The sequence below is a fragment of the Dermochelys coriacea genome, chromosome 3, assembly GCF_009764565.3.
Source record: "Dermochelys coriacea isolate rDerCor1 chromosome 3, rDerCor1.pri.v4, whole genome shotgun sequence".
Lineage (NCBI taxonomy): Eukaryota > Metazoa > Chordata > Testudines > Dermochelyidae > Dermochelys > Dermochelys coriacea.
In genome coordinates this window covers 117,551,475-117,695,653 of record NC_050070.1, presented here as the reverse complement: position 1 = coordinate 117,695,653, position 144,179 = coordinate 117,551,475, and the positions used below count along the sequence as shown (strand labels likewise).

Genomic DNA, 144,179 nt, shown 5'->3' with positions numbered 1-144,179 from the left:
TAAAATTAATCACTAAATCATGCCAAAGGCCTAAGCCAGAACTAATTACAAAAATTATTTACGGAGAACCCAACACCTAAACTGAAAAGGAGTACTTGTGGCATCTTAGAGACTAACAAATTTATTAGAGCATAAGCTTTCGTGAGCTACAGCTCACTTCATCGGATGCATGAAGTGAGCTGTAGCTCACGAAAGCTTATGCTCTAATAAATTTGTTAGTCTCTAAGGTGCCACAAGTACTCCTTTTCTTTTTGCGAATACAGACTAACACGGCTGCTACTCTAACACCTAAACTGTTAACCTAGTAGCCCTTCCCCACCAACACTGAACCTGAAAGGCCTTTTTTGTGTCCCAAGCTTATGCCATCACATACAGTGCTTTCTACTGTGAGTAGCTTCATTGACTTCAGTGGGATCACCATCAAGTCCTACTGTATATTTGGAGGATGATTGTGATAAATGGCAAAGCCCTAAATCACTAGTTCCAAGCTAATGAGGTGCTGGATTGTTTGGTCTAATCGTTTTAAGTAGCACTGAAAAGTGACGTTTCTCAGAGGGTTGACTTTGTGCTCCTCAGATTTAATGGACTAAATTAATCCCATCAATTTTTTCCATGTGTTTATTGTTTTATCAATGAAATGTGATTTTTCTTGAGTAGCCCATAGAGCCAGCCCTTGAACGATGCTAAAAGCTACAGGGAAGTTCCTTCTAGCTCAAGCAGTGTTATTGTTGATATTACTGGTTATGAGCCAATAGTGTGCTTGCCATTGCATAATATACAGGGAAAGATATGGTCACCCTGCCTCATTCTAGTGGGAGACTACAAACCAATAGAAACCATACAGCCAAATTTACTAAAGCAGCGTAAGTGCTTTGCACTCACAGTGAAATCCTGGCCCCAGTGCAGTCAGTGGCAAAACTTCCATTGACCTCAATGGAGGTCAGAATTTCCCCTTTCAGCTCCAACTTCTTTTTCTTCTGCATTTCTGTCCAAATATAGCAGTTCTTCCTGCAAACCCAACAACAAAACATGTAAGTAAAAAATGGTGCCAACTTATTACTGTATTCATTTGCTTATGTCAGATTCTCTATCCTAACCCTTCATCTATGTGAAGTGATATTGATTTTGTGGATAGCTCAGATCAAAAATAAATTGCTACAAAACTTCCCAACCATACTTTTACTCTCTTCCTCAAATTTCTCCAAGATTCTCTATAACCATTTATTGTTTTTATCTGAGCTATCCACAAACCCAATATCTCTCTTGATTGAGATTATTAAGTGGGGGATGAGGCTCCTTGCATCCTATCCTATGCATGTGTAGCAGCCAGCCCCAGCCTGGCCTGTTACTCACATGTGTAGCCCATAGAGCTAGCTTAAATTAGTTTATGTAGCAGCAACACTAGAAACTTAGAGGCCTACATCCTGTAAGATATTTAGCTTAAGGAGCTGGCATAAGGCTGTGAGGCCTATGAGCCTTAGAATAAGTGAGTTACCCAACAGTGACTCCGAGTTATTGGGGAACTGGGAATATTATGTTTAGGATTGTGATGGGGCTTCTCCCCTGCACTGGCTTTGAGAGGGTTAAAACGATCCTAGGGAGGCTGAGCGGCAGGCAGCCAAAGGAGGGGCTGCAAGTGAAACAGCCAATTAGGGCAGTGGCTGCAGACAATTAGGGCGGTGGCTAAATCAGCCAATCAGAGCCCCACCGGCCCATATAAAAAGAAGCTGCAGAAATAGAACGAGGAAGTCTGCTGTAGGGAGAAGACTGGTTTCCTAGAGGGCTCCTGGCAGGCTGCCAGGATTTGCAGGTTCAAGGGCCTGGGAAGAGGGCAAAGGAGCTGGAGCCAGAGGCAAGAGTAGAAGGAACTGAGGCTGCGGGGAAGTGACCCAGGGAATAGAGACAAGTCAGCTGGAACAAAGAGGCAGCAGGGAGCAATTTGCAGGGTCCCTGGACCAGGACTTGGAATAGCGGGGGGGTCTGGACCCACCCCACTAGCCACTGAAGGAGCAGCCTGGCTGTGGACTGCCAAGCCACTGTGAGGAAGTAGCTGGACTCTTAATGGAGGAGTCCCCCGGAAGGGAGGAAAAATGGATGGTGACATAGCTGGAGGACTGTGCCACGAAGCAGATGCTGAGACAAAGGAGCTGTAATGGGTCTGCAGGCAGAGGCAAGGAGGGGAGAGCCACCACTACCTGAGGGCGCACCTGTTGGGACTGAGCTAATTCCCGAAACGCCCAGCAGGAGGCGCCAGTGTGGTGAATGACCCCGCGATGAGGATTTTTTTATTAAATTATATCAGGTAACTGCAGGAATATGAACCAATGCCAGCTTTTCAATAATTTAGGATAGGAACATCCACAGATGCCTTGGCACAAACTTGCCTTGGCAATGAATTGAAGTATATGATAATGAGTTTAGATCATTACTATACTAATCTATAGAATAAGAACACTCCAACATTATTAGGGTGAGGCAGTCAGTTCTGGACAAAGGAGGGCAGATGTTTATATGAATATTCCTGGCAGTCGCAAGTCCTATAATAGGCCAAGATCTCATATCAGCCTTGAGATCTTTGTTAGGATGTAGATATTCAGGCCTGTCTGTAAAGGCCTATACTCTAAGAATTTAGGTGTACTCTTATCACTTGGCTAGTTATAGAGGTATAAAAGAAAGAAAGAGACTCAAAATCACTGTCTGCCGGTGTAAGAACCTTCTCTTACTGTGACAGTCTGAGGCCCTGTTCTTAGGCTAAGGCCTTTGGCTAAGCAACAGAGGCAGCCATAAGCTGGGAAGCAAACGGTCACATCCTCACATTCCAAACTAGTCACATTGAAATAAGGTGCTATTGGGCTGTCAGGAATACAATCCTGTCCTGATAGTGCCCGTTGCCTCCAGAAAAAGGGAAGTGCCTAGAAAAAGTAAAAGGAAACTTAGTTTGATAGCATCCTGTCTGGCAAGAACTCACTTATCAATAGCTGGGATGTGAAATCCTCACTTCTGTATTGTTTTGCCATTATAGTTCCCACTTTGCTATTGTTTGTCTGAATAATCTTTGTCTAGTTCTGTTTCTGTCTGCTGTATAATTAATTTTGCTGGGTGTAAACTAATTAAGGTGGTGGGATATAATTGATTACATAATCATGTTACAATATGTTAGGATTGGTTAGTTAAATTTTAGGAAAATAATTGGTTAAGTTATAGCTAAGCAGAACTCAAGTTTTACTATATAGTCTGCAATCAATCAGGAAGTGGGTGGGTGTGTGGGTGGGGGAAATTGAAATCATGTTTTGCTAAAGGGGGAAATGGGAACAGGGAATGGTGGTGGGGAAATTGGAATCATGTTTGGCTAAGGGCAGGAATGGGAACAGGGACACGGGTGTAAGGCTCTGTGGTGTCAAAGCTGGGAAGCGGGGACACTAAGGAAGGAAACTGGAATCATGCTTGCTGGAAGTTCACCCCAATAAACATTGAATTGTTTGCACCTTTGGACTTCAGGTATTGTTGCTCTCTGTTCATGCGAGAAGGACCAGGGAAGTAAGTGGGTGAAGGAATAAGCCCCCTAACAATCTTGACCATCAGACTCGCTTGGCATGCTGCAGGCAGGGTAGGACCCTTGCGGAACACCGCCAGTCTCTCACCAGTAGGTCTCCATGAGAAGGCTGTGAGTGTGTGTGAGGGGTGGTGCTGCCCAGTAGCTATATCTTCATCTGGAATCGAACATTTGTGGTTTTACTAATTATGCCAATAAAAATATTTAAAGCTTTGTTTTGGCCTGTCATCGTCTCTTTGCACGCTGGGGCTCCCCAACCAGATATTGAACTTGATTCTGTTGTGCCTGATTCTGAGACTAGAACCTTTTAAAACCCTCACATTTTAATCAGTCATAGGTTAAACTGATTTTGAGAATTTTCAATTAATCACGACTCAGCGATATCAGGCAACACACGTGCCTTCTTTTTCTTCTAAGCTAATTAGTCTCTGCTTGCTTTCTACAGTTCTGAGGAACTCTCTACAGCCTTGTGCATTTATTTATTTAATCAAGTCAATTTGGCATCATCCCAGTAGCAACTGCTGAGCCTCTGGGTACTACTATGATTTTGTGAATAGCAAAACTACTTTTAGTACCTGATTTTCCATTGCCCTGCACCTTGTGTAGTCATTTAGGCTTACCTTGCTCTGATGTAAAATAGGTACAAATGCTACCATTGTGACTCAGTAACACTTTACACTCACCTGACGCTCATTTTGTGCTAATATAAATGACTACACATAGTTCAGGGCAATGCAGAATTGGGATCTTTGTATCAAATGTCCTATTAGCCTTCCTTGTGACTCATAGTTTCTGGTGCTGGTTTCCGATTAAGAATGCCTCCAGCCTGCTGTGCCTCAAGTTGTATATGTGTACCAGTAGGGAGACCAATCTCATCGACACTGCACTGGAAACTGTGGTGTATTGAAAACTGTGTTAGAATTCCAAGTTATCAACTTAAGTATGTAAAGATGTTTCCTGGTCCTGCATCTGAAGAAGTGTGGTTTGGTTTTGTTTTTTACCTGCGAAAGCTTATGATCAAATAAATCTGTTAGTCTTTAAGGTGCTACCGGACTCCTCGTTGTTTCTGTGGATACAGACTAACACAGCTACCCCTCTGATACTCTTCCTGGTCCTGCTTGCAAGTTAGCGGGCTCTATTGGGAAGTGTGAAATCCAGTCCTTGAGCAGTCAGTCTGAAGAGAGTCAGGTAAAGTAAGGTGGGCTGAGTTGTGCCTTTCTGTTTTAAGGAGCAGTCTGCTTTGTCTTTCTCTGTTTTGTGATTCTAAATTCTAAGAAATAAAGCAGTGTTACTTTGCAACCTTCTAGCAAAAGTGTTAGATAAAAACAAACGTCTCTGTGCATATGCTAGGAGAGAAATTTTGCTTTGCTAGGGAAATTAGTATCTTGAGGCCAGAATCAAATCTGTCATACCATTGAAAATCTAGAGTGACTCCACTGAATCAATGGGGTTATTCTGGATTTACATGAAAGTAAGTGAGATCAGAATCTGTCTCTTAACCAGAGCAAGTTTTTTATCCTCTTTGTCTCTCTTGTTTTTAGTAGATTTTTTTTTTCTTTTTAAAGCTTTTTTTACTGAATGCAATGCAAGGCTTAGCTCTTCTGCTCCATTTTATACTTTAATCAACATCTTTTCCATGCTCCAGGCCATTGTTCTGATTTTCATGGCAACAACACTTTTTCCTTCCAACTGGGGTTGCCAACCACCCATCTGTTCAGTCAAATAAACACTAGGTGAAGGAACAGCATGTGTTACTGGACTTTCCTCATCAACCATTATGGAAAAACTGTCCTCATATACACAGAAATACAATTGAAGATGTACTCGCAGATCTAAATGAGAATTAAAAATATGATGTCCTATATCATTATCTTAAATCATAGTTTCTCTCTCGCTCACAGTAGCATTGTGTCACAGAATATGCCTTCCTAAAAGAACTTCAGTAACTAGTCCCTTTTATATTGATGAGTGAACAACTGCAGTGTTTTAGTGCCTTCTTGTGTTGGTGCCTGGAAGTGCAGATAATACACTAAAGATGTATCGTTCACTCTGTTCCATACATAATAAACAAAATATTCCTGCAGTTCTTCGCTCTTGTTGTTTTGAAAATAATTTCAGATGTGAATCTGAAATTGCACACACAATAAAAAAGGAAGAATTGCTTTTGCAGTACCAGAAAAGCAGCTGAACTTAATCAGTGGGCTCTTAAATGTCTGTAGTTTTGAGTAATTCTTACCTTATTTAAGAACCTCCATGGTTGGGGGGAGGCCAAGACTGGGTTGGGTTCTAGTGTGGGATGCATACTGATCACCCTCTCTAGCCCCACAGAGAATCTCCCAGACAAAATGATGCATTCTGGAGCTGGTTGACCTGGCCTTGTGTATATCTGCCAGAATTTTTATGTGTCCCTGCTGAGCTGCCAGATATGGAGGTAGGTTCTGGCAACCTATTTCATTGAAGGGGAGGGCAGGGATATGCAAATTGTCATCCCCATCCTCCCTCCCGCCCCCCAACAAACACATACCCAAAAGAATGTTACAGGTTTTACTGCAGGAGGAGGTGATCCAGGTGTGGGCAGGAAATATCATGAGAATCTATCTGGAAAAGAAATCTATGCAGTATTAGTTGTGGGAAGGAGAGAAATTCTCTGAAATCCAAACATTTGGAAGGGAGCTATTTGAAAAGGACTAGCAAGAGTTAAAGTAAGGGGGAACAGGGTTCTCAATCCTCTGCTAAAAGCAGAAGGAAGCTCCCTCATCTCTCCCTGGCATACTGATCAGTACTTTGCCCCAGCTCCCCCTCTTCCTGGAGTGGAGCCATGACAACTCCCTGTCCTATTCTAATTATTCTAACCATGAATACTAATGGTGAAAAAGGACCAAAAGGGGATTTTGTTATAATATACAGCATTTTATCAACAAAGAAGAAGGTCCCTACCCCAATATGCTTACAATCTAATTCAGACACATCATCATTTTAACACATGACAGCAGGGATGTTAAGGAGAGTTTAAACCAGGGGAAAGGAGTGTCTAACTCTCAGGAATTTATCACAAGTCTCTCCGTGTTTTTCTTAAAGCTCCAGCTTCTAGGGGCAGGTGACAAGGTAAGAATCTCAGCTGTCATTTTGGGGTGAGGGGGGTGGAAGTAAGTTTCCAGCCCTCTTGGTTGCAGAGAGAAGCTTGAAAATATGACTCAGCTGCACCCAACAAGCTCAGAAACCAAAAAGTGCATAAAAAGATCCCCACATTTATTTACTTTTTAATCTCATGATTTGTGAACACTTGGGGTTGGCAAGGCTGACATTAAAACTGCTATTAATGGAGGATCATTTAAAGTTACAGGATTGCAAGTTTATTTATTTTTCTCTTTTCTGTTGTAGGTTTATCTATTTTCTGTGTTTTCTTAAAATATGTTCCGGGAAGACTAGATAGCGCTGGTGCTGAGCTTATGGAACACTAATGGGATATGATCTTAAAATGTAAAAATATAATGGGATGAAATTATATAAGAGAAAACTTAGGTTGGATATCTGGAAACATTTATGAACAGTACAGTCTATTGAGCTATCAAACAGAGTCACAAGGGAAGTCTTGGTCATCCCATTACATGAGTCATTTAGAGTGTGATTGTACTCTGAAAAGTGAGTCTCTATAAGTGGCATGATAAGGCTCTATGTTTATGTGGCAATTATTTCCTTATTGAATGGTCTAAGATTATAAGTAAAAAGTTGTTTCTAACTGCCAGTCCTGAAAACGAAAAGCGGAGATTCTTTTTATTATTCACATTGTGATAATGGTTCCCTAGTCCAAATTATACTCCCAGTGACACCCATTCCCTCCATTGTGCCTTCAATGGGTTTGCACAGGTGTAACTGGTTGGAGCTTAATAAATAATTGTGTTGATTCACAAGACTAAATGGACTCTGCATTTCAATCTTCTGAAAGTTTGGCTCTGCAGGACTGAAAGGAGTAAAGGGCAGTCAACATGTATTTTGTCACTAATGTTAGCAGAGATGATTGATTACACAGGAAGCAGATCTGTTGGGTCAGACTGTGCCATTTTTTTGCAGTCATATTAACATTACTTTGAATGAAATGTTCTAGAATATATAGTGGAAACAAACCTCTAACGGCAAGAAGATAGAAAAGATGACCTAACAGGTAGTTCTGTTTCTAATTTCTGTTACCATATGAATATCTAAATCAGTTCAGTGTGTATTTTCTATGGTGTTGCTGAAGAAACTATTTCTAAAGACAGCTGATATTTTATTAAGGGTGTCACCTATCAACAGTCTTCCATTGAGCCTCCAGCAAAGTAATCAATCCAGCTCTGCTGTGCAAAAAAACTAATCTCAGAGGGTCAGTATCTGAAATAAAAATATCATTACTGTAAGAATGCCTTTGTCAAAAATCATAAATACGCTTCAGCCTGGAACTGACTTTCTGCAGATCAGAAAATCAGTTGGCTTTAATTTGGACCAAGGTTCTTTTTCTTTTTCAGTAGCTATGATCAGATGAGAAATCCTTTCTTTTAATATAGTACATCAGCCTGTCTCAACAAGTACAGACTTATTGGTGGCACACTGCATAACAATAAATAGCAAGAGCCTGATAACAATTTCTATATTATTGATCCATGTAATATCTCACCTAGATTGCTGATTTGTGCCAGGAAGAAACTTGACAAATGGGGTGAAATCCTGGCCCCATTGAAGTGAATGGGAGGTTTGTCATTGACTTCACTGGTGAAGAGAGAGATCGGAGGTGAAATAACTTTTCCCCTCAGTGTTTTCAAACTGGGTAAGCCGCCAGCAATTTAATAGCAGCCAGAGAAATTAAACCTTTATGGTTTCAGATATAATCTCTGAACAAAAACATAGCTTAATTCAAAAGAGAAATAAACTCTGTCAGGCAGCCAGTTGTTCAGGACTCTCTCTTTGTTGCACTCCCTGAAAGGGTAGTGGAGCAGCTGCCTGCTCTTTATGCTACCCAGGTTTCCTTGAGGCAATACCTGCCTCAGGCACAATGCTTCCCAGAATGCCCAGAGAAGCCATGCTCCTCCTCATCACCCTGCAGCTTTACAAAGAGAATCTCAAATAAGGCTTCAGCTCTTCTCAACTCCATTGTGTAAAAAGACCTTTCAGAGAGCCTCTTCCTGCAGGAATGGGAGAGGGATACTGCTCCTTAGAAATATGAGACAAGATGGGGGAGGTAATGTCTTTTATTGGACCAACTCCTCTTGGTGAGAGAGACAAGTGTAAGTGTGTAACATTCAGCACCTCTCTCCAGAGAGGTGAAGTATGGCACCTTCCCATACATTACATAGAGCAGTAAAGGTTTGATTGGCTGCAGGCCCACTGTGGGCTCAAATTCTTCAACAAGATTTGTGCTCATCTCCTTGTGGCGGCCCAGTGATATGTTTTAGTGGAAAGGTGCTGAACTATTTGACTACAATACATTTGAGCTGGGAGGTGTAATTCCCAGTTCACATAGATGTACCTCAGCTTGTGCTAGTGCTTAAAAATAGCAGTGTGGCCACGGTAGCATGAGTGGCAGCTTGAGCTAGCCACCCAAGTATATACCCAGCCGGCCCCTTGCATGCACACTTGGGCAGCTAGCACAAACTTCCACTCGTGCTACCAACATGGCTATTTTAAGTATGCTAACTCAAACAGCACTAGTGTAGGTACCCACTTAGAATCATAGAATCATAGAATCATAGAATATCAGGGTTGGAAGGGACCCCAGAAGGTCATCTAGTCCAAACCCCCTGCTCAAAGCAAGACCAAGTCCCAGTTAAATCATCCTAGCCAGGGCTTTGTCAAGCCTGACCTTAAAAACCTCTAAGGAAGGAGATTCTACCACCTCCCTAGGTAACGCATTCCAGTGTTTCACCACCCTCTTAGTGAAAAAGTTTTTCCTAATATCCAATCTAAACCTCCCCCATTGCAACTTGAGACCATTACTCCTCGTTCTGTCATCTGCTACCATTGAGAACAGTCTAGAGCCATCCTCTTTGAAACCCCCTTTCAGGTAGTTGAAAGCAGCTATCAAATCCCCCCTCATTCTTCTCTTCTGCAGACTAAACAATCCCAGCTCCCTCAGCCTCTCCTCATAAGTCATGTGCTCTAGACCCCTAATCATTTTTGTTGCCCTTCGCTGTACTCTTTCCAATTTATCCACATCCTTCTTGTAGTGTGGGGCCCAAAACTGGACACAGTACTCCAGATGAGGCCTCACCAGTGTCGAATAGAGGGGAACGATCACGTCCCTCGATCTGCTCGCTATGCCCCTACTTATACATCCCAAAATGCCATTGGCCTTCTTGGCAACAAGGGCACACTGCTGACTCATATCCAGCTTCTCGTCCACTGTCACCCCTAGGTCCTTTTCCGCAGAACTGCTGCCGAGCCATTCGGTCCCTAGTCTGTAGCGGTGCATTGGATTCTTCCATCCTAAGTGCAGGACCCTGCACTTATCCTTATTGAACCTCATTAGATTTCTTTTGGCCCAATCTTCCAATTTGTCTAGGTCCTTCTGTATCCTATCCCTCCCCTCCAGCGTATCTACCACTCCTCCCAGTTTAGTATCATCCGCAAATTTGCTGAGAGTGCAATCCACACCATCCTCCAGATCATTTATGAAGATATTGAACAAAACGTGCCCCAGGACCGACCCCTGGGGCACTCCACTTGACACCGGCTGCCAACTAGACATGGAGCCATTGATCACTACCCGTTGAGCCCGACAATCTAGCCAGCTTTCTACCCACCTTATAGTGCATTCATCCAGCCCATACTTCCTTAACTTGCTGACAAGAATGCTGTGGGAGACCGTGTCAAAAGCTTTGCTAAAGTCAAGAAACAATACATCCACTGCTTTCCCTTCATCCACAGAACCAGTAATCTCATCATAAAAGGCGATTAGATTAGTCAGGCATGACCTTCCCTTGGTGAATCCATGCTGACTGTTCCTGATCACTTTCCTCTCCTCTAAGTGCTTCAGGATTGATTCTTTGAGGACCTGCTCCATGATTTTTCCAGGGACTGAGGTGAGGCTGACCGGCCTGTAGTTCCCAGGATCCTCCTTCTTCCCTTTTTTAAAGATGGGCACTACATTAGCCTTTTTCCAGTCATCCGGGACTTCCCCCGTTCGCCACGAGTTTTCAAAGATAATGGCCAAGGGCTCTGCAATCACAGCCGCCAATTCCCTCAGCACTCTCGGATGCAATTCGTCCGGCCCCATGGACTTGTGCATGTCCAGCTTTTCTAAATAGTCCCTAACCACCTCTATCTCTACAGAGGGCTGGCCATCTCTTCCCCATTTTGTGATGCCCAGCACAGCAGTCTGGGAGCTGACCTTGTTAGTGAAAACAGAGGCAAAAAAAGCATTGAGTACATTAGCTTTTTCCACATCCTCTGTCACTAGCTTGCCTCCCTCATTCAGTAAGGGGCCCACACTTTCCTTGGCTTTCTTCTTGTTGCCAACATACCTGAAGAAACCCTTCTTGTTACTCTTGACATCTCTTGCTAGCTGCAGCTCCAGGTGCGATTTGGCCCTCCTGATATCTTTCCTACATGCCCGAGCAATATTTTTATACTCTTCCCTGGTCATATGTCCAACCTTCCACTTCTTGTAAGCTTCTTTTTTATGTTTAAGATCCGCTAGGATTTCACCATTAAGCCAAGCTGGTCGCCTGCCATATTTACTATTCTTTCGACTCATCGGGATGGTTTGTCCCTGTAACCTCAACAGGGATTCCTTGAAATACAGCCAGCTCTCCTGGACTCCCTTCCCTTTCATGTTAGTCCCCCAGGGGATCCTGGCCATCTGTTCCCTGAGGGAGTCAAAGTCTGCTTTCCTGAAGTCCAGGGTCCGTATCCTGCTGCTTACCTTTCTTCCCTGCGTCAGGATCCTGAACTCAACCAACTCATGGTCACTGCCTCCCAGATTCCCATCCACTTTTGCTTCCCCCACTAATTCTACCCGGTTTGTGAGCAGCAGGTCAAGAAAAGCGCTCCCCCTAGTTGGCTCCCCTAGCACTTGCACCAGGAAATTGTCCCCTACACTTTCCAAAAAACTTCCTGGATTGTCTATGCACCGCTGTATTGCTCTCCCAGCAGATATCAGGAAAATTAAAGTCACCCATGAGAATCAGGGCATGCGATCTAGTAGCTTCCGTGAGTTGCCGGAAGAAAGCCTCATCCACCTCATCCCCCTGGTCCGGTGGTCTATAGCAGACTCCCACCATGACATCACTCTTGTTGCACACACTTCTAAACTTAATCCAGAGACACTCAGGTTTTTCCACAGTTTCGTACCGGAGCTCTGAGCAGTCATACTGCTCCCTTACATACAGTGCTACTCCCCCACCTTTTCTGCCCTGCCTGTCCTTCCTGAACAGTTTATAACCATCCATGACTGTACTCCAGTCATGTGAGTTATCCCACCAAGTCTCTGTTATTCCAATCACGTCATAATTCCTTGACATCACCAGGACCTCCAGTTCTCCCTGCTTGTTTCCAAGGCTTTGTGCATTTGTATATAAGCACTTGAGATAACCTGTTGATCGCCCCTCATTCCCAGTATGAGGCAGGAGCCCTCCCCTCACAGACATTCCTGCCTGTGCTTCCTCCCGGTATCCCGCTTTCCCACTTACCTCAGGGCTTTGGTCTCCTTCCCCCGGTGAACCTAGTTTAAAGCCCTCCTCACTAGGTTAGCCAGCCTGCTGGCAAAGATGTTCTTCCCTCTCTTCGTAAGATGGAGCCCGTCTCTGCCCAGCACTCCTCCTTCATGGAACACCATCCCATGGTCAAAGAATCCAAAGCCTTCTCTCCGACACCACCTGCGTAGCCATTCGTTGACCTCCACGATTCGACGGTCCCTACCCAGGCCTTTTCCTTCCACGGGGAGGATGGACGAGAACACCACTTGCGCCTCCAACTCCTTTATCCTTCTTCCCAGAGCCACGCAGTCCGCAGTGATCCGCTCAAGGTCATTCTTGGCAGTATCATTGGTGCCCACGTGGAGAAGCAGGAAGGGGTAGCGATCCGAGGGCTTAATGAGTCTCGGCAGTCTCTCCGTCACATCACGAATCTTAGCCCCTGGCAAGCAGCAGACTTCTCGGTTTTCCCGGTCAGGGCGGCAGATAGATGACTCAGTCCCCCGGAGGAGAGAGTCCCCGACCACCACCACCCGCCTTCTCCTCTTGGGAGTGGTGGTCGTGGAACCCCCAACCTCAGGACATCGCATCTCATGCCTCCCAACCAGCGGAGTCTCCTTCTGCTTTCTCCCCCCAGACATATCATCTGGTCCACTCTCCGCAATGGTACCTGTGGAGAGAACATGAAAGCGGTTAGTTACCTGTGTCTGTGTTACTGGAACCCGGACATTCCGCTTACCTCTTCTGGAGGTCACATGTTGCCAAGCTTCTTCACTGGCCTCTTATGCCATCTTGGAAGCATTGGCCCAGCTCAAATGTAGATACAGTGTAACAAGCCCCTTCCTTTGGATGAGGTATTAAAATGAGTTCCTTTTAGCCTCTTTCTTGGGCCCAATCCTTTCTTGGATATGAGATGGTGTTTTCCTCTGGCTGGTAGAGTTTAAAAAGAGGAGGGAGAAAAACTCTTTCAAATTTCTTCTATCAGTAAACCTGTTTTGAATTGTGTGGGCTATTGTTGATCTCTTAAAGGCTGCTGGGTTGTCTTATATAATCCTTGCGCTGTCAAAGCCTAGAATAATTCTTTATTTTGTAGAGCACTTTGAAGTTTGTTAAATATGAAAATGATATAAAAAGCAAATTCACTTTCCAATATACAGAAGTATAATTTTTTTCTTCCTAGTGTCCCAAATTCTTTCAGATCTGTTTTTTGCAAAAATGTTTGGTGAGAAATGAGAAACTTAAAGGTAAAGAATTAGACCTTTCACTGTGTCCCTGATAGCAATATTGGCCAGAGGATATGCCTCATATAACTACTTGAAATTACATAATATTTAGAAGCTTAGTAATCTCTTAGTCCTCAAACACCGAAGGCTGAGACCCAGTAAAATGTTACAGTAATCTGAGGAGACAAGAAATTGTACATGTCAGACCTTTGTTGTAATGTGAGTCTATTCAGATATAATAAAATAGAGTAACTAGGAATAGAAAAAAATATTTGACAGTAAATTCTATTTCATTGTAAGCTGCACCGAATGTCTTTTTTTGCTAATAGAGTGTTCACAATGATAGCACTTGCATACAAATGCAGCTGCAAAGAGGGGGAGAATTGGGGATGGGAGAGAGAGACAGAGAGAGTGAAAGGTGGTAGAACACAAGGGAAGGAAGGATAGGAAGGGAGAGAGAAGGAGGGTCTAGCAGGGTGACTGGATTCTTATGTAGATACACTATGTTATGAGGTGTTTGAACCCCGTAGAGGGATGCCAAATGGGCCTGCTAACCCACTGTGGCAGGTTCCACATATTCATCCACCAGTGAAGAGAAAGTAGAATCATATAATATCAGGGTTGGAAGAGACCTCAGGAGATCAGTTAGTCCAACCCCCTGCACAAAGCAGGAACAACACCAGCTAAATCATCCCAGCCAGGGCTTTGTCAAGCCGGGCTTTAAAAACGTCTAAGGATGGAGATTCCACTACCTCCCTAGATAACCCATTCCAGTGCTTCACCACCCTCCTAGTAAAATAATGTTTCCTAATATCCAATCTAGACCTCCCACACTGCAACTTGAGACCATTGCTCCTTGTTCTCTCATATTCCACCACTGAGAACAGCTGAGCTCCATCCTCTTTGGAACCCCCCTTCAGGTAGTTGAAGGCTGCTATCAAATCCCCCCTCACTCTTCTCTTCTGCAGACTAAATAACCCCGGTTCCCCCAGCCTCTCCTTGTAAGTCATGTGCCCCAGTCCTCTAATCATTTTCATTGCCCTCCGCAGAAGAGGGAGGAGAAAACGAAAGTATTTTTTTTAAATTATGAAAACATCTCTAAGTTTAACATTGTAAAGGACTGGGGCATAGGGTAGTCTGGCCTAGCAATCACATGTCTGCCCACCAGGGACAGTAGCTATCCAGAAGGAGTTGGAGGAATTGCAAGAGCCAGGTCCCGTAAGCAAGAGCTAGAGTCAGGCTGGGGTTGGAAATGGGAGATCAGAGATATTACAAGTCTTGAATCAGGAGGCAGAAATCGGGGTCAGAGTCAGGCTGGAGTCAGAGATCAGGAGATCAAACAAAGTCTGGCATTGCAGCAGACCAAAGTCTGTGTGGTTACCCAGACAACTTCCTGGGGCAACCCCTGAGATTAAATAGGATGCTGGCCAATGAGAGAGGGCTGCAGGGTACCATCACTCTGGGTTTCCTGTGCTACCTATTCTCCACAGTGCTCCCTGGCTGTACCTCTGCATGGCCTCCCAGTGGCACTGTGGGAACATCATCTGTCCCAGGCTCTGCAGACCCTTTGGTCTAGTCCCTGGATTCTTACATCTATTATAACAAATAGCTTAGTTTTTAAAGTGGGATCAGGCGTTCATGAATAAGAATAGCCTTTATAGTTTGGCCTTGTGAAAATAGCATGACAAAGGTTATTTTTATCTATCTTCACGCTTCAGGATATAAGATAATCATTAACTGGGTTCTGGAAGAAGTTTTCCTCCATTATATAGTGTTACACAATTAGATCCAGTATGGCTGCGTTACACGTTCCTGTGAAGCATCCAGTACTGGCCACCATTGGGAGACGAAACTGAACAAGAGGGGTCTTTTTCTTAGATGCTTTTGGGGGGGGGTCTGTGTATTCAGGGCTTGATCCTGAACTGTCCTGCACCCTCTGGACCAACACAGGAAAGCACTTACAGCCAGCTTTTCTTTTTACTTTTTATTTATTAACAGAGTCATTCTTTTATAACAGAAGTCTTATCAAAGTTGTTTTACAACTGGAATAGAGCCAATCTTAGTATCTACACAATTACAAATTGACCTCTGGAAGTCCCTGCCACTGTATTGATGAGACCTGCTACCAGTCAATTTCTTCAGCTTTGTAGTATTGTTCACATATTGTGGTTGCCTTTTTACTCTGTCTTCCTCTTTGGTCTTGTCAATTGGTAGCATTGGTTTAAAGTCTTTCACTATCTCTGTTTAGGTCCAAACTTCTGTTTTCCTTACCTTGCGATGCACAACCTATTTATTTGTTGTCCTAGCAAATGCTACACACTATTAATTTTTTTCCTTTTTTCCTCTTATCTTCCTTATTTTAATATCTTATTTTTTATTTTTATTTTGACTAGTGTTGAAGAGGTTTCTAAATTGTCCTGGAAATTCTGCATCTTATAAAAGCCGTGAAGAACTGATCTCTCATCTCCTAGTCACTGTTAGAATGACCATTGCATGATGATAGGAGAGGAGTGATTCCCTTAAAATAATTGATTGGTATCAAAAAGTATAGGAAATTCTAATACAACAAAAAATAACTCATCCAGTCAGAGTTCTACAGATTAGAATGAAAAAAAACCAACTACTTAGAAATTTGGTAGAACTTTTTGAAGTTTGCTGGAAGAGGGTAATCTCCCACCACTGATAATTTTAGGGCTAGATTTTCAAAGATATTTAAGTGCCTAAAAATGGAGGTAGATGTCTAGTGGGATTTTCTAGAAAGAGGAATATGGATGATGTGCATAATTCCTCAGTCACCATATGGAAAATTTATATTTCCCTCAGAAATCTGCTCAATTATTTGTAATTTAGTTAATGTGCGAATATTGGGATCATATGATTATTTACATTACAGTAGTGCAATGGGGTCCCAGCTGAGATTAGGACCCATTATACGAGGACCCATTGTTTAAGAAACAGTCCTCACTGTGATGATGCACACCATATGATTTTATGAAAATATGCTAATGAGTGTGAATATAATGTAACTGGAATATGCTTTATTCAAAAGGTCTCTATAAGCTTTGTAATGATATTTTACAAATCTACTGAGTGTGCTCATCCTATTTGTATAAATGTATCACTCTTTTATCTGAAACTAGAAATATGAAATATAACTCTGAGATCCTATTGTAATTATGCAAAGTGAGGCCATTAATGGTAGTTTAGAATCTTGATGGCTCCCATCAACTAGGACAATTAGTTCTAAATGTCTCTGTTTATTTGCAAGCCTTCCTGTGAGTCAGGCCAGGAAGAATGAAGGCTTGGGGTGTCTCAGGACATGTGACCATGTCACTTGGTACTGGGATCCATCTTAAACCTGGTGCTTTTTCATTTAGAAGGAGCGGTGGGGACCCAGAGAGACAAAAGATTCCCACCTTGTGCCAAAGCTGTATAAGGGGGTGGAACAGAACGAAGGAGGTTCCAGTCATGAGAAATCCCCTAGTTACCACCTGAGCTGGAACTAACAAGGACTGTACCAGGGGAAAAGATTGGGCCCAGACTAGGAAGGAATCCAGTCTGTGAAATAAGCTTATTGGAACATCTCTGAGGGTGAGATTTCATCTGTAATCCGTTTCTTAATGTATTAGGCTTAGACTTGTGTGGTTTTTGCTTTCTTTTGCTTGGTAACTTACTTTGTTCTCTCTGTTATTACTTGGAACCACTTAAATCCTACTTTTTATACTTAATAAAATCACTTCTGCTTATTAATTGACCCAGAGTAAGTAAGTAATACTTGGGGGGAGCAAACAACTGTGCATCTCTCTCTCTCTCAGTTTTATAGATGGTGGACAATTTATGAGTTTACCCTGTATAAGCTTTATACAGAGTAAAACAGATTTATTTGCGGTTTGGATACCATTGGGAGCTGGGTGTCTGGCTGCTAGAGACAGGAGCACTTCTTAAGCTGTTTTCAGTTAAGTCTGCAAATTTGGGGCGTGTGGTTCAGACCCTGGGTCTGTGTTGGAGCATATTGGCATGTCTGGCTTGACAAGACAGGGTTCTGGAGGCTCAAACTGGCAGAGAAAACAGGCTCAGAGGTAGTCTCAGCACATTAGGTGACAGTCCCAAGGGGGTCTCTGTGATCGAACCCAACACACTCACCCCAGAGAGTTTAGAATCAAAATAGACAAGGCAGACAAAGGGTGAGGTGGGAAACAGAGAGGTGCTCAAGATTATCTGGCAGCAGAGTCAGGAATAGCACCCAGGTCTTCTGAGGCACGGTACAATTCTTTATGCACTAGGCCAGGGGTCTCAAACATGCAGGCTGCGGGCCTCATGCGGCCCACAGAGTTATTTCCTGCAGCCCGCCATAGGCACCGACTCCACCGGCAGCCAAGCTTCAAACATTACTAGGGTGGTTATATTTTATTAAAATCCCTCTTCATATTACAGTTTAAAAAAAGTTAATACATTGACTTTTAATAGCATACTATATTACTTTTCATTTTTTACTATACTTTTGTATCATATGAAAAGGTTTCAGTGAGGAGGCCCTTGAGCTAATGTACTAGTCCCCATGTGACACTCATGGTGATTTGAGTTTGAGATCCCTACACTAGGCCATGCCATCTCTAAGGCATAGTTGGTTGTTATTTCTGTTACTTAATGCTATTCTGTTTGTTTTTAATGTTGTTGAATACTGTTTCTTTAAGAAATTAGAAATATAAAAACAGGAAGAAATATTTTACTCCTGGGGGAATTCTGCACCTCGGCACATGTGCATAATTCATGTCCCCCACAGGTTATTTTTTCTCCACGTAATATAGATTCTGCTGGAGAGGCACTGTAGTTATAGCTTTCACCCAGCAGGGGCTGCTGTGGCACCAGAAGAGAGGGCAGCCAGTCAGAGAGGCTGCCACAATGGGGCCAGGTGAGGAGGCACTGGACAGACAGAGAGAGGGGCATAAGGGGCTTGGGGGGGGGGGGCACAGACTATGGTTCAGAAGATCTAGTAGGGGGACAGATTTGGAGTGGGCTCAGGAGCTAGTGTGGTGATAGCATTGAGCAAGGGACTGAATGGGAGGTGGGCTTCAGGGCTATGTGGGGACTGGGGATAAGGAGGTACAGGTACACACTGGGATGAGAGTAGGCGGTGCAGGGACACGGGGATTAGGGGGTGCAGAGACATATGGGGACGGGGCAGATGTGCCTGACTGAGAGAGGCTAGGGATTAGCCAAGGTCTGCTCAACTTCCTAACAATCCCTTCCTCCCACCCCCCAAAAACCAGTTCCGTACTTCTCCCTCCCACACCCAGTAATCCTCTAGGCTTATTCACAATCTCCTTCGGTCTCCCTCAACTCCTCTGTTAGCCCTGACTCCCCCAATCATTTGCACTGCTTCTGAGGGGTTCAGGGGAAATGATTCTGTATTGTAGTTTAAATGAATTATTCCAATGCTGTAATCTAGCCTTTCAAGCAAAAAATTTCTTTATAAAATATCCTAAAATATCACACACAACTTTACCTAACATCATATGTGTTTTAATTTTGCCCTTCACTTTACAAAAGGATTAAACAGAATAGGACCTGAACAGAGCCTGACTAACAATTTTGAGTGAATTCCTGGCTCCATTAAAGACAATGGCAAAACTCCCATTGTGTTCCATGGGGCCAGGATTTCATCACTTATTGTATTTATTGCATCAAAATGCATCATCTGGAAGATTAGAGGAAAAACAATATGTACAACGCTGGAGTTTAGTGTGTTTTGGAGGAAGGGGTGGAATAAGTGGAGGAAGGAATTTCACTATGGATGTTTAATTTTGAAAGAAACTAAAAAACTGATATATCTACAATGACTGTGGGTTGAGTTTACTTCCAGAAATATTGCAATCAATGAACTAGTTGAATTTTCATTTATCCCACGTTATGCAACAGTAATTAAAAGGTACAGTTGGAAGGTGGAAGTCAAAAAAAATCTACTTAGAAAACTGAATCCCAGATTAAAAAATAAAATCTTAAAACTCCACTTTGGTCCCTGGTTATTACTTCTACATGATATAGAACTAATTACAGCTATAAAGTACCCTTGACCCTGATTGTCTGCACTGCTTCCAGCACAGAGAAAAGAAAGTTATTGAAATTATAGACCTTAGCTGAAGTTACATTATTCAAAAGATGTAATATAGCTTTATATCATCAGTTAACACTGTTTTATTTTGGACTGTACTTTAATTGGGTTACCCTGCTGGAGGTAAAGAGTGAGCGTTTTTAATATATTTTCACCATACCATCATGAGCTCTATGTACAAAATGTTATACTTCAGATCTGTTTCCCATTTTCTCATCTTAGAAGCTCATTTATAACATATACTCTATATTGACTAAACCTGTGTCTATGAGATGGAGTGCTAGCAGTTTAGCTCAAGTGAATACAGTTTACTTGGGCACATCTCACCAGTTATCTGACTCTGTAGGTACTTAAAATTATGCATCATCCCTGCAAATCCAGTGATTAAAGGTCAGATTTTGAAATAGCAAAGCTTGTGTGCTATGCTCTGAACCTTTAGTTTGAAACCATCTGCTACAGCCAGATCTTCAAAGGTCAAGACTTTGAGAAAAGTACAGAGTATAGTGACAGGTTTCAGAGTAGCAGCCGTGTTAGTCTGTATCCGCAAAAAGAAAAGGAGGACTTGTGGCACCTTAGAGACTAACAAATTTATTTGAGCATAAGCTTTCGTGAGCTACAGCTCACTTCAAGTTTATGCTCAAATAAATTTGTTAGTCTCTAAGGTGCCACAAGTCCTTTTTAAGAGTATAGTGAGTTTTTCAGGTAATATTGTTCCAAGTTATTATTGAGTAATGAAAAACAAAGGGATAGCTTGTCAGTGCTGCTATCTCCCTATCAATGTGTAAGCTGGGCATTCAATAAATTGGGTACTTTGAGAAGCTGTGCCTCCATTTCTCTCTAATCCAATGTGCTTGAATGGTGCCGGAGTACTAATGTGCCATTTCAATTGACACTGAATTCCAAGGATAAAGTTAGCATTAAGGAGACCAAATTAAGAAGTCCAATTTTTCATAACACTGATGCTTTGGGAGCACATACAATTCTTCAGAGGAAGTTAGCTATTTTCCCTTTTCCATACAAAATGGGTTGCATTTTTGCAAATGAAAAAAATATATATAAAATGAATAGGCCACACATACAATATGGGAGGTAGAAATATCTAAGTAACAGAGCTGGTCAGAAAATTTCTAAAATTAAAAAACAAAACTGGGTGAAAATTTACAATTCACTTCTCCCCTATTTTTGACAAGCCTTGCTGGGGAGTGGAGCCATTTTAACTGTTTGTCCTTCCTACCTAATTATGTATGTCTCACATGGCTTGGGTGAAACTTCAGGTTTTTTACATTTTAACAAAGTCAAGGGTGTGGTTTTGATCAAGATATTTCAAATCATCCACAGCATGCTTTGACAAGAGTCTGTGCTTTGTTGCTATGTAGCCAGTGCAATGGAGATAATTAAGGCCTAGGACTTTGACAAATGTATTTAGAAAGTTTCTATATGGATTTCTATCCTTCTATGAAGGACAACAAAACCAGGTGGGCCTAATACGATCTGAATAAATCCTAAAATGGTATCTGCATACACTGAGATGAGACCCCTACAATATAATTGCATTAGTTTCTTTTTGCAAAAATTGTAACTATGAGTCAGACCGTGACAAGAAAAATATGGGTGCATAAATCCCTTGCAGCCAGTGAGCTGGGAAGGGGTTAATGCATGCACAGAAAGAGGCATGCAACCAACTGGGTTTAATTTGAATTCCTCTGTAAAGAGACCTGGCTTTCAGAGCTCTCTGGAAAGGATTTAGGTCCAGATTTTTAAAAATATTTAAAGGTGCTACTTTGCTCAGTATTGTGAGGCCTAAGAGAAAGTCAGTGGGACTTAGGCTCCTAAGTATCCAAGTCGCTTTTGAAAATGCAATTTAGCCAAATCATATTGGTCCATATTTCTGAAGAGATGTAGGTGCCTAAAGATGCAGAATGGAAATTAGGCACCTAGGCACTTTTGAAAATCTCACTATCTACATCTTTACGCACCTAAATACTTTAAAAATCTGGGCCTTAAGACTCTTAAGATGAAGGTTCTTGCTAGTGTTTGCATCAGGATCAGCAGGTGCTTAGCATGAATAGACTAAGTTACAGCTCGTTTGTTTGGACGGAGTGTTTTATCCCTTTTTCTTTCTTTGTATTGGGCCATTGTAGTGAGGTTGAGTGGATTCTCTGAACTGGAGAGCGAGGGACCACTACACTCTCCCTCGGGGCGAAACCGAATCCAACCCATTCCTGGCACAAGAAGTCCCAGGATGGGACAGAAAGTATAAAAGGAGAGGCCTGGAGCTCAGTTGGTAGTGGACTGCCACAGAGAGCAGACGTCTCTTCCAGGGAGCCAAGATCACCTTACCTGATCACTCTTGTTACAGTGTGTATGGTAACACCCATTGTTTCATGTTCTCTGTGTATATAAATCTCCCCACTGTATTTTTCACTGAATGCATCCGATGAAGTGAGCTGTAGCTCATGAAAGCTTATGCTCAAATAAATTTGTTAGTCTCTAAGGTGCCACAAGTACTCTTTTCTTTTTGAAGATCTCTACAGGATCCTGGACTAGCCCCTGAGTGGAGCTGTGCCCTGCAGTCAGAGGACAGACTAGTAGCCCAAGGAGCTGCCATGACCACCATCAGACGAATGGCCCAAGGAGCTGTGGGGACTGCCAGCAGCCAAGTACCCTGAGGAGACGGAGGACCTTTGAACTATGGAGCCCTACACCCAGACTGTGGTAGGAAGTAGCCCCGGGGAACCAGGCTTTAGTTTGGTTTTGGAGCCAGAGACTGAGACCGCATGTTTTGAGTGGATCCCTGCTGACCCATTATTAGGGCCCTGGGCTGGCACCTGCTGGAGTAGGGTGGGCCCCCCGACCCCTGCTGTCAACCCCCCCATAGACGGTTTATTGCTGTCTGCCTCAGATAGGTGGCTGCTGCCTAAAGACTGTGTGTGGTTCTGCCCCCCCGGAGAGGGCCAGAGTTTCCTCTATAGACTGTTACTTGCTGTCTGCCTGTAGTGAAGTGAAGTTGTCTCCCTCCCCACCTTAAAGCAAGAGACCATTACAGGTGTAAAAATCCCCAATGGAGTTTTGCTCATCTGTACAAAAGAGGGACAATGCACCACTTGCAAACAGTAAGGAGAGAGGATAAAGATTCCACTTTGAGCTCCAAGTAGAGTATCATTCTTAAATGTGCATGTTAATTATGTAGATATAAGTGAGCACTCCTTATGATTTCCTCTCTTCAGTAGAAAGGATCCATGCAGGATCGGTTACCTATAAGTGCTGATGTAGGAGCTATGTAAGTGGCTTGTATTTATTGGATGAAGCTTTTTTTACAGGCAATTCTGCTCCTTTCTTCTGAAAGGTACTTTGCTTGGCTAAGAAAAAGGCTTCCTAGCATCTAAGGGTCACAAAATCAGGCCCAATTAGAGAACATTAACCAATCTCCATGCGTTATCAGTACTAGAGCGACCCAATATTAAGTTAGTTCCATTTAATGAGTTTCTGTATAACATTTTTAATTCTGTGGCTAAATGGTTTTCTCACCTCTTCAGAGCATTCAAAGCATTAAGCAATCTAATCAATAAGCTTAATTAGTGCAGTCCATTGGTGGCCTAGACTTCCTCAGGCAGGAGGTGATGTGAGCATGATCTATGGTTTCTTCAGTTTTCCTGGTTCTGCTGAATATTTTTGTAATATAAAGATTCTTACTTGCCAGTAATCTTATAAAAGTGATCACAGAGCACATCAGATTCTGTGGTTTCCTATTTACCCAGAAATATGTTAGCTCCTTCAGTGTTGTATGTTGTAATTTCAGCTTTCAATATTTTGGATGCAGCTAGTGCCAAATTGGAACATCAGCTAAGATTATCATCAATTTCTGGTATTTGTGTATGCTATTCAGCTTCAGATAAGTGTAAGAACTCCAATCAGATATGAATTCATGTCCTAGTTTTTATTTTAATTTGAATCATATCCTAGTTATAATTTCCAAGTAACGTCTTGCATTCCATACTTTTGTAGTTATCACTCAGGAAGTTTCTCCGATATTATTGCTGATCATAGCTAAATGTCTACAGTCAAGGAAGTGTATGTTCATTCATAGGAATTTCAGAGGTATTAATTTCACTTCTTGTAAGAATAATTTCATGAAGCCACTTCTATTTTTACTGGTTTCCTAGTAAGACCGTTCCATTTCTACAGTTCTCTTTTTTTTAATCTGACTTTTTTTTTTAATTTTTCCATCAGGAGGCAAAAGAGAAGTTTTATTCTTAATAATAATTTTAGTGACATCCCTCAGTAGGCCCACCTCTGTTGCAGGAGTATCATTTTGAGGACAGTACTTGTCTATCAAGTGAGATGCATGTGCTAACTCCTGAGCATCCTGCAGTCAGTCTGTTGGCAAAGCAACTGTTGAAACATGATTCACATGGGAAAAAATTACTGACTGAGTCACATGCCTGGTAAAGACCCCTCTGCTGGCTTGACATTCACCAGACTTGAGTATGAGGCTCACTTCACTAGGTCTTGTGTGCTTTAAGCCTCCTTTAAGTCTGAACAGAGTCCAGCACTGCCATGACTGGGGTCTCGAAGCACTCTCTGAGGGAAGATCTTCGGTTTAGCACCCCCTTCTAAGACCTGGGACGCAACAGTCTAACTGCCTAGACCCTGGGACTAATGCTAACCCCTCAGACCCTCCTGTAGTTTAAGTACACCCCATCCCTCACCCAGAACTCCAGCCAATTTGGTGCTCTGTGTTTACAGTTCACTTCTTCAGGGTCACATGATAATGAAGCAAACAGACAAACTTTGCACAGGATTCTAAACATAATTTCTATTTACTTAGCATGACAAATAGACAGATCTAGACAAAATAATAAATACAGTCATATGTATTCTCTCTGGTTTGGTTTCCACTCTCAAGAGTTCTTTGGGCATAGGCCAGAGTTGTCTAGGGAGTCCAGAATCCTTCCTCTTCTCCCTGCCACATGGCTTCTCATCCAGACCATGGAATCTCTTGTCTCTTCTCCCTCTCTAAGTGGCTGCTGAGAGAGCCTTTCTTTTACAGCCTCCAGCCCATGGATCAGAGTCATCATGTGATAAAAGTCCCTCACTGGGTGATCCATTGCTTAATTACCTCTTTCCCCAGAATTTGAACTCAGAAAACTAGTGTGCCCTGAGCAGCAGCTATTTCTTTGTCCAAGGTGCTCCATATAAATGGGCAATCATTTAGGTTAATAACTTTCCGTTGTCAGCCCTATGTCACTACCCTCTTTGAATTTCAGTCCAACATGAAGATAAAAATACAAGAGAAGGAAAACAAGCTGCGTGTTCAAAATCCAGTTTGCAGCTCGACAAAGGCGCAAACAGACAGTTCACAATCTCACACAGAATTCCTAAATTGTACATAGACAAATACCTCAATCTGTCACATTAATCTAACAGAGTCATGGTCTGAAATTGTGATAATATCTTTTTCTCAGTCAGCACCAAGATTTTGCAGCATATCTAACCCAAAATAGAATGGTGTCTCTTTGGAAAAAATACTGTTCCACAGCATGAATGATGGACCTAAATAACCACAGGTTGTTCGTCATTTATAAACTTGTGCAGTACCTAGAATGCAATTTGTGAGGCCTAGCACTTGAACAGCACTTCACAGTCAAAGCAGTATAATGCTTACGAATGCTCGTCTACCCTGTGTATTTGCCACTAAAAGGGAAACATAGATTTTAACAAATATGTCTGTCCCTGCTCCAGAGGTACAGGTTCAGTCAGTGGGACCAGCCCTACCTGCAACACCAGAAGGGACCACTGAGATCATCTAGCCTGACCTCCTTTATAATACAGACCACAGAACTTCCACCAAATAATTCCTAGATTCTATCTTTTAATAAAACATCCAACCTTGATTTTAAAAATTCAGTGATGGAGAATCCACCATGACCCTTGGTAAATTGTTCCAGTGGTTACTTATTTTCACCATTAAAAAGTATCCCTTATTTCCAGTCTGAATTTGTCTAGCTTCAACGTCCAGCCCTTGGATGATGTTATACCTGTCTCTGCTAGACGGAAGAGTCCATTATTAAATAATATGGGTTCTCCATGTAGGTACTTAATCAAGTCATCGCTTAATCTTCTCTTTGTTAAAATAAACAGATTGAGCTCCATAAGTCTGTCACTGTAAGGCATGTTTTCTAATCCTTTAGTCTCTGAACCCTTTCCAATTTATCAACATCCTTCTTTAATTGTGAGCACCAGAACTGGATACAGTATTCCAACAGTGGTCGCACCAGGACCAAATATAGAGGTAAAATAATCTCTCTATTTGTACTCTAGATTCCCCTGTTTATACGTTCAAGGATAGCATTATCCCTTCTGGCCACATTGTCACACTGAAAGCTCATGTTCAGTTGATTATCCACTACAACCCCTAAATCTTTTTCAGACTCACTGTTTCCTAGGGTAGAGTCTCCCATTGTATAAGTATGACCTACATTATTTATTCCTAGGTGGATACATTTACATTTAGCCGTACTAAAATGCATATTTTTGCTTGCACACAGGTTACCAAGCAATCCACATCACTCTGAATCTGTGACCTGTCCTCTTAATTATTTACCAGTCCCCAATTTTAGTCTAACTTTAGTTGCTTCTGTTTAACATCCTCCAGAGACACTAGTAGAATGGAAAGATTATCTTCACCATATGATGAGATTGTATCATCTATTTTCCCACCAAACATTATAAATATTATTGAGAGTCAGTGGGCTAAATTCTGCACTAATTTAAACCCCATCTAACCCCATTAGCCATTCATATGAGACTAATGTAAACTGCTGAGCTTCTAGAAGGCATCTATTGAATGCCCCATTTAGCATAATTGATGTAAACAGCACTGATAAACCATCCATTTGGTTGATAGTCACCATTACTCTGTAGTAATACAAACCAACTGAGTAATTAAGCCTAAAGTTTTAAAGTTATTGAGGAGTTGCTACACCCAACATTCAAATGCCTTAGTGACTTGGAAGTCTAAGTCCCATTTTTAGAAGTGATGTAAGCACTTAGGGACAGATTTTAGAGATATTTAGGTGCCTAAAGAAACAGATAGGCATGTAGTAGGATTTTCAAAAGTACTGGGCATCTAATTTCCATTGATTTCATTAGAACCTGAGATTCTATTCTGCTGCAATTTATACTCCTGTGAGATTGTGCAAACTGTAAATCAATACAGAATTTGATTGTGATTTCATCTATCATTACAGTTAGATTGATGTTTCTTCTGTTGGACAACACCTCTTCTTTCCAGTCTGCTAGGAAAATGGTGACGTTCCCTGATCCATTTCTTCTTTATCTTCTCATGTGCACTTGCAATTAAGTAAATCTCATGTTGGATGGTTAATTTTACCCACTATATTTGTACAAAAGTGATTATGCAAGTTCTTTTGGCCTGGAAACTAATTATTTTGGGTAATCTCATAGAAGCCCTTGTAACAGGGTGTGCTGAGTCAGGAGCTAATTCAGCACACTGTCACTCTATGGCCCACTAGTATATATTTATTGGGACCTAACTGGAAAACAGATCGCTCATCAGCTGTAGCTCTACTCAGTTAAAGCTAATTGAAGTGGAAGCAACTCCAGTAGGTGAGATTATATAAATTGTCAGGAGGGAAGTGCTCAGGGGAAGGAAACCTGGAGTAGGCAGCACTATGCCACAAATATTATACCCTTCCCCAGAAGCAAGTGGGGAAGCTGGCTATGGACTGTAAATACGTGTAAATGACACTTCAGGCTGTGGCCTGCTGGAATACAATAAAACATGGTGGTGAAGGAGACCAGGAGTGATTGTGGTCTGTGGTTAATACCCAAAAGGACTCTGAGGGGATCACTCTGTGACACCCCTACTGAGACTGATTTAAATTGGAATTTAATGAGAGATTTGCCCAGGCATGGAATTCAAGATTGGGTTATATAGCATTAATAATTACTATTTTAGATCTGATCAAGATACACACAATATGTTGCTGCAAGTATTTGTTGCACTTAGAAGAGGATAAATGTTTTATCTACCCACCATCCCACTGTAATATCTATCAAAACCATCTCAAGGAACTGTGTTCCCAAAGCACAAAATCATGTGAAAGTACACTAACATCCTATGAGCAAGATTTAATTAATCCCCAAAGTATAAAACACCCAAATAAAGGACAATTATTTCTTTCATAGTTAACAGGGGAAAATGTCTAATCTTGCCGTATTAGCTCTGCTGCCATTCCTGCCCATTCATGCAAAGAGTGATCTATGATGGTATATAATGGAAAAAGAAAAAAACACAACTTACTAATAATTCTGAACAAGAAGATTAATAAAATGGAATCCAATTTTAGATAATAAAATGCAGAATTTTGGTGGATTTTATCTAAATCAGAATTTGCAACCTAATAAACATATATAAAAGAACTCATCTCAAAAAATATATACTGGTTTAACAACCATGTAAAAGAAGCAGTGAGAGATAAAAAGGCATCTTTTAAAAGTGGAAGTCAAATCCTAGTAAGGTAAATAGAAAGGAGCATAAGCACTGCCAAATTAAGTGTAAAAATGTAATAAGAAAAGCCAAAAAGGAGTTTGAAGAACAGATACCTTTTGAGTTTTTGGCTAATAACAAAATGTTTTTTAAGTACATCAGAAGCAGGAAGCCTGCTAAACAACCAGTGTGGCCCCTGGACAATAGAGATACAAACGGAGCACTTAAGACGATAAAGTCATCGCAGAGAAACTAAATGAATTGTTTGCTTCAGTCTTCACGGATGAGGATGTTAGGGAGATTCCCAAACCTGAGGCATCTTTTGTAGGTGACAAATCTGAGGAATTGTCACAGATTGAAGTGTCACTAGAGGAGGTTTTGGAATTAATTGATAAACTCCACAGTAACAAGTCACCGGGACCAGATGGCATTCACCCAAGAGTTCTGAAAGAACTCAAATGTAAAATTGGGGAACTATTAACTATGGTTTGTAACCTGTCCTTTAAATCAGCGTCTGTACCCAATGACTGGAAAATAGCTAATGTAACACTAATATTTAAAATGGGCTCTAGAGGTGATCCTGGCAATTACAGACCAGTAAGTCTAACATCAGTACTGGGCAAATTAGTTGAAACAATAGTAAAGAATAAAATTGTCAGACACATAGAAGAACATAAATTGTTGGGTAAAAGTCAACATGGTTTCTGTAAAGGGAAATCCTGTCTTATTAATCTATTAGAGTTCTTTGAAGGGGTCAACAAATATGTGGACAAGGGGGATCCAGTGGACATAGTATACTTAGATTTCCAGAAAGCCTTTGACAAAGTCCCTCACCAAAGGCTCTTACGTAAATTAAGTTGTCATGGGATAAGCGGGAAGATCCTTTCATGAGAACTGAGACAGGGAACAAAGCGTAGGAATAAATGGTACATTTTCAGAATGGAGAAAGGTAACTAGTGGTGTTCCCCAAGGGTCAGTCTTAGGACCAATCCTGTTCAATTTATTCATAAATGATCTGGAGAAAGGAGTAAACAGTGAGGTGGCAAAGTTTGCAGACAATACTAAACTGCTCAAGATAGTTAAGACCAAAGCAGACTGTGAAGAACTTCAAAATGATCTCACCGAACTAAGTGATTGAGCAACAAAGTGGCAAATGAAATTTAATGTAGATAAATGTAAAGTAATGCACATTAGAAAAAATAACCCCAACTATACATACAATATGATGGGGGCTAATTTAGCTACAACTAATCAGGAAAAGGATCTTGGCGTCATCATGGATAGTTCTCTAAAGACGTCCACGCAGTGTGCAGCGGGACTCAAAAAAGCAAATGGGATGTTAGGAATCATTAAAAAGGGGATAGAGAATAAGACGGAGAATATCTTATTGCCCTTATATAAATGCATGGTACACCCACATCTTGAATACTGCGTACAGATTTGGTCTCCTCATCTCAAAAAAAGATATACTGGCATCAGAAAAGGCAACTAAAATGATTAGCAAAAAGAAAAGGAGTACTTGTGGCACCTTAGAGACTAACAAATTTATTTGAGCATAAGCTTTCATGAGCTACAGCTCACTTCATCGGATTCATTCATGCATGCTGTAGCTCATGAAAGCTTATGCTCAAATAAATTTGTTAGTCTCTCAGGTGCCACAAGTACTCCTTTTCTTTCTGCGAATACAGACTAACACGGCTGCTACTCTGAAACCTAAAATGATTAGGGGTTTGGAATGGGTCCCATATGAGGAGAGATTAAAGAGGCTAGGACTTTTCATCTTGGAAAAGAGGAGACTAAGGGGAGATATGATAGAGGTATATAAAATCATGAATGGCGTGGAGAAAATGAATAAGGAAAAGTTATTTACTTGTTCCCGTAATATAAGAACTAGGGACCACCAAATGAAATTAATGGGCAGCAGGTTTAAAACAAATAAAAGGAAGTTCTTCACACAGTGCACAGTCAACCTGTGGAACTCCTTGCCTGAGGAGGTTGTGAAGGCTAGGACTATAACAGGGTTTAAAAGAGAACTGGATAAATTCATGGAGGTTAAGTCCATTAATGGCTATTAGCCTGGATGGGTAAGAAATGGTGTCCCTAGCCTCTATTTGTCAGAGGGTGGAGATGGATGGCAGGAGAGAGATCACTTGATCATTGCCTGTTAGGTTCACTCCCTCTGGGGCACCTGGCATTGGCCACTGACAGGATACTGGGCTGGATGGACCTTTGGTCTGACCCAATATGGCCATTCTTATGTTCTAATTTGAGTCTGTGTCCCCTTTCCTTGAGGAGTTCCAAGTCAATAGAATTGATTGAGACAAGTCTTTTTTTTAAATGAGCTCTAGTTCACAAACTACTGTTTAAAGAAAATAGTTGCTTGCCTAAGAGAATAAAAGTGAGTTTGTTCAGAATCCTTACCATAGTCCAGAGGTTCCCAAACTTTTCTTATCATGTACCCCCTTCCAGCTCTACCAGGTGCTTGCATACCCCATTCCAGATCTGTGAGCTGCCCATGTACCCCTACCCTTATCGTCACTGATATGATATATGTTGTTCTTAACACTACCTGTCTTTAACCATCTGTCTGTATTTCACTGTTGCATACAGATATAGTTATAGTGCAACCTAGAAAAAAACCCCTAAGTTCTGAACTCAATTTGCCTGGAAAGTTGCTGGACAACTGAGCCCATGCTATACAGTGATTAGAGGTGAGGGCTCTGTACATCAGCGTCTCTAGTATCTGTGTTTTTCATTCATACATCTTGAAGTAAATTAACTACCATATTTTATATAACAAATTCCCACAGAGTTTTAAAGCTTTGTCTGAGTAGCCTATTATGAAAATGCAATAAATAAAATAATAAATAAAATCCACAATTTCAGCTGTATACACCCCAATGGTATGTGTACCACGGTTTGGGAATCCCTGCCATAGTCTATTGTATACCTTGCTTTTTAGTATATGTGAGTAGGAGCTCTAATGCTAACCAGCAGTTCTTTGCACTCTCTCACTCTCTCTCTCTCTCTCTCACTCACATATATGCAGATATCAGAGATAGGGGTGCTGGAACAATTTGTATAGTGGAGGTACTGAGAGCCATTGAACCAAACTGTAAACCCTTTAAATGATGGAAACCACTTCACCACTCTAACCCTAAGGGCACCAGCACCCCTAGTTCCAGCACCTCTGTTGAGATCCATGTTGAGTTTTGTAACCAGAGGATGGCCTCTGTATTACCCAAGGGAGGGTAGGCATTGTAGATCACTCTCCATATATTGGGTTGGGCACTCTTCTACCACATGAGTTATTGTCTGAGATGCTGCCCCATAATCACGTCATGGAGAGGAAAACAGGCCAAGCCAGTACATGGTTGTGGCAACTCTGGTCGAGCCAGGGAGTTGCCCCTGAGCCTGGTCCAGGATCTATGATCAAGTGGACAAGGAAGAAGTGCAGCAATGCAGCCCTGAATTTACTTAGTGTGTTAGATTCTCTTTCCCACAAATGCTTCAACACTTGTAAAGACATAATTTTCAGCTCTCTGGCATCACTAATTATCCATGCCTGGTAAATGGCCATTGTGCTCTTGTCCCAGAGTGTGTGAGCTGCTGTAGAAAAGTGGTTGCAAGAGATCAGCCATAGTGTCAAATCCAGAACCACAGAAGCGGGATTGTGCGCTGAAAACCAGTTAGATGAAAATCTACTGAGTGTCCTGTTTCTAATGGCTCCCCCATATCAGTGACTTACATTTTCTGACTGTGATTCTGATTTTTTAATCCTCTTTAAATTTTTCATCATAAATTCAGCAGCAAAGAGATTTTTTTCTAAGAATAACAGGGTGGTTTTTTTACATACGTATTAGATATTTATTCAGTAGCAGCATCTTGCTAATCTTTTTGGCAAATCGAAGCGAAGCACAGATTTCTTTGAAGCTTGTAAACTTTAAATTCCAGTGTTCTAGTTCAAGCCAACCCAACTTGAGAAAATTGATTCTCTGGTATGATACTGTAATACATTTGCACACTTATCTGTAAGAAACCAACATTCACAGTTTTAAGTGGAATCCTATCTCCTGATTGATAAAAATATTATGCAATGCTCCCATTTCTTAGATCCAGAAATATAGAAAATTCAGCAATCATTTCCTGTTTAGGAGCTGACAGTCATAGAATCATGGAATATCAGGGTTGGAAGGGACCTTAGGATGTCATTTAGTCCAATCCCCTGCTCAAAGCATGACCAATCCCCAACTAAATTATCCCAGCCAGGGCTTTGTCAAGCCTGACCTTAAAAATCTCTAAGGAAGGAGATTCCACCTCCTCCCTAGGTAACCCATTCCAGTGCTTCACCACCCTCCTAGTGAAATTTTTTTTCCTAATATCCAACCTAAACCTCCCCCTAAACTTGAAACCATTACTCCTCATTCTGTCATCTTGTACCACTGACAACAGTCTAGATCCATCCTCTTTGGAACCCTCTTTCAGGTAGTTGAAAGCAGCTATCAAATCCCCCCTCATTCTTCTCTTCTGCAGACTAAACAATCCCAGGTCCTTCAGCCTCTCCTCATAAGTCATGTGCTCCAGCCCCCTAATCATTTTTGTTGCCCTCCACTGGACTCTTTCCAATTTTTCCACTTCTTCTTGTAGTGTGGGGCCCAAAACTGGACACAGTACTCCAGATGAGGCCTCACCAATGCTGAATAGAGGGGAAGGATCACGTCCCACGATCTGCTGACAATGCTCCTACTTATACAGCCCAAAATGCCGTTAGCCTTCTTGGCAACAAGGGCACACTGTTGACTCATATCCAGCTTCTTGTCCACTATAACCCCTACATCCTTTTCTGCAGAACTGCTGCCTAGCCATTTGGTCCGTAGTCTGTAGCGGTACATGGGATTCTTCAGTCCTCAGTGCAGGACTCTGCACTTGTCCTTGTTGAACCTCATCAGATTTCTTTTGGCCCAATCCTCTAATTTGTCTAGGTCCTTTTGTATCCTATCCCTACCTTCCAGCGTATCTACCACACCTCCCAGTTTAGTTTCATCTGCAAACTTGCTGAGGGTGCAGTTCACGCCATCTTCCAGATCATTAATGAAGATATTGAACATAACCAGCCCCAGGACTGACCCTTGGGGCACTCCACTTAATACCGGCTGCCAACTAGACATAGAGCCATTGATCGCTACCCGTTGAGCCCGATGATCTAGCCAGCTTTCTATCCACCTTATAGTCCATTCATCCAGCCCATACTACTTTAACTCGCTGGCAAGAATACTGTGGGAGACCATATCAAAAGCTTTGCTAAAGTCCAGGAATAACACGTCCACTGCTTTCCCCTCATCCACAGAGCCAGTTATCTTGTCACAGAAGGCAATTAGGTTAGTCAGGCATAACTTGCCCTTGGTGAATCCATGCTGACGGTTCCTGATCACTTTCCTCTCCCCTAAGTGCTTCAGAATTGATTCCTTGAGGATCTGCTCCATGATTTTTCCAGGGACAGAGGTGAGGCTGACTGGCCTGTAGTTCCCCGGATCCTCCTCCTTCCCTTTTTTAAAAGATGGGCATTACATTAGCCTTTTTCCAGTCATCTGGGACCTCCCCCAATCGCCATGAGTTTTCAAAGGTAATGGCCAATTGCTCTGCAATCACATCAGCCAACTCCTTTAGCACACTTGGATGCAGTGCATCTGGCCCCAGGGACTTGTGCTCGTCCAGCTTTTCTAAATAGTCCCGAACCACTTCTTTCTCCACAGAGGGCTGGTCACCTCCTCCCCATACTGTGCTGCCCAGTACAGTTGTCTGGGAGCTGACATTAGCTTTTTCCACATCCTCTGTCACTAAATTGGCTCCCTTATTCAGTAAGGGGCTCACACTTTCCTTGACCACCTTCTTGTTGCTAACATGTCTGAAGAAACCCTTCTTGTTACTTTTAACATCCCTTGCTAGCTGCAACTCCAAGTCCTTCAGTGTTTATGGAGAGAACAGTCAGCCCTGGTTCCAAAAAGGGTTCAGCTATGGAAAACTAGCAGAGAACATCCCTGTAGCCAGGGGGCTCTGGCTTCCACAAGTCAAGCACTTACGACGTGCTGCGGAGTAGCCTTGGGCTGTATGGCATTGCCTTAATTGACTATGCACTGGAGTTGGCCAGTCTAGAGATGCAATGATCAAGTTGTGCTACATTACTGGCCCCAACACCTGTGACTGTGGCAGAGAGCCTCAAAATATGAAGCACCTTCTGCAATGCCAGCTACTTCAGTGAAAATACTCTTCCAGTGATCTGGCATAATACAATGATCGGGCAATGGCATGTGGACAGTGTCATATGCTGTCTGGAGTGTCTCACAACTGTGAGTGCCTACATCACACAGACTGTCAGAAAACAGGGCAGACACTCCACGCTGTTGGTGTGTTCTATAAATTAGATTTCTCCAAGACAGTGACAAACATGAACTCCTGGATCACTATAACAGTCTTACCATAGAGTCACAGACAGTCTCCTTAGACTCTTCAGTCTCTCCTGCCACCCAGACAAACTGGATTTTATGATAAAAGGTCACTTAAACCAAAAATCACCCACATCAGGCTGCTCCCAGTCCCAAGAGACCAGTCACTTACCAAAATCAATTGGTACTCCAGATCTTATACCAAAGAAAGACAATGCTGGTAGCCAATTCTATAGTAAATTAACTAAAGGTTTATTAGCTAAGAAAAGGAAGTGAGAGTTATTGAGAGGTTAAAGCAGGTAAAATATATTAACAGATAAATCACAGCTTGTAATTCCAAACAGTGGCAGTGATGTAATAAACTGCCAGTTTCCCAAAAACCTTTTCAGAGTACTCAGATTGTCTCTGGGGATCTCCAGTTTGCATCTGATACGCTTCCCTGTAAGAGTCCAAACAATCCAGAGATGAAGGATCTTTCCTTGAATCTGTATGTATAACTTCTTCTGATATAAAGCATGCTCACAGTATATCTATCCACGTGGGCTTTTTTTTTTTATGACAGTGAGTAAGGAATGCATTTTGAATCTTTGACCTCTGATCATCACACGCAATGGCCACTTGCTTTGAAATTAGCTCTTTTCTGTTGAAGTCCTTCATCAGCATTCCACAAGGCTTCTTTGGTCTGTTATTTAGGTACGGGGTATAAACAATGTAAATGTTTGCTGCTGCATTAGACCATGATATAGACAAATGAAAATTAAGGCAAGGTTAAAAAAACGTGCCGAGTTAGTTTTATGAAGTCTACCACAAGATGCCACTCTTCTATCTTAACAATCACATTTGATCTAAACCTAATAGACAAAGTGAAATTGTCCTGAATACACTCTGGCATGACCTGGTCTGCCAGCATCACACACAGTTGTGCCGGGAAGCAGTATGAGAACATGACAAGACTACTTAAGAAAGTATAGCTAAATAATCTCGTGAGCCTCATCTCTGCAAAACAAAACATTGAAGACCAAGCCATGAAGATCTAACTTAGTCTTAACTTTGCAGCTTGACCCTATCCATCTCTATCTAATAGAGCTGTAAAAAATAAAAACAAAAAAATATCTGGAGAAACAGTAGATATAGCATGGCCCTTGCCTCTGAGTGGCACTTGTTCTTTATGTTGTCAGTGATACGTTATAGATTCAGCATTAATGGAAGTCTTTAGCAGGGAAAAAGAGAAGAGGATGAGTAGCAAACTGGTCTTTGACAGCAAAAAATGAGGCATAATATTTTAACTTTGTCAGCTAATTGATATTTATTGTGGTATGGACACACACTACAAGATTTAAAAGTCTTGAGTTGACACTTTGGGTTGAACTCCCAAGAGTCTGCAGAAATACTAAGTGGGAGATTGGCGAGTGATATCCACTTTTAAAGAGCATAAATTTCACTAATTATCAAATCTTATGGGTTTATGTTTAGACATTTTGTCATGCCACTCGAAGGCTGGCATTTTGGTCTTCCTTCACCAAGTAATTAAAGTGCTTTTGTAAAGCCAATCTATTAATATGCAAAAAGAAAAGGAGTACTTGTGGCACCTTAAAAAGAAAAGGAGTACTTGTGGCATCTTAGAGACTAACAAATTTATTTGAGCATAAGCTTGGTAACTGTTCAGACCCCAGGCAAAATAAGGAAATAATTACTCAGATGTAACCTTTCATATAGCTCCTTCCCTTCCATCTATAGATTTGCTACACTTGAATAACCTGACAACTATTCTGTCCTTGACTCTATCATCTTCCCTATAGGTTTTCAGAATCAGACTGTGAATGTAGATTCTCTGGTTTCAATGAAGTGATTTGGGAATCTACCTCATGACTCATAAATAGAGCATGCCAGAGGCTGACCATTCCATTTCCCAAAGACTTTTGAGGTTCCTAAATTTGTTTTTGTTCTACATCAGCACATAACCCCAAACTCTTTGAAAGCTTTTGTGAGATGGAATTTTAACAACATGTCCATTTTCAAAGTGAAAAGGTCAGGTTTGGATTCAGGTCTCTACCTCTCTGAAATTGATCAGAGTCTATGCTGGATCTCAGAAACATTTCCATCAAAATTGATACATCTCCATAACATATTTTGGTTTTGATGAAGCAGCATTTTCCAACACAAACAAGTCGCATCAAAAATGTTCAACTTTATTAATGGATTAGTTAATGTCTGTACCGTGCTTTAAAGAAGTAAAACTCTATGTGGCATTATTATAGGTAATTATTAGAGACAAGTAAACTTTTTTTAATGTTGAAACTGGAAAGCAACTTTTTAAAATAAGATTTTATTAGGTATGTAATACTAAATTAATGCTTCAAACACCATACTAAATATATACCCAAGAAAAACTCTCTCTCAAAATTTCACACACTCTCATAACTACATATCCCTCAGGCTGGACCAAAGGACCTGTTCTGATGGTGTATTCATGAAGGACAAACACTTCTTATGCTGTCTATACAGTTTCTCCTAACCAGAATAACATTGGTCCTTTTGATTAAAGGTTGGTGTCTATCATTTGTTATTTAAATTTTTAGTCAGGGGACCAGGCTCGACCTCCAACTGCTATTAGAAGAACTGGTATCTGCTACAACCAGGTCAGCATTTTTTCATCTCTTAATGGTCAGGAGATTATGCCCATTTCTTTTGGATGTGTCCCTTGCAACCATTATCCTTTGTGACCTCCAAATCAGGCTTTTCTAAATCACCCTACATGGGGCTACACCTTAAATTAATCTGAGAATTGAAGCTGTTGCAGAATTTAGCTTCCCACTTAAGCAGTGTGCCATTTTGTGAGCCCATTAAATCAGTGCTCTACGATCTGCACTTGCTGCCTGTTGGTTTCTGGGCAAATTTTTAAGATTTTTTTTTTCACTAGTAAAGCCTAAGATCTACCACTCTAAGAGAGTGCCCCTCTTTCGTAAGATGCAGCCACAGTAATGGTCAGTGGAAGCACCTGAGCTACCGTTCCACTGGGAAAAAAAGGAAGGGGCTACTGGCAGGGCATTTTCTGGGCTGGTCTCTACTACGGGAAGATGGATGTATCAATTATGCAGGTCTAGTGAAGACCCACTAAATCAATGGCAGAGTGCTCTCCGGTCAACCCTGGTACTCCAGCTCTCCAAGAAGAATAAGGGAAGTTGACTGTAGAGGGTCTCCTGTTGACTCAGTGCAGTGAATTGTTGAATTTATTATGTCTTAACTGTACTTTTAAGAGTTTGTCATGGATGGCTAGATCCTGAGATGGACATGCTTTTATGTCACTAGTACAAACCTCAGATAAGTAAATAAATAAATACATTGTATAGCTAGATTTCATTTAGCAGGTTTTATATATTTGGGTGGTTATATATATCATCTCAAAGACCAAACCAAAACATCTGGAGCCAAATCCAGAAATATTACTCAGTGTTTTTGTTCAGTCAGCTTTTTAATTTAGTCAGGAAAACTTCTATTGACTTCAGTAGGAGTTTGCATGAATAAAGCTGAATGAACATTGAATAAAACCTGAATAAAGACCTTAGGACTTGACCTTAGCAGCAGCAGCGATGGTGGCGGCATGGGCTGGCCATGCTGAGTACAAACCTGTCTGAACCCCCTGAGTACATACTTGGCACGTCTAGCCTGTGCTGTCACTGCCACTATCCGTGCTACCTCAGATACACTATTGTTTTTAACACGCTAGCTTAGATGAGAGCTAGCACGAGTATATCTGTGCAGGCTGGGAATCACACTGCTACCTCGTAGCATAGATGTAGTTTGAGTTTTGGTGTTTTTAGAATGTGAAAATATTATATAAATTAAAGTCTTAACAGTTGTAAAAATTACAGTCAGGCCTGGATAATCTAGGTTTTTCCATGTGTCTAAGCATCCAAAAGAGACTTAGATGGTAACCAATCCTACAGCATTTGTATATATTTGAAAATAATTTGATAAGTTGGTACTTTTCAATTTGAATGCAAGACATTTGCAAATTGATTGAGATTGATTATTTCTGATGCATACAGTCTCTACAGAGTTGCAACAAATGAAAAGAAAACCTCAGATATGAAACCACACAAGATTTTACTTGCTTTTATAGAAATTATTTTTACAATTTATGCTTGTCAAATCACATTTCTGAAATTATATGTAACCATCAAGTTAGTATAATCTATATTTTCCTTGCCTGGCCTGAATGTTATCTGTGTGTCATGTTATCTGCACAATATTTTCTGTTGTATTATCACAGTTGTAACAATAAAATGATTCTTTTATCCATGCTATTTTTAACAACTGTGAAAGATTGTGTGATCACCCTTTGTTTTTCATTGGTCAGAGATTCATAATGTAAGTAATTGGATTTTTAATTGGTTCCTTTGACTTTCTATTTTTGGAGTTCCTTGCAAATAACCGGTAGCTATACTGACATTGTGATGGAATCCAATTGTAATTAACATTAAAATTTCTGGCCCCATGCTCTGGAACTATGGTTCATGTCCTGGCATTTATGGTGACCCTTGGAAATAATGTGATAAAGCAGTCAGGAGTGTTCAGCCAATTAGACTGCATGGATGACTGAACATTCCATGCCATCTAATTTTAGATAGCGGGTGCCTCATGCTGTGGAATGTTGTCTCTCCAATGTCTCCTAGAAGACCCTTGCTCCACTAGATTTTGGGACCAAGGCAGAAAATTGCAATACAAATATACTGAAATGAAAGTGTGTTCACCAGTTAGAGAAAAAGGATGTTATAGATGAAGAAGCATAAGTATATAGTTTGTTCCAGTAGTGCAGTTTCCTCTATTCTGATTGTGGGTGTCTGATTTGCATAATTCTGACAACTCTTATAGTATATGTGCACTGTGATTAGCTGACCAATCAGAGCATAAAGGTTTACCCAATCACTCTATGGTTATTTCTCAGTTATTGCACTGGGGACATTCACATCTGTGCAGAGGGACCAGCACAAAGTTAATTCACCATTTACCTTGTCTAGCTTGAGCTTTAGAGCTGGTCAAAATTTTCTGAATTTCAAGTTTTTGAAAATTGTACTTTTTATGGGAAAAATTTTTCAGCAAAAATTTTTGCAGAAATTCTGAGGAGCTATAAACCTAGTTGGAAATCGTGGATGATTGGAAAAAAAAGTCAACATTTTTCCAAAGTTCAAGAAACAGTGAAAATGTTTGACAAAAATCAGTGAAATTTGTTTACTGATTTTTCCACCCAGCTCTACTATTTTGAGGACTTAAACAGGATATAACATAGTCCTTGTGCTGGGCCTCTGTTCAGCGTTGAATTTCACCCACTGTAAATATGTAAGTATCACTATTGGATTCTATATTAATTAAGTACTGACCCTGTATTAGTATAGGATACAGATATTAAGGCACTTCACTTCACCGAAGAGCTTTAAAATCTAGAAGTCTCATGCAAAAGGCAAGACTCACTGGGAGATCCAGGAGAAGATACTTTAGATAATCTTTTTTTAATTAATAAAAAACCACATCCTGGGCTTCATCAGAGTTACACCAGGGATGAATTTGGACCAATAGTACACATTACAGCTGGTTGAAATGCTGTGATCTAAATGATGAAAAAAGTTTTTTGTTTTTTTTTTATGAAAAATATTTTAGTTGGTCTAAGTTTTCAGCAACTGAAATATTTCTTAATTTTTTTTAGCATAAAAAAACCTGTAAAACATTTTTTTTGGGGGGGGAGTTTATTTTGAGTATTTTAAAGAAAATACCATTTGCTGACCAGCTGTAATAACTTACTGATCTTGCAGAAGTTTTCTGAACTTAATTCATTAATGTTTTTAAATGGTGTTGAGATCCTGGGATAGAAAGTGCTAGATAGAAAGCAAAATACTATTATGCTTACATATGCATACTATGTCACCCTGTTTGTATTTTAGGTGACCAAATTGCTCAACTCTGCTTTCTATAATGGACATATGCATTGGTCCTGCTCTGCTCAGGTATATCCCAGCTACAAAGTGATTGATTGGAGTCACTGAATTTCTAGATCTCTGTTTTTTCCGTGCATGGAGAGGACAGGTATCATTTTCATGTGCTAAGAAGAAAAATAACACTGGAAAAGAGGAATGAAATGAATTGTCTCAGCACATGCTGAGTGGAAGGAACTTTTCATTAGCTCCATAATAATAGTGTGGTTGGAAAGCCCCAGTATGCTCAATTTCCAATCATATAACTTTCTTACTTTCCAGTTACAACATATATATATTAACTTTTCTGAACCAGCTGAACTCTTTAGCCTCTCTATTTCTTATAGTGTCTGAAATACAGACACGCTCTGTAGGTTGCACGAAGCAATGTCTATTAGTGTCTGATTGCTCACATCTGAAGGGAATAAGACACAAGATCGGGCATGATTCCTTGAAGTGTCAAGATTAAAGTTAATAAGTCATAAAGTAGGAGATGCAACCAGAATTTTCATGTTAAAGAGATATAAATGTTAAAATTGTAGAGTGCATTTAAAAAAGGCTGACAAACTTTTGTTTTGTTCCCCCAAGAGAATAAATTGTGGGTACAAATCTGAGTACTGGTGCCTCTTATTAACTCACTTGCACCCACAATTAAATTGAAGGTGTAAACTGAAGAGAGACATTTTTCAGGGGTAAATGGTGCTTGTCAGAAAAAAAGAAGAGGCTACTCTTTTGAAAGCCAGACCCACAGTGTTCATTGTTTAATGTGCCTTTAACTTAAGCATGCATTCACATTCTCCTTTAAAAAGAAAGCCAAGGAAAAAGGTCAACTCATAAGAAATAATTGTGTGGGCCTGTGATGTGATTTACCAACATGTTCCACAGCACAATGGATTTTTTTAATAGTTCTTTGTTGCTTAGTTTGGGTAACAGTATACATAGCAGGGGGCAAATTCAGTGATCATCTTCTTCTTCTTCTACAGTTAGCTGAACGCCCGGCCATAGTTATCTTTCACCATTTGATCCATTCCTGTGTGGCCACAAGGGCTTGACAGGCCGAAAAAGCAACATCAGAACAGACTTGATGCACACAGATAATAGGGGGTGTGCCTTTGGACTGCCTCCACCCCTCGGTTAGTGGAATTTTATCCCAGATGTTACAAGCCATCTGGAGAACTTGCGGCATTCTGGCAACATGTCCAACAAGCATAAGACGCCAGCTGCAGATAATGGCCCCTGTAGTCTGTAGATCGGAGCAACCGTAAATGTCTACATTACAAATGAAGTCATTCCACTTTATGCCCAATATACGATGTTGGCATTTTGTGTGGAAAGCTCCAGCTTTGCCCAGTCCGAGCAACATAGTGTCTGTTTCGCAACTATACAGCAGTATGGAGAAGATTGAGCTCAAATAGATCCTGAACTTGGTTACTATGCCAAGATGATATTGATTCCATATTTTTGGCTAATGACCCACGGCAGATGCCAATCCAGTGAAGAGCCTCCATATGAGAGTTGGAGGAACTGGTGAGTATTGAGCCCAAATACCAAAAGCTGGAGACTGCTTCAACTGTTTCATTATTCAAAGAGACTAGAGTCATGAGTAGACTTTATCCTAGGTTTTCCAACTTTGTCTTTGACCACAAGCTCCTCCTCCATTTGCTGAAGTATCTCGCAAAACCTGTCAGGGCTTTGTACTAGAAGAACAACAACATCCGCATAGTCATGGTCTGATGGAATACTACATTATGAAATCCATTGCTTGACAAAAGAGTGCAAGGGCCAAGACACAGCCCTGCTTGACACCACATACTGATTTAAAAGGTGCCGACATCCTATTCCTGAGACCCACACTGGCAGTTGTTCCATTATACAACTTGCTAATCAAGTCCGGCAGAGTGGTTGGGACACCTACATACTTTAAGGCTTTCCACAGTGCTACTCTGTCAACTGAATCAAACACAGCCTTAAGATTGACATATGCTATGTACAGAGGCTTCTTGAACTCACTGTGTATCTCGGACAACAAACGGGGCCAAAATGGTATCTGATGTGGACCTGATCCTCATAGAGCCTGACTGTTGGGGGCAATGCTGCTGATGTAGCATGGGCTCCAAATGCACCAGCAGAACATATGAAAACACCTTCCCTGACACGGACAACAAGGTGATAGACCTGTAGCTCTTACATTTGCTGTGCGGTCCCTTGCCCTTATAAAGTGACATCACAATACTGTCCTTCCAACTCTCCACACCAGGCAAAAGATGACCAAAAGTGATTCTGCTCCAGGATGAAAAGCACACATTAGCAGTTCTAGGGGGATTGCATCAGCATCAGCTGCATGTCCGTTTTCCAGTTTGCAAATGGCGCGTTTCGCTTCATCCAACATTGGTGCATCAATACAAGTGTCTGGGTCCGAAACCACCATGGCTGCCAAATCTTCAAGCTCAGAGCAAAGTGGTTCAATGATGGGGAAAGTCATTTCCAATTCTTATTTTGCTTTCTATAGTCTCCCCTCACTGCTGCAATTTTCAGATGGGCATAAACTACGAAGGAAGCTGGGGTGAGGCAATGCAGAGGGCCAAGGCAATTGTGCAGGATCTTTCTTCTTCCATGTAATCACCCCTCTGCAAAAGATATTGTATGGGAAAAGGGGGTCTGGCCATGGGAAGAGACAGACTTAAAAGTATTTTCTCCTGCACAATAAGAGGGACATAATGCTAATGTTGCTTCAAACAATGTTACCTGCCTTGTGCACTCTGTCATCCCCATTAGTGGAGTCTTAGATTGCCATCAAGGGTCAACAGCCAATGGCAGAATGGCTACTGGCCCAGTTTTGTTGACACAGCTGGGGGACAGGTGGCAAGGAGAATGCAGTCGTAGATTCAGTGTAAATGGCTAATTAGAGATCCACAGCGTTGCGGCTACTGATATCCAGAGAATTCCAGCCTTTGGTTCCTTTGCTGATCCTGACACAACTCATTCCACACTCCCTGCCAGCCTTGCAGACCAAACTCAATAAATGTGCAGAATGTTTGTATTAATATGTATTTGTGCAAAGGAGGAGCATGGGGTGTGTAATGCTGCTTTAATCCTCCTTATCAATTCTGGGAAGGTCTCCTCTTTGATCAACACTGAAGTTGTCTATTGCATATGCTACACTGAATAAGTGCGGAATATGCCACTGATACATACCCACATTGCAAAGAAAAGATCTGGAGCACAGATCAAAACGGAGAATTTTGCTTTTGGCTGATCAATGGTTATGTTCTATTTGTTCTATTTCTTTCAAAAAAGTCTTTGGCTAACTAGACCCGTAGAAACAGTTTGGCATAGTGAGCTCCCTCTGGAAAGTTCACTTTTTTCCACTCATGCAGCTTTAGTTTCACAATACTAGACATTCATAAACTCATCTTACAGCCTTTTTAACTTTCTACCTTTCCTAATCCAGTCGCAATGCAATACTAAAAGAGCAGCATATAAAACCTTACCCACACAGGGAACATCTCATAGTATTATGTTCAACTTGCTTTGAGCCATGGGATTCTCATTCCTAAGTACCTACCTTAGGTACTTACATGGCCCCCATAAACTTATTGTCAGATCACCTCATAGTCTTTACTGTATTTATCCTCACAGTACCCCTATAAGGGAGGGGAAGTACAATTATGGGGAATCAAGTAAAGTAAAGTAAAGAAATTTCATATGCCCCCTTATTGCCCTGCATGGCTGCACCACAGTGATCATGGCTGAGTCCTTTCTTATTTTATATTGTGCACAATGTAGGTATCTAAGCCCTTGACCCTGCAAATGGTTATGCACATGCTTAATGTTACATGCATGTTGTTTCACATGCATAACTTTAAGCAGATGGGTGGTCCCACTGAAGTCAAGCATGTGTGTAAAGTTAAGCACAGGCAGAACTGCAGGACCATGGGCTAAAATGGTGCATGAATTTTATGATAAAAGAGACCCAGGAACCTGGGGAAGAAAAGCAAAGGAGCACCAAAAATCCACTGGAAAAATCCATGTAAAAGGAGGTCAAAACATCAGGAAAGAATTGAGCTGAGTAGAAGGGTCTTGCACTGAATTTTCAAAGTAGCGATGGAAGGACTGACTGACACAGTTGGGGACAGAGTACCAGAAATGAGGCCCCTGAAATGCAAGAAAGGATTGGCCAGTGGTTAGGGTGCTAACCTAGCACTCCAGAGACATGAGCTTCCCACATCTGGGGAGAAAGGAACCAGCAGGCTGCTACTTTCCGACAGGGGTGTTGGAGGGGAGTAGGTCCAGAGGAGGAAGTAATCTACACCTGAAAAATAGCTGGTATAGATTGCTTTCCCCTTACTTCAGGGTTAAAGTATAAATTAAACTCTGACTCAGAATTATGCACTGCCCCATACTTGGTATGACTTGTAGGGTTAGCTCATCCCACAATAAATAGCCCCATAGGAAACATAACTTTTTTGATGTTTGTGAGGTCAGAAATGACTATTCTTAGATACGTTTTTCTGGAATTAAGGGGAATTAAACTGAGACAAATGGGCATAGAACAAAATACATATCTTTTCAATTCTATTATGCAATTCTGAAATAGGATCTTATACCATGCCTATCACCAAGTCTGAACACCTTTGGCTGTTTAAAATTATTTTAATATTTCTGCAAAGCACCCTGTTGAAATAGCTTCTTGCTTAGATCACCAGTGGCAAGAGGCTAACTGGATTCCAGTGGTTTTTTACTTCTATTGGGAATAACTGGTCAGCATTTGTAAGGAGGGGCTCTATGCATAATCACCAACTTTGGCTAAAAGAAAAGGAGTACCCGTGGCACCTTAGAGACTAACAAATTTATTAGAGCATAAGCTTTCGTGAGCTACAGCTCACTTCATCGGATGCATTTGGTGGAAAAAGCAGAGGAGAGATTTATATACACACTACCTACATGCCTCTAGCTTTCATCCAGATCATACCACTCGATCCATTGTCTACAGCCAAGCGCTACGATATAACCGCATTTGCTCCAACCCCTCAGACAGAGACAAACACCTACAAGATCTCTATCATGCATTCCTACAACTACAATACCCACCTGCTGAAGTGAAGAAACAGATTGACAGAGCCAGAAGAGTACCCAGAAGTCACCTACTACAGGACAGGCCCAACAAAGAAAACAACAGAACGCCACTAGCCATCACCTTCAGCCCCCAACTAAAACCTCTCCAACGCATCATCAAGGATCTACAACCTATCCTGAAGGACGACCCATCACTCTCACAGATCTTGGGAGACAGACCAGTCCTTGCTTACAGACAGCCCCCCAATCTGAAGCAAATACTCACCAGCAACCACACACCACACAACAGAACCACTAACCCAGGAACCTATCCTTGCAACAAAGCCCGTTGCCAACTCTGTCCACATATCTATTCAGGGGATACCATCATAGGGCCTAATCACATCAGCCACACTATCAGAGGCTCGTTCACCTGCGCATCTACCAATGTGATATATGCCATCATGTGCCAGCAATGCCCCTCTGCCATGTACATTGGCCAAACTGGACAGTCTCTATGTAAAAGAATGAATGGACACAAATCAGACGTCAAGAATTATAACATTCAAAAACCAGTTGGAGAACGCTTCAATCTCTCTGGTCACTCGATCACAGACCTAAGAGTGGCTATACTTACAAACAACAAACTAACAAAAAAGCTTCAAAAACAGACTCCAAGGAGAGACTGCTGAATTGGAATTAATTTGCAAACTGGATACAATTAACTTAGGCTTGAATAGAGACTGGGAATGGATGAGTCATTACACAAAGTAAAACTATTTCCCCATGGTATTTCTCCCTCCCACCTCCCCCCCCCACTGTTCCTCTGATATTCTTGTTAACTGCTGGAATTAGCCTACCTTGCTTGTCACCATGAAAGGTTTTCCTCCTTTCCCCCCCCCCTGCTGCTGGTGATGGCTTATCTTAAGTGATCACTCTCCTTACAGTGTGTATGATAAACCCATTGTTTCATGTTCTCTATGTGTGTGTGTATATAAATCTCTCCTCTGCTTTTTCCACCAAATGCATCCGATGAAGTGAGCTGTAGCTCACGAAAGCTTATGCTCTAATAAATTTCTTAGTCTCTAAGGTGCCACGGGTACTCCTTTTCTTTTTGCGAATACAGACTAACACGGCTGCTACTCTGCAACTTTGGCTAAGCATATTTCATTTTTCTCCAAGCACTTTGTAACTGTTTGATACAGAAACAATTCAGTATATTGGAGGTACTGCTTCCCCAAGCTTCTGGGTCTTTGCCCAGTTGCAAACTCAGCAATGTTATTGCAGTTCCTTCCTGTCCCTTTGATGTAGCATTTGCTTTTTAAATTCCTTTTGGTTTCACTCATTTTTCTCACTCTGGTTTTTGGCTTGATTTCTGAAGGTAGTGGGGCTCTTTCAGGGAGCAGGCTTTATCAGAGAGGGTATGCCTCTCCCCTCTGTTTCACGAACTCATAGTGTTAGAGTCTGATAGATTTATTAAGCATTAACTGTCCCCAGGAATACTGGGAAGGACTACATCAAACAGACCATAAGTTGCATTGTGCTTGGAAAAATCAGCTGCAATAACAACTGAGAAAGTGAACACCGTTTATTTCCAAATTAATCTCCTTTCTGCTCACAGGACCCCAAACTTCCCTGTGAGTAGGAGTCCAGCACCTCCAAGGATGTATTCAGTGCCTTGCTGGATAAGTCTTCTAAGTGCCTACCTCCCAGCAGCACTGAAAGTCTGGAAATGTAAGACTATATAAACTAAACTAAGATTTTATTTCTTCTTTCTCATGGTGGCAGCAGAAAGAGACGCAAAAAGCAAACAGAAAATAAATACTGGAACGTAAATTGGATATTTAAAATTCTTTCAGTTTTAATCACCCAAGGTGCTATTAGTTACATAAGTAAGAACATTTGTTTCTTACAATATTTGTTTTTAAGTTCACAGTGTGCTTTCAACTCAGCACAGTTACTAAGGACATTAATATATCGGGGGGAATAGACATTTTGTGCTCTGTACAGGTGGGGAAAAGCGGTAAAAATCTTGTCATTTCCAAAAAGAACATGCCAACTATACTATTTTCCCCCTAAAATTAAGTGTCTAAAATATAGTTAATTATACCTCTGGGTAAACTAAGAGGTGCCCCTAGTCTATACTCTGCATTTTTAATGCCTACAGACTTTACCATACTTGTGGTTCATTTAAAAAAGATGGACCTACTATTTTGTCATATATAAAATGCAGGTTTGAGTCGCTCAGGATTTTATCATCAGTTAGAAATCCAATTGATAATGGGTTCCAGGGAAATATTTCTCACTCAAATAGGCATTGTGGTTTAATGGACTGAGCAATGAACGCCAGTGAGGAACTCCTGAGTTCTATTACCTGTCTAGCTTTGGGCAAGTCACTTAACATGTCTCAGAATCTATCTGCAAAATGGGGATGATAAATATTTGCTTTCCTGCTTCACATTCTTCTTCACATTAAGGGCTTGATCCAGCTCCACTGAAGTCAATGGGAGTTTCACCATTTCCCTTCAGTGGGAGCAGGAATAGTCCTTAATTATACACTACTTTTGAAGTGTTGAGCCAAATTATTCCCTCAGTTACAGCTTATTGACTTTAGTGGGATTGTTCGGGTGCCACTGCAGGCAGAATTATTCTATCACCATAGCATCTCAGTGCCTACCAGGATTAAGAATAAACAAGATTAGTGTCTGTCGTGAAGTTTTTTCTCCATTCCTCCTCGAGAGGGAAAAGTTATGTGGATGTAGTATGGGAGGGATGTTGTTTTTAAAAATGTTATATGTGTGTATTGTGAGAGAGAGAGATTCAAATACGCTATGTGCTGCTTATTGGGAAAGTAAGTTGAAGGTGATAACTTCGCATTTGGACTGGAAAGTAATGGGGGTTGTTACCATTCTAGGATCCTGTTCTATGAGCTAGATTTTCAAACACCAGTCTGTTTTTGCTCACATAATCTTGCAAGAACAAAAATTGAGGTCTGGTTAAGGCAGGACTAAAATGAGGCCTCTAAATTGTATACATTTAGAAAGGAGAAAAGGAGAAGAAATGAACACTCAGAGCCTTGAAATATGAAAACATTTTAAGTATCCACATTTTTTCTGAAGGGTTACAGCCAACCTTTTTTTTTTTTTTTTTTTTTTTTTTTTTTGGTAAAAGGAAAAATGATAATCTTGAAGACATTTTCATGTTCTCCAGCACAGACCATCATCTCATTCTTTGCACCCACAGTTGAACTGCAGGTACAAATCTAAGTATGAGAATTTCTAACCATACATCTACGTAGGTAGAATTGCAAGTACTCAGGGCAAATCCTTAACTGGTATAAGTTCATTGAAGTCGACAGCAGTTCACACCAGCTGAGGGCTCTGCCCTTCAGATTTTTGTATGCGGTTAATTCTGCAGGCCAGGGAAGATTCTGTGAGTAAGCAAAAGCAGCCTAATGTCACAGAAGGAGAAGGAGATCTTCGCACTGAGATAGTCCTGGTGGGACACTGTGAACATTCCCACCCCTGGGCACACCAGCACAGACAATGTCGTATCTCGGAGTTATGCTCTCCAAACAGATCTTCTTGTGAAAGAGAAATGCAGTAATTTTTGAACAGGGCACATGACATCACCTACTTATGTTGAGATGTCATTTTCTCTGTCAGTCAGAGGGCAGGGATACTGAAGCAAAATCATACAATTTTATTGCAAGTTATGCAACCTGAACTAGGGTTGGTTGGAATTTCAATAACCATACCAAATGCCAAACTTTTGAGTGTGTTGATGCCCACTTTTAGTCAGTCATAGGAAGAGATTGGCACAGTTATTGCTCAATAACCATCCTGTAAATATGCAGAGCTGTCTATTTGGATGGCCTCTTTTAACCACTCTGCTTTGGCTGGTTCCTGCACTCGGACTTTTCAAGCTTCCTGCCAGCAATGATGATGACACCTCTGCTTCACAATCCCTTGGGCTAGAGAACAAAACCCTCCAAAATGAACTAGAACAAGAGTTTAAAACAAAAACATGGATTGTGGAACTGCTGCAATGGGAATAGTTTTAGACAGGGTTACAAACTTTTTTTACTCATTTGCCTCCCTTCCCTCCTCACATGGCAGCCAGGCTGTCATTCCCACAAGCACTGCTAGATAATTGTGGTGTTGTCATTGCCTGTGAATACTAGATGATCCCCAGTCCTTCCCTCCTAATTTTGACACAAAATTCTGCTGCCAGTTAGAGCCGTGTAAATCCAGAGCAATCCTATTGAAGTCAGGGGCAGTTTTGCTCGAGTAAGGAACGCCAGGGGTGCTGGAACAATTTTTCTAGTGGGGATGCTGAAAGGCATTAAACAAAATGGTAAGCCCTGTTTCTGATGGAGGCCATGCATTCAGTTATTATTGCTGTTGCACCCCACAGTACACCTAGTGCCAGTGGCCCTAAGGAATGCTGAATAAGACCTGGAGTGAAATCTTTGGATCCATCTGAAGTCAATGGCAAAATTTCCATTGAGTTCACTGGAGGCAGGATTTTATCCTTTGTGTTTTATACTAGAAAAATGGATCCACCATCACTTTATGCTTTTTTCACTATTATTTTCCACCTTGCCCCCATTAGAGAAATTTGTCCTGCATTTGGCCCTCAACATATTGAAAGGTCTGGCCATGGCTAAGGGGCTGTGGTAGGTAAAACTTTCCTGTCAGCTCCTGTACACACATGCAGAGTATCCAGTGCTTCACAAACTCTTACAAACAACATTCTAACAGCCTGTGTCACCAGAAAACTCAGACATATTACCCCATATTGCGTTCCACAATAGCACACAATCTAACAAACAACCTCTAAAAGATTCCATCTCAGATGCCTGTTGATGACAAGTTTCAGAGTAGCAGCCGTGTTAGTCTATATTGACAAGGTCAAGCTTGGTTATAAGGAAGCTGAGGATACTGAGCCTGTCCATATATGAAAAAGGTTTGAAATGCAGGATGATTTCTATATGACTAGATCTCATTGTAATTACTTTCAGGTGTAAAAAGTCATTGATAAAGGAGCTAGTCCACCCTTAAGGGACCAAATCCTATTCTCAGTTGCCCTTGTTTAAATCTGAAATGTCTCCACTGAAGTCAACAAGGTTAGTTTAAAATGACACTGGTGAAATTGAAAGTTCAGTTGGTTCAATACATAGCAATCCATTAAAGCAATGGCTTGGCCACTTGCTTTAGTTATTTTATGAGCATATTTTCCCCTGAAGCTTGCAGCAGTGAAGGTACTGCTGCATATGTATCTGGATCAGTGTGTGCATGCACAATATGATTTGTTTTATTTTTTCCTGTAGCCAGTGACTACATATACCTTTTAGATGCTGTTTCTTTCTGTAGCACTGTATGACAGTGTGGCAAACAGAGCAGAAGTTATTTTAAAAATGCAGGTGATGCTTATGTTTGCCTTTTCTTCCTATCAGCGATGTTACCAAGCTGGTGCCAAGGGAGAAAGGACTTTATTGTTTTGTTTTAAAAACATGTTGTGCTCCTGAGCACCCCTCCTTTGGCCATATCCCTTCATGCTGGGGCTTTGTGAGAAAATTAACTGGTTGTACACTTCTGCCCACAGAACTGGTTCTGTGAACCATGTCCGGAACTGAGTTACCGTGGTGTAATCCTGTGATAATTCTGTGAAACTCAAGGGAGTTTCTTTAGATTTACACCAGAAATCAAACTGGGGCCAAGATTTTCTAAGGTGACAAGTGATTTTGGGTGCCTCCGCTTCAGGGCAATCAACTTGAGATGCCTTAAAGGAACTCGATTGTCAGAAAGTACAAAGCAGACCCCCTCTCTAAAAATCAGGCCCTTTATAGTGTCTCAGGCTGGGCAGCCAGAAACCTAAGGCACTCTAAATCACTGGTCACTTTGGAAAATTTTAGCTTATATCTCAGCACGTCGGCTTTGCCTTCCTCTGACAACACATGAGTCATGAGTAACTGCCTAGACCTTTAAATAACAGTTGGTCAATGGAAGAGACGCATTGCAATCTAAAAGAAAAGGAGTACTTGTGGCACCTTAGAGACTAACATTTATTATTAGAAACTTATGCTTATTAGAGCATAAGCTTTCGTGAGCTACAGCTCACCTCATCGGATGCATTTGGTGGGGAAAAAAAACTTTTTTTTTTGTTTTTGTTTTTGTTTTCCACCAAATGCATCCGATGAAGTGAGCTGTAGCTCACGAAAGCTTATGCTCAAATAAATTTGTTAGTCTCTAAGGTGCCACAAGTACTCCTTTTCTTTTTGCAAATACAGACTAACATGGCTGCTACTCTGAAACATTGCAATCTAAGATGCTCTGTTATTATTTTATCATGTGCACTTCGATTTAATTCATAAAATAGTACATACAAATTCCTTGTAGTGCTCTTTAGCAGCTATGAGGCTTTTTTGGCTAGAGGGTGCCATTTTAAAATAGTCACTTTTCAGAGTAAATGTGCTCTTTAAGTTCTGGTCTATTGTCTTCTGGATTGTGGCAGGCACTGAAATGCTCCTAACAGATAAACAACAATAATAATTCTTTTCTAAAGGAACATCCAGTTATTTCTTTATTTTCTCTGCAGTCTTTTTCAGGACAACTTTGGCTACATCTCATTTACTGAAACATTAATCTTCAGACAGGGATGGCAAACAAGCCATTGATCTGAAGAGCCAGGATATTATGCTATGCAAAAACTGGATTCACTACCTCCCCCTATATAAGGTTATATTGCTATCTTCATTTGCTTCTAGACTAATTAGAGTTGTTAACCTGTTGTGTTTCATTGATGAAAAAAAACTTTAGACCAGATTTTGCTCTCATATAGTCATGAAACTTCCTCTGAAGTTAGTAGTTGTGTATTAATATCTAAAACACAGTTTGGCCTTTGTGTTGTATGTCATTCTGTGTAATATTATTGTTACCACTTCTGCAAATTATAGATAAGTTCATCAGATGGCATAATGTTAAATAACTGAGCTCACTGTGAACTTTTATAGCTATAATTTACATAGTGCAGTAGATGAGCATGGTCCTTTACAAAACAAAAAAGGAGTCTCTGCCCCAAGGAGCTGACAATTTTTAAAAAATGCCAGAAGGAGAGAACAAATACAGGGAAAGTTTGTGAGAAGAGGAGGAAGGTGAAAACAGTAAGTGTATATGGCTGCTTAGATGAGTGTGGCATGCATCATTGGGGTTCTTGTTTTGTTTAAATTACCATGTAAGGACTGTAGTTTACAAGCCTCTTTGGATAAATGGGTTTTGAGAAGGATGGAAGGAGGAAGTGGAGGCGTGGTGGGTTGAGCGCTCATATCCAGGCGCAGAAAGCTTATTAAAAGGAGATATACAGGTGAGTATAGGATATATAGGTGGAAGGACAACATGAAGGACACAATCAAACCATATGTTGATGTTTAGTCTGACACCAGTGTCGTTGTCATCTGAAAAGTGATATTTTCTTCCCTGACAAGAAACAATATGTGTAGAGTGAGCAGGCTGACATGTCTAAAGAACCCTAAACATGCCACCAACTAACCCCATGACAGCCTATTGCCTTTGCAGGGAACAAGAATGATAACCCCCTACCTCTGCCTCTCTTCCACTTTGCTGTCTCTGCTCAGTGTGGGGAAAGCACTGGGTTTTTCACTATCTGCATCACGCTAATAAAAACAAGAAAGAATGAGCACATGGTAAATCTGCCAAAAGAGCCAATTCTAACTAATGGGATAAGCCGCTCATTAACCCACAAATTAGGTACCCCACCAGAGTCTTGAACATATGTGTCTTTACTGCCAGGGGGTCTGTTCAGAATGCTTCAGATAGAGCCCACTGTAAACCGTACTTTTCCCAGATTTTTGGAGTTTAGTTCTCCTTAATATGAGCTGTTCTCTGAGAGTCTGGTAGTGATTCAAGGTGTTTCTTGTCCTCAGAGATCGAGCACGTTGCCTCCACGCTGGTACTCTCCTAGAAAGCAAGACAAGTTTGGGAGTAAAATTCAGAAGTCTTGTCCAGTAGCCAAGCGTGAAGCTGCAAAACTACTCATTTAAATTGTCACTGGTTGGCAGTGTTAAGTGTATATGACTGCAGTCTCTGTGCTGGGTTCTGGGTTTAGTTCATTTTGCTGAAGCGGAAGGCCACTCTTACTCTGTTTGTTAAATAATGAAGAGGGAAGTACCAGCATTTCACAAGGACTTGCTGGGATAGTGGCCAATATGATGAAGATTCAGAAGGGTTGTCCAAAAGATAGCAGCGCAAAGAAAAGGTATCAAATAAACTAGAAAATAAGCAAGGGCCACAACAAACTTGTTGAAAACATAATGAGAATACGAGGAGCCACAGAGACTCCATAATGAGCAGGAAAGGGTACACTTTCAAAGCAACTTGTTACCGAATTATGCCTATTTCCCTATCCTCTGCTCTGCCCCTCTGCCAGAAGAACAGGTAGCACTCCTGGACTGAACTCAGCACAGCCGAACCACAGTGGCTAGCTACTTCTTGGGCTGAGGAGAGGTAGCGTAGTATATGTGATACTATTCAGGCATTGCTAGCCACATACACCACATACAGATAAGCCTCCATCTGCCCCATTCCACTCTCCAATGGGAGTGATGGGATCCTCATCCAGAAGTGGCCCAGGGTAGATTTAGGAGGCAGTCTAGCTCCTTGCAGCATACAAATTGAGTGGCATGTTTGCAAGCTCCCAGGGGCTGCACTAAGCTCAAGGTAGAGCTGGCTGGGAAACTGACATATTTGCCATGAGAAATTTCAAATAGAAAACTGGTGGGGGGGGTGTCAAAAAATTCAGTTTTCCAGCAGGAAATTTCAAACCAAAACATTTTCTGTTTTGAATAGACATTTTGAAACAAAATGATAACTTTACATAAAAGGTTGCTTTGTTTTGGTTTCTTTACACTAAAAAGCCAAAACAAAACTTTTCACAAAGACATTTGTTTTGACATTTCCCTTGGGAAAATAGACATTTTTAATCAGTATTGATTTCCATTTAAACAAATTTCTGGTTACATACAACATAGGCAAATTGTTCAGTGGAAAAACTTCCTACATGAAAAATTTCAAGCAGCTCTACTCAGAAGCCCCTGAGAAATGTTTACAGTCTGTCCCGGGGGGGCAGCCTATTCCTTTAGAGTCATTGTCCTGTCATAAACTATATAAACAAGAAGAAAGAGTTAGTCCCTGCAGGAAAATTAACTTTGTGTGTCCTGATCTTTTGCAATACAAGTTTGAACCTTAATATACATAGATGCCATTTGTAGAAGATAGAGCATGATAATTTTTGCATAGTAACTTCCTGGGTTCAGAACAATTGATTATGATATATGTACTTGAAGGTACATTGTCAAAAATGACAATCGTCAACACTTCAACTTTAAAAATGACATGTTCTGTTTTAAAATGTGTCTCTGGTAGGTTTAAATAGCAGCATTTTCCCAAAAAAGGACATAATGAAAAATCCCATCTCCTATGCTGAGTTGGTTGGGATGGTGGAACTGTGCTCGAATATCATGCAACCATGTATGTCATGACATATCTGTCCCCTTTTCCTCTCAGCTCTATTTCTGTGAGATGCCAGGGGACTGAAATTGACAAGAATCCTGTCTCAAGTGCGCAGAGAATGAAAATTACTTCCATTGTATACCTCTCACAGGAGTAAATCTGGCATAGACCGCAGCAGGAGAGCACCACATTCATATCTGCAAAATTTGTTGTCTATTGTCCACTTTAGGAGTTCTGTTTTAAGTCTGCTGAGTTCTTGCTTTGGAAGGACTGATGGGTTTCATTTTAATGTCTTTTATTAGAATAATATTTTAAAATAGAAAATACCATGTTTTGGAAATACAAATGTTGAGCTTGTCAATCTGAACAGTGTCCATAATCAATTGTTCTTACATCATAAAAGCATAATCTATTGATCTGACATCAGGACAACTGATTGTCTTTTTCCAGACAGACAAGTCATCATAAAAAGCTGATAATGGCCAACTAAATAACTGACTCCAATAGTGGTTGAAAACCCCTCAACATTTTTTAAAGTTCCAGTTGTTATTATCACACTTGTACTGACAAACATTTAAAATATCATAAATTCTTTAAAAATATTGTATTTATAGTAAAGGTAGACAGGTTATTGGTTTCAGATAAAATAGCCAAAGAATGTACCTTATTTTCCCGTTTGTTAATTATTTGGCCAGGCAGCCAGCAGATGTATTGGTTACTCACAAATATTTGATGAATTGTTTGAGGACAAATGTTAGCCTAATGGGGTGTCCATTCACACAGATTTGGGCTATGTGGTTTGGGCTTTTTATTTGGGCTATGTGATTAGTTAGCAAAGTCTCATGATTTTGTTTCTACTCTGATTAGATAAACTTTTTTAAGAAGAGGCATTCACTAGTAACAAACAGCAAATATTGAATAGTGAGTATCAAATAGAGAATACCCTTGTTCACATTCAAATAGAATTTTTTGCAGACAGAACAACTGTTCTCCAAACACTTGCGCAAAGAATACCTATTTGCACAAATGTTCTTGGATAGTGAATGATGAACATGGGCAGACCAAACATCTAAGCTATTTTTCTTCTATTGTCTGGTTCTGATTCATATAGGTAAGCCCTGTGGCCTGAAGCTCTAGAGAAGGTAAGGAGCTCTCTGCTCCCATCTATTGGTGAACAGGGAGAAGTATAGCTATAGGCAGAGCTTCAAAGTATAAGCTTTCAACCCAGCGTTCTTCCACTGGCTCATTTGAGAGTCACCATAAGAGTATGCAGATTCAGAATCGGTCAGGTAATGAAACTGAACAAGAGAAAGGGGAAGAAGACTTCTACTTGACAGCAAGGGGATTCATCTTCAGTGGCAAGGAGTCTGCTCGAGTGTTCTATGGGATCCTGGTTCCCATCCATTAAGGATCCTGTGCTATGGGAATACACAGGCAACAATACAGAAGCAGCTCCTCAAAAAGGTATAGTTGAAGAGGACTCTTTACTGAAACCCAGCAGAAAGAGGTGACTCTGGTGAGTAAGCCCCACCCCCTACACACACATTCTCTAACCTCTACATAAAGCTGAAATCACTGAACCTGAGTTGGGTAGTGGAGCCTCAAGACAGGACAAGGCAGCACTTACCAAAGGACTGGAGACAGGCCTGCTGCCCATGTACACCTTGGGACTCTGGGACCACACTACCCCAAACTGACCCCAAACTGTGAGTAGGGTTTAGCACATGGGGAGGTGACATGGTAAAGGGACGCTTGCCGATTGAATGATCATGCCAATAGGTGAGTAACAGAGTTAATGAACAATTGCCAAAGGTACTCTGGGGGAGTATTATTTATCATTCATACAGATACTGTTGCTACTTTTTCATCGAAGTAATGCTATGTTTCCTTTTCCCCTAGTAAAGTTCTCCTTGTTCCATATGCAGACTCAGTGATTATAGACAGGGAAATATTGCCCTTTGGGGGTAGTCAGGGAAGGTATTTAATGATTCCAGAAATTCAAGGTGGGGGCTCAAGCCAGTAGCACTTGTTTAAGAAGGTCTCCTCACTATTTGAACCTGGCTCTTGTTGCTGCTGACAACACCTGGCAAAACGGTAACATATATTGTGGGAAATAATTGTGCGGGAAGTGGGGGTGGAGGAATGGGCTGAAGTTAGTTATTGGTTATGAAGTTAGATTTGTCTCATCGTTGTAGGCTTTTCATTTCCATTCAAGTTCTGTTCTCATGGTTGATATATCACCCTTAGATGAAATAAAATAACTTGCTTTACTCCACCTACAAGACTTCAAATGAAATGTATGCTTGTTTTTAGAGATGGTCCAATCACTTTTTTTCTCTTGTATTCTCTATCTTCAAATATTTGGGTTTCTTTTAAGTTTAATCTTTGAATATTCTGAGTTTTCTCGGGTTGTTTTGTTTTGTTTTGTTTGTCACTCCCATGTTCTTCTGAGGTTCCTCCCCAGTTTGTGAATCTCAACTATAACTCCAGTTTAATAAAGTCCATTGGGAGCATGAACACATAATATTAAGTAGAAATAAAACTGTGTGTATAAAGCAGGAGTGGCCAAACTTACTGACCCTCTGGGCTGCACACAGTAATCTTCAGTAGTTTGAGAGCTGCAAGACACTCGCAACCTGCCCCCTGGGGTGGTGCCTGCCAGGGTGCAGGGCTTCTGCCCTGATGCCCCCTCCCACTGGACTAAAGCCCTTAGACCCCACCCCCTGCAGGCACCACCCCTGCAGGACACCACCACCCCCTGCAGGGAAAAAGCCCTGAGCTCCCCCTGCCCAGTCTTGTAGGCAGAGAATGGCAGAATCTCTGGGGGGTTCCAGGAGCCGAACTTGAACTGTAAAAGAGCTGCATGCAGCTCATGAGCCACAATTTGGCCTCACCTGGTGTAAAGGTTTATTGCAAGTACATCCCTCCCTCAGTTTCCCCTAGTGGGCTTTCAATAAGTCTAATGAGGCTTACATATACTGAACAGTGCCCCTTCAGGAGTATAGTTTATTTAAACCAAAGGTGGAATGTTACACAAACAGGTTTCCACTCCAGTGCCCTAGCTGCAGGGGAAAGGGGCTGAGTTAACTGTGGTCCATCAACCTGACTTATGTCCAGGTCCCTTATCAGTGAGGCCCTCTTGAGCCAATATCCTCTTCTGGAGCCAGGGCTTCTTAACACCTGGGAAAGGGTCTCTCCTCTTGGGACCAGGTCCCCACAGAGATCAAACTGCAACAACCTTTCCTATGATCTGGGGCTTCTGCTGCTACCTGGTGAAGCCCTTCCATGGGGCCAGGCTCCCCTAAGACTTGGCATTCATAGCTCCTTCCTTCATAGCCTCTCCCACCTAGGAACTTTCTTCCTTCGTTTCCTTTCCTGGTGAATCCCCTTCACCAGGCTCCCCCTGAGAAGCCCTCCCCTTGGGAACTCCCTGTTTCTAGGGACAGTTCCTCTCCCCAGGAGCCTCAGTTCTCTAGCCAGCTCCCCTGAGGAGTTATTTCCTCAGGCTCTTCCTCTCTTGTGTTTTCTCTTGCCTGAGCCCACATAACCCTTTATAAGGCCCAGGTGTTCCTTAACTAATTAACTAGTTAGGCCCAGATCCTTCGGTAATCATTTATCCTCAGAAGGATCTGGGCTGACTCATTCCCTTTGGCAGAGCCTGTCACAGGAAGGCTGAGAGTCTGACCATCCTCAGGGGCCAGCTCTCCTGTGACAGACCCCCGTTCATAAAAACTTCAAAGCATGTGCTTAAGTCTACCCCCTTCAGAAAAAATCCTTAAGCATGTGCTTAAATCCCATTGACTTCAACAGGAGTTAAGCACACTCATATGTTATAAGGTCAGTAGGCCATTGCGAACATCTTAGTCTGATATTCTATATAACACAGGCCATAGAACGTTCCTCAATTAATTCTTGTTTGAACTAGCGTGCATCTTGTAGAAAAACATCTAATCTTGATATTAAAATTGCCAGTGATGGAGAATTCACCACAAACCTTGATAACCTTGTTCCAATGGATAATTACCCTAACTGTGAAAAAACTTGTGCCTTATTTCCATTCTGAATTTGTCTAGTATCAACTTCCAGCCACTGGATTTTTTTATACTTTTGCCTGCTAGACTGAAGAGCCCATCAGCAAATATTTGTTCCCCATGTAGTTAATGCACTTATAAACTGTGATCAAAAGACACCCCTCCTCCGCCCCCCAGACTTCTCTTTGTTAATCTATATAGATTGAGCTCCTTACTCTATCACAATAAGGCATGTTTTCTAATCCTTTAATCATTCTCATGGGTCTGCTCTGAATCCTCTCCAATGTATTAACATCCTTCTTGTATTCTGAACACCAGAACTGGACACAGTATTCCCACAGAGGTCGCACATGCCCCAAATACAGAGGCAATATAACCTTTCTACCCCTACTCGGTATCCTCCTGTTTATACATCCAAGATCTCATTAGACCATTTGGCCACAGTATCACACTGGAAGCCCATGTTCAGCTGATTATCCACCATGACCCCCAACTCTCCAGGACCCCCAACTCTTTTTCAGAGTCACTGCTGCCCAGGATAGAGTCCCCAGTCCTATAAGTATGGCCTGCATTCTTTGTTGTTTACATTTGGCCATATTGAAATGCATATTATTTTTTTATGTCCAGTTTACCAAGCAATCCAGATCGCTCTGTATCAGTGACTTGTCCTCTTTTTATTATTTGCCACTTCCCTGATCTTTGTGTCATATGCATACTTTATCAGTGATGATTTTGTTTTCTTCCAGGCACTGATAAAAATGTTAAACAGAGTAGACCCAAGAACTGATCCCTGCAGGACCCCACTAGAAACACACCCACTCAGTGATGATTCCCTCTTACAGTTATATTCTGAGACCTGTCAGTTAACCATTTTTAATGTAAGCCACGTTAGCTGTATATTGCTCTAGTTTTTTAATCGACATGTCATGTGTACTAAGTCAAATGCCTTGCAGAAGTCTAACACATTCCATCAGCACTATTACCTTAAAAGTAGGCATGTGCTTTAGGTATTTCCTGAGTATACTTGGCCAAATTCTGAAATCCTTATTCATTTTTTACTCAGTTCTTACTCAGACAAAATCTTAATGAGTTTTGAATAATGACATTTGTATTTGTCCAGTTATCTTTAAAAGCAATTAGGGATGAAACAATAATGGATTTTCCTACTGGTGACAGAGCACGTAAATTATTTAGACCTCAGTGGGGAAAGCCATAGGACCCAGAAACAACCTGCCCAGACTTCCAGAGGAAATTAAGTGAATCCAGAGTGTGATGTTCTTTAGAAAATGGCCAAGAATGATGCTCACCCCACTGACAGCCCTTTCTACCCTAAAAATTCCACCCAACAAAGAAAAAAGCCTGAAACAAACCACCAGATTAATACATATTTTTAAAAAATCTAATTCCTATCCCAAGCAGAGTTTTTATGCCATAAAGGGAGAATTGCCAGAAACCCCATGAAGTCCACTAGAGACACCACGATTGCTACTGATTTTACAAGAAAAGTGCTCACATATTCTGGTTATGGGAAGCAGTATAAAATTGACAGACAGAAAAAATACCCATAATCCTTGAAAACAGTGTCAGGATGTAAATAGGTCACGGGCAACTTCCTGAGATGCCAGCTACCAATGTTTTACATGAAGTTTACAATAAGGCTATACTGGTACTTTTGGAATTATCACAGTTCTTTTTTAATCCTTTGGCTAGTAGATGGTATCTACAACATTAGCATCTTTCAGCTGCTGCGGTGCTGTGTCTTGCTTCCAAATATTAAAGAGAAGTAAAGTTATATAATCGGTCCATGCTTCAATTATTTCTTTCAGTTATTGATTTTATACTACACTGAAAGCAGCGTTGTGGGCATTAACAAAGGTCACAGCTTTCTGATCCAGTTCAAGATTTTGTCTTTTTGGGTGTCTTTCTAGCATAATCATCATTGATCTTTGCCATTTTTGGGATACTGAAGATGGTTATATTTTTTTTACTTCCTAATAGGGCTAGTAGACAAAACAATAACTTGGGTGTTATCATTTGCCTTTTAACCTTTTAGAATATTTTTCATTCACTGACTAAAATGTTTGTAATTCTAAAATGTAAAAGAAAATCAAATACATTGTATGAATACTTCAGAGTGCCACAGAAGTTCAAAAACCAAAACCCCTGATCATGGGGGAGGGGGGTGTTAGAGAAAATAGTCCCATAGGTGTTTTACAAACATGGAAAGGGAGTCATGGAAGGGGATTTAGGATACTGAGGTATGTGGGTCTGGATAGGATATGAAAGGAGGAAGGAAGAGGGGACATAGAAATGAGGATAGGTGAGAGGAGGGCCAGAAAGAGAAGTCATGGAATGGAGTGCAGGGGCCTGGAAGAGTCATGAAAAGAAGTAATCAGTGATCTAAAGTAAGATAAAGAGAGTGAATGGACGAGACTGGGATGTATGGAGAGAAGATCAGGAGACCACAGGAGGTGAGGGTATGTGTACATGGAACCAGGGTAGATATGGTGGATGGGTTTGCTAGAGACTGGGAGGCATAAAAGGAGACATGGAAAGGTGAAGTATTTCAGTCACACCAAAACTGTCAACACTTCAGATTTTCCAGATATAAAACTTGAAGCCATGGAAGTTTTCTCTGCAGATATGTGGATAAAAGCTCCCCCTCCATTTCCCTCCACTGTCCATTACCCCGGAGACAACCTGTGCAAATGGGGGGGATGACCCCACAACCCCTGCCCCCCCATGTGTTGCCTCTGCATGACCACCACTTCCACCTAGGCATAACTTCTGTCATCACACAGACCTACTATGAGCCTACCAAGTCTGCAGCTGGGGAACCTTGCTTTGGTAGCTTCAAAATACCTGTCAGAGCAGGGATCCCCTCCTGGGAAACTTATAAGCGAACCTGATTTAGGCTCCAGTTCAGGAAATCCCATGCATTTAAGTCTTGTTGATTTCTGTGGACGTAAAAATGAACTCATAGCTTCCCAGGCCGGAAGGGATCACTTAATCTGACCTCTTGTAATACAAGTCATAGAACTTCCCCAAAATAATTCCTAGATCATATATTGTAGACAAGCATCCAATCATAAGTTAAAAATTGTCTGTGATCGTGGTCAATCTTGGCAAAGATTGACAGAAGTTAAAGCATAAACCTTTTTAGGCAGTGGTCCTGCGTTATTGATGAGTGGACAATCTGCTGTGCAGACTCCCTTTAGCCCTTACAAAGTACAGCTATCCTATCTCTGTCATCTTAATCAATTTAAATACAGCCATGTGAGGACAGGCAGGAATGTAGAGGATTGCAGAGCTATGTGCATGGCCTAATTGCACTGAATCCTAGGGCCTGCTCCTACCTGGTGCTGAGCACTTTTTTCCCACTGAAGGTGGAGTTGAGGCTGCTTAGTACCTAACAGGAGCAGCCTTGCGTTGGGGAAATGTGGACAAGTGTAGAGTCACCACTCTGGCCTCTGCTCTGGCTATTACTTCTGTCCCTGCCCTGACGTTGGAGAAGGATGGTGCTTTTCCTTGGCCGTGTGCAGCAAGCTGATAATTCTGAGCCATTGGAAGAGGCCCTGGGAGTGACTGAGATTGGGTAGCAGCCCTTGCTAAATTATTCCAATAGTTAATTACTCTCACTGTTAAAAATGTACACCTTAGTTCCAGTCTGAATTTGTCTAGCTTCAACTTCCTGCCGTTGGATCATGTTATATCTTTCTCTGCTCAACTGCAGAACCCCTTATTAAGTAGTTGTTCCCTATGTAAGTACTTCTAGACTGGAATCAAGCCATCCCTTAACCTTCTCTTTGTTAAGCTAAATAGATCGAGCTCATTGCGGCTATCACCATAAAGTAAATTTTCTGATCTGTTAATTATTCTTGTGGCTCTTTCTGAACCCTCTCCAATTTATCAACATGCATCTTGATATGCTTAACTTCAAAGTTAGGCATATGCTTAAGAGTTTCTCCTAAACAGGATGTTTTCCTAAAATGAAGCTTTAAAATTGTGTTGCTCATTAAAAAATATAGGAAGATCTAAAAAAAAAGCTTTTATTTAAAAAAACATTACAGTTGAACATATGCTTCAATGGAATCCAGCAAACACCCCCAAAACAATATTACTTTCTTAATGAAAATTATACAGTTTCACAAACTCTCACATTAAGAATCCTGAATATGAACAAATATGGAATGCAGACAGTTCTCACTGTCCCATCGTCCTTTGTCACTCACTAGTACTATCAATCCTATTGACTCCCAAAATGTAATGAAACTTAAATTTCCCTCCTAAAATGTGTAATATATATCTATAGGTTAAAACAACAAATAAGTAGGGCACTATAAAATCCCCATTCTCTATTCAAGGGACTTAATGGTGGAGGAGAAAGAATCCACAATTGGCAAATCCTGTTGGTACTGGTGTTTTGAAGAATATACTCAGCTAAAGTTCCCTAAACATGGGATTAGTGAGAAATGAGTAGATGTTGTCATAGGAAAATACATATTCTAATGAACCTCCTCTTCACTCTCCCATCACTTGCACGCGTGTGTCCATGCACACAAACACACACTTATTTTGAGTAGTAAAGCTGTCATCTTCTCCTTCCTGAGTTGTTCATATGGATCCCCACTCTTAAGAATAAGCAAATCCCAATGCACAAACTCATCATCTTTGCAAAAGTAGTGACTCTTGTTCCACCCCCTCAGGCATGGATCTTAAAGTACAAAAAGGGTGTGGCTTCACCTGCCCCTTTCTTCCTTCTGACCATTGCAGTTGGATTTGGAGCACACACAGTAGCCGGGACACTTCACTTATCAGCTTTTTTGCTTGTTTGGGTACTTTGTTTGCTTGTTTTGTTTTAATGTAGGCCAAAATTGTCAAACTTAAAAACATAAAGTTAGGTGCCTGCATCCTTATTTAGGCATCTAAGTGGCCTGATTTTAGAGGTGCTCAGCATTGGCTCTGATTAGCTTCAGCCCTCATCATTAGGAGCTTGAAGTGCCTCTTCCCAGAATTCAGGGACAGGGGCATATGATTACTATCGTTGTAGATTTAATCTGTAATTTGGCTATAGTTAGTCAGGTTTTTTTATTGTAAATGGAAATAAAGTGTTTGATGCTTATGCTGTTGTAAGGCTAGTCCTCCTGGGCTGCTTACCTTTCCTTTATTTCAGCTGTGTTAAGACCTAGCCAGTATTTTTAGCACTGTTCCACCACAAGACTTTGGGATCTAGATTATCTGGTGGACTCCGAAAAGCTGCATAGACATTAAAACTGGAAAGCGGGGGGACGTGAGAGATATGCAACCAAAAATTAACTGGATCCAGCAGGGTACAGGTGCCAAATTAAAGGTTTTACACCTTCCCTATAATGTGATGTGTTGGGGAGCAGTTTGTTTTGGTTGGCTAGTAGAAAGAACACTTGTTCTCAATTTTGATGTTAGAATTTCTGGATTTGTGACAAGATTCAGTAGGATCTAGTTGTCAGATCTGAGCTATTGTGGGGCTATTGCACTGGAACACATCAGGGGCCAGATTTTGTAAGGTGCAGCAAAAATGACTAAATGTGTCTTCTGTTTAGGCAGTGGAATTTGAAAGTTTGGCAAAAAGTGGGCAGGATCCAGATTTTTATATCACTGTTCCACAGGGTGAATCATGGTCTTGGTTTCGTCTTTGCACTTGGAGCACCCACACCGGTTGTCTATTGAGGCATGAGCACTTGGGTGCATGAAATTCAAAAGTTATCCAGATGGTTTTTGCGTCACTTGTATTGGGCTGCATCAGGGTCTGGGTAGTCTATTCTGTGTGTGCAGTCGGAGCAGCTCGACCTTTTGTCGCTTTGGCTAGTCCAGTTTGGAGGTTAAGGTACAAAAACAAGCAGGATCCAGATGGAGCTAGCTGTTACCTTTTCCTCCTCTGGCTGTATTTATCCATGGGACACAAGGTGGCTGAGGTAATATTTTTTTTTACAGTGGGACTATTAACTTCTGACTTTCTCCATGACATTCATTCCCATTTCAGGACCAGAAAAGGAGGCGCCTGTCCCAAGCTGCCCCTGCTCTCCACACAAAGCACAGCTGGAATGAGTGAGGTGACCAGCACCCCACTGGCACACAGCCCCAACTCCCTCCTCCCCAGAGCCAGGTGCTTTAAAAACCCATCGCCAGAGATCGAGTCTCCCGCCCCAACGCAGCCATGTTTGGCTGGAGACTCATTCCTAGAGCCCTAGGACCGCTAGCACCGGTTCTCCCAGTGCATCCCCTCGGGACCACTCCCTCCTCGGGGCCCGTTGCCTGGCCCCTTGCTCTCCGCCAGCCCGCTGCGGGCAAGCTCCGCGGGGAGGAAGCGGAGGCAGGGGACTGGGAGTGAGTCACGCCGGGGAGAAGCGGGGAAACTCCAGCTGCTCGGCCGGGTCCAGCGCGAGTGGCAGGGCGCATGTGCGCTCGCTCCCTGCCCCCCCCCCCCCCGCCTGCTCTCTCTCCCTGCCGGCTGGGTGCTGAAGTTGGGCGGATGGCAGCAAACCAGCTCCGCTAGGGACCAGCTGCACGAGCCCTTCCCCGGGATCGCTCAGTGCCAAGCACACGCAGCCAGGCGGGGGTGGGTAAGCCAGACCTCTGTGCTGTTTTTTTATCAGTATTTTGAACCTGAACCTTGTTAAATGGCACCAACATGTCTGCGGTATCCTGGTGCCTGGCTTAGAGAGACGGGGTGGGGTGGGGGAGAGGGGGAGTACAACTGCAAATGCACTCACACCGGGGGGGTGGGGGGAGGAGGGGGCGGGGGGGGGGGCGGCAGCCGCGGGGGGCCCGGGGGCTGAGCTGCAAGGTGGGGTCCGAGCGAGTGTCGCTCCTCTCCAGTGATGCACAAAGGGGTGGGGAAAGGGAGCGCGGTGGCTCCGCTGGACTCCCCAGATATGGGCTCCGGGGCTGTGGCTGTGGAGCGATGCTGCTGCTGCTGGGCATCGGCTGCATCAAGGAATCCTGATCCGTCCGGGCGGGGGGTTCCTACCATATTGGGGGAAGGGAGGGGGAATATCGTTTGGGGGGTTGTTGGGGGCGGGGGGGGGGTCGTACCTTTCCTCTTGACCTTCTCCTCGGGGGCTCCCATAAGGCAGGTTCTCTTCTGGGCAGGGGAGTGGGGACGGTGCACCCTTGCGTTTTGCACTGATTTGAAACAATCGGAGACCGTGGCCTTGTAGAAACCACACGCACCGTTTGTCTGGGTTCCTTGGAAATGGAAGTGATTCCCTGTAAGACCTGAACAGAGGCATGTAATACAGGGCAGAGTGCTGGCTGGGGGAGGACGATAATAATAATAATAATAAGAAGAAGAATTAATAATAACAGGACGAGGCCCCCCCGCCCCACGAAGTCTGTAGAAGCTGCTTCGGTGCAGGGCAAAGGGAGAGGTGGCTCACAGGCACCATCCTTGCTGTTCATTATTCCGACGAGTTATGGATTTTCTTTACACTCTCTCCATAGTCTTTCATGTCACCCACCCATCCTCCCCCCTCATTATTCTGCGGCATCAGCAGGGAGCTGGGGTTTGGCCGGATTCTGCTCCCCCTGCCTTTCTGTGTGTGTGTGTGAGAGAGAGAGAGAGAGAGAGAGAGAAAATGTCGGAGGCTGGAGGAAGGACAGAGCCTATGGGGAAAAGCAGGCGGCTACAGATGGTTTAGAATGAGGCTCGGGAAGCAGGAGGCTGGTTAGTGGCTGCTAGCAATAGCAATAGCAATAGCAATAGCAATAGCAATAGCGGATCCTGCCCGGCCGGCACCAAGTTAGGAACAGCGCAGCGCGCTCAGCGGAGAGGCGCTCACAAGCCAACTCTCTGGCAAAGGAGATCAAGCCCACCGCCCTGAGCCCCTGGCGAGGACTTTCTCTGACACCGGCCAGACGCTGTACACATGCCCAGCTTCCTAAGGAAGAGAGCGCAAGAAAGTCCCTGTCTGGAATGGTTCCTTTCCATTCGACGATGTTTTTGAGGGCTTTGATTGTATTTAGCTCCTAAAATCCGGGATTAAAAAAACATGAGTTCTTAACTTGATCACCAACAAAATCGCTAGAATATGAAGAAAACCAACAAGCTCTAGTTTATCTAGTTTATTTCCAGAGCGCTCATCACCATACTATCTGAGTACTGCATTATAATGAGCTTAGAACTGGCATAACTATGTGTTAGGGTGTCCAGTATTGCGAATACAGACTAACACGGCTGCTACTCTGAAACCTGTCAGTATTGAGAGGGGATCCTTATGTTCCGCATTGCTAAGGATTTGGGCTAACCTGTCATCAGCTTTGCAGCTGGGATACATATTATTATATTTACCAATAGATACATACATAAACCTTGTTTTTTTGTTTAGTTTATCAAGTGTTGGGCAAAATGGAGGAAATCCCAAATGCAAAAATAGATTGCATTATTTTCAAAAAGCTGGAAAATAGAAGTAGGTACATTTATAGCTGTGGGTAGATTTTATAGATAAATAATAAATAACTCTGCAAAATGAATGCATACTACTGTCTATTTTTACAAGTTTTTGAAAGGAAGTTAATTTCTTATTCACATCAATGGAAGCTAGTGTCATCAGCCACATTATAAGATACATAATTAGTGTCATCATGAAAAATTGGCATCTATTTAAGTAAATGAATGGGAATAATCTATTGTTTGAGGTTTGTAAGAAACACTGTTACCTAAGATATTATTATTGCTAATAATTATTTATTTGAATTTCATCAGCACCCAAATGCGCAAGGCACCATCTATATATATAGGAAGACACAGTCCCAGCCCTGAGAAGTAAGATGCTTCTGAGCAGCAGAAATGGAAAATATGTACTTAAAATATACATTGTGATTGTTGTGTTTATAAAAGGTGCTGGGTTGACAGCACTAGAGCCTAGCAGTATCCTCTCCTTATAGATGCAAAGGCAATTCAGTCTCCCACTCTGCCAGTCCTTGGTCTTGCTGCTGAGACTACAAATAAGAATTGCAGTGATGAGGGCTTGATTTTGTGTGTGTGTGTGAGAGAGAGAGAGAGAGAGAGAGATGGATACACAGAACTTACTTGAAATCATCAACTCAGTTCATAAAGTCTGCTGAGCAGTCATTCAGTGGTAATAACTTTCCTTCACTAATGATTAGACCAAATTTAGACCTGGCATCCTGGTAAAAAATCCCTATCCTATTCCTGTTATCTGAACCACCTGGTTCCTGGGAGCCTTGGGGAGGAGGGGGAACGCATTGTTCTCCAACTATTGTTTTTGGTTTGGTTTGATTTGGTTTTTCTCAAAAACTAATTTCAATGAAACATACAAGCTATATAGGACCATGGCTTTGTTGCTGATTGCCTTAAGTTATGGTTCATTGTGTGTAATGTGCATTGTTTGAAAAGTAGGATAGAACTCTCTTACCAAAAGCAAGAGAGCAGTGAAGGCCCTCTGACCTAATTGCTTCTCCCAGAGAGTAGGACTTGAGTGAGGATCATGCATAAAGAGCAGTAGAATTGATCAGGCTTGCTTAGGAAAATGCTTGCCAATCTTGCCATAGGATCACAAGTAGGGGTGCTTCAATTTGTCTCTCAGGAACTATAGAAGAACAGGGACATCATGACCTACTGCCACATTATTGGAAAAGCGCTGTCAGCAGCAGTGTCCACATGACACTGGAACATGACTGTCGGCAGAAACAACATGGATAAAGTGCAAGGTAGTATAGCAGAAACTCATCTGAGTGGAAGGTCCCTCCATAACAAATAAAACATTGATGCAGGATGCTGGAATACTCCTCTCTCAAGAGTTGAAGAGGACATTAAAGCAAACTGCACTCTAAGACATAGGAGAGAAGATACCAGCTGATCTGAAAGTAAAGCCAGCTAGACATCAGTGTGGCCTGCCACTTCAGCAATAGCATCTGTATGTAAACTTTTCTTCAAGGTAAATATGGCGGCTTGAAAAAAATTCAGTGCTCCCTCTACAATCATCTAACATTAGCCTCTCCCCACTTCTATAACAAGCAAATAGGGCCTTGTCATTTATCTACTTTGCAGAGATCCTTGAATGTGAAAAATGTGGAAATACTTGTGTTATAAAAGTGTACCCAGTGAAACAATGTTAGTTAGTATGGAGGTGCAGTTATTACACCGTAGTTAAGGTAGAGGTATACTTAGTACTTAAAGCAGGGACTCAACTTCTTTTTCATATGAACAATACAACATATCCTCCCCATATTTACAGTGTTTACTCTTTGAGTGTAGAATTAATTTTCTGAGAATTTACAAATCAATCTGTTAATTAGGTTGAGTTAAAATTCATTAAAAACTAGGTCCTTTAAGAAATTTCACATCTCATGTCACTCTTTTCTTTCTGCTGAATTATCTTAATAATGAAATAACACAGGCACTTCAAACTTTCCATATTGTTAAAATTAATTGGAAGCTTTTGCATAGGCTATATTTGAGGAAATTAAATTGCAATTAAGATAACAATTAGATGCAACTGTTAATAACTTATGAATACATAGGCTGCAGACAGGTGCAGGTCAACAGCTCAGGTAACTCTTAAGGGGGGCCATTGTGACTCTAGAGGTAACCAATCATCACCCTTCCTTTGCAGTAAATTTGCATGGAACAATTCTATTGGTTATAATGAGTCATCAGTATGAGGGAGACTGGATGCATGTGTCAGGAGTTCTCACTGGTAGCTTACTTGGTTCAGCTGTCACTGTTCTTTAAAGATTTAATGTCTGCATGCTAGTTTGGGCAGCAGAACTTGAACAGCTTCCTATGGTACTGCAATCTCAGCTCCTCTGTGCACAGAGACTGCACTGTTGGGGTGGTAACTGGGGCAGGAGTCCAGGGTAAGATGATAAACTGCACCAACATTGAGTCTCAGGGCATGGGTTCTCTCTGAGCATTCTTTTTGGGTTTTCTGTTTAGTTTTCATATATGAAATTTTTAATAATTTCTTAAAAATAAGAAAATGACCATACAAAAAAAATCAATGTTAAGATGGAGTTAAAGTTGAGAGTATGTATCAGAAACCAACAGGTAAAAAACATCACGGGCCTATTGTAATCATCCCCAAATCAAGCATTACAAATCCAGGAACTACATAATTAAGGTTTCAGAGTAGCAGCCGTGTTAGTCTGTATTCGCAAAAAGAAAAGGAGTACTTGTGGCACCTTAGAGACTAACAAATTTATTAGAGCATAAGCTTTCGTGAGTTACAGCTCACTTCATCGGTGCATCCGATGAAGTGAGCTGTAACTCACGAAAGCTTATGCTCTAATAAATTTGTTAGTCTCTAAGGTGCCACAAGTACTCCTTTTCTTTTTACATAATTAAGGTTACACTTAAAAGAAATCTAAACATGTTAAGGTAAGAAATGCACAGTTATAGTACCTAGACAACCTTAACTCTGCCCTGTTGTGATAACAGGAAGGGGAAAACATATGAATAACTCTAATATGTCTAAAAATCAGTTGGAACTAATATGAGACCACAAACACTACAATAGCTTAATCATAACTGTATGGTTATTGCATGACATCACTACAGGACAGAGTTAAGTTTGTTTGGGTACCTTAATTGTGCATTTCTCACCTTACTATGTCTGGATTTCTTTTAAGTGTAACCTTAATTATGCAGTTCTTGAGTTTGTAATGCTTGGCTTTGGGGTGAAGACAACATCCCTGTAATTTTTTTTTTACCCTTAATTACTAAGACATGCTCTCAACTGTAATTCTATAGAAATGCACATTTTTTGGTCTGGGAATTAGTAGTAGTTGGCAGTCACTAAGAGGGGAATCAGGAGAGAAATGTCTTCATGCTACCTGGTTTATTATAACAATTATATATTGGACAGTCCAGGGACCTCTAATGCCCATACACCTGGGCATTTTTTCTCAATTCCAGTAAAATGTTGAAAAATGAAGGTGAAACTTTCACTGGGCCTGATTCTTTGCTGTGCTGTTTCTTGTGTTTCTCGCAGCAGAGTGGGGGGACAGTATTTCAGCCCTAATGCTGACGCAGATGAGAGCAGCCTGGGGGCAATTCTAACTTGTGCTGGCTGGAATTGGTCCCCAAAGGATTACCCACAAACTGGGGTTAGCAGAAGCACTGTGTGCTCTGGCCACTCCGAGTCACTGATACACCTCTTCCCACGCTGGACTTGCCCCCTATGCTAGTGCGCAGCTGTGGGGAGGGAAGGACAAGAGTCAACTATACCAGCTCTGTGCCCACTGAGCCTCCGTCATGCCAGGGGTATGTCCAGCTGGGGATTTATGTGCAGTCTCACTCCTTTGGTATCACCTGGTCAGAGCAAAAAGTGTGGAGCGGACCAGAAAAACTGGCCCACTCTGTTTAAAGAAAAACTGTTGATCTGTTATGAAACAGTTGATACTGCTGTGAAACTTACTGAATATTCCCCCTCCCTCTGGATCGTTATTTGAATATGATTCTGTGCAGGCCTTCACTTTCATTTGACTTTAGGAAAATAGAATATGGCTGGATCTCTGACAGAGACAGATTTGTTATTTTGTGTGAGACTCATTTTTAATTTTAAAAAAAGGAAACATGATAAAACTGGCATAGTCAGTGCCACTCTGTATAAATAGGTCTAGCCTAGGGTATAGCAAAAGCTCTGTTTATCATTGTATAGTGTCAGTAAAATAACATTAAGGAGTCTGATACAAAGTAGCTAAACTACATAAATTATGGCTGAAGGCTGCACGATATCCTTAACTCAGCACCGTCATGCCTAGGTATTGCAGTTCAGAGGGCTCCTTCAGGGGATCTCAAAGCACAGGAAGTTCTGACATATAACCTGTTCTGCCATTCTGTGACAGAGTGCTGGACAAAGACAGCTGTACCAGCACTCTGATCACTGGATCATCAATTAAATCGCCCTGGACTAAATCTGGGGTGCCAAAATGTGCCTAACTGATAGATTGGGATAGGCTGAGGAGAGCCCCAAAGGCTAATTAGCCCAGAAAGTAGAAAAGACACAGGAAGGAAGTGGTCAAAGGAAAGAGAGAGAGAGAGGCAAGCTTTTGAGAGTCAGAGCCAGGAGAGAGCTCTCAGGGGGAATCCTAGGATCATAGGGTTAGAAAAGACTGCAAGGGTCATCTAGTATAATGTCCCTGCCACGATGCAGGATTTGTTGTGTCTAAACCATCCAAGCCAGATGGCGATCTAGCCTCCTTCTGAGAACCTCCAGCAAAGGCGCTTCCACCACCTCCTGAGGGTCTGTTCCATTGTCCTACTGTTCTTACAGGTAGGAAGTTTTTCCTGAAGATCACTGTCTCCCCCACTCCTTGGCTGAATGAGTTAAGGATTGCATGCTTATAAATACAGAGCTGCACAAGTTTGTAAAGGTGGTGGGGAGAGCACTGTAAATACATTGCACAAGGCATTTGACCAGAAGAAGGTCTCCGAGCAGTTTATGTCTAGAAAAGAGACAGGAGTGAGATGATGCCCTGTCACACATTCCTAGGCACACAGCAGGCTTGAGGCAAGAAGGCTTACCAAGAAGTCCCTGTGTTTCTTGCTTTGTTTCTGACCAATAAAAACGTTACCTACATATCGATCTGAGTACTTCCATGAGAGAAAAGGTATAATAAATGACAAATTTCATGGTCATTGCCTAGTGTTTGTATTATTCTGTTGACACCACTTTCTGAAATGATGAACTCCTCATCCAGTGTAAATTTCACATTATTGCAAAATCATTATAGGCTAGATTCTGCCATCTTTACTCACATTAGGCCAGATATTCAGCTACAGTAAATGGTTGTCAAATCAATGTTCTATGCCAACTATCTCAGCTGGGGATCTAGCCCACTGCCTAATATCTTATGCCATGAGTAACCCCATTAAATTGAACATAAGTAAGTAGTCCTAGTTACTCAGCACCTGCTAGTTAGTTTTGTAAGTCTGCTGTTTTAATTTATTCAGAAATGGCAAAACACTAATAACAATCAGCAACTTGCAAAAGTTATCATTGCGTGGGAACAGACATGTAAGGTTTTTTTTTGCCACTCAGTCACACAGTGGTTTAAAAATGGGTACAAAAATATTTGTGCACCTAGACTCAAACCAATAGGATTTAATGTGTCTGTAATATAGCAGCCGGAACATCTGGTAATAATACTTAATATTTATGTAATGTGTTAAATGTGTTCAGAACATTTTACAAATGTAACTAATCTTCCTAATATAAGAAACGGGGGCTAAGAAATTCTGACAGATCTTTAACCGTAAAAGTAAGCAGCATACAAGAACAGAGCAGAGAATAATGACTATCAAACATCATATTGGATTATTTTACATTTAAGGCCAAATCCTGGAATTTTCCACCACATCCAAATAAATGTGTTTTATTGAGGTTAACCCTCCACACACTGGCTAGAGCAGTGGTGCAGCCATTTCACAAATGTGGATGCTGTAGTAGTGGCAACTGTGCTCAGTAACTTCATGCAGGATTGGGAGTTGGGTTGGTCAGTGGATTAATGTATTTGAAAACTCATTGGCCATGCCCAGTGATGAGCTGCCAAAATCTTAACAACCGGTTCCCTATAAAAAGTTCTGATTTAAGGGATGTGCCCCAGTATGTATTTTTTGTACCAAAAGGGTTATCATACCTCTGTATTTTCCCGGGAGGAATTTTTAAAATTTAAAAATTCCTCCCGGACGGCGATTTAAGAACCAAAAAGCCTGACCTGTCCGGGAAAATACGGATGTATGTTAACCCTGCCTAAAGTTCTTTTTTAAAAAGATGGGCCTGAACTAGAAATGAGCTCCGTTTCACATGTGTGGGTCCCTGCCACTCTCTGGGGGTGTGCTAGGGTGACCAGATGTCCCGATTTTATAGGGACAGTCAGGATTTTCTTTTTCTTATATAGGCTCCTATTACCCCCTACCCCCGTCCTGATTTTTCACACTTGCTGTCTGGTCACCCTAGGGTGTGCACATATGTGGGTCCCAGCTGCTCCCTGCCCCCCTCATTGAAGCAGATGTGCAGGGTTACTGCCCTGGGAACTGCAGGGCACCAGTGGACGTGGGGCTAGCTGCAGACAGAAGCGTGGGGCAGGGCTAGCTGGAGGCAGGGGGTGCAGGGCTGGCTACGGGCAGAGCAGGAGCTGCGGAGCTGGCTGGAGACAGGAGGGTGTGGGGTTGGCTGGAGGCAAGGGGGTGTGGGGCTGGCTGCGGGCAGGGCAGGGGGTACGGAGCTGGCTGGAGACAGGAAAGTGCGGGGTTGGCTAAAGGCAAGGGGGTGTGGGGCTGGCTGGAGACAGGGCAGGGGCTGACTGGAGGTAGGGGCTGGCTTCGGGCAGGAGGGGTGCGGGGGTGGCTGGAGATGGGCTGGCTGAGGGCAGGGCAGGGGGTGTGGCAGGGGCTGGTGTGGGCAGGGCAGGGGTGGCTGGAGACAGAGGCTGGTGCGGGCAGGGCGGGGGGGCATGCAGCAGGGGCTGGCTGTAGGCAGGGCAGCGGGTGGGGGGGGCTGGAGGCAGGGGCTGGCTGCAGGCAGGGGGTGGGTGCTCACGGGGAGAGCAGCTTGGAGCAGCAGGACGCAGCCCAGGCCCAGCAGAGCAGCCGGGGACCCACCAGGCAGCAGCGGGAGCCCCAGGGCCAGGGGAGCAGCAGCAGCAACAGGGCTCATACCCAGGGCCAGGCAGCAGCCCACATGGTTCCCGCAGCGCAGCGCTCCCGGTGGCCGGAGGAGGAATTACATCACTTCCTGGCCGGAGCCCATCAAAGCCTCAGGGCCCCCTGCAGGGAAGCGGGTTAACAACCGGTTCTAAATCTGCTTCAAAATTTAACAACCAGTTCATGTGAACCGGCTCCAGCTCACCATTGGCCATGCCCATATCACTCCCTTGCTCCAAGCCCCATCTGCATAGTTGTAGAGAGAACCACTGAGATGTTCATATGCCATGTTGAGGAGCACAGAGTAGATCTGTTTGTTGCAACACGGGTAGAGCAAATCCCTCTACTCAGCCTTTCCCCAGCTTACCCTCTGTGCAGTGGAAACACAGCAGTTCTTCCTTTAGATCATCTACATGCCCATTAAAAGTGGGCAGTATTTGTCCCTTTTTATCCTTTTGTATTTTAGGTCTTAATATTCTTGACTTCCAGATGACAACAGATTTGATTTCTCAGCTGATTATGACAGATGTTTATAATGCTAATCCCTTTTTGTAGCCACAACAATTTTTAAGAAATGGATATGCTTTTATGTTCTGTCTTTACAGTCCTTCATATAATACAGCAGAGAGAATTGTTTAAGCATATTCACCAGGACAGCATTATAGTTTAGGATCAGGAAATGACATATTATATGTGTATGATGCAATTTGAAAATCAAGCTAGTATACTTTATGTGCCCTTACTTCCACTGGTGGTTTTCTGGGTCAGGCATTTCATTCCACGACAAAACACAGTGACCTGTTTTCAGTCTGATTAACAAACAAAAGGAATCCTAATGATATTGTATGAGATATATTATATGTAAAACTTAGTAGTATTTCATGAGGGCTTGAGAAAAGTTACAGAGAACCCAAAAAAATGGAGACCAAAACAGCAATAGGAAAATATCAGTGACAGAACAAAAGGAAAAAATATTTATCCCCAGAGGAAAAGAGCTTTCTTCTAGAGAACGCAGTAATCTTGAACATATAGACAATTTAGTAAATACTGAGAACAATTACAAAATAAATAATCCAATGGCCATCATTATTATTAGTAGTAGCAGTAGTATTTATTATTTATTATCTTTATAGGTATTCGTTTATGGTTTCAGAATTAACATAATGTATTAATATAATAATACTAGAAGACTTTGCCCATAAGTATCAAAGAATCCCAAAGCACCTTTCAAACATTAATTACTCCTCACAGCACTCTGGGACACAGTAAACAGCTTTGTGTTTATTTGACAGATGAGTAAAATCAGTCCCAGAACAGTTAAGCGATTGTCCAGGATCACAGAGCAAAGCAATGGCAGAGTGAGGAGTAGAATCCTGGGGTGAAATCCTGGCCCCAGTGAAGTCAATGACAAAGCTCTCATTGATTTAGCTGGAGACAGGATTTCACCTTAAGAGTCTTGACTCCCAGTCTCACTAGACAGCACTCCCTGTGTAGAAATACCACCAAACACTCCCTGTATAAAAACACTGTCAATAGCTGAAGATACCTAAAAGGTCCAGTTAAAAACAAAGCAAGAGGATTTCCAGCGAAGTAAACACGGTTGGTCTCTCCATTTACTCCATTGTTTCAATAATTTTGAAAATAACTAGAACAAAACACCAACCATTTTCATTCAGTATATTTATTCTTTTTTTCATCTGATCATGTAACCTGAATATCAACTTGAAAAAACGAATATCAATTCACAATTGAAAAACTATGTTAAAATCAAAATCCATAGTGAGTAGGTGACTTACAAAATTTGGAGGCTCGGGATCATTTATAACAATGTCTCTCTAAATTTTGTAATGTAGGAATTAAGCTATAAATACTGAAAATTTTACAGTAGATAACCTGATACTTGCTGTGTTTGTGTCAGAATATTCAGCTCCTCTTTGATCAGTTCCTTAACACAATCTGCCTCTTTGGGGATTCATTAAAACTTAGCCTGTTGATCTCCCTCTTCTTTATGCAGACAACACCAAGACAGTTAAAGTTAGTTAAATAAGATTTGTCCTAGCTTCAGCAAAATTTATGTATAAAATAATATGCTGCAAATTTCCTTTGTCTTCATTGTTAGCTTTTGTGACAGAAGATTCCATAATATTGCAGTCACAATATATATATATGGCACAGCTAGAAATTTCTGCAATTGATTACAATAGACAGGAGTAACAGACTGAGTTATGGCTAAGTTCTAGCAATGAATATATAAAACATCTCTGCTGTAAGAAGGCTAGATGTATTTTATCTGGATGTGTGACCCATTGAAGACACAACTGTATGTTAGCTTGTGTGTAATTATTTTAAAAACTGCACCCATAAGGCTAGCTGGTGTTTTGAAAGTCCATATGGGGCCTGATCCAACTCCCATTATAGTCTACAGGAGTCTTTCCGTTGACATCAGTGGAGTGGGACTAGACCACGATGAAAAACAGTCTCCCTCTACACAGTATAAGTCACCAATTATGTTATACTTTTGTAATTATAAAGCTGAATTTATATCTGATCTCCCTGTAGGCAGCAACCACATTGCTGAAAAGTAACATCATTTGTGACAACAAATGAATGGGAGCCCAGATGTTACTTAATGCAAACTGTTTTTCTTCCTCTTATAGGGTCCAATGCTGTAAGGTGCTGAGCACCAGCAACTCCCAGCACAGTTAGTGAAGCTGAGGGTGCACAGCACTTTGCTGGCCAGGGGACTTAATGTGGGTCTAACAAGCAGAAGGCAGAACTTTTATGGTTTTCATTTAACCAAGAGACATAATGTTTAAACAACTAAAGTTTGTTTTTTCTGTGTTAAACCCAAAGGCAAGCAGGTTAGTGACTGATTTAGAGCATGCTACAGTGTGCGTGTTAGGGTAGGTCTACACAGGGATAAAAGACCTGTAGCCTGGACACAGATTGCAGCTTGAGGGGCTCAGGCTGTGGGGCTAAAAATCAGTGTAGATTTTTGGGCTGGGACTGGAGCCCAACCTCTGGAACCCTGCGACAGTGGAGGGCCCCAGAGCTCAGACTCCAGACCCAGCCCAAACATCTACACAGCGATTTTTTGGAATGCCAGAGCCCAAGCCTCTCAAGCCTGAGTCAGCTGACTCAGGCCAACTTTGGGATTTTTTGTAGAGGTAGCCATAGACTATGTTAGGACCAAGTCCTGCAAGGTACTGAGTGTGTCCAGGGAGGTGCTGAATGACTCAGCTCCTATTGAATTCAGCCTCACAGCCTCAATGGATTAGATCACTTCTGATGTACATGCCCACCTCCAACGGATGGCCTAGAAAGGCACTTTAGATAACATTTGGCCCAGTTGTGCTTCTGAGATCCACGGATGGAATGAAACCTCTGTGTGCAGCCTCCCTTCTTACACAGACAGTTGGCTCAGATCCCACGACAGCAGCATCCCTTCTCCCAACCTAACCATGAAAAAGGCCCTCAGTGGATCGAGTTCCTCAGGTGATTGTGGGGAGAAGGGTTGGGGAAGGGATGTGATGCAAGAGAGAGGCTATATCATTCCCCCACCTGGGCCCAGTGGCACTCACAATGAAAGTTTAATAGGCTGTGTTACATTTCCACAGGTCTCTCCCCACCCCCTTTTACATAGTGAGGATCCATTTTTAAGACGCTTTCAAGGGCAGCTGTCATCTGAGGAAATCTCCCTAGCTAGAACTGTGCTGCCACGGGTTGGGGGGTTGGGACGCAGAACTATCATAGGGGCACAGGCTTCCTGCTGATCCCCCAGGGTCATAGAATCATAGAAGATTAGTGTTGGAAGAGACTACAGGAGGTCATCTAGTCCAACCCCCTGCTCAAAGACGACCAATCTGAACTAAATCATCCCAGCCAGGGCTTTGGGGATCCCAGAGGAACATAATAACAAGAATAACAAGAAATTTCCTGACAGCGGGAAATACTTGAATCAGCTTTCAGGAGAATGCAGCTTGAATTAAGCAGGCTATTCATTAAATGGGATAAATCTTTTATTCGAGATTTTGCAGATGCTTCCTTCTTTGTCTCCTGCATAGCCATACCATATGAGCTTGGAAAATATGTCACATTTGGTCACTCTCAGACAGGGCCTTCTGCCTCTGTCTCTCCAGCAGTCTTCCAGCTCACATCCTGAGGCAAGAGTTGCTGAACTGGAGGAGTAGAGAGTCTGAATTATTTACAGAGACAACCTACAGGGAGATTGTCTAGTGGGCCCACCTCAGAACTGGCTGCCCCAGTTCTCCAGTTGAGCAAGCAATTCCACACTTACGGGGCAGTGTGTGAGAGGAAAGATATTTAGGAAAGCTAGAAGGAAATGGAAGGAGTATTAAGGCAAGTGGATGTGGCAGAGCATGGGATGTGTGAAGGAAAAGAGTAGAGTCCAGAGTGGAATGTTGGGCAGGATAATTTGAAGGGTCTAAAAAGTGATCTTTTCTTTGCTATTTTACAATTAATTTCACTGAACCAAAGTCTAACCTATACATAGGTGTGTAGAAATGTCTATGTCTGCTACAGCCCTGGCTGGTTTTGTCCCAGCCCTCCTCCTTATACTTGCCATTAATGAACATGTGGTACTAAGTTATATCTGCAGAAGCCTCACCAGAGCAATAACTGTTCTCTAAACCATGGGCAGAGCTGGCTGAATAGCAAGTGTGGCTCAGAAATAATAGCACTGGATTCAGTTTGATTCATGAGGCTGGGAGAATTTTGGCAACTGCATTTGAAAACTCCTTCTAGAAGCTTGTTGGTGGTTCTCATGTTTAAACTTTCCCACTGAACTGGAGAGCCTAAACAACAAGATGCACCTTGGATTATCACACATAATAATGCGATTAATACACACCTAGTAGCTGCAACAAACAATCTGCAGACACCCAGGGCCTGAAAATGGCTTGTCCAAACTATTAGGCCAATAATAACTAATGAATATCTTTCAAGAAAATAAGGACTGGGTCTCTAGCTAGAATAAAAGATAAATTCATGATGAATATTATTGGACACAAATAGTTGACGAGCTCTTTCTGTGGGGACTGGAGTTGTTATCTAAATGGGCTCTCACCCTGGCCAGACAGCCAAAAAGGTATCCTTCCTTACTTGGAAGTTCTGTAGCTATTTGGTCATCTCAGGCTCCCAATAAATAGTAATTCCCCCCTTTTTTTGAATGTGTGTGATCCTCATCAAATACTGGTGCTTCAGTTGAATGTTGTCCCTCGCTACAAAATAAGTAAATTGGCCAATGAGGGCAGGTCTCACATCCTGAGAATTTCCCAGGACACAGAGCATGGGGGGATAGCTTCCTTCTGGGCTTGTCATAGATTTGTATCCCATAACAGCAATTTTGAGATTCTTGCTTTCCTATGAATCTGTCTGCCACTTCTAACCCTCACCTGTGCTGTGACTCTTCCCATGCCAGAAAAACTGACTTGTTTTCCAATGTTAAGAATCATGTGTTCAGAGAGGTCCATGCTGGCAACTGTAGAATGCCTGGGAGGTTTTAGGATCCTTATAGGGAATTCTACAAAATATTTGAAAATTCTCCATCAGCCCCTGCTCCAGAGAGCTATGGTGGTGACGATAGGTGTTTGCTTCAGTTGTCTCAGAACATCCTAGTACAACACATGCTGTACTTGGATGCTCCAAACCATTTTTTTAAGTTCCTATTTGGACAGGCTACAGTTGCAGCCAATGACTGAATACAGTCTATATCTCTGCAATGTGCATGCTTAGTGTAGACGTGGCACCTAGTGTGGTACACAGCAGCTGTAGAGGGGATATTTTCAGAACTGAGAACAACCTCCTTGTCCCTGTAGCTCAAATCTCCAGCCCAGCAGCCAAGGATGCTGACTTGTCCTTGTTCATTAAATAAAATAGGTAGTCCTCTATGGTTTGCAGAGCACTTAAAGTCATTATTTTTTGTGAAGTTTAAACTTTTCATTTAAAAAGTGTGTCTTATCTGACAAACTGGTAAATATGAATCATAGCAGTATTGCCTTCTGGAGCATGTAGACAAAGTGTAATAATAGCTCTAAGGGATATGAAGTGCCCTCATTCATATCAATGGGGGTATTTCGCAAAGCGTAGTTATTTTAAATGTAAATACTAATTCTTGTGCAGGTGATTCTCCAGAATAGCCACCAAATGAGCTTATACACTGTTGGATTTAAGGGAGTGGAAGGGGAGAGAAGAGGAAATGGACACTGGAAGACAAATTGGAAAAAAAGATGCACCATGATCTATAGTAGGAAAGAGAAGGTGGAGTGAATTCAGAAAGGGAACAACAGTAAAACAAAGAAAGAGACTTAAGGAGCTACAGCTCTTAAGTAAAATTTTAATTGCCAGTGTCACAATTGGAGCACAGAACTCTTATTCTTTTAAGTAAAAGGCATGATATGATCATAGAGGTCTTTCACCCTCGCTAATGGGCTTTGGTAAATTTTTCAAGCTTCCTATGCAAGTGACACAAATGCACAAAACCAGGAATAAACTAATCAAGTGGGGAAGGAATATCCCCTTCCCATTGCACGCAATATGTTTGGTGAAAAATAGCATGGAAAAGAAAATGGCAATAAATAAATATCTATTTATTTAGTACTGTGTTCATCTTGTGCTTGAAGCTATAAAATCTAGAAGTTCCCGGGATAAGTGTTCTGAGTCCTTTCGAGTGGAGTAGCTTTCAGAAGACAAATTCCTACATTTTGCTATGTGTGTCAAGTGAATAAAATGCTTCTAATGGATTTTAGGGACTGGTTCTTGAAAGAAGCAGCATAAAGTTGATTATGGTAAAACCAGAAAAACAGAGCATCTGTCTTGAATAGAGCCCGTGTCAACCCTGTTACACCAGAGATACTATTAGGAGTGAACTTCCTTTCACTAAAATGAGGCCTGTTTCACTTTCCAAACTGACCAGGAAAAGTTGCCAGACCTGCCTAAAAATGACTAACTGTCAGAGTGTTTCAGCATATGGTCCTGCATCCGTTGCTGGTCTGACTTCCTGTGATAGTTTTAAATGTTTTGTATCATTTGGAGGCTAATACATAACCCATTAGATTTGACAAAAACGGATTTTTATCTTAGGTATCTTAGAAAGTAGTGCATCTTGTGAGTCGGTATAATTATTTATTGCAGGAAAGTCTTGGATTAGCTAACCTAGACTACAGGGACTCTGCCTTCCAAGAAGCTGTACTTTATTTTTTTTTTAAAGTCTTTCACTAGTTACCTTTCCTCAAACTGGCATAAAGAAATAACTAGTGTAATTATAAGATCATTAATATTTGTCTGGACAGAATTAACTGCAGAAAACACCTAAAAGAACACTACTGTACAAGCAGAAATGGACTGGAAGACCTCAGATCTCTTCCATCTCAGTTCTATGATAGACTTTATCTGGGTGGTGTGACAAAGCTCTGTCCTTGCCTCCATGGGTCCTGCATTTCCTGGTGAATTTCGCTAGCCTCAGAGGCTTACTGTGACCCTGCACGTAACCCTTCTTTCTCTAGAGACAAGGGTCACAGTCTACTGAGCCATTTTCATCATAAGCCAGCGAGGGAGGTGAGGAGAAGTTATCCTTCCTTGCACAGTCTCTGTTGTCTCCCAGTCTCAGTGATTAATCAGGAGGCAAAGGTGGGGAGAGGGAGCCTGGGCCCACCCTCTACTCCGGGCTTCAGCCCAGGGACCCTAATAGTGTCAGCTATGGTAGCTGACCTTTTAGAAACATGACATGTACAATTCCCTGGGCTACTTCCCCCACAGCAGCCCTCACTTCCTCAGGCTCCACTTCACCCTTACCTCCTTCCTTGTGCCTGATATGGTGTGTACTACTCAGCCTCTCCAACCGCGCAACTTCTTCCTACAGCTCCTGACATGCACACCCACCTGACTACCTGGGAGGCTTTTAACTAGTTTCAGCCAGCCCCTGATTGGCTTCAGGTGTCCCAATCAACCTAGCCTTCTCCCTGCCTTCTGGAAAGTTCTTAATTGGCCCCAGGTGCCTTAATTGACCTGGAGCAGCTGACATTTCACTTATCCTGGTACCAGGGATTTGTTAGCCTGGAGCTAATATATCTATCTCCCACTACTCTTCCATAGCCATCTTGCCTTGCCCCGTCACATATCCCCCCCCCCCTCTGCTCAACACTGTAGAGTTGGGCAACTTGGGACGCCAGGCAGTATGCTCATGACAGACCATCAGCGTTGCCATGGTGGCATCCAGCCCTGTGCCGTATGTGGAACTGGAATGGTTGGAGGGATAAGAACCACTTAGTGACCCTTGCATTCTTTTCCTTATTCCACTGAATCCACTGGAGGGGTGCATGGTCCATCACAAGAGTAAATCGCCGGCCTAAGAGGTAATAACGCAGTGTCTCCATAGCCCATTTGACAGCAAGGCATTCTCTCTCGACTACTGCATATTTCTGTTCTCTTGGGAGAAGTTTTCTGCTTAGGTAGAGGATTGGGTGTTCCTCTTCTACCACCATTTGCAACAGAACTGCTCCCAACCCCACTTTGGAAGCATCTGTTTGTAAAACAAATTCCCTGTTAAAGTCCGGGGCTATGAGTACGGGGTCATTGCAGAGGGCCGTCTGAAGGTCTGTAAATTCCCCCTCTGCTGCGTCAGTCCACTTTACTATGTCTGGACCTCGGGCCTTCACCAGTCCGTTAGGGGACTTGTCCTAGTGGCGAAGTGGGGAATAAACCGTCGGTAGTAGCCTACCACGCCTAGGAATGCACGGACCTGCTTCTTTCGGGTTGGCCGGGGCCAGTTTTGAGTTGCCTCTAGCTTATTCGTTTGGGGCTTCACTATGCCCCTTCCCACAATATATCCCAGGTACCTAGTCTCTGCTAGCCCTATGGCACATTTAGCGGGATTAGCAATGAGGCCAGCCTGCCTTAAGGTGCACAGTACTGCCTCAACTTTCTCCAAGTGGGTTCCCCAGTCTGGCGTATGGATGATGACATCATCTAGGTATGCAGCTGCATAACTAGTATGGGGGCACAGCAGCTTATCCATGAGGCACTGGAATGTGGCTGGGGCCCCATGTAGCCCAAAAGGGAAGACGGTGTACTGGAATAGCCCATCCGGGGTGGAGAATGCTGTCTTTTCTTTAGCTTCTTTGGTCAGAGGAATATGCCAGTACCCTTTTGTCAGATCCAGTGTAGTCAAGAATTGGGCACGACCCAGTCGGTCACCCAGTTTGTCGATGCGTGGTATGGGGTATGCATCAAACTGGGATATTTCATTCAATCAGTGAAAGTCATTACAGAATCTCATGGTACCATCAGGTTTAGGCACTAGAATGATTGGACTGGACCACTGACTGTAAGATTCTTCAATAATCCCTAAATCTAACATTTTCTTTACTTCAGCCTTGATTTCCTCTCTTTTGGCTGCTGGGATTCGGTAGGGTCTCAATGTTACCTTGGCTCCAGGGTTCATGCGGATATTGTGATAGGTCTCAGTTGTCCGCCCTGATTTTGTAGAGAACACATCTCTGTTGCGATTAATCATGTCAGCTGCCTTGATCTTTTGGATCGGCGTCAAGTTGGATGATATCCTCACTTGCTCGTGTAAGTTATCCTCCTGGGGAAGGGTCTCCTGCATGACTAAGCGTTGTGTCCCAATCAACCTAGCCTTCTCCCTGCCTTCTGGAAAGTTCTTAATTGGCCCCAGGTGTCTTAATTGACCTGGAGCAGCTGCCATTTCACTTATCCTGGTACCAGGGATTTGTTTAGCCTGGAGCTAATATATCTATCTCCCACTACTCTTCCATAGCCATCTGGCCTTGCCCCATCACAATGGTAAGGACCATGGTGTTCTCCATCTAAGTGCAGAGTAGACTCCATAAATTCACTTGAGCTAATGAACTTGGCAAGAACTCAGCTACTAGAAAGATAAAATGCTGCTGCAGGGAACCACATTGAGGAATAATTTCTTAGATAGCTAACTTAAAAATTACTCAAAACCTGTAGGCTGGATTGTCAAAGAAACTACATTGCTTTAGAATTTCATTTACTCAATGATTTCTTGACTAGCAGGGCAAACACAGCTCCACTTTCCCTTTACTGACTGGCTGTGAATTATTCAATAGAACCTCAGTAGGTGTGTCTGTGGGTGGAACATGAGCACTTATTGAAATGATGTGGTGGATTAGATGGAGGTGGTGGGATGGGGGAAGGAAGAAGAAGAAAATGGAAAACAAATTCCACAAAGGCACACTCCCATGCCTGGGTATGTGCCTATAGTTTGAGCGAGGGGTAGTGCACAATTTACACTGCTCTGCATCTCCCCAGGAGTGACCCTGAGGGACTTCTGAATCACAGTGTCTCCCAGGCATCTACCTTCCTCTCAGTAGGAGTAGTAGTCTTGCTTCTGGTTTATATAACAGCATGCCCCATGCCGGTTCATCCATACTGGCAAGGCAGTAAAGAGTGCAGATTCATAGATTCATAGATACTAAGGTCAGAAGGGACCATTCTGATCATCTAGTCTGACCTCCTGCACAACGCAGGCCACAGAATCTCACCCACCCACTCCTACGAAAAAGCTCACCTATGTCTGAGCTACTGAAGTCCTCAAATCGTAGTTTAAAGACTTCAAGGAGCAGAGAATCCTAAGATCCACAGCTCTGTGCACTCCCCTTTTCCACGGGCAGGGAAACAGGCATGGGTAGGCCATTCTACAGTATAGAGGGGGTTCTTGTTGCCCCTCTCTCCTTTGCATCATCAAAACCACAGTCTAGCCCTCGTTTTGTGTATGGAATTCTCTCTCTCTTTTCAGTAATGAACATCAACTGCGTGGAACCATCACTTGACAAATTGCTAAAAGGCAATGTGGCCTAGTGATCAGAGAAGAGAACTGGAAGCCAGGATCTTGTTCTTGGCTAAGCTATAGGCTCACTGTGTGACCTTGCCTAAAAACAAAAAAAACTTTACCTCTTTTCCACAATTTACCCATCTGCATGTGAGAATTGAGGGACGTAAGATTTGCCTTCCTTCCAGGGCTCTTGTGAGACTTGATTCATTAATGTTTTGAAATGCTCTGAGGCTGATGAAAGTTGCTAGGTAAGTGCAAAGTCTTATTATTGCATAAAAGATACTAGATGAAGTACAGTGTGTAATGCTGCTTTCTTACAGAACAAAGAGCTGTACTACAATAGCTCAAACAGATATAAACCAGGAAACCTACCAAACAGTAAAGACAGTGAGTTTAAATGATGCATCTCTATACCAGATCACACATGGAACACTCCTCACTGGTTAGTCATGTCATTTTTTAAGACCCTTGTTCTGATAGCCTGTCCAGCATAATACTTACTACAGGGAGGAAAAATTGGCTGGTAAAACATTTAGTAATTGTGGTTCAAGATTTATTTCCAACTTTAAAAAAGCAGCAATGCTAACAATAGACATTTATCTCTTATTAAATAAAAATGAGAGGTCTTTCTTTCTTCTTCCCTGAACTATAACTTTCAGGAGGCTATCCCTGCAGATCACTCATACTTGCTGTAGAATAGTGTCCTGACAGGAATCTTGTTAGACCGCTTAAACAAATTTAAATCCAGAAAAAGCAATCTCATGATATCTTCAGTAAACTGTCATGCTCCACCCTTCTAACCTCTACAGATCTGATAGAAGGAAGTAGCCATGTGTCCAGTTATTCTATTTGCATGGGAGAGACATCTACACAGACATGTTAATCAACTCTTGGTTACACTATGTGTGTCTGTAAACTTAAACAGGCAGGTAAGCAGCAACTATCCTGGGGGATAAAAAAAGCTCTTAATGAATTTCTAGCACTTTGTGCATTATAGGTACTAGAACTAGGGGTTCTGCGGGTGCAACCCCCTGGTTTGAAATTATTTTAATCATACACAGGGTTTACAGTTTGGTTCAATGGCTCTCAGCACCCCCACTATAGAAATTGTTCCAGCGCCCCTGCTAGGCAGGTGCCAGGTTGATGGGGAAATTGATCCTCTTCACAGTCATGCAATATAAAGCACAGATAGTAACACTGCAAGCCTCTGTGTGCAGCTCTGTCAATGTCTGCTCTAGAGTGAGCATATCCAGGAATAAGTATTTAGTCTCCAGGTCCATTCAGTGTCTGGCTTGTCTGCTATATAGACTACTAGAGAGCTTACCATTTGATACCAAATGCAGAGGTGGTGGCAGCCAGTAACAATATGGCTTGATAGCCTCTCTATAGGTTGGCCACTAGAGACCAAGATAATCACAAACTTCTGAGCAAGCCTTATCTCATCCAAGAGAAAGCAGTCGTCTGGTATATATTCAGGATGCATACAAAATCAACCTGCCACCTCTTTCATTATCACATCAAGGGAAAGGACTAACAAAATTTTACTTGCCCATAACTTGCCTCTTCCAAGTGGGAGTAGAACTCTGCAGGGCTCTACTTGCTAGTACATTAAAAAGCTGACAATCTTCTCACATTAGTGACCCTTCGGGGTAAAGGAAATGGGTCCTCTTATTTCCTCCAGCTTCTCCATTGACATCTTTATAATCTGGAAGTGGATGTAAATTCACAGGAGGCAAATTTTGTGTTTAAGACTAAAGCATGTTGCCACATTAAATGCCTAGTTCAGACCATGGTGGATTAAACTGTCTTGAGGGGAAAGCAAAAGGTATCTGCTAAAGGTTATATTCCATGCCATCCACTCACCTTCTATGGAGTGGAGAGGATTAGAAAGACTATTACCAGGCTCCACGGTATCCTTTTGCTGCTTCCATCCCTCAAAATGGTATCCTGGGGTATTGCTGTTAGTGTGTAGAAGATATCTGACACAAGCAGGGATGTGTATAGCCACACATCCAGTTCAATTACGTTACACTGACATTATTTTGAGAAACAAGGTGAGTGAGGTAATATCTTTTATTGGACCAACTTCTGTTAGTGAAAGAGACAAGCTTTTGAGTTATACAGAACTCTTCAGATCTCTTCTTCAGAGCTGCAGAAGAGCTCTGTGTGGCTAGAAAGGTCGTCTCTCTCACCAACAGATGTTGGTCCAATAAAAGGTATTACTTCACCCACCTTTTCTCTCTAATATTCTAGGACTGACATGGCTAAAACTACACAGCATACCTTCTTTTGAGAACACAGTTACCACCAAACTGGAACAGAGCAATAGTTGATCTACGGTAGTCTGGAATCCTGTTGCCAAGGCTGCTGCTAGATGCCTTTAGCAAAAGAGTTGAAAAATTGTAATGCCCCTAAATAAAGGGATAGCTCAGTGGTTTGAGCATTGGCCTGCTAAACCTGGGGTTGTGAGTTCAATCCTTGAGGGGGCCATTCAGGGATCTGGGGCAAAAATTGGGGATTGGTCCTGCTTTGAGCAGGGGGTTGGACTAGATGACCTCCTGAGGTCCCTTCCAATCCTGATATTCTATGAAAGTAAGTTATGATGCTATTAATATACAGAAAAAACTCCTCCTACTTGGAGTTCAAGGACCAGTTTCTGGTTCACCATTGTAAATCTGAAGTAACTAATTTGCTTCACTAGCTACTACAGATTTGCCTGCAACTGAGAAAAGAATACAACTTCGTGTGTAGTTCATCATTCAGTAGTAATGATTTTATTAGCTGGAGAAACTTTGGTAACATGAGAAGCTGTTATTTGTATTTGACTTAAAATAAATAACTGGCTATTAGGCAATGCTTTTTACCTGGTTATCTATAAATAGCATTTCAAAACAGTAGCAGTCACTTAATTACAACCAGGTTGGCCGTGTTTGTTCATTTTCAAGAAATCCAGGGTATTGACACACTAGGAAGGCACTCAGTTAATAATAATAAATGTATGTATTTGCCTTTTCGCAGCCAAATATTTATGGATACTGCTGCTCAGGATCTGATTTTCCTTTCAGTTGTCTTCTCTTGTTTAATCATGCTACAGCAGTCCTCCTCCCTACTTCCATGTGAACATTCAAGGTATTTTTATCACAGCTGCATGAAAAAAAGGTAAATTGGGTTGGGAGAAGGGGGAGGAATATGGCTGGAACTAGAGAGTTATAGGCAGATGAGAAACAAATCTTATCTTAAGAGTATTTTATCCTAGTTCTAATCTACCATAGACTCTGACAACTGGTTCATATGCAGTCTGGCTCCATGTCCAGACTGATATAGGAAATGGTTGGCAGCTGGACCCTGTGATAAGGAAACATGATATTTGGGCAGCTGGGAGTTGAAAAGGAAGCTGGAGGCTGAGGGCATAACCGTTAAGGTGATGTAACATAAAGGAGCTTCTTTTCCCACTAAGATTTCATAGGGAACTCAGACCATTACTGATTTCTCTTACATGTGGTGACAGCAAGGGGACCAAATGGGTGGAGTTTGCCTGAGCCCAATAGGTCTGTACTGGGGGCAGCAGGAAACTTGTGCTTCTTAGTATGCTGTATTCTCCCCCATTTTGCCTGAGAGTCAGTCACAATCCAGTATTCATTGTGCTTCATAAAATATCCCCTGTGAATGAGGCAAGGCCCGCTAAACACCTTACATGGTGCATGTTACAACGTTGCAGGAAGGCTGAAGGGGACCATGTAGTCAGACTGCATTGTACAGCTTAATTGTCACAACATAATATTTAATGGAATTACCTAGGCCTTTTTAAAGGGGGGAGAATTCTATAGTCTGGAACTCTTGACTAGAAACTACCAAAACACCTTGCCCCCCGTGAGTGCACAATGCATGAAGGAAGATACTGTTTATGTAGGGACTTCAGTCTTCAAATCCTTCAGACTGTCCAATCAAAACAAATTTTTTGTCACCAGAATGTAGCAAGGTAACACTGACAACTATTTCCTTATGAAATTTTAGCTTTCTATCCCCAGCCATTTTGGGTTGTAGATAATTAATGTTAATGAGACCACTGTACTTGAGAGCACAGAGCATTTTCTGAGGAAAAGAGCTTGAGTGAGAGAGCCTAAAGCTCTCTTCCTCAGAAGATATCTGTGAGGGATTTATTCAGCACTACAAATTGCTCAGTTTGAACATGCAAATAGGTACATAGGAAAATATTGAATGAATCTACATTAAAAAAAAACCCCTCTAGGAACAAGAGAGGGAGTGTACCGTATCTAAATTAAGGAGAAAGATTGATAGATTGGACAGAACTCCTTTTGAGACTCAGTCTGCTAGAACAATAGGGGCTGCAGCACAAGATTTGTATGGTGTAAATGAGAGAAACCAAATCTCTGGTTCTTTAACAAGGTGGCAGAAGAATCCCTTCCTTTACCAACGAAACTAGAAATACAGCAGTCTCTTAATTCAGAAATAATAGAAATACAGTAGTCTTTTGGCATAGCTCTTCCTTTTGTTATTGAGAGCTATGTGCCCTCATCTAGGGGATGCTAGATCACATTGTATATGTGTATCACACTTAACTTGCAGAGAGTAAACAAGGGTATACAAACTGCTTTTATTGAGGCCAGAAAGACATGGAGACTGCAGGGTCCACTGGTGCCTCAAGCCAGCCCTGGCTTTATTTCCATCGGAAACACTAATGCCTAGAAGATGGACAATCAAAGAAAAGTATACTGTGGTCTTCTCACTACTGAATGAGTCTGGAGGGTACATAGTTAAAGGGTCTTCTACAACTGTTCTGCTGTAATAACGTTATAGTGGTCAAATCTGTTGGTCGATACATTACATGGGAGGAAATCCACGCTCACTTACACCAGTACTAGAGCTGCTCCCAATTTGCAAAGTTAATGAAGTTACTCCAAATTTACCCCAATGTAAGTGAGATCAGAATCTGGCCCAGTGTCCTTACTACTACAATTCATGAAAGTAAAGTATTCACTTCAATAAAGGCAACTAAAATGATGGAGAGCTATACTGTTCCTATTGTGAGGGTGGAGAACCTATGTCTATGAACCTTGAATCTATTCAGAACCTTGAACCTATTCAAGCAATAGTTTGCAGATGAGAGTGACTGGGGAAAGACTGCAGAAGTGGAATAGGTGTCAACAGAAACTTTCATCCTCTCCTCTGGATCTGACATAATTAGAAGTGGAGCTGAGCAGAAATCAGAATTTCCATTCCATCCCATGGGAAATTCTGATATATTTCAACATTTGTTTGTTCTGAATTGGGATGAAAACCTGAAAGAGCAATTTTTGCAGAACAAAAAGTGTTTCAACTTTAAGTGTCAATGCTTCTTTTTGACATCCCCAAATTGAAATGTTTCAAATTAGTTCATTGTTAAATGGAATCTTCACTTGGTGCCTCATTCTCCCTTCTGGGACAGGTTCTCTGCCTGGACTACATTTCTCATGATGTACCATGTGGCTTGGTCACAGGGGAGATCACAGTGCATAATGGAAGATATAGTGAAGGAGCCAAGCCCAGAGGGGCGAATGAGGTATCAGGCACCATAAGCAGATGCTGCTTAATATTGAAGGTTTATCTACTATCACATCAGTAGTTAAACTTCTCTAGTGATTGTCTAACCTAGATTTATTATGATGGGGAAGACTTTTGTGGAGGCGTTTGTGCATATTAATAGATCATCACAACTTCTTCAGAAATGTGAAAAGTTGACTGGGAATCTGCAAGCACAGGAGAATAGGATAAATATAGAATTCATAAGAGACCGAATAATTAATACAGTCTGAGTAAGTAAAACAGCCACCTACAGGTCTACATAACTTATCAGAGGCCTTTAATGTTCATTTATAGATTCATAGATACTAAGGTCAGAAGGGACCATTCTGATCATCTAGTCCGACCTCCTGCACAGCGCAGGCCACAGAATCTCACCCACCCACTCCTATGAAAAACCTCACCCATGTCTGAGCTATTGAAGTCCTTAAATCATGGTTCAAAGACTTCAAGGAGCAGAGAAGCCTCCCTCAAGTCAACCATGCCCCATGCTACAGAGGAAGGCGAAAAACCTCCAGGGCCTCTCCAATCTGCCCTGGAGGAAAATTCCTTCCCGACCCCAAATATGGCAATCAGCTAAACCCTGAGCATATGGGCAAGATTCACCAGCCAGATACCCAGGAAAGAATTTTCTATAGTAACTCAGATCCCATCCATCTAATATCCCATTTCAGGGGATTTGGCCTATTTAACCTGAATATTTAAAGATCAGTTACTTACCAAAATCCCATTATCCCATCATACCATCTCCTCCATAAACTTATCGAGTAGAATCTTAAAACCAGATAGATCTTTTGCCCCCACTGCTTCCCTTGGAAGGTTATTCCAAAACTTCACTCCTCTGATGGTTAAAAACCTTCGTCTGATTTCAAGTCTAAACTTCCTGGTGGCCAGTTTATATCCATTTGTTCTTGTGTCCACATTGGTGCTGAGCTGAAATAATTCCTCTCCCTCTCCTGTATTTATCCCTCTGATATATTTATAGAGAGCAATCATATCTCCCCTCAACCTTCTTTTAGTTAGGCTAAACAAGCCAAGCTCCTTAAGTCTCCTTTCATTTGTGGTATCGCTTCAGTGATGCAGTATACTATCCTATAAAGACACTACAAGTACCGGCTTGTGTGCAGTAACACTTTGCCTAATTATAGTCAGATTAGGGGTAGACTTAATCAACTTGACTAAATTGTCTGAAAACATGCATTTAATTACTTCCTGTTTGGTGCCTCATTGTAAACATTCCTTTCTTCATATGAAAGAAGGATGGTAGATGTATTTACAGAAAAATATCTCCCTTATTTTGTCACTTTCTCTGATTATAAGACCAGTTTGTTCAAATGATATTCCTGTACTCATATGAGTCATGCTTACTCTGACAGTTAGTCCCACTGACTATGTGTGAGTAACTTACCCTGAAAAATGGGGTAGTCTCACTGAAGACATGAGTATAGAAGACTCGTGTGAGTAAGGGATTACTTTCCTATGGTGTCTGAAAAGGGTCAGATAAATCAAAGGAAATATTAGAGGAGTCCACTGCAGGAAGGATGTGAAGAACAGTTATATAGTGCAACTGCATTGAAGTCAGTGGCCAAGGGAATCCAGGATGGGACACTAATAAGTAGGAAAGTACCATCATAAGTATTTCAGTATATTTCCTACTGCGGTTTTCTCACAGCAACACGCTATCCACGTATCTTAACAGACTTCCAGTAAATCACTGTGATATTGCAGTGTAAACTGCTTGCTTCTGCAGATACTGTCCCCTAAGAACACTAGTAGAGTGGCACTTTCTGTAGAATGTTTGTACAATAGGCATCCTTTAACAGCACTTGGAGGCAAACAAAACATAGGTATAGTGTAAAGAAGCTGCTGTTTAAGCAAAAGAATATTTGTCTTCATCAATCGTCTCAGTCTTCTCAGACATCCAATCTGTTGTTGTTATTTTAAATGTGCTCTTCCCAAGACTTATCCTCTTCTTCAGTCCTGTGGGGAGGGAGTGGAGAGGGGAAGAATGGAGATGCTAGAGAGCTTGACAACACAGATTTGGCTAGATAGTGGAAGTGGTGGGTGAAATTCCCTGGCCTGTGTTATGCAGGAAGTCAGACCTGGTTATCGTAATGGACTCTTCTGCCCTCAGTCTGTCCCATGATTATAATACTTGGGATCTTAAATAGTAAATGGACAGCTGTTTATAATAGTTGAGAGATATGATTTAACCCAACCCCCACCCTCCCTACCCCCAAAAAACCCTCCAAAAACTAAAGTGGAGATAGAGCACAACAGTTATTCTAGTGGGCATGGTTGGTGGGCATTCTCCAAACTCAGATCTACTGCAGTCTGGAAATGTGATCTTGCCTACAACACCAGGGCTAAAAGGATTGGAATTACATCAGCTAAAATCTGATCTTGGGTACAGTCGTCATTCCAGACTAAATTCAGAATCTGGTTCCATATTGCACTTGAATATTGTATTTATAGTTAAACCAAAATTCTTCTTTGCATTGCACTGGCCCTCTTATGTTCAAACCATTCACCTGAATGTTATCCTCATCGTGTTAGGCTATGACACTAACTATAAACAAATAGTGCAGAATGGATAGCTCATTTGTAAATAACTGCTATAACCAATCTAAAATGATTAGAAGAGCTAAAAAAATGTGTGGCGTTTTGACAGGCTAATAGCAATTTTCCAATATTAGCGAATAAAAAACAGCTGAATTATTTTAACATGCCTATTTCTGGAATTCCTCAGCAATACTAACTTATTCTGCTCCCATGAAATGACCTTCATTCTCATTCACGCACATGTGCAATAGCGGACCATAGTTGAAAATATTCTGACTTAGTCTATTTTCAATTACTTTTGACTGTCTGGTCTTTTTCTGTGCTTGCTGGTTGGTCTGGTTCCACTACCTGGCTCTTGGCTCCTGTGATGTTGCCTAGGCAATTGGGCTCAGAATCTCTACTCTGCATGCGTGCCTGGGAAGTGGGGAACTTGGAGATGGCCTCAGTTGCTGTGTTGTTCATCAGGCTGGCCAGTCTATGCTTTTAGGTGCCCTAATCTCTGGCTGCATGTTGGGCTCCAGCTCAAGCTCCCAGATTCCCTGCTGCCTAGCTCCATGAAACAGGGTAGTGGTCATGCACTATAATACAACTAACTTTCCTTTCTGGGGAAATCAAGATCTAGCTGCAAGCAGGTCTAGCAGGGCAGGGAGATGGGGAAACCATGTCAATACCTGGCTAGAGCCAAATGAAGTTCTGTAGAAAAAAAAAAAAAGGCCATGGCATGTTGGAAGAATGCCAGGCTGAAGAATTGGAGTCCACAGGGGCCTGCCCATAATACTAATAACTTGATTTAAAGATTTAGATCTACACTTTCTAGTTTACTTTGTTTGGGAGATATTGCTTCTCAAGGGACTATAAACACAAAGGTCCATTCCATCGCAAACCAAGTCTGTTCTCCACACCACAGGAAATTCCTCCATCAAGAATTAAAGTTGTTTCTCATAACTTACGCTCCCTCCAGTGGACTCTCCCCTAAGATACAGGTGGCTTCAAATTAAGATGCAGCATACAACTCTCTGCCACCAGTCTCAGTACATCAGCGAGTAGCTTACATTTTAGGTATTTACCATGTATGTGAGCATTGCGGTGCATCAAGTGGCAGTTGCTTTCAGCAAATCATCTCATAGCATTTAAGCCACAAACTCTAGTGGTTTCAGAGTGGTAGCCGTGTTAGTCTGTATCAGCAAAAAGAATGAGGAGTACTTGGTGACACTTTAGAGACTAACAAATTTATTTGGGCATAAGCTCTCGTGAGCTAAAACCCACTTCATCAGAAGCATGCAGTGGAAAATACAGTAGGAAGATATATATAGAGAGAGAGAGAGAACATGAAAAAATCGGGGTTGCCATACCAACTCTAACAAGACTAATCAATTAAGGTGAGCTATTATCAGCAGGAGAAAAAAAAAACTTTTGTAGTGAAAATCAGGATGGCCAATTTCAAACAGTTGACAAGGTGTGAGTAACAGTAGGGGAAAAATTAGCATGGGTAAATAGTTTTTACTTTGTGTAATGATCCATCCACTCACAGTCTTTATTCAAGCCTAATTTAATGGTGTCCAGTTTGCAAATTAATTCCAATTCTGCAGTTTCTCGTTGAAGTCTGTTTTTGAAGTTTTTTGTTGAAGAATTGCGAATTTTAGGTCTGTAATTGAGTGACCAGGGAGGTTGAAGTGTTCTCTGACTGTTTTTTGAATGTTATAATTCTTGACCTCTGATTTGTGTCTATTTATTCTTTTGCGTAGAGACACAAAGTAAAAACTATTTCCCCATGCTAATTTTTTCCCCTACTGTTACTCACACCTTCTTGTCAACTGTTTGAAATTGGCCATCCTGATTATCACTCGAAATTTTTTTTTCTCCTGCTGATAATAGCCCACCTTAATTGATTAGTCTTGTTAGACTTGGTATGGCAACCCTGATTTTTTCATGTTCTCTCTCTCTATATATATATCTTCCTACTGTATTTTCCACTGCATGCATCCGATGAAGTGGGTTTTAGCCCACAAAAGCTTATGCCCAAATAAATTTGTTAGTCTCTAAACTCTAGTGGAACTTCTTTATTAGTACTGTCTTTTCAAATGGCTTCCTTCCACACAGGAGAGCTTTAGTAGAATACTATTAGCAAAGAATGGCAGATTGGAGTTAGGCAGACTGATTTGTGTCAAACATGTTAGGAAAAAGCACAGAGTTTGTCTTTTCAGTTTTGCATTTACTGAATATGCCAGAACTCTGTAAGAGGAATGAGTCAAATACAGTAGTGCAATTGGAATCAATTTCTGACTGGTACCAGGGGGAGGGGAGCAGCTAACAAGGGACATGTGACCTCCTCACATGACCCTCCACGTGACTCCATCCCACCCCCAGCCTGGGGCCCCCACGCTCTTCTTGTCCCCTCCCTGTGATCCACCCCCTTTACCTGATGGGGAGCTCTGTCCTCCTCCCGCTGCACAAAAGACTTGGGAAAGGCAGCGGTGAAAGAAACAGAATGTGGAGCCACCAGGTGGCTCCATGCTGCAGCTACTCTGGTGGGGCTGCTGTACAGATGGAAGAGATCCTGCGTGGAAGGGCAGGGATCGGTGCAGCTGCACTGGAGGAACTCCCATTCTGCTCCTCCTATGTCTTTCCGGTACACCATACCAACTATAAATATCTTGCTGGTATGGTGGACCGTACCAGACTGCCCTACTTGCACTGCTGGTCAAATATAAAACATAATACTAAGTCATCACTTGGCTCAAGTGTTTTGAAGCAAAACAGTGGCCTCTTTTATTGATAAACACAATGTTTATGTCCTTTTATAAAAACCTTTGCCCATATTTAAAGTCTGCACTCTAATAGGACATAGCCATGAAAAGAGAATTACAGTAGATCCCTGATGCAGCACATGGCTGTGCCATACTTCTGTGTTTCTGCCACATAGGAAAAGGCATAAATAATTTCCATTAGCTGTATGAAGGCTTAAAGTTATCTATTGCTCAGTGAGTGGTTATCCAAAATAGCCTTTTACTTTAAATTAGAGCACTAGAGGAGTCATTGATCAGCATTATAGCACTTAAAGGCATATGTTATAATCAGTCATCCCCATAAGTGGGTTTAGTATTATGTTTTAACACATGTAGATCTCCAGCTGGTGAAGTGAATCCTATGCAGTTCACTGTGTTTAGATCTCTTATTTTAAAGCTCTCATCCAAACGTCCCCTTTGTCCTGCACAAACATTAAAGGTGGGATTTTGAAAAGCACTTAACATTGCTCCTATTGGATTTAATGGAAGTAGTTTTTTATCATTTCAGTCAGCATAGACAGAGGTGGCTGAATGGTTCTTAAATACATACATAACTTGTAAAGTGCTTTGGAATGAAAGATACTAAAACAGGCCTTTTAGTTTAAAACTGCAGAGTCACTGTTGGTCTCTTGTAAAATATATATGACTACAGAAAATGAGAATCCAGAGATAAATGCAAGTCTACCAACTCTCCCTGTCAATAAGCAGACAAATCATCTTTTATAGCCTGATCAAGCTCTCATAGACTTAAATTAAAGTTGTGTGGGGCACTAAGCAGAGAGCTTTAGATATGACTTTGGCTAGTAGTGGGAGCAAGAGCATATCTAAAAGGGCTCTATTTCAAGCTGTCTGTGTTTGTGTCAAAAATGGACTAAAGCAGTAATAAGCCTACTCCTTAGCCCACGTAGCTGGGCTAGATACTGGGAACCCCACCCTACCCAATACCACTACCCCTAAAGCAACAGAACAGCTGTGCACTCAATAGCTGGAATAAAAACTTGCACAGATCCCACCCTTGTAGGGAATATAGCCATGCAGGGTTGATCGGAGCCGCATGGGGCTGTGCATATTCAGCTGGCTTGTGATCTTCCACTGGTGTAAATCAAGAGTGTCACAACTGACTGTGGAGTTACTTGGGTATAACTGAGCAGAACTCCGTCCTTATACACGCAGCTTCTCCACCAGATTTATTAGCTACATTGCCAGCAGAGACTCCTCCTCCAGGGAGGCGTCTGCATCTGGTCCAAATGGTGTATCCATTCTGTCATTAAACTTTTTAATGGCAGGGGTTTTTTTGTTTGGAGAGTGGGGACAGGGCAGGGCAGGGGAGGGGTTGGTAAGGCACTGGTTGGTGGCTGGCTCGCCAAATTGAGTTGTGTTCCTGTTTTTGTATTTTTGTAATGCTAATGTTAAAACATTCAATTGTCAGGGTATCCAAAGTTCTTGTATAGGTGTCTCAGTTAGGTATATTATATGGTCCTCTTCTTATTCTTTAACTTAATCTTCTAAAATTCAGCACGTAAACATCCATGTTTCATTGGCTCAAGGAAATAGTTCTGTATGCCAGGGGTTCTCAACCTTTTTCTTTCTGAGGCCCCCACAACATGCTATAAAAACTCCACAGTCCACCTGTGCCACCACAACTGGTTTTCTGCACATAAAAGCCAGGGCTGGCATTAGGGGGTAGTAAATAGGACAACTGCCTGGGATCCCTCGCCACAGCGGACCCCGCAAAGGTAAGTTGCTCGGGCTTCAACTTCAGCCCCAGATGGCAGGGCTTAGGGCCCCAGGCTTCAGCTCTGAACAGTGGGGCTTCAGCTTTCTGCCCTAGGCTCCAGTGAGTGTAACACTGGCCCTGCTTGGTGGACCGCCAAAAACCTGCTCGCGGCCCCCCAGGGGGTCCCAGACCCCTGGCTGAGAACTGCTGCTGTATGCAACTCTTTTTCTACGGTAAAGTAGTTTAGGTAAAGTAGTTTAGATGACAAGGCGCTGATGAACTTCCCTCAGGAAGCTCATAGTCTATGCAGCAGCAAATAAGGATATCAAACAAGCTGCAATTGCCCAGGAACACGATTTATAGGAAGATCTGTGGCAGATATGCATGTCAAGCTTTGTTCAGTAATCTATAAAGACCACGTTCTAAGAGGTTTCATCTGCTGATCACTAGGGACCTGTTTATCAAAATGAAATGTGTTCACAGTATTCCATTGCATAGTTGCATGGAAGAACTACTTAATGGTTTGCTGCATGTTAATACAGCTAAGGGATTAGCACAGTTTACAATGCTTAGGATAAGATTAGAGAACTGGGAAACATACAGATCCGACTAAGCAAACATTGTCACACTCAAACTTAAATGTACCCAAAGGATTTTGAAAGACTATGTTTCAAGTTTTGAGAGCATGTTCTTCCTTCTTTGCCTCTGAACATTAAACTATTTAATACTGGTACAATATATAGAAACGGATTCTGATATATCACAACTGGTATCACTGAAAAGTAACTTCAAGTTCTCTCTGTTAAACTTCATCAAAAGTGAGATGTTACATAAAAATGTCTGTTTATAATTCTCTTATAAATGGTCTTCAAAATATTCCTGCCTTAGATATTTTCACTGTTTAGATATCAAATTTCTCACTTTTTTCAAAAACATCACCACCAAATCCTTCCCTCAATTCTACCTGTGCAACAAACAGTGTATTGAATATGGTGCTTTTAAAGGAAGTAGGGACTAAACTTGACTCCATGAATATCATTCTCTCATACAAATACTTGTGCTTATTCTGTATTTTTTTTTAAATATTGTGTTCCCTAAAAGAAGAGATTTGATTTTCCACCTGAACATGTCTTTTAAAATGCAAACAAAATGCTGTATGAGTAACCCTAAATGCTTGGGAAGTTATCAAATATGACCATTTTCAAAGCTTTCCATAGTAAGACATCTATTGCTTTCTCTGGGAAGATATGTTCTGGTCTTAGTTATTGGTGAGAAGCAAATAAATGAGTAAATACTTGATCTGCCAGCTAAGAATTTTTCATTTAGTTCTGGTTGGAAATCTCAAATTTTTTGCAAAAATTTGATGAAAAATGGTGTGGGGGAGGGTATAATGACAGCTACTATGGGTTTTTTTCTTCGTCTTCTTCTTTCATTTTATGACTAGTTTTAGGCCCTTTTGAAAAATGCTATTCCTAGTCTCCAAGTCCCTCTGATTTTTTTCAGTGCCAAAATCTCTCACTAAGTCTCAATCTGGCCATGTGAATTTATGAAATCCAGTTTGATTATGCCTGTATCCTTGCATCATACCTCATGTTAAGGGCAGAGGGAGTGGCTCATGGGTGTCTGCCCCTAAATAGGACAGTTAAGGACCATCAACAATTAAATAATCTTGCTCTAGCAGGACAATGCGTAGGAGTTTACCAGCTCATCAGGAAGAAAGGGTTCCAAGCAACAGATTACCTGGCCAGGGACTTGAAGTCACCAAGGTGATCTGACAAAGGGAATTGCAACTTCATAAAAAGGACTCACTCAAGCCAGGAGAGCAGGCCAGGACTAGAAGCAAACAAGGCTGAGAAGAAGAGGAATCCTGGACTCCCTAAACAGACACTGACCAAACCCCAAAGGGCATTTGGAGTGGTGAGGAAAGAGAGGCAGGGATTTGCATGCAAGTTTTGTTTTTCCCATAGATCTGTAGATCTCTTGTGCTGCTACATCAGTTTGTGTTTAGAAATTCCTTGTCGAGCCTGTGTTACATGTTTTCACTGTCATAATCCATGAAGAGGAAAACAGTAAATCCACAGATTTGGTGGAACTCTGGGAATGTATAGTAGTGACCAGGGAGGCTTGGGAAATCCAGCTCTGGTTTCAGGGCCTACAAAAGTGGACCACAGGGTCCCCAGAACCAAGAGCAGTGTCAGACACAGCATCTGCATCTGGAGTGAGAGTCTAGGTGCCCAGGGCCAAAGAAATAGTACCTAAACTCTGCCTGGCCCCAACAAACCAATAGTATGTGGGACATGAAAGTTGGATCCAGTAGTACACCCTGGTAAGTGTTTACCAGGGACCTCACTCAGGGTTTGTAACACTTAAACTCCTAGATTTTCAAAAGTTGCTTAAGCGCTTTTGAAAAAACTTTACCCTAAGTCTCCAACAAATTCCTGTAGGAGTAAGCCAAATATTTGCAACCCTTTCCCCAACATCTGACTAATAAATGAAGAGTATTCTTAAAGCAGCGCCTATATTGAAAGAATTGAAGAGAAATCAGGAGGAGGGGGGCAAACTGACTTCTTCCTAATTTATACCCATGTGAAAATTTAGCTCTCCAATTCTGCCAGTGTTGGCTTTCCCCTGTATTCATACTTTCTACTCTTCCTTTTTCTCACCCATGTGAGCATTTCTGAAGAAGGTTTGGATATGTTTTAAATACTTAGTGACTTTCCATGGTTTTCAACTCTACCTTTCTAAACAGTATTTATTCATCATCCTTTGCCTCCATAGGCCAGGAGCATGAGGTTTACTTGCTCTGTTTTGACTTATCATGAAAGCTGGTTGTTTTCTCCAGCCACACTTTTGACCAAAACAAACTTTTTTTTTTTTTAGAAAGTGTTTATTTGGGAAGGTGTGGCAGGGATTGTAGCATAACAAACCCAGAAACTTCCAAATTATCAACCAGCCCCATTTGCTGTCTGTACCCTGTCCATTGTAATTCCCTGACAAAAGTGAGTGATTATCTTCCCGTAGCTTGATCTAAGGATAGCTTCTTTATCCTCATCCTTTGATGTCTGTGGCCCTTTCATTTTCTTGATGATGTCACTACTTGATTTCTATGCCTTTGCTTTCTTTGGGGCTTGGTGTTTGTTCCTTAACAGGGAAAGTGAGGGGAGAAGAGAACTCACCTCCTTGAGCCTGTACTGCTGTCATGGTTCTGACTAACTCCGATATCTGACCTTTCATCAGTGTCTCTGATTGTATAACCCTTGTCTGTGCCCACAGCCTGTAGCAACCTGCATGGAGTTTAGGAGGTGCACAGGTTGCAGGAGTGAAGAGTATGAGGGAGGCATTAGTTAGTACGGTCTGCATGCACATGGTTTGAATGCTAGCTACAGTTGCAATGCTGCTTTAAATAATTCTCTTAATAAAGAGCCAATTTAGTTTTAGAAGGATGTTATCCTTTCATGTTATCCATCATGCAGCACATGAAACATGGTGGCAGCGATCAGTCTAGCAAGACCTATGGCCAGGAAGCATAATTAACAGGTAAACAAAGCAGCAACTAGAAGCAGAGCATGGAAGAACTCAGACCACAACGAATCCTGGGTTTCCAGACAAATCCCTTCAATAATTATGGAAGCAAGAACTGAGTCTGCATAAAAGCTGACCATTAGGGATAAAGATGAAAAATAAGGGTAAAGTTTTTAAAAACCTCATTTGAGGGCAAAAGGGGATGAGAAGTGAGTGAGATGCTTTTGCCAGAAATAATGCCGTAAACACTGGAACAGCTGATAAGTGTTTCAATACTGTGACTCCAGATAGAATGAGACTGTAGATACTGTTCTTGTTTTGTTTTTTGCCTGAAACCAAGAAACAGAAGAGGAAATAAATACTTACGTTAGAGCTGAGAACTCTGGTAACTACGATCCATAACTAAAGACAAAATCTTTTTTTTTTCATAGATTCATAGATATTAAGGTCAGAAGGGACCATTATGATCATCTAGTCTGACCTCTTGCACAATGCAGGCCACAGAATCTCACCCACCCACTCCTGTGATAAACTTTTCACCTATATCTGAGCTATTGAAGTCCTCAAATCATGTTTTAAAGACTTCAAGGTGCAGAGAATCCTCCAGCAAGTGACCCGTGCCCCATGCTACAGAGGAAGGCGAAAAACCCCCAGGGCCTCTTCCAATCTGCCCTGGAGGAAAATTTGTGGGACACTATTCATTGAACCGTCTCTAGAAGTGCTTATATTTGTGGATTGACATATTCTAATGTTACTCTGAACAAATCAAATACCTAGCACCTGAGACTTTAACTCTCATTGCATAAAAAGTATGGCCCCCTCAATTGGTTTGAGAGTTTGTTGTCCCATTGATATTCCTTCCCAAAGCATGCTTTGATTTTGCAGTCTGTTTACGGTTGTATAGTGTACTTAAATCTCTCTAAATGAAAGATGTGTGTAGTTATCTGATTAAAATTCTATATCTACACAAACTTGCTGCTTCTTCTGGTAGCTTACCAAAATGGCTCTCTATGCTGCAGAGATTCTACATCAGTGTTTTTTAAAAAAATTATCTTGAACCAATATCTTGCTTTCCTTACTCTAGTCAAAATTCTTTGACTGACCTACTTATTCTAATTGTAAAATTTCTGATTAAATTGTACAGGATCTATGCAGGTCACAAAGCAGTAAAATAAGTAGAACTGTGAAATGAGATCTGGCTTTTTTAGTGCACTGAGAATCTAATGCTTATGTAGGAGCTACAACAGTGGTGGCTTCAGTAAAGCTGCTTGCTTTCTGTGTCATTCAAGGCTCCCATGAGTAAGCTCTCAGTGGAGTACATTATACACTTGACCAAAGACGTCTATCTGCAAGCCCTCTCTGGAGGGAAATTAACTTTTTCACCAGTTGCAACCAATGGCTTCACTTGGCAAAGTCAGCTGCACCCAGAGAAACAGGATAGATAAGTGAAGCACCAAATGGGAATCTCCGATGCTGTGCCACACATACAAATATAAAATATGCTTTGGAAATATGGAAGGCTTCCAGGTGAGTTTTACGTCCTGCACTTATAAAATGCTCCTGAAGGCTGCAGAGTGCTTCTCATAATTTTAGCACAGCTTGTTTAATGTTTTAAGCTTCCTTTTAAACACTGAAGCAAAAAACTGTGCGTGTACCCATCTCAAACTTTTAAATAATGCATTACTGTCAGGCTTAATCTTTAGTAGTTGGGCAATATTGTCTGGTTTAGAAGTATTAATCCATAGCTGCACTGTAATGTAGAGACTTAAGTGGGGCATTGTAAGGATACTCAATTCACTATAAAATGATAACAAGACATCTCAGTCAATCTTCTCAACCATGAAGGCTGTCTGGCAGATTCATAAAAAAGCATTGTTGTACACAGAGCAAGGTCTCTGTAGTGTCCAAACAAATTACACAAGCTGGTTTTGGTAGGGGTGAGTTAGCATTCCCAGATAGTCCAATAAAATATTAAATATTTGAACAGCTTCTATATAATTTCTTAATATCCTAGGAGTCTTTGTCTTTGCTCCTGGACACAAGGGGTCCAGTTCTGAAAAGAGGCTGCATATGCCTACTTCATGTGGCTAGCATTTAGGAAAACAGTTTTGTTTTTGTTTTTTCAAAAGATTGACTTGCTTAGGATGTGACCAAATTATAACTCTCTGAGAGCAATTCTTCCTCTCCCTACAATTCCACTTATTATATTCAGTGATTCACAAATTGAAAAATGCTTGCTTCTATAACAGAGGAAACAGACAAAAATGTATGAAGAGTAGACTTTTAAATGCAAGATTTGCAGGGCTTGTGTACCAGAGCAGGTTAGGATCAATTTAAAGTAGGGGCCAAAGATCAGGCATTCTAGGATGTAGGAGCCAGCTCTACAAACGGTATGACTGCCAGCGAAAACTGATGCAATGTGATGCATGAATGCAAAAATACTCTGCTTTTGAGAATATCTAACACCGAAATGAATTACTGTCAGGGAGTTTCTGTGTGACCTCAGATTGTTGTATGACCATTTTCCAACCAGTTTTTAAAAAGCCAGGATGAAGGGTCAAACATATCCAGAATAGAAAGGTTTGACATAAGAAAGATGTTCTATGTGCAGAAAACTCACGTCTTGGAGTTCATTTGAGCAAGGATTAGGTGCAGCAAGAGCAGCTGCAGTCAAAACTTATAGTCATGGGGAGGCAATAAGACTTATTATGAAGCTACCTGAGATCTCTACCTTCAGAAGAAAAGTTAGTAGGCGGAGCGGTAGTCTGCTCTCAGAGACAAGCAAGTATTTTACAACATAGAACTGTAAAAGGGATGGACCAAGAGGAGGCTTAGACCTGTCATTCATAATGGAGAAGAGATAATTTGGGGGAGTACAAGTATTTGAGGCAGGATGAGGTATTTACATGATCCTGCTGAAAACTAAAGAAAAACATGGCTTCATAATATGATGGCTGTCATCTTTGCAAACACCGAGAGGCCTTCAAAATATAAAGCATTAGTCTCTAGGATTTAGCTAGAAAGCCTGTCTCTCTAGCTCAAGAGCTATAACATACACATCCTCTGGACTGACCTCTGCCGTTCTATGTTAACACGCTGACCGGTACGTTACATTAACAGTGTATATTATGTAGTTGCAACTTGTAACTCCATAGCTCAAGCAGTTAATTTTGCACTTAAAGCAGGGATTCAACCTCTTGGTTTGTGAGTGAGGGGGTTAGTACAAAATAGTGTATCCTCAGATGTACAGAACTTATGGAGTGCAGAATGAATTTCTGGAGAATTACAAGTAAATGTGTTAATCAGTTTGAGTTGCAATTTAAAGAGGTCCTTTAAGAAACTTGGCATCTGTCAGTCTCTTCTTCCCAAATGATCTTAACTAGGGCATAATGCAAACACTTTCTATATAATTGCAATGCATTTAAATCTTATGCATAATTGATATTTTAAGAAACTAAGTGGCAGTCAAGCTAAGTTAATTGATTCTAACTTCTAGGCTGAGATAACTCAAGTGGGGCCATACATAGAAGGTAATTCAACCAACAACGCTTCCTCTACAACTAACTTGCAAAGTCTATTGGTTGTAATGAGTTGGTGTAAGGGAGACTGGACACAAGTCTAGAGTTCTTGTTGGTAGCTTACTTGAGCCAACTGTCACTGCTCTTTAAAAATTCTGTAGCTGCATGCTAGCTTGGGCATCAGTGCTTGAAAGTTTCCCCATGGCATGCGGCCTTGGCTCCACTGTGCATTGAGGCAGAGACAGACACTAGGACTGTATCCTTCACTTAGCACTGGTCTCACTAATACAGCCCCCTAAAAACATGCCTACATTGTAAAGGAAGGGCCATCTGCTCTGCTTTGCATCACAAGAGCAGCGCAAGCTGCTGTAAACCAGCTTAACAGGCTGGTGCACTCTGGCAGGTTTGCACTGCTCTGGTATACCAGTGGGTCCACCTTAAAATAAAACACTATTTTAAGACTGATGCTAGATAGCAAATAAATAGAAATATTGCATGCTGGCATTCTCTGTTGGGTTTTTTGAGTAGTTAGTCATCATTTGTATGTCTCTTTAAAAAAAAATCCCAGGCAAACCGTTGTAGTAGAGTTAAAGTTGAATACATATCAATAACAAAATATGAGTGGAATTTTGTAATTATCCCCAAATGAAGCATTATAAAATAATTCTGTCCTGTGGTGATTTCATGAAGAGGGAGGTGGACATGTGGAAAATCTAAATGTTTTTTTCTTTAAGACTTGACTTTATTCTGAGACCACAAACCCTAAAATGCCTCATTCATTGTATGGGTATTGCATGCCGTCACTATAGGGTAGGGAGTTAATGTTGGCTGGGGTGTCGTAAGTATGCATACTTTTTATCTTTATATGCATCTTAATGCTTGGTTTTTGGGAGAACTACTACATCCCTAATGTTATGAAATACATACAGATTAGCAAGAGTGGTATCTAAAGAATATGAAATAGGCCAGAATAATAATCTGAAGTGTGGCTATAAGAAATGTATAGAACCACATCCTTGGCTGGTCCTAACTGGCATTGCTCTGAAGTCAGTGGAGCTATGTTAATTTAATCAGCTGAGGATTTGGTCCTTTATTGGTAAAGTTAAAGGAAGCAGAGCAGTGGAGAAGAGCTGGTGTGCCAGATCATTCAAAGAAAATATTTTTAAGGGCTAAGGATGTGACTCTGCAAAGATCTGAGCACCCTCAGCATCCTTTGAGCATCCCTAATTTACTACCTGTCTCATTCTTTTTTTTCCCCCTCAGCATCTTGAAAAAGGCATGTTACTTAGACTGACTCTGAGGCAATCCTATCCTGAAAGCTGCAATGTTTTGCTCATAATTTACCACAAAAGAAGGATCATTCATTGCCTATTCCACAGAAAAGTGACTTGGTTGTCAGCTCCTCCACATGTTGTAAGGACCTCTCCAAAATAGACATTGGAGGGGAGAGTGTCTGCTGCACTTCTGAGAGCTACAGCACAGATTTCTCAGCCCAGGGCAGAATGGGGATAGGTGACTTTAAAATATCTTTGTGCCCTCCTAATCCTAGGCTGCTCCAGGGGCTGAAGAGGCCCCCAATATTATGTAGATCCCCATGACCACCAGAAATATCTAAGTTATGGCAAAGTCCCTGGGACTGCCCAAGGGGCCTACTGCACAGCCCAGAATCTCTGCAGTGTAGTTTGCTAGTGCCCTGCTCCAGAATGACCCTCCTGCCCCCTGCATGCCTCATATTCCAGAGTTGTAAGGTGGTCCTTGGGAGGCAGCTATACAGCTGTTTTCTGCAGTACCTGAGTTAGGGGAAATCCTTCCCAAGCTGGCTCCAGGGCTCTCAGGACCCCTTTATACTTCTCTAGACCTTTTATGAGGCATAAAGGGGCTGGAGCAGGGGTTCCATCTGTAATCTATGCCCTTAGGAACTCTGGTAAATTAAACAATAATGAGAGAGAATCAAGACACAATGGGGTAGGGAAGGTAGGGTAACATCACTAAAATTATAGAATCATAGGACTGGAAGGGACCTCGAGAGGTCATCTAGTCCAGTCCCCTACATTCATGGCAGGACTAAGTATTATCTAGACCATTCCTGAAAGGTGTTTGTCCAACCTGTTCTTAAAAACCTCCAATGATGGAGATTCCACAGCACCTCTAGGCCATTTATTCCAGTGCTTAACAACCCTTACAGTTAGGAAGTTTTTCCTATGTCCAGCCTAAACCTCTCTCAAACACTGCTTCAAACAAGGACTATTTCACTGCATGATGGAATAAAGAGGATGGATTTTATTTGACTAAATGGATATCTTGGTTAACTTCTTGTAGACGTTGCAGCAGAAGGGTGATGGGGGATAGACTTGAATGAGGTGTGAGGGTTGGGGAAGGGGGAGAAGTTTGCAAATCAGGAAGGACTTTCCAATGTAAGGGGAAGTGTGGAAGAAAGTGCAGGGACACTTATAGATGTAGGTAAATGGGGTATCAAAACAACTGATGTGGGACGAGACAATATCAAAAAAACAGCTCAGATACGAGGAGGGGCTGTTCTGTGTGGCTTTGAAGCAGGGACAAGAAGCTTGATCTTCATGCATCAGAGGAGAGGAGCCAATTGAGCAACTGAGTTGATGTGGCCTGGGTCTGGTGCAATGTCCAAAAGGCAGGAGAATGAAGAACGCTATATCTTGGGGATTTCTGGAGAAGAAATTTAAAAACTTAAGTGAAAGCCCCATGTGAGATGGTGGGGGACAGGAATGTGAAATGGGTTGTGAAGGATCTTCTCTTCATCCTCTAGGATGAACCATTTGAGGTTTGAACTCCTCAGTCAATATCCATTATGCTTTCTTAGTTGTAAGGTGTGTAATGAAGCAAATGTTATTTAATATATTCCCTTCTTTTTGAGGTCTCTTCCCAAGATATTGCTCTGTGTGCTAGGGGATTTCTGTGCTAATTACAGTGAATTTTTTGGTAATTATGTCCTAAATATGTCAGTTAGAGACTTGGAGTCAGGCTCATTGTCAGTTGTATGGAGTTGACTGCACTAAGTTTTACAGGGTTTGTTCATTTCATCTTATACTAATATGGGTCTCACTTTACACAAAGGATACATACATTTATCTTGCCTTGCTGCTTTAAAAATTTATGTACATGTTACTCAGTTACTTAATCTACCCTGTACCACACTTTTGCATCTGTAAAATGGGGATAGTTCTTTCCTGCCTCACAGGGGCAATGTGAGGATAAAATCCATTGATTATTATGAGATGCTCAGATGCTATGGTGATGAGAGCCAGAGTACCTAGATAACCCCTAGAAAGTGAACTGAACCTCTTGTGTAAAATGGAGCCAAATTCTGATCTCACAAATTGGAAGTCATAAAATTGAAGCAAATGGAAATATCCAGATGTATAACAGTGAGAAGGGAATTGGGCCCACGGTGTGCTGCCTGGTATAGGAGAGTCTATCTAATCTCCTTTGTAGTGCTCGGAAGAGATGCTGCTTCTATTGGGGAGATGGACTTTTGCCCCTTATTTCCACAGTGTTCATGCCCAACACAGAGCTAATTTCACTCTGGGATCTCAGGAAGAGTGAGACCTTTCAAAAGCTAAAATGCAAACTCAAAATTTTTAATTCCAGCTTGCATCACTATCACAGAATCTCTGTTCAAAATCAGGTCGCATAATTTTGGATCTCCATTGTCATTCCCTTACATTTGGTTCCAGTCAAACCATCATATCACTAGATTGATCTGAGTTTAGAATTCTAAACTTCATTTTCATAACCTGGATCAGACAAAAGGCATCCCCATCATATGACTAAGTCACTGTTTACATTCCATAGCTCAATCACTGAATATATCCAAAGAATGAGTTTGATAATCCCTCTCCTACAGCCTAAACACTTAATGAATCAATGGGAGTTTTGTCAGAGAAGACAATAGGATCAGGTCTGATATTTGCAAATACAGTAGTTAACAACCAAAGCAAGCAAAGACGAAAAGCTTGACTCCTGCTCACCCCCGCACCACTGTGCTCAGTAAATGAATGTCTGGCTTGCACCACCACCCTTGGGATTTGCTGACTGCTTGTAGACTTTCCCTTATAGGATCTGAGGGAATGTCATGTTCACAGAAATGTAGGACTGATAGCATTGACTTGAGCCAGGTGCTCTGTAAGCTCTGCAAATGCACCTCAGTCAGTGGGAGCAACACCCTCTGCTATTCTAGTCTTGAACGTTGATAGAGCAGACTGCCAATCACGTCACATTAAAGCAATGTTTTGTATTTTCAGATAAACATACTGTAAAATGAGGTTGAGGCTCCAAACTTATATCAACTGTGACCAAAAATGAACTTGATGGGATTGCAGAGGGCAAATAGTGCCCTAACCCTCTGTGCCACCAAGATCTCTGCACATTATATTGGGACTATAAAGATACAAGTGTGGTCAATCTACCATGTTCTCGACCCCCTGCAAAACACAAGCCTTGTATTAGTCCAAATCACTTGTATTAAATAAATATTGTAGACCGGGGGTTCTCAGACTTTTTCTTTCTGAGCCCCTGCAAACATGCTATAAAAACTCCATGGCCCGCTTGTGCCTCAGTAACTGTTTTTCTGCATATAAAAGCCAGGACCGGAGTTAGGGGTGGGAAACAAGGCAATTGCCTGTGACCCCATGCCATGGGGGCCCCCATGAAGCTAAGCTAAACTGCTCAGGCTTCGGCTTCAGCTGCAGTTGGTGGGGCTCAGAGTCCTGGACTTAAGCCCTGCACGGTGGGACTTCAGCTTTCTGCCCTGGGTCCCAGTGAGTCTAATGCCAGTCCTGTTTGGCGGCCCCCTGACATCTGCTTGTAGCCCCCTCAGGGAGCCCCAGACCTCTGGTTTAAAACTGCTGGTGTAGACAGTTGTGGGCTGGGGGGGATGGGAAAGGGGATGGAAGTTGTGAGTAACTCACTTAAGAAAGGTACGAGAGTCTGAAAGCACACCAATTCTGGCAAAAAACTGAAATGGTTCCAAGTCCCAGTCTTTCAGCCTGTCTTGATGTAATTAATACCCCTGTCACATGACAGGTGGGACTGTGTGGCTGTATAACCACAGACTCCTTTAGCTACTGTTATGAAATGTAGTGCTGAAAATACTTCAGTGATTTTAGAAAGAAGCCATTTAAGATTTAACTTTCACTGCTGCTGTTGTGGTGTATGCAACCTGAGTCATATTGTGTGCACCAGTGGAAAAAAATCCTTTAATAAAATCTAAAATCCCTTTACTCTTATTCTCTTCATTTGAAAAGTTCAGCTAATATATGGAATATTAATTCCATCTGGAAAAAGTACAAATCACTGGAAGGAAAAAATAGCTTGGTTTAAGAAAATCTGGGAAGTACTGGTGATGAGGGAAGGAAAAACTTGCCTAGCCAAAAAGCCTAACACTGGGAAAGATTTTGAAATGTTTACTTTTCCTTGGATGCACAGATAACTCCAGTAGCCAAACCCATGGTAATGCTAATCTGGACTAATTAATGGTAAATAATAGGTATTGGCCCTGACTGACGCATCGCATTAGTTGTAATGTTCCAATTCAGACTTCAGGGCAGTTTAATTCTAGCTTACACTGGAATAACAAAGATCAATGTCAGGCTCATGTTTTAAGTGAATTACCATCTTACAATAATTTTAGAGAGATGGAAAAAACAAAAAAAAAGTTGAATAGTCATATCGTTGTTAATATTTTAAGCTCTAACAAGTGCTATACAATTGGTGAGGTGTGTGCTAGTGATTGTAAGGCTAACAAACAGCCTTTTATTCTACTCAAAGTGTTAAGAACCGGCGCAACTCTAAAGTACTGTAGCATAAGCATGTCACTGGAATATATTGTTTTAGCAAAATGTTTGTATTGTATTGTAAAAATACTACTTAGGCAGCACAGATGATGGTTATTTGTCTTCATTGCCAAAAGTTTTTGAGACACTTAATATAATTAATGTAGAAAATGTGATTGTACTTCATGTTTGTCTGTAGTAATTCTATAAATCTCTTATGTCTGTGTTCTTGTAGCCACTTGGGTCCTGAAGTAGCTGAAATGAGAAAAAGGCAGCAGTCACAAAATGAAGGAACATCTGCTGTGTCTCAAGCACCTGGAAACCAAAGGCCCAACAACACATGTTGCTTTTGTTGGTGCTGTTGTTGCAGCTGCTCATGGTATGTCCCGTAGTGTACTTGGTATCATATCCAACACAGGTAAACAGAGTGAAAACTGCCAGTTGCTGGGAATGTATGGAATTCTCTGAGAGTCACACTGCTGAAAGTCAGACTTTATTTTTCTACACAAGAATTTTATTAAATAGTTCTCTGCTCTTTCTGGACCTCTTGTGTTACAGATAAGGGAATGGGCATTGAAAATATGACTTTAATTTTGCCCCCTTTCCAAAGTTACTATCATAAAATGAGGAAGTAGCAGGTGTAAAACTCAGATGGGCAGATGATCTTCAAAATGCCTTAATTTTACATTTAAGACACTCTTGTTTCAGTTTGTATTTTTTAGTATTTAAATTGTTCCCTCTAAACTATAAGAAATGTTTCAAAATACTTTATCTTTGCATTCATTGGGCAGTAAATGGATAGAAGTGAGAACTATATAGAGCTGTAGCAATTTAGTTGTTCAATTAATAAACTGTTAACTAAATTCTCTAGTCTGAGAACATTAAAAAAATGGATTTCCACTGTGATCTTTCAACTAGCAAAAAACACTATTTTAGCAGGGAAAGTCGTTGCTACTCAGCTATTCTTAAAGGAAGAGTTGGATTGTGGAGTTTGAAGCTTAAGTCTATGAAATAACTTCAGTTAATCATTTCGCTGCGCTGTATGTCTAAGGTGTCTGTTGCCGTAATATAGAAGGCTCCAATTTATATACATGCTTAACTTTACGCACATGTCCTAATGAAGCATAAAGTTACTTTCAGAATTGTTCAGGGCCTATGCAAAGATATAATCATCTGAGTCTTTTTGGAGTGGCCATTCTGTGTACATCTCTCCTATTTTACACTTAACTCAGCCATTTGCTCCTTTTCCTGCATCTAAAAATACACATCAGAGGGTACCAAATATCACAACGGCACAGCCTCTTCTGAACTCTTCCCTGCCACGTACTCCTCTTTGCCACAGGAGCAGGAACAGAATGGCACAAACTTCCAGCTCTCACAGAACCAGAGGATCCATGGGAATAAGAAAGAGTGAGTGAGGACATGCTATTAGGAAGCCATCCTGCTTCTTGCTATATGCTCACTCCATACAGCACAGAGAGGCTTGAATGGTCTTAAATGTGAAGACAAGCATTGTGCTGCCTCTGCTCTCCTCTGGCCTGTGTAAAGGGTACGCAGGGCCATAAGTATCAACTTTACTTATGGATCTGTATAGGCTGCAATGGGATAGATATTGGAACAATCAGTTCTCCTCGCACAGTCTTAGAGCTTTGTTTCCCTTGGAGAGCCTCCAGGGTAGTATGCAGTTCCCATACATTTGAACAGCTTGTGCATATTCAATCTATATATGATCCATCATTGCATTACAGTGTTGCGTGTACTCTCAACTGCTTTTGTAGAAGTGTTTATTGCTGATCATATCCTGATTTTTTTTCTTAATGTGGACTTGATTGTGCATGAAGAACCCTATCTGGGTAAGCCTATTTTCTATCTTAAAAGTAAAGTCTAATAGGCTAGCTTGAGAGATGTAGTGGAAATGCCATTGCTTGTGATTCTTAAAACTAACCTGGATAATATTTGGAAAATATAATGGTGAAAATAAATCCTGCACGGGCAGAATGATGACCTAATGGGTCTCCCACCTCTAACTTCTGAATCTGTGATTGAAGCCCAAAGAAGGTCTGGGAGAGGTTGAGGGGGAGTCACTTCTGAAAGGCAGTTTTGGCCCTTTTAGAACTTGAGTCAAAATGAAATATTTGTTTTGGTGTGGAATTTGTCTTGTGAGCTTGTTTATGACTACAAGGAGCCAGCATGCTACTTTCTTTCTCTCACTCACTTTCTCTCATAGCTTTTATATATATAAAAAAACCTACATGAGAAACCTGACTTGCTGATTATCGTTGCAGGTAAGAAATTCTCTGGAGCCATATTGTGCAGGAAGTCATATTAGATTATCATAACAGACTATGCTGGCCTTAAACCTACCCAGACTCTCCCCAGTTCCATCAGTTCTTATATCTGGAGTATTATGAATCTCACCAGATGTCTTTATGGAGACGTTGTTGGGTTCATTACTGGTGACAATGCTCTAATAGAACCTGCCAGTACTGACGCTGTTGGCTATTTCCAGCTCTGCCAGCAACGTGTGTGACGTTAGACAATTCAGATCACTTACCCTCTCTGTGCCTCAATCTCCTTGCTATTAAAAAATAAGTATAATACTTGCCCACCTCAGAGCATGGCTTGCGCAGCTTATAATGAATGCTTTCACTTTTGTCAATAACAAGGCTGTATCTGTTCAAGGTGCTAGTTCATTAGCTGACAGCTCTGGACAAGTCATTACAGTTCTAAAAATATCCTAGCGAGTCATGTGATATTTCAGTTTTCTTTCATTCCACCCACTGTTAAAGTCAAATGAGGATTAAGACTCTGTTTACATAGCAACTTAGTCAAATACCCACACCTTTGTCTGTGGAAATAATATCTTTCCTAATAGAGAACTTGTTAGCAGCATTAGGTCTTTATTCAGAAAGCTATTCCGTGTACCTTATGAGAATGATTAGCTATGTTGTGGGTTATATTTTTTAAACTATGTATTTTTAAATATGTGGCACCTGTTAATTTTGGAAGCTATTTCCAATAGCACTGAAAGTCTAGTGATAGTAAGCATTAGCAATTTAGAAGGTGCTGGTCATAGAGGCAGGAACTAGAGGTGTGGGGCGTGCTGAAGCACCCCCAGGGGCTCTGCTTCTGGTCCTGTCCAGGGCTCCACGCCCAGCTGCTGGCCCCCTGCCCGGGGCTCCACTTCTGGCCGCTGGCCCCATGCTGCCCCCAGCTGTGGCCCCAGTCTCAGCCCCCTTGCCCCTATCTGCATCCTCCCCTTCTGGAGCCATGGCCCCACTCCTGGCCCCAGCTCTGGGGGGCAGGGGCACAGACGGGGTAAAGGGAGGCATGAGGTAAAAAGTTTGGGGGCCACTGCTTTACAGTTAGCTGACTTTCTGCACCCCCACTATAAAAAGTGTTCCAGTGCCATTGGTGTGGGTTGTCAATGTTGGCTGTTACAGGGAGAGGTTGGAGAGAAGCTGTCCCTTTCCGTTAACCATTTCACTACAGGTAAAAACACATTCCTAGAGTGCAAGGCTAGAATGGACCATGTGATCATCTAGTTTTGTTTCCTGTGTAATACAGGCCATAGAACTTCCCCAAAATAATTCCTCTTGAACTTGAGCATCTCTTTAAAAAAAAAATCCAATGTTGATTTGAAAATTGCCAGTGATGGAGAATCCACCACAACCCTTGGTAAATAGTTCCAGTGGTTAATTATTCTCACTGTTAAAAATGTGTGCTTTATTTCCCTTCTGAATTTGTCTAGCTTCAGCTTCCAGCCATTGGATTGTATTATACCTGTCTCTGCTAGATTAAAGAGCCTATCACTAAACATCTATACCCCATGTAGATACTTGTAGACTGTAACCAAGTCACCCCTTACCTCCTTGAGTCTACCACTGGAAGGTATGTTTTCTAATCATTTAAGCCCCCTGCACTCTCAGGGCTCTTCTCAGAACCTCCTCTAACTTACCAACATCCTTCAATTGTGGACACCAGAAATGGACACAGTATTCCAGCAGCAGTAACACCAATGCCCAACAGAGGTAAGGTAACCTCTCTGCTTCTGCTTGGAGTTCCCCTGTTTATGCATCCAAGGATTGCATTAGCCCTTTTGGCCACACTTTCTCACTGGGAGCTCATGTACAGCTGATTTATCCAACGTGATTTATCCAACGTCTCTTTCAGTCACTCTTTCACCTCCATCATGTAAGTACGGTCTACGTTCTTTCACTTTAGATGGATGCATTTACAGTTAGCCATATTCAAATGTGTAGTTTGCTTACATAGAGCTTACCAGGCAATCCAGATCACTCTGTATCAGTGACCTGTCCTCTGAATTATTTACCACTCCCAATTTTTGTGTCATCTGCAACCTTTAGCAGTGGTGAGTTTATGTTTTCTTCCAGGTCACTGATAAAAATGTTAAATAGTGCAGGGCCAAGAACTCATCCCTGTGGGATCCCACTAGAAGTAAACCCACTCGATGATGATTCCCCATTTACAATTGCATTTTGAGAGCTATCAGCTAGCCAATTTTTAAACTATTTAACATGTGTCACGTTAATTTGGTGTTTGTTGTAATTTTTTAATAAAAATGTTGGACAGTACCCAGTCAAACACCTTGTAGAAGTCTAAGTATATTACATCACTACAGTTAATTTTATCAACTGAACTTGTAATATCATTTAAAAAATACCAAGGTAGTTTGACAAGACCTACTTCATATAAATCAATGTTGATTGGCATCAGCTCTATTACCCTCCTTTACTCTATTAATATATCATATTACCCATATCAGCCACTCCATTATCTTGCCCCGGATCGATGTCAGACTGACGAGCCTATAATTACCAGGTCATCCCATTTACCCTTCACAATATAGGTGCAACATTCATTTTTTTCCTGTCTTTTTGGCATTTCCCCAGTGTTCCAAGACTTATTGAAAATCAACATTAGCGATCCAATGAGATCCTCAACCAACTCTTTTTAAAACTCTTGGATGCAAGTTACCTAGGTGCGATTATTTTAAAATGTCTAACATTAGTAGCTGCTGTTTAATGTCCTCCAGAGTTACTGTTGGAATGGAAAGAATCTTATCCTATGATATGACTATATCTTCTGTTTTTCCCCCAAATACTCAACAGAAATATTTATTGAACAGTTCTGTCTTTTCTGTATTATTATTGATAATTCTACCATTCCATCTAATAATGGACCAATACAATTGTTAGGATTCTTTCAGTTCACAATATACTTTAAAAAACTCCTTCTTATTGTCATTAGTTCTGCTGACCATCAAATTCTCCTTGTATCTCTTTGATTCCCATATGAATTTTCTACAATTCCTGGCTTCAGATTTACATTCATTACTACCAACTTCCCCTTTCATCCATTTGTTATATACATATATATGTTATTGAGTTGTTTGGTTGGTTGGTTGATCACTGCATTTGCTTCTCCTTTAAACCAGTTAGGTGTTTTTAACCAGTATGACCTTCTTCCTTGATTGTGGAATTATACCTTTTGGGGCATCTAATAAAGTGTTCTTGAATAATTCCCAATTATCACACACACTTTTTCTGGTTTAAATTCTTCTTCTAAGTTGATTTATATCATAATTAATTTCAGCTTTGTGAAATTGGCCATTTTAAAGTCCCAAATGTATATAATTAGTTTGGGCTTTATTCTTTTTGCACATTAGAAATGTGATCAAATTATGATCACTTGTACCTAAACTACCATTAATGTTTGGTTCTGTAATCAATTTCTCTTTCTCTGTCAAGACAAGGTCTAATATAGAAATCACAGATGTTGGCTGCAAAGCTTTTTGAGTTAGGAAATAGTCATCTATAACACTCAGAAATTCCAAGGATGTTTTAATACTGGCAGCATGAGATCCCCATATGTCACTCAAATTGAAATCCCACCTCCCCAATCACTTAGCTTTTTTCCCGTACACTTGATAGTTAGGTGCGCAAGCAGGTGGTCATCCTGTTCCCTAGCGTGATTTGATGGTCTGTAACAGACACCAATTACTACCCTATCTTGTGCTTTCTCTGTTAGGATATTGATCCATAACCATTCAAGATTATTTTCTTCTGAGTTAGCAATGACTTGGAAACAGATGATGCCACTTTTGACATAGTATCGTTCCTCCTCTTGATCTTTTTACCCACTTGATCCTTCCTAAAGTGGTTAAAATCAATGGCTATAACATTCCAGTCATGTGACTCATGCCTCTAGGTTTTGGTAATACTACCTAGATCAAACTTATGTTCATAAATGAGCAATTCCTCTTGTTTGCTATTCAGGCTCTTAATACAGGTGTGAACGTAATTAAAGAATTTATTCTCTTCATATCCTTTGGTTCCTTGATTAATTTTGTTCTCAAATCTCATTTTTGTGCTAATTGAGCGCTCATACCTTTCTGCCTTTTACCGTCCCCTTTTATTGTTAATTTAACAATTTTAATTCCCCTCCTGACTATCTAGGCAGCATGTCCCCGAGGAGATTGGTGCACCTTCTACGGGGAGACGGGACTGTATAGTTTGGATGGCCTCCACCTCATCAGGAGGGGAAACCAATGTTCCACAAAACCAAAACTCTCCACCCTACACCACTTACCTAACCAGTGGTTCACTTCCAAAATCTTCTGCCTTCTGTCTTCATTCACTCACAGGACAGGAAGGATCTCTCTGGAGATTGTTTGAATATGATTTTTCTTCAGCACCCTTCCCTGAAGTCATCTGTTGTCTGAAGTCATCCAAGATGTACTGTCATTAGTGCTGATAAGAACCATCACAAATGGATTCTTTCCCATCAACTTCAAAAGCTCATCCAATCTTGAGTGATATCTCGTGTCTTGGCTCCAGGAAAAGAGCACATCTTCCAAGTCTGGTTGAGTTTAGGAAGGGGTTTGAGCAGATGATGGAGCAAAGATATGAGGTATCTGAAGGGAAAAGCTCAGACTCACGGATGGAAGCAGGGCTTGGGAATTTTGAGGGGAGACTGGGTGAGGAAAGTGGTCAGTGGAAGCATGTGACTAAAAGAACCAGGCAGAGGAAAAGACGGACTAGTGAAGGAGAAATAGAGCTTAGGAACAGGTTTGCAGAGTTGGAAAATGAAGAAGGGGCTCAGCAGGTACTTGTTGAAGGTGGAAGGGTAAGGAAGAAGAGAAGAGAGGCTAGTCCTATAGGAAAAGGGGAAGACTCAAGCGAGACTACACCAAATATGAGCCCCAGGGGGATACAGGATGGGTTGAAGAGGATTATAAGGGAAAATAGGAAAGGAAAGAACTTGCAGCCAGAGGGAACAGGGGAGAGACTGGAGAATAGCACTGTCACCAGGAAAAGGCAGGTCTATGTTTATAGGGGACTCTTTATTGAGAAGAATAGACAGGCCTGTAACTAGAGCTGATCCAGAGAATAGAAGGCTGTGCTGTCTTCCAGGTGCTAAGATACGGGATGTAGACCTGAGGTTGAAAAGGATCCTAAAGGGAGCGGAAAAGAATCCCCTAATTATCCTTCATGTGGGAACAAATGATACGGCTAGATTCTCGCTGGAAAGTATTAAGGGAGACTATGCTAGGCTGGGGAAGACGCTTAAGGAAATTGAGGCTCAGGTAATCTTTAGCGGGATCCTTCCTGTTCCTAGAGAAGGGCAACAAAGGTGTGACAAGATTATGACTGTCAACAAATGGCTTAGGCAGTGGTGCTATAAGGAGGGCTTTGGGATGTATGGCCACTGGGAGGCATTCACGGACAGAGGACAGTTCTCTCGGGATGGACTTCATCTGAGTAGGGAAGGAAATAGACTTCTAGGATCAAGGCTGGCACAACTCATAAAGAGAGCTTTAAACTAGGAATTAGGGTGAGATGGTTGGGAGATGTCCAGGTAATCTCCACACCAGATTTTAGCATTGAGAGGGAAGAAGACAAAGTAAGAAAGGATACCACCGTGGGTAGGAGAATGTATATAAGGAGCGAGGGCGGTGTGGATACTAGTCTAATAGGTTATACTGGCTGTAGAATGACTGTGCCTAATAGGGCACAAAATGTGAGCGAGGCCAAACAGCAAAAATTAAGATGTTTGTACACCAATGCGAGGAGCCTAGGTAACAAAATGGAGGAACTAGAGCTACTGGTGCAGGAAGTGAAACCAGATATTATAGGGATAACAGAAACATGGTGGAATAGTAGTCATGACTGGACTACAGATATTGAAGGGTATGTGCTGTTTAGGAAAGACAGAAATAAAGGTAAAGGTGGTGGAGTAGCATTGTATATCAATGATGAGGTAGAATGTAAAGAAATAAGAAGCGATGCAATGGATAAGACAGAGTCCGTCTGGGCAAAACTTACATTGGGGAAGATAACTAGTAAAGCCTCTCCTACGATAGTGCTTGGGGTGTGCTATAGACCTCTGGGATCTAATTTGGATATGGATAGAGCCCTTTTTAATGTTTTTAATAAAGTAAATACTAATGGAAACTGCGTGATCATGGGAGACTTTAACTTCCCAGATATAGACTGGAGGACCAGTGCTAGTAATAATAATAGGGCTCAGATTTTCCTAGATGCCATAGCTGATGGATTCCTTCATCAAATAGTTGCTGAACCAACCAGAGGGGATGCCATTTTAGATTTAATTTTGGTGAGTAGTGAGGACCTCATAGAAGAAATGGTTGTAGGGGATAATCTTGGCTCAAGTGATCATGAGCTAATTCAGTTCAAACTGAACGGAAGGATTAACAAAAATACATCTGCAACTAGAGTTTTTGATTTCAAAAGGGCTGACTTTCAAAAATTAAGGAAATTAGTTAGGGAAGTGAATTGGACTGAAGAACTTATGGATCTAAAGGTAGAGGAGGCCTGGGATTACTTTAAATCAAAGCTGCAGAAGCTATCGGAAGCCTGTATCCCAAGAAAGGGGAAAAAATTCATAGGAAGGAGTTGTAGACCAAGCTGGATGAGCAAGCATCTTAGAGAGGTGATTAAGAAGAAGCAGAAAGCATACAGGGAGTGGAAGATGGGAGGGATCAGCAAGGAAAGCTACCTAATTGAGGTCAGAACATGTAGGGATAAAGTGAGACAGACTAAAAGTCGAGTAGAGTTGGACCTTGCAAAGGGAATTAAAACCAATAGTAAAAGGTTCTATAGCCATATAAATAAGAAGAAAACTAAGAAAGAAGAAGTGGGGCCGCGAAACACTGAGGATGGAGTGGAGGTTAAAGATAATCTAGGCATGGCCCAATATCTAAACAAATACTTTGCCTCAGACTTTAATAAGGCTAAAGAGGATTATTATCTTGGGGATAATGGTAGCATGACAAATGGGAATGAGGATTTGGAGGCAGATATTACCATATTTGAGGTAGAAGCGAAACTCAAACAGCTTAATGGGACTAAATCAGGGGGCCCAGATAATCTTCATCCAAGAATATTAAAGGAATTAGCGACTGAAATTGCAAGCCCATTAGCAAGAATTTTTAATGAATCTGTAAACTCAGGAGTAGTACCGAATGATTGGAGAATTGCTAAAATAGTTCCTATTTTTAAGAAAGGAAAAAAAAGTGATCCGGGTAACTACAGGACAGTTAGTTTGACATCTGTAGTATGCAAGGTCCTGGAAAAAATTTTGAAGGAGAAATTAGTTAAGGACATTGAAGTCAATGGTAAATGGGACAAAATACAACATGGTTTTATAAAAGGTAGATCGTGCCAAACCAACCTAATCTCCTTTTTTTAAAAAGTAACAGATTTTTTAGATAAAGGAAATGCAGTGGATCTAATTTACCTAGATTTCAGTAAGGCATTTGATACCATGCCACATGGGGAATTATTAGTTAAATTGGAGAAGATGGGGATCAATATGAACATCAAAAGGTGGATAAGTGTGCAGTGTCAGCAGTGTGCCCTTGTTGCCAAGAAGGCCAATGGCATTTTGGGTTGTATAAGTAGGGGCATAGCGAGCAGATCGAGGGACGTGATCGTTCCCCTCTATTCGACACTGGTGAGGCCTCATCTGGAGTACTGTGTCCAGTTTTGGGCCCCACACTACAGGAAGGATGTGGATAAATTGGAAAGAGTACAACGAAGGGCAACAAAAATGATTAGGGGTCTAGAGCACATGACTTATGAGGAGAGGCTGAGGGAGCTGGGATTGTTTAGTCTGCAGAAGAGAAGAATGAGGGGGGATTTGATAGCTGCTTTCAACTACCTGAAAGGGGGTTTCAAAGAGGATGGCTCTAGACTGTTCTCAATGGTAGCAGATGACAGAACGAGGAGTAATGGTCTCAAGTTGCAATGGGGGAGGTTTAGATTGGATATTAGGAAAAACTTTTTCACTAAGAGGGTGGTGAAACACTGGAATGCGTTACCTAGGGAGGTGGTAGAATCTCCTTCCTTAGAGGTTTTTAAGGTCAGGCTTGACAAAGCCCTGGCTGGGATGATTTAACTGGGACTTGGTCCTGCTTTGAGCAGGGGGTTGGACTAGATGACCTTCTGGGGTCCCTTCCAACCCTGATATTCTATGATTCTATGATTCTATGATTCTATGATAAGGAATTGGTTAAAGGGGAGACTGCAACGGGTCCTACTGAAAGGCAAACTGTCAGGTTGGAGGGAGGTTACCAGTGGAGTTCCTCAGGGATCGGTTTTGGGACCAATCTTATTTAATCTTTTTATTACTGACCTTGGCACAAAAAGTGGGAGTGTGCTAATAAAGTTTGCAGATGATACAAAGCTGGGAGGTATTGCCAATTCGGAGAAGGATTGGGATATTATACAGGCAGATCTGGATGACCTTGTAAACTGGAGTAATAGTAATAGGATGAAATTTAATAGTGAGAAGTGTAAGGTTATGCATTTAGGGATTAATAACAAGATTTTAGTTATAAGTTGGGGACGCATCAATTAGAAGTAATGGAAGAGGAGAAGGACCTTGGAGTATTGGTTGATCATAGGATGACTATGAGCTGCCAATGTGATATGGCTGTGAAAAAAGCTAATGCGATTTTGGGATGCATCAGGAGAGGCACTTCCAGTAGGGATAAGGAGGTTTTAGTACCGTTATACAAGGCACTGGTGAGACCTCACCTAGAATACTGTGTGCAGTTCTGGTCTCCCATGTTTAAAAAGGATGAATTCAAACTGGAGCAGGTTCAGAGAAGGGCTACTAGGATGATCCGAGGAATGGAAAACTTGTCTTATGGAAGGAGACTTAAGGAGCTTGGCTTGTTTAGCCTAACTAAAAGAAGGTTGAGGGGAGATATGATTGCTCTCTATAAATATATCAGAGGGATAAATACAGGAGAGGGAGAGGAATTATTTCAGCTCAGCACCAATGTGGACACAAGAACAAATGGGTATAAACTGGCCACCAGGAAGTTTAAACTTGAAATTAGACGAAGGTTTCTAACCATCAGAGGAGTGAAGTTTTGGAATAGCCTTCCAAGGGAAGCAGTGGGGGCAAAAGATCTATCTGGTTTTAAGATTCTACTCAATAAGCTTATGGAGGAGATGGTATGATGGGATAATGTGATTTTGGTAAGTAATTGATCTTCAGATATTCAGGGTAAATAGTACTAATCCCCTGAGATGGGATATTAGATGGATGGGATCTGAGTTACCCAGGAAAGAATTTTCTGTAGTATCTGGCTGGTGAATCTTGCCCATATGCTCAGGGTTTAGCTGATCGCCATATTTGGGGTTGGGAAGGAATTTTCCTCCAGGGCAGATTGGAGAGGCCCTGGAGGTTTTTCGCCTTCCTCTGTAGCATGCGGCACGGGTCACTTGAGGGAGGCTTCTCTGCTCCTTGAAGTCTTTAAACCACGATTTGAGGACTTCAATAGCTCAGACATAGGTGAGGTTTTTCGTAGGAGTGGGTGGGTGAGATTCTGTGGCCTGCGCTGTGCAGGAGGTTGGACTAGATGATCAGAATGGTCCCTTCTGACCTTAGTATCTATGAGTGCATGCCTGTCTCTTGCAGAATGTTCATTTGATTCTTCTTAGTATAGAATCCCCAGCAAGGATCGTCTGTCTTCTTGGATAGTTAAAGATTCTTTGTGGGCAAACTTGCTGTGTAGTCAAATGTACAGTAGCTAGAATATCTTAATGCTCTATGGAATGGTGGTAGCACAGCAAGAAACCTGGAGAACCAGAAATGAAAGGCTTAGCCAACATAAACCACTTCATTTGTTTGACTGGCCCTAGAGATGCAAAACTTACAACAAGTAAAGACTGAGGATGATTAACTTACCGTGTTAGGAGATTAACTTTTTTGGTGTTGCCTCCACGCTGTGGGAACTGCATGCCTAGCCCTTATACTAACTAATCATTTTTAGCTGTAGTTGGCAGTTAGGGGATTGGAGCCTTATATGCCAATAAATACACATATTCTTTACATACCTACTTTCTTTAACAGTCCCTTGTTTCCACTTAACACCTAGCAGAGCAGTCACAGAGCCAACTCCTTTCTGTCATGTTAGTATAAATATTTGTAAATTGCATAGTTCAAAACATTCTAAATCTGAACACATATACGGAAGTTAGCTGTCTTTCTATTTTTAGTTGGTTTCTGCTGAGGTTTTACCCAAGTTGGCAGGTGCATCTAAAGGATTTTAAAAGGTGTTCCTCGTGAATTTAGCAGGGCAACTTGCACCTTTGAAAGATACTCTGCCAAAGTATGGTGTCTGCAAATTTCTCTTCCTTCAACACCAAAACCAAAAGATTTGGTCCAAGATCTGCTCCTGCAAGAGAACCTGGTAACATGAGTTTGGGAGACCTTCTAAGATGGCTTCCCCAGAAAAGAGTAAGCTAGCCATAAAGCCTTCCTTGGTCCTGAAGCCTGATACAAATTCCCAGGCTGAAAGGCCTTATCTGTTTTTTAAAGCCTTCCTTCAAACAGCTTCTGAAGGTATCTCTCTAACCCTCCTCTTCTGGAAAATAGAAAGGCACCACTCATGTCAACATTTCTGACTTTGAAGATTTAGAATGGAAAAGAAATTTGGACACTACTCCATTTTATTACACTATGGGGGTGGGAGGGGAAAGGGCAGAAGGCGATTTTTAAAAAAAAATGTTGAATAGAAATTGTTCCATTTTAAACCCTGCTAAACAAACTCAGAATAGTTCACAGTTCTTTTTTTCCATTTTTTGACCAGGTCTAATACCTTGATGGAAACATCACCTCTCTTCCATGGGAATTAATTCATTCTAGGTCACAATGGGCTTAGCTGTCTCAATTCATGCCTCTTACCTCCATGGGCCAGTCTTGTTAGATCTATGTCAGAGTAACTATAAGGGAGTGCACCTGAGTTGCCTTCTCAAGCAAAATTCCCAATGAAACCAGTAAAATCTGAATAAAACTCACAATCTGGGCCTAAATCTCACACTATGCAGAAAATGTTCTTGTGCAGACAATCTTCTAAATTATCTTCTCTTTGGATCAATTAACTCAAAGTTTTTAGGTCGCTAGACAGAGCTGTCTAGCAAACATTCTCTTTTTGCATCACAAGACTTGGGGGACAGGGCAGAGATTTAACTACTTGAAACACCTGAAAACTGGCCCCACTCAAGGTTCTCCAAACTATGAGAATTTTAAAATGAGAAAACTTAACTTTCAGCATTTGGACAACCAAAAAGAAGACATTCTGACAGTTAGAGTACTCTTTTCATGCCTTAATTAGTTAAATTAATAGTACTTAAGCAATACTCCAAACACTTGTCCTACGAAAGAAAGAAAGAAAGCTGGTATCACAACAGGGAAATAGCGTGTGTGGGGGGGGAACATGTATAATCCTAGAGTGTAACATTAAAAATAAACAGGTTTCAGAGTAGCAGCCATGTTAGTCTGTATTCGCAAAAAGAAAAGGAGCCACAGGTACTCCTTTTCTTTTTATTTAAAATAAACATGCTCACTCTTCAATCATCATTTGGCAGGGGCAAGGAATTTTCCTTCTGATTTTACTGGAGCCTTATGAATGTTTAGTGCTTGTAACAGGGCTATAAACAGGTGGCTCTGTGCACACTGTTTACACAACTCTCCCAAGGCATCGCAATCTGCCTTGCAAACCTTTGGATTTGGGCCCTGCCTGATATACTGTGCCAGAATGTGTTCTGGTTTAATGAGAAGGGCAAACTTCCAGCAATTAGTAGCCTGAGATTAACAAACACTTCTCGTGTGTGATTTAAGCAAGAGAGAGATCTGAGCTGAAGAACTTCAAAGTTAACACCCAAGAAACTGACAGATCATTGCCCAGCACCTTATTGTCACTTACACCAGTGCAATGTGGGTGTAAAATGGTACTATTCTGACTGGTAGTACTTCATACCCACTCTGTGCTTGTGTAAATGATTACACAAAGTAGGGATGGGTGTTCAGTTGGGTACCAAGTGCATTACTTAACTACTTAAGTAACTATTCCACCATAACTTCAGAACAAGAGTGAGTTATTTGGTTTGGGGCTTTTGGAGACGGGGGGAGGGGCAGGGGGCATTTAAAGCCATTCCACTTGTGAATTTGAGTTTTGATTCAGATGAATTGGAGAATCCAGAATAGGAATCTAATATACAGGAATATAGAACAGACACTATAATGCAGTACCCTAGGAAATTGTTGCACTATTATTGGCCAGTTGTTAGGGTAGTGGGGGGAAGGGGTGTGTTTCTGAAACTGTAACCTAATTTTTCTGATCTCAAAAGTTCACGTTAGTTCTGAGATGCATTGAGGTTTGTGTCTGTATTTACTGTGACTTGTCCATCTGTGGTAACCCAGGAAGGATGGGCTGAGGGGAAAAAATCTAAGTGTATGGAATTAGCAGGTAGTCCATAACTTAAACTGAAGTGTTACAAAACAAAATGGAAAGACCTTTATGTACACAATAGTGCTAAATTCAGAACCCCCATCATTCTGATAACAAAGTCCCAGAAAATAAGAGGGAAAGTTGAAATCCCCCATAATGAAAATCTGATGGGCCCCATTTCAAACTCACAATTGGAAATTGCTGGGAAAATTGGGGTGCAAAAAATCAGACCCCCTGATTTGAAGAGTAAATACGTGGGATCACATGACCCTTAATCTTATTCAGCCACACCTAAGATGCTGGAAGTAATTTCTTAGAAGGAAATCTAAGACTAAACCAAGTTAATTTTAGAAAATGATCTTGATTCCAGCCTGTTGCAGCACCACTTATGCATGTAGGGGTAGCTGACCTTGAGAAGAAATGATCCTTGAAAGGAAGGCAAGGAGTGGAAGTACCCCCTCCATCAGAAGAGGGTAGCTTGAAGACCCTCAGGGAGATGTGCTGATTCAGTACATCTTGCTGGCATCCTAGCCCTCCCTCTTCACATCCAACCTCACCCACCTTCTGGGCAATGCCGTTCAGCTCTAGGATTGGGGAGTACGGGCTGTGGGAGGCTTGAAGTGTTATAGTCCTGCAATGGGTGGACTTTCTGCCACCAGGACAGATGAACAAAGCTGTGTTGCTGGAAAAGAAACTGGAGAGCTAGGGCACCTGAGTCCTGCTCACATTGCAGTTCGTGTGAGTTTCAGGGGGTAGGAGTGTTGGCTCCATGTCAGTCCAGAACATATTGTGAAGAAGCTTTGTCTTCTCCTTTCACATCTGACCTTTATATAGCTACACAAAGATGCATTGACTTTAGACCCTGGAAAAAACACAAAACTGCTGCAAGGGGAGAGGCTTAACATAGGCCTAAATTGAAAATAAAATGGGAACTAGGACACTCTGTATGGTACCTTAAAGGAGCAAGGGGAAATTTTGTAAGTTTTCAGTTTTATTCAACAGTGGCATATAACAGGACATTAAATATTTAAGTTTTATCAGGAGAAATTCTTATCCAAATAAGACACTGGTTCCTAACTGAAAGGGAAAAGGTACTGGCTCCAGTCAATTTGTTAGCAGCATAACTTCCAACTGATAAAGGTTTATCATGTAACTATGTATTATTCCAAATCGGTTTAAAATGTCAGTTGAAACAGGAATAAATGTCTAGGGCTTTTAATTAAAAATGAGGATAGATCATGGAAATGAGTCTTTGAAGGATAACTCCTAGTAGATAAAACCCAGAAGATGAAGAATCTTCTGTTAAAAGTAGGCCAGTTACTCATCAAGGCAGAAAAAAGGAGTCTTATCTAGTCATCTTAACATGATTCAAAAATACAAACGCATGGCCAGATGGCAGCATTCGTGGTTATAAACTAGGTACTGGTACTACCACCCTCCATTGGGTGCCCTCAACTCCCTTTGACGTCTCTGTGTTGTGGGCACATGCTGCCTCAAAGATTGGGCCCTTCGCTCTATGGAAAATTTGAAAAATAGCAATTAAAGTCCATTGTGAAACAGTGCAAACTTCTGTCTATATCCATACAGACTTCTGTGATGATCACAACCCAGCAGTGTGTTTAAAAATAAAAAAAATAAATGTTTGAATGAAAATGAAGGGGTAACATCCCTAATTTGCCTTGAAAAGAGTAGAGGCTGGTGTATAAACACTCATACTTAACTCTGCCAATGTACCTCAGTCCTAAATAGCAACAACTCTGCTATAATCCAGCCTTGAACCTCTCTCTCTTGCTAGAGACTATCTGTACTAAATTGTGTGGTGGCTATTTTATATGCTCCTCTCTGTAGGTGACCTACGGGAGATTTCAATATGTATCTCTGGAAGTGGAAGACTGAAAGTCTGTTTTAACCATTTAATCTGTTATTTCAAAATCATAACAAAATAGAATACAATGCTGTGCAAAACCAGTTTAATCCTATTTAATTTATTTAGGAAGTATGTTCTTCAATCTCATAATAGGAATCTTTATAAAAAACATAGACTCCCTAAGCCAAAAACTTAATAATGCTTTTGAATAAAACTATGAGAGCTTAGCAGGAACATTCCTGTCTCTGGATTAAGTTTAGAAGTGTGTGCAACAAGAATGATGTCATGGTGGGAGTCTGCTATAGACCACCGGACCAGGGGGATGAGGTGGATGAGGCTTTCTTCCGGCAACTCACGGAAGCTACTAGATCGCATGCCCTGATTCTCATGGGTGACTTTAATTTTCCTGATATCTGCTGGGAGAGCAATACAGCGGTGCATAGACAATCCAGGAAGTTTTTGGAAAGCGTAGGGGACAATTTCCTGGTGCAAGTGCTAGGGGAGCCAACTAGGGGGAGCGCTTTTCTTGACCTGCTGCTCACAAACCGGGTAGAATTAGTGGGGGAAGCAAAAGTGGATGGGAATCTGGGAGGCAGTGACCATGAGTTGGTTGAGTTCAGGATCCTGACGCAGGGAAGAAAGGTAAGCAGCAGGATACGGACCCTGGACTTCAGGAAAGCAGACTTTGACTCCCTCAGGGAACAGATGGCCAGGATCCCCTGGGGGACTAACATGAAAGGGAAGGGAGTCCAGGAGTGCTGGCTGTATTTCAAGGAATCCCTGTTGAGGTTACAGGGACAAACCATCCCGATGAGTCGAAAGAATAGTAAATATGGCAGGCGACCAGCTTGGCTTAATGGTGAAATCCTAGCGGATCTTAAACATAAAAAAGAAGCTTACAAGAAGTGGAAGGTTGGACATATGACCAGGGAAGAGTATAAAAATATTGCTCGGGCATGTAGGAAAGATATCAGGAGGGCCAAATCGCACCTGGAGCTGCAGCTAGCAAGAGATGTCAAGAGTAACAAGAAGGGTTTCTTCAGGTATGTTGGCAACAAGAAGAAAGCCAAGGAAAGTGTGGGCCCCTTACTGAATGAGGGAGGCAAGCTAGTGACAGAGGATGTGGAAAAAGCTAATGTACTCAATGCTTTTTTTGCTTCTGTTTTCACTAACAAGGTCAGCTCCCAGACTGCTGTGCTGGGCAACACAAAATGGGGAAGAGATGGCCAGCCCTCTGTAGAGATAGAGGTGGTTAGGGACTATTTAGAAAAGCTGGACGTGCACAAGTCCATGGGGCCGGACGAATTGCATCCGAGAGTGCTGAAGGAATTGGCGGCTGTGATTGCAGAGCCCTTGGCCATTATCTTTGAAAACTCGTGGCGAACGGGGGAAGTCCCGGATGACTGGAAAAAGGCTAATGTAGTGCCCATCTTTAAAAAAGGGAAGAAGGAGGATCCTGGGAACTACAGGCCGGTCAGCCTCACCTCAGTCCCTGGAAAAATCATGGAGCAGGTCCTCAAAGAATCAATCCTGAAGCACTTAGAGGAGAGGAAAGTGATCAGGAACAGTCAGCATGGATTCACCAAGGGAAGGTCATGCCTGACTAATCTAATCGCCTTTTATGATGAGATTACTGGTTCTGTGGATGAAGGGAAAGCAGTGGATGTATTGTTTCTTGACTTTAGCAAAGCTTTTGACACGGTCTCCCACAGCATTCTTGTCAGCAAGTTAAGGAAGTATGGGCTGGATGAATGCACTATAAGGTGGGTAGAAATCTGGCTAGATTGTCGGGCTCAACGGGTAGTGATCAATGGCTCCATGTCTAGTTGGCAGCCGGTGTCAAGTGGAGTGCCCCAGGGGTCGGTCCTGGGGCCCGTTTTGTTCAATATCTTCATAAATGATCTGGAGGATGGTGTGGATTGCACTCTCAGCAAATTTGCGGATGATACTAAACTGGGAGGAGTGGTAGATACGCTGGAGGGGAGGGATAGGATACAGAAGGACCTAGACAAATTGGAAGATTGGGCCAAAAGAAATCTAATGAGGTTCAATAAGGATAAGTGCAGGGTCCTGCACTTAGGATGGAAGAATCCAATGCACCGCTACAGACTAGGGACCGAATGGCTCGGCAGCAGTTCTGCGGAAAAGGACCTAGGGGTGACAGTGGACGAGAAGCTGGATATGAGTCAGCAGTGTGCCCTTGTTGCCAAGAAGGCCAATGGCATTTTGGGATGTATAAGTAGGGGCATAGCGAGCAGATCGAGGGACGTGATCGTTCCCCTCTATTCGACACTGGTGAGGCCTCATCTGGAGTACTGTGTCCAGTTTTGGGCCCCACACTACAAGAAGGATGTGGATAAATTGGAAAGAGTACAGCGAAGGGCAACAAAAATGATTAGGGGTCTAGAGCACATGACTTACGAGGAGAGGCTGAGGGAGCTGGGATTGTTTAGTCTGCAGAAGAGAAGAATGAGGGGGGATTTGATAGCTGCTTTCAACTACCTGAAAGGGGGTTTCAAAGAGGATGGCTCTAGACTGTTCTCAATGGTAGCAGATGACAGAACGAGGAGTAATGGTCTCAAGTTGCAATGGGGGAGGTTTAGATTGGATATTAGGAAAAACTTTTTCACTAAGAGGGTGGTGAAACACTGGAATGCGTTACCTAGGGAGGTGGTAGAATCTCCTTCCTTAGAGGTTTTTAAGGTCAGGCTTGACAAAGCCCTGGCTAGGATGATTTAACTGGGACTTGGTCCTGCTTTGAGCAGGGGGTTGGACTAGATGACCTTCTGGGGTCCCTTCCAACCCTGATATTCTATGATTCTATGATTCTATGATTCTATGATATCTCCCCATTGTGAAAGAAGCAACAAGAGTGTAACACGCGGGTGGTCTTAGCAAAGCTAACTCTCGTCATGTGCTTGGCAACTTGCTAATGGGCTCCAATTCTCCACTGCCTTATACCTTGGATAGTCACTCACACCTGTGCAAAGCAAATGTTAAGCGGCTATACAAAGTGTAAGACAGCAGAGACCTGAGACCCAATGTGCACTTGTTGGAATAGCATTGGAATCACTAAAGTCATCTACCAAAAGACTATGCCAAACCACTCTGATGGTGAAACTTCTGTTCACCTCATGTCCCTTTAAATTAGTGTCCTTTCTAGTTCTCTGGGACCTAGACAACAGGTGCCTTTATGCCTTTCAAGTATACTAATCACTTGTAGAATAGCTGCAGTCAGTACTAAGGTCTCTGGGTCATGTCTAGAAACTACACATACCCACTGCACGCAACAGAATATAAAGAGCAACAATATTTTGAAGGAAGAAATGAAACTGACAGGGAGACAAGTGGACTGATTTGGTGAGTTGGTGGGACGGAGATCAGAGTACAGTAAGGGCACTCCATGTCCAATATTTGCCTAAGGCATGAACCAGAGGCCAGCCCTGCTGTAGTGAAATAGAACCAGAATAATTCCATTAAAAATCAGTGATAAGAGGATTTAGCACACCAGATTGCGGTAGTGGATTTCTTAAAGTGCACTCGACATTTGAGACTAAAATAGGACGCTTTTTCTGAGAGAAGACTAAAAGTTTCCAAAATATTTATTTAATAGCTTCTGCTGTAAATACCATATGAAAGCAGTGTGATTTCTTTACGATGGAGGTCAGTTGAAAATTTTTTCCTTCCATCTGTGTTCACTATGAAATTCTGGGAGGAGAAAGACAACTAGAAAATAAGCAGGGTTTAGTAAAGCCCCCTTGTGGACAGTGTTGTATCACTAGACCTTTTAAAATTCTTGTGTGCTTTTGTATGTCCTCAAGTTCACACTTGTCATCAATGACCTCAAAATGTATCTCCCACCATTACCCAGGAGAAACAGGTATTTCTTAATTTAAATTTTGTTAAAATGGCTCCCAAACTGTACCATTTAACTCAAATCTTTCTCTATAAACATGTAAATTACCTGAAAAAGACTAAACTCTCAATCTGAATTTTTATTCAAGCTAATGTTAAAATTATATAATGCACAGGTTGAGGGAATTGCATTGATACAGTTGGGTATAGGGCAAAAGTACGAAGTGTGCTTTAAAAATCATAAAATACATATAATACATAATCAACAATAACCCAAATGTAGATTGATAAATTTAATTATACAGTTTAGGTGTCAGCATCCAAATATTAGGATACATCAGTCATGAAAAATTTTACAGAGAGTTGGTTGTAGAAAGCAAATATAGCAATGAGTGGAGATTGTCCCTCAGTCATTGAACATTTAGGACTGGTTGTCCCTCAGTAAATACAGTACATCAAAGAAGTATTTATCTACGTATTGCCCTTAGCCAGAAGGCCAAGAAGTAATAATATACTGGCACATATGGAAAAACAACATCAAAACCTGAAAATAAGTGCATATTTCTAAGTAGAACAAACTATTAGGATTCTGTACCACATCGGTACCTAGGCTCATAACTGACAGCATGGTACAAAGTTGAGTTTAGAGGTGCCATACTACAGAGAAAGGGGTCCCTTCTCCACATCTTTGGCTATCTTGGCAGCAGAGAGATTCCAGAGCACATTCAGAGCTGAGGTGGGAAAAGATAGAATTTCAGAGTTTTGATCAAAGTTCCTTAGTAAAATACAGTCTAAATACTACGGCTGCTAACTGTAGCTTGGTGCATAATGTTTGCTGTGTCTTCCTCCATGGCAGCAGCACCACCAGCATCTAATGACATCTTCCTGAGAACCAACAGGTTACAGAGAAACATGTCAGAATGTCTGTCTGCCCCCAGTAAGTTTAGCCGAGAATATACATTATTCTTGATACTAAATGTATACAACACTGATTTCTAGTTTTAGGGTTAAATTCTGTCCTTGGATACATGTAAGTTCCATCAACTTCATCTGATCCTTAGGCTGCTGTGAGGCTAAATTTCTTGTTTATGTTACAGCAGTGTCCAGAGGTCCCACCAAGATCAGGGTCCCATTTTGCTACTCATACAGATTCATAGTAAGAGACAGTCCCTGCCATGAAAAGCCTACAATCTAAACATACAGCACAAAGGATGGGATGGAAACAGGTGCAGAGAGGTGATAGGATTTTGCCCCAGGTTGCAGAACTGGGAATAAAATACGAATTCCTTGACACTCCAGTGCTTTTCCCACTAGACCAGTGGTGGGCAACCTGCGTCCCATCAGGGTAATCTGATTGTGGGCCGCGAGACATTTTGATGACATTGACCATCTGCAGGCACGGCCCCCACAGCTCCCAGTGGCCACGGATCACCGTTCCCAGCCAATGGGAGCTGCAGAAAGCGGCGGCCGGCACGTCCCTGAGGCCTGCCGCTTCACACAGCTCCCATTGGCCAGGAACAGTGAACCACAGCCACTGGGAGCTGCGGGGAGCCATGCCTACGGATGGTCAACATCAGCAAAATGTCTTGTGGTCCGCAATGAGATTGCCCGGGTGGATTGCATGCGGCCCAGGGGCCACAGGTTGCCCACCATGACACTAGACTATGCTCTCTTAGTTTGACTTCTACTTTCCATATACCCTGCAGCATACTGAATGACACCAGGGAAAGGGGTTTAATAACTTCCTTATTTTATGTTGATAGAGGTATAGAATGTGCATTGATGGGTATGTAGTGATTTCAAAAATACCTTAACTGTTTGGAGATGATCACTGAGATCAGGCATGTATAAATACTAATTGATGACAGCCATGAATGAGTAGGACATAAGCCTAATCACCTGGTTACAATAACATAGTAACAGTGTTCTTAGTTACACCTGTGTAAATCTGCAAAATATAGAGCTCCAGTCCCAGTTACTGCTCTGATAAATAACAGCTTTGGTGGCTAGGTTCCTATTTCTTTTTCAAACTCACTACCCTATTCATTTTTTTCCAACTTCAGTAGCCAGTCCTGATTCTCATACTTCAGCAGAAGCTTTGCATGAGCAAAGCAAGCAGCATTTGACCCCAAATATCTACTTAAACTAAGTACAATTGTACACCTCTCGGCTGAGAAACCTAGAGCCCCGTTTAAAATCTGGGGTGTGGGTGGTTTGGAGTGGCTCAGCCCTGAGGCAGGCTGAAGAGCTCAGTGAAGTTTAACTGTTGCTCACATCGCAGAAGAAAAAAGACAGGTCATTTCCTTTTCTTTGTGTTGAATTTTCCTCATCTTACCCATCATGCGAGCGCTCCCATTAAAATTGCATGAATAAGCTGAGTAGGATGTGGTGAATCATAATGCTTTAACTATTTTTAAAAAACTGTTTGCAATCATAAATTAATAAGGGCTTGCTGTACCTAGCAAGCAGGATTATGTCTGTGATGCAAAGCTGTATTGTCCCCGGGGGAGCTTTGGGAGGGATTGTGCCTTGAGTACAATCCCTCACAGAAGCACAAAACAGATCCTTTTGTGCTCCCACCGTACACCAATCAGTGGAGTTCTCAGGGAGCTGCCGGTTGCCTTTCTGTATCTCCTCCATGGAGTGACTTGTGACCACAGGGGCACTGAAGTCCCTGGGATCTAGAGGAGTGTAGGGGCCATGACAGAGGGAGGGAAGCTTCTTGTGACATCTTCTCCCCCTCCCACTTCCCCTACCCCCAATAAACCTTTGTGGTCTAACCAGGTACAAACTGACCCCAAGCAATTACACGTATGGACTTAAAGATTACAAGATGTAAAAAGTGGATGGTCCATATTTCTGTTCTTGTTCTATACATGGAACTCCCATTGGCTTCGGTGGGTGCTCCCTTTATAGAATGACAGGAAATGGGTCAAAAGGAGATGGAAAAGGCTTTTTACCTGCCAACCCCAGAGTTCAGGATGTGTTGTTTCTCCTGCAGCAGTTGATGACATCCTAACACCTTAAGCAGCACAGGAGCTGCATTCCTACGCTGTAACAGGGGAAGCAGAACCAAGGGCCTGAACTCAGGTCTTGGTAGGTAAGTGAAGAAGCAACTGATTTCAAGCAGCTTTGTTTGAAAGTGTATATCTTTGTAATGTTTAAGTCTTAATATGTAATCTGCAATATTTGGAATTTTTTATTTTGGATTTTTAAAAGAGCCCTTGAGTTCACTTATAAGTGCTGCCAAACTGATGATAAAAGTGTTGATCACGCACCTGAGTGAAGAAGGGGTGGAGGGAAACCTTATTTATAGTTAGAGTGACTCAGAGTTGGATTTCTCTTTCAGTGTGAGTGGAAGATACTCAATTCAGTCGAAGAGGGAGAAACTTTTTTATTTAAACTCTTTATACTTGCAGCTATATAAGATGATCAGGGGTATTGTGGATATTTGATATTCAAAATCTGAGCTACATTGGTTGTGGGTTTTTTCCATTGGACAAACTGTTCATGTGGTATGTTCCAGTTCCCAAGCCTAACTCTTACAATCAGATTTCCCATGCAAATATTGATGCCATTCAAAATTTGCTTCCTGTAAGCATCTTCCAGTATTCAATTAATTGTTTCTATAAATGTTCCTGCTCGTAATTTCACCTGCTAGTATGTTCATGGAAAGCAAAGAAAAATGAAGCAAATGCGATTCAAAACAGGAACAAATATTTGAAGATTTTTTTTTACATTTTCATCTAGCTTTGAAGATGTATTTATTTATTTATTTTAGAAAAGGAAAGTCATTCTTCTCTCAGCTCCTAGTTACAGAAGGCTAATGGAAGTCTTTCTACTGAAAAACCAATAAGTTTTATCAGTTTGAAAAACTAATAGTACTTGGCATATGGACAAAAGGGCTTACCACTTAATGAAGTGTAATCCATTTAGTACATTATTTGCTAAGTTGGCAGTACATTAAAAATAAAAGTCAGTTTTCAAAGTAATGTGTCCAGGAGTCCTCACAAATTTGGTTAAAGAGGAAAGGATTCCTATGGGACAGCTACATGCTAAATCTTGTAATTGAAACCACACAACATAATCTTAATGTAGGGGAAATCTTGTTCCTCAAAGAATGAATGAATCCCCAGCATTGCTGGACATTTTTGTAAGTGCCCAATAAAGTCTCTCTCTCCCTTTTCTTTTTTTTTCTTCCTTTCCTCTTACTTGTTACCAGTATTATTCTGATTCCACCTAGGGCAATCTTTCCAAAAGTGACCTCTAAATTTATGCCAGTCTTTGGGAGCACAACTATGAACTTATAGTAAATTGCATATGGAAATAGCATCTGCACCTCCTAATCTGAGTTCTGAGGCATGCAAAAATTTGTGACCAAAAAACTCTCCCAAAACTGGGTTCATATTTAGAGGCTGGAGTGAAACCACTTTGGAAAACGTAGCCCTAAAATATACATACCCCATACATTGGAGCATTGCTATAGTCATTATTTTAAATTAACTTTCTCTAGACAAAATAAAGTGTTGTACTACATTGCAGCCTCACTGTTAGGAATGAAGATAGAGGGGATAATGCAGGACGGTCAACACATACAACCAAAATGGAGAGTATCCAGGTCATAGAGGAATGGTAAGTTTGTCATGTTAAGTCTTCCAGTGCTCACAATAGCTATCCAGTAAATCAAATGTCTGTATTTCTAACTTGGCTGTAAGTAATATCAGAACCTCACTTGATCTGAGACTTCTAGGAACTTATCTGATGTTCCCTTCTTAAATCTTTGGATAAAAGGCAGTAAAATCAGACATGATGATGAAACGCGAGTAAAGGCATTCCAAGTCCTATCTTACCTACAAAAATAACTGTTTAAATACAGTTGTGAAATGTTGTTGCCCAAACATGTGGGGAGGAGAGAAGATGGGAGTGGAGGAACTGTCACTACATATTTTCTGGCCCTCCTTCCATATACACAAATTCAAAGGTCATGCAGTTGCTGCTCCAACTTTGAGTGCAACTGCTTCTGTTCCAAGACCTTGGGGAGCAGTAATTTTTTTCCTTCTCGTTGCAAAATTCCCTAGCGTCCAGCTGAGTTATTTGGAAGATGCTGAAGAAAGGATTTTAGCTTTAACTTACTGAACTTGAGATTCTGCTTATTATTCTCTTCTTAAATTAATGTAACTCTTGGGCATAGTGCCATCTTGCTCAGATATCTTCACCAGACTGTAATATTCATGAAGCAAGGAATGTCCAGTTTTAGAGCAATGAGTTAATGGTTACAAAAAAGGAACATAATGGATGAAACCAGATTCAATGCCCTACTCAATCCCTAAAGTCTGAATAAATTCCAGACTCTTTATCCTACTTCTACCTGTTTCTGAACTTCCTGGAAGTGCTGTCTTGTGGACACCACATGTATCCATGCCACAAACTCCTTTAGCTTTAGTGGAGTTGCTTCTTATTTTCACCATTCTGAGAAGAGAATCCTGGCCTCTGAGTCCAAGAAATTATCACTGACTGACAAAACAGAAAATATGGAGTCTGTATTACTTAACTAAAAAGTTATACCTATTTTGCTTAGGATAGCTTTCTGGAAGTATAAATATTAAATAACTTGTGAATCCTATATTGCTTGTAAAATAAAGGTTGAGTAAATGGATTTGAGCATGAGACATATGGTTGAATACTGCTTATTGTGTGAGATGTATACTCAAAAGCTTATAAACACTGGAACTTTCAGAGGCTTCCATCATGTAGGAAGGACAGGATGAGTACCCAGTATTAAATTTAACTAAATGTAATAGTAGTTAAATAACTTGAATGACTTAACCCTCAATTTTATAATTTATATATTAAACAATGTAGTCTTCTGATCTCCTATCCAGTGCTTAAAGTGTAACAGACTGGGAATAGCTTTCTTCTAAAGGTGGGAATGGTTTGGGTTTTTTTCCCCTTCTTCTGTATCCAATTTTGCCAGTAGCATCTGCTGTTATCCATCAAATTGTGTGCTAATAGATTATCATTCAGATCAGTAGCACTAAACAAAAGGAAGCTTACCAACTCTTAGGTACTAGAGACATATGCTAATTTAAAATATCTCTCAATTGGTATTTTGTTGGGTCTCATTAGTATACCCTTGGCTGTCAAAGGCCTCTTTGTTCTTCTCAGCCCTGCTGAACCAAATAATGCAGATGCACCTGATTGTCCTAGCATCTTCAGAAGCAAGCAGTGACATCAGATGTCACCTAAACCAGCCTTGAAAGAGAATCCATTATCAACCATTCAGAATCCAATCTCCTTTAAGTACAGAGGCAGTAATTAAATTCTGCTGTGTCTTTGCACTATGTCACTTTATTCTTGAGTTTTATGGGTAACAAATAACATTAGCAAAAAATCAATAGAAAACCAGGGTACCCTGCCTCTTAAAATAAGACAAATTTAATTGCTATTGGGATTATGAACACAAAAGTGAACACCATGCAAAACTTTATAGTTATGAATGAAATCCCCATTGCTTTAATAGTTCTTGACTACAGTGTAACTGAGAATTTGGCCCAATGTATGTAAACACTGTTACAAAAACAGAAGCATATTCTAATGATACTTTTTTTGCAGCCAAAACCCTACTGCAGATGAAATTATGTCTTGGGCTCAGAATTTTGACAAGATGATGAAAACACCAGCTGGTAGGAACCTTTTCAGAGAGTTTCTTCGAACAGAGTACAGTGAAGAGAACCTGCTTTTCTGGCTTGCGTGTGAAGACCTAAAGAAAGAACAGAACAAGAAAGTTATTGAAGAAAAGGCGAGGCTTATATATGAAGATTACATTTCTATACTTTCACCAAAAGAGGTAAAGCTGGAAATACTGAACTTTCATTTGCCGTAATCAAGGATGGCAGGGCTACAGGTTCATGTGGGGGGGGGGGTCAGAAAACATTCCTGATGTGCTAGATCAGACAGATTCTTCACCCTGAGGCTCGCTAGCCAATGAAAAGGAGCCAGGGTTGGGGTTGGGGGCATTTGGCACCATTCACTCCAGCTTCTCAAATCTCCAGGTAAAGAAGCAAGGCTCAGTGATCACAAGGCCAGCAGTGGTATGTTGTTCTCTGCTTTGGTAGTGGAAAATTCCTTTTAGAGATAGGGAGTAAGCCAGGGAAGAAGGCTTGAAGAGATGGTGCCAATCAACAACTGTGACATCCCATGTCTGGTGTTTAATTGGAAATGGAGCCATGGGACATGTTTATGAATAATCTCTAATAATACTTAAAAAGTTGTGTGTGGAGTGATGTCCTGCAATCACTGTTGGGGTTTGTTTGCTTGTTTGTTCTCAATATTTTAGATAAAAGCTTGGATCGTGTTAAGTACAATTAGTTCCTTTACTTTCCCTACACTTTGAACAAGATCCTCAGCTTTTGTAAACCATTCTAGCTCTAAGCCAATGGAGCTATATTGATTTATACCAGCTGAGGACTTGGCCCTATACATTTATCCTCCAAGATGGTTTCTAGAGGTAACTGCTTCCATTGTCATTATCTTGCTTTTCTTCTGTCTTGTAGTATGTTATGTTGTTTTTGAGTGATACGACTGTCAGTATAGTAAGCTAATAATGTTTTTCTCTTTCACTTATTAATACTCAGATGGCTTTCTAAGCCATCATGTAGCCCACAGCTCTCTCCAGCTTTTAGGACTGCTGTAGCATTTGAGTTTCATCATGCTTAATAGCTCAAAAGTGGTGACAAATTTCATGCTCAGTGTACATAAAGTTTCCAAGCAGATCCCCTTCAGTTTCAATGGCTATCCCAAATCATCTCCTGTCATTACTGTAGATCTTAAGAGGCAAGAAGGGGACCTCTTGAAATCACTTAGACAGGGGTATGTGGGCTGGGAACCTTTGCCCCAGCTACTATGCACCCTTTTCCCTATGCTGCTATAGGTTTGTCTGAACTATAGCTGTTTACAAACCACTTTAGTGCAAAAGTTGTGTAGACCAGTGTGATGTTCCCCTGGTGTTATCTGGACCGGTGATCTGCTAGGTCACTCCAATCCTCGACTCTAGGTGCCAGACTTACCCTGCTCTGCTGTGAGAACCCCCACTACTGGGCTGTTCACACACAGCCTCTGGCATGTAAGCTGCTTGGATTGTGCAACTGAATGACACTAACCAATATCTCTGGGCCCAGACACAGCCCTAGGAACCTCTGTCTTGCAGTGTCCAGTTATGTCCACTTGCTGATGCAAACTTATATGAGTTTGTCAATTTAACAAAGAAATTGATATGTACCAGGCTTGTTGTCCCAACAGGAGTCTCTGACACGCTTCAAACCAAACTCACTGTTTCAGGTAGACTAAACAAACAAATTTGTTAACTACAAAAGATAGATTTTAAGTGATTATAAGACAAAACACAACAAATTGGATTTGGTCAAATGAAATAAAAGCAAAACGCATTCTAAGATGATCTTAACTCTTTCAGTGCCCTTACATACTTAGATACTTCTCACCACAGGCTGGCTGTTTGTTCTTCAGCCAGGCTCTCCCCTTTGATCAGCGCTTCAGTCGCATGGTGGTGATGTCTGTAGATTGAGATGGAAGAGAGAGGAAGAGCATGGCAAACGTCTCTCCCTTTTATCATGTTCTTTCTTCCCTCTTGGCTTTGTCCCCTCCCACCACTTCGGGATCAGGCGAGCATTACCTCATCAAAATCCCTGACTGACCAAGGGAAGGGGGGTGACTCCTTCGAGAGTCCAAGAGATCCTTTGTTGCTGCATAGGCCAGTGTCCTTTGTTCCTGTGATGCTGGGCTGAGTTTGTCCCATACATGCCCTGATGAGGTGTGAATTGCCCCTCTGTTTCTGGAGAGTTTTGCCTGGGCTTGTTTTAAGCCAGGAGGACACATTTTCAGCCTCATAACTATATACATGAAATTACAACCTATAATATTACTATAACGACAATACTCAGTGCATCATGAGCCTTCTGAAGACACCCAACATGACAAGTTTTGCACTGGATACCACACAATCATATTATAAGGATGAATGTGGGGGTGCAGGGTGTTCCCTCAAGATACAGAGTGTCACAACCAGCAATCAGTTATCCATATAAACTGCAGTCATCTTTGCCTGCACACTTTACAGGATGATTGAGAAAATTCTAGTCAAACTAGATTACAGGTGTGAAAGGTGACTCTTTTTTTAAATTCTATAAACTCAACCAATTTTCACCAGAACACTCACCAGCAAATATCTTCAATAAGGGCTTCTTGATACCACTTTCTCTAACAAAAAGGATTAATCTGCTAGCTGCATAAAATGGGACCCTAATGCTGTTAACTTCATGCACTCAAAGGCAAATCACCCAAAGGAAAATCACTTAAAGCTAAGAATTTCAGGTCTAGGATAGAGAAGTACAGCTGGTCAGGAGCTGAAATCTGCCCCAAGCAAATTCCAAGGCTGCAATACTGCCCTTTGCAGCTGCTTCTTCACTACTATAATTCAATACACTATCTTGTCTACAGCTTTAGCTATGCATGTTGCATCACATAGTGCTGTGTGCATGATAGGACAGAGTTCACAACAGCCATTTATATGAAAGTACATAGTAAACAAGACAAAATATTCTACAGAGTAAATATAACTAAGTAATAGGAAAAGCGTGCTGGCATACATAGGAATCTGATATTTGCAGTTAAACTGGCATCATAATAGTGCCTTGTGATTAACAAATGATTAGACTATAGAATGTATCTTGGAGAAGAGGACTTACTCAATACAAAGATTAAGCCAATAAAGATGTATTAGACGATTATGACAATAGTACAAGTACACAAAAAATGGAAAAAATACAAGGTGCTACATGTAGCTCGTAAGGCTGTAAAGAAAACTTGCATACTGTCTTAACTATTCCAGTATTGTATTTGGTAATATATTTAAAGACTTTATTGCAGTGCATATGCAATATTCAGTCCTGATTTTTTTTAATGCTTAACCATACACTTTTAACGGTCTTCTAACATCAGGGTGTCGCTGCTGCTTTTTAGTTTATATGGACTAAATATATTTGGACAATATAATTTTTTTAATATGGGTAAAGTGCAGATATATAGAGCCAGATCCTCAGCTGATCTAAATAGCATAGGTCCGTTGAAGTTCATTGCGTGGTTCAAATAGAAGGATCAAAGCAACGAATTGTTCTTGGCTCTTCCATATCAATGCTCTATCATTTTTCTCCACAACTAATATTTTCCTAACTGGACCCATTTAGTTTTCCCTCTTGTAGCCATATTTTACTTAATCTGATATGAATCTTGTGTTTTACTAGAACATCAGGGGCAATGTGCCTCTGTCCTTCCTAGGTGTCAGAGTCCATTACAAAAGGAATATAAGGTCAGAAATTCAAGTGGAAATTTCAAAATTGCTACCAAGTTAAATATGAATATAAAATTGCCTAAAAGAGGAAATTACCAGAATCTAAAAGGCCTTGAATGGAAGAAAAAAAATGAGACTTAAGACTAATAGCAACATTAGCATAACAATAAAAAAACAAAACACTTTTGGCAATTTGTGACTAGTAAGTATAGTGTCAAAAATAAAACAAAAAAACCCAACAACCATGGTACAGCAAGCAGAAAATTTCAGAAGACTGAACAAAAGCAACTAGGAGAAAGCATTTCAGCCAATTAATGAGTCATCCAGTATTTCCCAGGAGGAATATCTTTAAGTTTGGAAAAACTAAGTAAAATGATCAATGTAAAATGAAATATATATGGAGAGATCCATGTTAATGTATAGCTTTAACTGCCCTGCATTTTTGCTGTGAGATAATGGCATCTTTGTCTCATAATGCCTCCTCATGTGAACAGAAAGAGCAGGGCAAATCAAAATGTGTTTGGTAGGCTCAGATTGTAGTTTTGCCCAGATTTGTATAAAATTGACTTTTGAAGAAGCCGAGTACACAAAAAATATAACTGACAAAAGGAAACTGAGCTCTTGGTGCTCTGTAGATTTTTTTTGGGGGGGGGAAGATCTATAAAAATAGATATTTATATGGCCTTTTCCAAATCTGTTGTTTAACAGACATCTCTTTCTATTCTCTTCAGGTTAGTCTTGATTCTCGGGTGCGAGAAGTGATCAACAGAAACTTGTTGGATCCCAGTCCACACATGTATGAAGATGCCCAACTTCAGATATACACCTTAATGCACAGAGACTCTTTCCCAAGGTTTTTGAACTCTCAGATGTACAAGTCTCTAATCGAAAGTACTGTAGGCTCTACTTCTGAAGCTTAGTTCTAATTTTTGGATGAAATAATTCGGGTTTTTTTGTGGTGGGTGGGAGGGAATAAAAGTAGTTTAATAACATCTGGCGCTGAGTTCCTGGAGAACTACAGTTTAGCACTACTCAGGCTACTGTGAAGAAAACAAATACATATTATGGTCTCTGTCCACATTTTTACCAAGGTCCTCCTTGCTTGAGTTTGCGGGGGAGGGGAACAATGGATTTGCCAAAAATACGTTTGTTTCACACTCCTTTCACTTAAATGCAGTCAAGATTGCAATGATGTATTTGTAGTTTTATGAACAGTCTCCTTGTGTATCCTCACACTGCATGTGCAAGATAAAATTGCTTCACATACCAATTATTTGTTGCAATATTTAATTCAATAACATAAATTATATCTGTATTTAAGAACTTTTTTGTGCAATACAGTCTTATGGTACATAGAAATAATTGCAGCAAACCAGAAAGGGGTTTGCATTTTTTTAACATCACTAACATAGAAAAAAGCCAATTTTTCACATGTAGCGTTATTCAACATGCTCTACTGAGTACAATACATTGACTTTTTGAAGCCAACATTTCTGTATAGGAAAAAGAGCTATTTATCACTGTTTATTTAAAATAAATCAAAGTGGGGATTCCTCTGGTTGTTCACTGCCAAAACTGGCATTTTCATTAGCGTCTGCAATGTCGAAAAAAAAGAAAGCACAAACCACTTAAAGGGATCCATGTCTGGGTGACACGATTTATGCGCTGATATTGTTTAATTGTTATAAGAACAAAGATTTTCAATGTACACTTCAGATGTCAGATACTGTAATTGATTTATTAAAGACTGGTGATCCAGTTCTAACACTGTTGTCTAATGTTATGTACTTCAGCAAAAAAAAAAAAGTTTATAATTTAGTTTTTGAATAAAGAAGTTTAATAAAAGATTGCCTACATGTAGCATTTTAGAGCATTTTAGAACATTTTGATGAATTGCATCTGTCCTGTAAGATATTTTTCTTTTAAAGAGAAATCTAGTGAAAAGATTGGTTTTTTTTAAAAGTAGTAATTTACAAAGGGGGAGGGGGCTAAGGAAGACTTATCTCCGCTTGTAGTCTCTTTGATTTTGAAAAACCTCCTTGAAAACAAGGGGTTGTGGAGATTAATGTTCAAGGGCTTGTGATCTTACACTCCTTACCCAGGCAAAGCTGTTGAAGTTAACAGGTGTCTTTCCTGGGTAAAGAATTCTGAATATTAAGGGCCCAGTACAATCAGAACTAAGAAGGCAGCACAGTGCTCAAATCACTTTGCTGCCAAGCTATTTTTTGCAGATGTCT

At 41.5% G+C, this 144,179-nt stretch overlaps 1 protein-coding gene across 3 annotated transcripts; it reads left to right on the top strand.

Annotated features, from left to right (window-relative positions):
* The first annotated feature begins 65,551 nt into the window (after nucleotides 1–65,551).
* Nucleotides 65,552–143,546, top strand: RGS17 (regulator of G protein signaling 17). 3 transcript variants are annotated; one of them, XM_038396218.2, is made up of 5 exons: nucleotides 65,552–65,686; nucleotides 111,302–111,445; nucleotides 136,122–136,211; nucleotides 138,192–138,426; nucleotides 142,674–143,546. In XM_038396218.2, the coding sequence occupies exons 2-5, from the start codon at nucleotides 111,327–111,329 to the stop codon at nucleotides 142,860–142,862; spliced, it is 633 nt and encodes a 210-aa protein (XP_038252146.2). In that variant the 5' UTR covers nucleotides 65,552–65,686; nucleotides 111,302–111,326; the 3' UTR covers nucleotides 142,863–143,546. The 3 variants fall into 3 exon arrangements, with proteins under 3 accessions (XP_038252146.2, XP_043367157.1, XP_043367158.1); XM_043511222.1 differs by having other exon boundaries at nucleotides 65,574–65,690; XM_043511223.1 differs by having other exon boundaries at nucleotides 65,577–65,686; nucleotides 136,134–136,211.
* Nucleotides 143,547–144,179: the final 633 nt, after the last annotated feature.

What these genes read in the sequence shown, in the direction of transcription:
- RGS17 (XM_038396218.2), top strand. Translation starts at nt 111,327, where the DNA reads ATGAGAAAAAGGCAGCAGTCACAAAATGAAGGAACATCTGCTGTGTCT. An exon ending in TGTTGTTGCAGCTGCTCATG is followed by an intron (nt 111,446 to 136,121) that starts GTATGTCCCGTA and finishes ACTACATTGCAG; the next exon opens with CCTCACTGTTAGGAATGAAG. An exon ending in ATCCAGGTCATAGAGGAATG is followed by an intron (nt 136,212 to 138,191) that starts GTAAGTTTGTCA and finishes CTTTTTTTGCAG; the next exon opens with CCAAAACCCTACTGCAGATG.